The 127,833-nt window shown below is 32.3% G+C and overlaps 12 protein-coding genes across 23 annotated transcripts; 6 read left to right on the forward strand and 6 right to left on the reverse strand.

Annotated features, from left to right (window-relative positions):
- Positions 1-2,815: 2,815 nt before the first annotated feature.
- Positions 2,816-10,923, reverse strand: LOC123193477 (protein LONG AFTER FAR-RED 3). Its single transcript, XM_044606489.1, has 15 exons — positions 10,675-10,923; positions 10,441-10,595; positions 9,648-9,749; positions 8,693-8,765; positions 7,967-8,073; positions 7,749-7,872; positions 6,651-6,845; positions 6,284-6,369; positions 5,554-5,661; positions 4,528-4,623; positions 4,326-4,424; positions 4,178-4,252; positions 3,625-3,756; positions 3,417-3,532; positions 2,816-3,181 (listed from the first exon to the last, which is right to left on the reverse strand). Exons 1-15 carry the CDS (start codon positions 10,748-10,750, stop codon positions 3,007-3,009), a joined length of 1,719 nt encoding a protein of 572 aa, XP_044462424.1. The 5' UTR covers positions 10,751-10,923; the 3' UTR covers positions 2,816-3,006.
- Positions 10,924-15,398: 4,475 nt separating this feature from the next.
- On the forward strand, positions 15,399-16,768 carry LOC123192604 (aquaporin SIP1-1-like). The gene is made up of 2 exons (XM_044605215.1): positions 15,399-15,860; positions 16,338-16,768. Exons 1-2 carry the CDS (start codon positions 15,522-15,524, stop codon positions 16,722-16,724), a joined length of 726 nt encoding a protein of 241 aa, XP_044461150.1. The 5' UTR covers positions 15,399-15,521; the 3' UTR covers positions 16,725-16,768.
- A 4,189-nt stretch (positions 16,769-20,957) lies between these two features.
- LOC123193677 (aquaporin SIP1-1-like) lies at positions 20,958-22,070 on the reverse strand. Its single transcript, XM_044606740.1, has 2 exons — positions 21,599-22,070; positions 20,958-21,440 (listed from the first exon to the last, which is right to left on the reverse strand). The coding sequence occupies exons 1-2, from the start codon at positions 21,935-21,937 to the stop codon at positions 21,057-21,059; spliced, it is 723 nt and encodes a 240-aa protein (XP_044462675.1). The 5' UTR covers positions 21,938-22,070; the 3' UTR covers positions 20,958-21,056.
- A 5,500-nt stretch (positions 22,071-27,570) lies between these two features.
- On the forward strand, positions 27,571-28,604 carry LOC123193623 (two-component response regulator ORR4-like). The gene is made up of 2 exons (XM_044606682.1): positions 27,571-27,744; positions 27,845-28,604. The coding sequence occupies exons 1-2, from the start codon at positions 27,633-27,635 to the stop codon at positions 28,240-28,242; spliced, it is 510 nt and encodes a 169-aa protein (XP_044462617.1). The 5' UTR covers positions 27,571-27,632; the 3' UTR covers positions 28,243-28,604.
- A 7,219-nt stretch (positions 28,605-35,823) lies between these two features.
- LOC123192575 (two-component response regulator ORR4-like) lies at positions 35,824-37,007 on the forward strand. Its single transcript, XM_044605170.1, has 2 exons — positions 35,824-36,251; positions 36,352-37,007. The coding sequence occupies exons 1-2, from the start codon at positions 36,140-36,142 to the stop codon at positions 36,822-36,824; spliced, it is 585 nt and encodes a 194-aa protein (XP_044461105.1). The 5' UTR covers positions 35,824-36,139; the 3' UTR covers positions 36,825-37,007.
- A 3,236-nt stretch (positions 37,008-40,243) lies between these two features.
- LOC123193575 (3-isopropylmalate dehydratase large subunit, chloroplastic-like) lies at positions 40,244-47,562 on the reverse strand. 2 transcript variants are annotated; one of them, XM_044606614.1, is made up of 15 exons: positions 47,405-47,562; positions 47,165-47,302; positions 46,795-46,965; positions 45,530-45,682; positions 45,352-45,420; positions 45,144-45,260; positions 44,748-44,822; positions 44,525-44,602; positions 44,305-44,400; positions 44,086-44,135; positions 43,172-43,226; positions 42,884-43,015; positions 42,409-42,456; positions 42,148-42,306; positions 40,244-40,560 (listed from the first exon to the last, which is right to left on the reverse strand). In XM_044606614.1, the coding sequence occupies exons 1-15, from the start codon at positions 47,453-47,455 to the stop codon at positions 40,420-40,422; spliced, it is 1,533 nt and encodes a 510-aa protein (XP_044462549.1). In that variant the 5' UTR covers positions 47,456-47,562; the 3' UTR covers positions 40,244-40,419. The 2 variants fall into 2 exon arrangements, with proteins under 2 accessions (XP_044462549.1, XP_044462550.1); XM_044606615.1 differs by having other exon boundaries at positions 47,165-47,299; positions 47,405-47,541.
- Positions 47,563-48,629: 1,067 nt separating this feature from the next.
- Positions 48,630-57,723, forward strand: LOC123193319 (molybdopterin biosynthesis protein CNX1). 3 transcript variants are annotated; one of them, XM_044606220.1, is made up of 14 exons: positions 48,630-48,744; positions 49,092-49,265; positions 49,887-50,013; positions 51,144-51,274; positions 52,041-52,142; positions 52,212-52,295; positions 53,036-53,263; positions 53,472-53,662; positions 53,811-53,915; positions 54,090-54,395; positions 55,418-55,575; positions 55,681-55,787; positions 56,685-56,741; positions 57,320-57,723. In XM_044606220.1, the coding sequence occupies exons 2-14, from the start codon at positions 49,113-49,115 to the stop codon at positions 57,536-57,538; spliced, it is 1,968 nt and encodes a 655-aa protein (XP_044462155.1). In that variant the 5' UTR covers positions 48,630-48,744; positions 49,092-49,112; the 3' UTR covers positions 57,539-57,723. The 3 variants fall into 3 exon arrangements, with proteins under 3 accessions (XP_044462155.1, XP_044462156.1, XP_044462157.1); XM_044606221.1 differs by lacking the exon at positions 48,630-48,744 and adding an exon at positions 48,753-48,893; XM_044606222.1 differs by lacking the exon at positions 48,630-48,744 and adding an exon at positions 48,794-48,934.
- Positions 57,724-61,525: 3,802 nt separating this feature from the next.
- Positions 61,526-71,904, reverse strand: LOC123192925 (F-box protein At3g54460). 7 transcript variants are annotated; one of them, XR_006496977.1, is made up of 12 exons: positions 71,258-71,904; positions 67,631-70,240; positions 67,305-67,518; positions 66,937-67,206; positions 66,791-66,850; positions 66,572-66,702; positions 65,694-65,808; positions 64,810-64,956; positions 62,450-62,564; positions 62,288-62,363; positions 62,012-62,135; positions 61,526-61,889 (listed from the first exon to the last, which is right to left on the reverse strand). XR_006496977.1 is itself a non-coding variant. In XM_044605632.1 (9 exons), the coding sequence occupies exons 1-8, from the start codon at positions 71,734-71,736 to the stop codon at positions 64,816-64,818; spliced, it is 4,020 nt and encodes a 1,339-aa protein (XP_044461567.1). In that variant the 5' UTR covers positions 71,737-71,904; the 3' UTR covers positions 63,191-63,489; positions 64,810-64,815. The 7 variants fall into 7 exon arrangements, 1 of the variants encoding a protein (XP_044461567.1); XR_006496975.1 differs by having other exon boundaries at positions 62,234-62,363; XR_006496973.1 differs by having other exon boundaries at positions 62,012-62,363.
- A 14,405-nt stretch (positions 71,905-86,309) lies between these two features.
- LOC123192241 (reactive oxygen species modulator 1) lies at positions 86,310-90,183 on the forward strand. The gene is made up of 3 exons (XM_044604721.1): positions 86,310-86,467; positions 87,268-87,305; positions 89,868-90,183. The coding sequence occupies exons 1-3, from the start codon at positions 86,395-86,397 to the stop codon at positions 89,979-89,981; spliced, it is 225 nt and encodes a 74-aa protein (XP_044460656.1). The 5' UTR covers positions 86,310-86,394; the 3' UTR covers positions 89,982-90,183.
- Positions 90,184-91,100: 917 nt separating this feature from the next.
- Positions 91,101-104,275, reverse strand: LOC123192788 (zinc finger CCCH domain-containing protein 13). 3 transcript variants are annotated; one of them, XM_044605453.1, is made up of 12 exons: positions 104,117-104,275; positions 102,400-103,844; positions 100,173-100,180; positions 99,377-99,552; positions 98,813-98,873; positions 98,607-98,705; positions 96,667-96,761; positions 96,183-96,296; positions 94,496-94,563; positions 92,247-92,357; positions 91,466-91,697; positions 91,101-91,350 (listed from the first exon to the last, which is right to left on the reverse strand). In XM_044605453.1, the coding sequence occupies exons 2-12, from the start codon at positions 103,749-103,751 to the stop codon at positions 91,240-91,242; spliced, it is 2,427 nt and encodes an 808-aa protein (XP_044461388.1). In that variant the 5' UTR covers positions 103,752-103,844; positions 104,117-104,275; the 3' UTR covers positions 91,101-91,239. The 3 variants fall into 3 exon arrangements, with proteins under 3 accessions (XP_044461388.1, XP_044461389.1, XP_044461390.1); XM_044605454.1 differs by having other exon boundaries at positions 102,400-103,855; positions 104,117-104,232; XM_044605455.1 differs by lacking the exon at positions 104,117-104,275 and adding an exon at positions 103,923-103,946.
- Positions 104,276-106,635: 2,360 nt separating this feature from the next.
- Positions 106,636-111,465, forward strand: LOC123230282 (tyrosine--tRNA ligase 1, cytoplasmic). Its single transcript, XM_044656427.1, has 10 exons — positions 106,636-106,860; positions 107,036-107,183; positions 107,961-108,244; positions 108,467-108,563; positions 109,089-109,194; positions 109,284-109,366; positions 109,531-109,676; positions 110,011-110,116; positions 111,081-111,140; positions 111,310-111,465. The coding sequence occupies exons 1-10, from the start codon at positions 106,766-106,768 to the stop codon at positions 111,328-111,330; spliced, it is 1,146 nt and encodes a 381-aa protein (XP_044512362.1). The 5' UTR covers positions 106,636-106,765; the 3' UTR covers positions 111,331-111,465.
- A 1,852-nt stretch (positions 111,466-113,317) lies between these two features.
- LOC123193090 (flowering time control protein FY) lies at positions 113,318-126,796 on the reverse strand. The gene is given in 19 exon segments (XM_044605875.1): positions 113,318-113,581; positions 115,234-115,485; positions 115,929-116,111; positions 116,114-116,454; positions 116,807-116,895; positions 117,471-117,560; positions 119,585-119,663; positions 120,856-120,919; positions 121,071-121,158; positions 121,242-121,302; positions 121,390-121,449; positions 122,674-122,771; positions 122,852-122,923; positions 123,035-123,117; positions 123,226-123,321; positions 124,089-124,193; positions 124,342-124,410; positions 125,751-125,842; positions 126,505-126,796. Coding segments are annotated over 19 exon segments (2,175 nt in total). The 5' UTR covers positions 126,692-126,796; the 3' UTR covers positions 113,318-113,515.
- Positions 126,797-127,833: the final 1,037 nt, after the last annotated feature.

Consider the following 127,833-nt stretch of genomic DNA (forward strand, 5'->3'; position numbering starts at 1 on the left):
TTCGACACTTTCTAATAGACATTTGAGTTGTCATGTATGGTTGGCCTTGAGGTTGGGCAAACATAGCCACTTATCCTATTATTGACTAGTCTTGAACTATTGTTGGGATTGCCAATGCTTTAAGTGGTAGTTCTATGTCTGAAGTGTGTTGTTCATCGAGCAGGGTTTAATATCTTATGCTCGAAAGTACTTAGTTGTCTCCTTCATTATAAGGGTCTTTATTGGGAGATAAAAAACTTAAGTCGTGGTGTGTGTCTGAGATGATCCATGAACCTTTGCTCAATGGCATTTGTCATTGTTGATGTCACCATTGGTAAGAGTTGGTAATAGCTAGACATGAAGTAAAAGCTTTTACTGTTGCTTCCCTTAGAGGGACGAGTCCCCTTGATAATTATAGTATTGTCGAGGCAAAATTGCATGTTAGTTAGGCAGTATTGAAGAGATTGCCCATAATTGATTTTGACTATACAACTAGACCTGGCCACGGGCCGGTTTGGCCCGTGAACCGGACCGAAACCGGCCCGGATAAACCCGGAACCGGAACCGGCAGACCCGAACCGGACTGAATCGGAACCGAAACCGTGGCTCTACGGTTCGGTTCCGGTTCACATAAATTGAAACCGTATAACCGCCGGTTCACACCGTTTATGAACCGGGGGTTTACTGTGCTTAATCGGAAAAAATTTGAAATTTTTTTGAAATTTTTTTGATTTTTTTTTGAATTTTATTTAAAAAGGCAACGGTTCCCTGCGCAGGGAACCGTTGCCTTTTGGAGGAAAAATTGCAGGGGACCAACGGTCCCCTGCAATTTTCAGTGAAGTTGCGGGGACGTCCCCTGCAATTTTTGGCATTTCAGTTCACCCCCCCTATTTCTAATTTTTTTCAAAAAAAGTTTTTTTATATATATATCCATTTAAATTCTATTCTCTCAAATCTCAATCTCTCTACTCTCTCACTCAATCTTTCAAACTCTTATTCTCATTCTTTAAAATCTTAATATTCTCTCAATCTTTCAATTCAATCAAATTTTCTTAAATTTAATTAAATTCTTTCTTAATTTTTTATTAATTTCAATTTCAATTTCTTTTATACAATTCATAATTAATTATAGAATTTATTTCTATAATTAATTTTATTTATTATTTTTTTATTATCTTTTATAATTAATCATATAATTTATTTATATAATTAATTTTATTTATTATCAAAAAATGACAAGTAATGGAAATTATAGAATGTATTAGAATTGACGGTTCAATATCGGTTTCGAACCGAAACCGTCGGTTCCGAACCGGGGCATGAACCGGAACCGGCGGTTCCGAACCGTGGACGAACCGTCCTGTTACGGTTTCGGTTCAGGGTCCTTATATTTTCGAACCGTGAACCGGCGGTTCCAAACCGAAACCGGCGGTTCATGAACCGTGGCCAGGTCTATATACAACTGCATCAAAGGTTAGTTGTTGCACTTCAGCAGTTGGAATTGATTAATTATTATGGCGGGATTAAACGGTCCAAAACTAGTGTTGGATTCCTTGGAGTCTCTTTATCTATAACTCTTCTATGCCATCTTTTGTTGGTCATTAGGGAAGATTAGTTTGTCAAAGATTGACTAATAATAGAAGTCTGAGATAACAGAGTGTGGCATGACTTTTTATCTAGTATCAAATTGTTGATAAAATTTCTCGTCATCAATTAAATTACACAATTTAAAGTTTTGTATATGATAGACTAAGATAATAGCAGTGAGGCTCAAATAACTAATTCTTTTATCCACTCCGATATGAAGCTTAATAAAATAAAGAAACATAAGACAATCATTTTTAAGTGGTTCGATTTGATGGTTAGAACCCTACACCCAAAATATGTTACTAATTGAGTAAATGCAATGAAATTCGTCTTGAGAGGAACTCAATTTTAAAAAAGGATCCTAGGATAAATGGAAGAACTTGTGAATGAGAGGATAAGCGAATTTGACTCATGACTTGTGTTCCTCTATGTATCTGCCAATGTGTATGCATATATACGTCAAACTTTTCTCCCTCCTAACCCTTCTCTCCTTCATAGGTCCTTCATACTTATAGAACAAAAAAGTTATATTCAAATAATTAAATCAGATTATTTCTAATTCAAACATGATTTTCAAATTCTATTCCTATTTTAATTGAATTAAAGTAAAATAATTGTATTAATGACATGATCTTAATTTAGTTGGAGATGAAAACTTTCACTTGTTGACACGAGATAAATGTAAAAAAATAATTTTGTTGATATGGGAGAAATGTAGGGTTTTTTTTATTGTCTTTGAGTAAGAGACTCTTGAATGATCAACGGACGAGAGACATTTAATTACTACTATCATAACTCATCATTAATCATAACTTGGTGGACCTTGTACAGGTAAATTCAGAGAAGGAACAGATCCTTGTGTACATACCTAAACAAATTTGCAAAATTTAGTGTGTTAAACCGCATAAACATAAGCTTACAAATGTAACAATTGCCGTCAAAGAGAGATGATATGAAACATGTAATTAGGGTTAATTTGTTATAATATCTGCAATTAATTTTTTTAAGACCCACACCATCAAAAATACCATAAACCCAACAAAGGTTTTGAATCTTAGTAGTTGTCAAAAGACTCAAAACGGACTCCTTGGCAAACATACAACTATAACACTAGTTGGGTTATTAATCTCCAAGAAAAATAGTTACCAGGATGCCAGAATTTCTAAAAACCTCAGAATAGAGCAAATTTTAGTAAAAAGAATTATCATCTTCTACCCATACTTGGAATCAGTTTCCTAATGATAAGTACTGAAGCAAACAGGGGAAAAGTAGATTTACCATACAATACCGTCAGCATTACAATTTTTTCATACAACATAAGGTAATTTACAGCAGTTTTATTACAGTATTCATAAGAGAGGTTGCTTGATACCTTGTTCATTAATGCGCCGAGGCCTATAGTGTCTTTGGTTGTATCAATGTTTGGAACAAATTAGGCTTCTAAGGATAAGCCTGCATACCAGAGATGTATGTTGCCTCGATAGATGCAGTCCCTTCTGCCACGAAATCTTCCCATGAAGAAGTCGACAGTATGACAAAATCTGCCAGTTTCCCGGGAGATAGTGATCCTACATAATTTTCAAGAAAACATCCACGAGCAGCTGAACTAGTATGCCTGCCACAGAGGAAGTGTTACTATTCCTGATCGAGAGTTTGATTAATAATGACAGAAGGCGTGAGATGATACAACATAAATAACCAATTGATGCAACAAAGCTGACATGGATGAAAATTAATTTACATATTTAAATCAAATGATGATTTCATGTTGGGAACTACGCAAAGTGTCCCGTCTTAGAAAACATCCAATGATAAATATAAGAAAATAACAATAATTTGAAATTGCTTACGCTATTAATGAGTCGATCAATGAAATTCGCTCTGATGGATTCCAAGCATTGTCCCAACCAGGGGGTATTCTTTTCATTGCCGTCTTGATAGCACCTAATGGATTGATGTCGACAACCTGAAATAACATCAGTGGTATGAGATTTTGCAATGTTTTAAAATCATGTTCGAAAGTCAAAAACATGTTTCAGTGTGAATCATTATACATACTGGCCAGTCAGATCCTAGTACCAACTGAGCATTGCCTGCCAAAAGTGATCGAAACAGAAAAGATCTTTTATAAGCCCTATCTGTCCCCAGCTTTTTTATTGCAGAGTCCGCATCATCTAAAAGGTGCTGCGGCTGTTACAATGAGAAGACTAATACAACTCAGAACTGTTCTAACTAAGCAATTTCAGACTTAGCAACATAAGATAGTCCATCCAGTAAAGGATGATTTGTTCATGAACATGGGAGACCATAGTATCACTCCAAAACTCTACATGGTTTTACATCCCCCTTTTACTCTTTCTCAAAAGAATTAGTAAGATATTATGAATTGCTCCCATATCACTAGTTTGTTATTGATGGACAGAATAAAATATAAATGGCAGAAACAAGAAAGAAATGAAGCCACTAAGTGCTACATCAGCAGCATATTTAACAATCATGGTACAAAGCTGAACATCAACTGATCTAAAAATAAGCAGAGAACAATATCTGAAAGCAATCCCTTGTTAGCAAGCCACTAATATTTGACAGTCTAAAAGGGTAGCTGAAGAACCTGAACTGAAGCAACAACTCCTTGATCACCAAATCGAGCAGCTGCACCTGGAGCCAAATGCTGTGCATGCTCTATCTGAAAGAAATTGTTCCAGTCATGAGAAAAAATTATACGCAAATATTCACTACAAGGCAAGCAACAATTATACCCTAAATCTTCGATCCCTCTTTCCAGTTGTTGCTGCAACTGATTTATAGATATCAAGAATTAAATCATTTGCTCTATCACCTATGGCATGAATGGCAACCTGAAACAGTTTAAAAGAGAAAGCGTTATTAATTTGTGATTACCAATGACCTCTGAGTGTTCATATGTTCTGCACAGGGATCTCTAGAAAGACTAGAAAATACCTGAAGGCCAGATCTGTCCGATGCCATGGTCATGTTAAGAAGACTTTCAGTATCCATCACTTGTAGGCCATAATTATTGGGCTCATCTGCATACGGCTACAAAATTCAATGGATTCATATTTATTTGATTAACATATATGCATAAACATAAGATGTGCCAGTAATTCACACAGTATAATATCTGCATTACAATCTATAACAGTGTTTCATTATTGAATCATTCAAACTTTGAAACCAATCTCAATAAGACAAACCTCATGCAAATAAAATTCAATGGCATTCTACTCATCTACACCCTGCATTAGCAAAGCTATTTGAGGAGGCATTCAGACCATGGTCATTCAGATGAAGGGCCCAACTAAAAGTATCGCTTGGTTTAAGAACTAATATTTCTCCTGATAAAATTGGATCACTATGCTAAAAGTTTCTCAAGGCTCAGAAGCACGCTTTGTTTAGAAATTGAAGAAGATTAATATCTCTTATTATTTCCTTTCCACTTGGTTTCCAGTAAGCAATATTTTTCTATTTTATATTTATAAATAAGTTGACAATTATTGGGACATTCCTTACAATTGAACACTCATTATGTTAAAACAGATTAGCATAATTTCACCTTTTCTGGAATGCCAAAATGCCTCTAACTGCCAGCCCCAGATTAATGCTAGCGTAAAGAAATGAATGGAATATGCATTCTTTTATATTCTCCATTTCCAACATTTATCCACAACCCTTTTTTTCCAAATATTTAAGCACAACTAAAGTGATGAGATTAAACATTATTGATACTTTTAATTTAAACAATATATTCTTACCCTTTATTACTTCTTAGCCTCTTAATAGTTCTCAAAGACAAGGTTCTCTTGATTGATGCTTTAAATTTAAAAAATTTATTCTACACCATAAATTGGTCTAAAACGGTAAACGACATTGAAGGAAGGTCTATAGGACAAAAGAATTTGACATAGAAAATGGAATCTGTACATATTCAAGTTACAAAACACTTCAATGGACAGACAAAAACCTCACCTCATGAAAGAGAGCACTACTAGAACCTAATGACCCATCAGCAAAAGCCTTGACACCACCCAAGTAAACCCAGTCACTTTGGGCATGGCCTGTTTTGTTGATAAGATCCTGTCAGGTTAAGAGAAGTCAAAGTAAGAATAAATAATAGGAAAAAGGGGAAAAAAGGATTGGGTTTACAGATCTAGGACATGACCTCTGGTGGAAATGACAGGAAAAAATGTAATGAGAAAACTATGTGATATCAGAAACTAGAGAGCAATATAAATGGGTTTCAAACAGAGAATGGTAAATCAAAATGCAACAGCGATTAAAATTGAAGAAAGGTACTAAAAAAATTCATTATTTCTTGGCATAATGAAACACAAGATATGTAAAAAGTAAATTGGTGCTTACATAAAGCGGTCCACTACAAAATAATATGAATCCAACAAAAACATAAACTCAAATTAATCTAAACACTTGAGTGGTTGTTTTTAGATTTATACACACACAATTCCAGCCAAAAAAGGGGTAAATTGAAGTAATCGAGTACAAAACAGGCATTTACAACTATGTCAATTAATGCCAGGCTTGTCAAAGATCATGCTTAATTTTCTTTTTCAGATGAATTCCATCATCTGCTTGATTAGGAAAAACATGTGATCAAATATAATGAAACCACTACTGGTTGGACACAATTATAAAAACAAAACTACTAAGCCATATTTCACAAATTTTCAAGAAGTCATACAGATAAACGCGACCATGTCTCTATTGGAAAAAATAAGCAAACCCTGATCTTCATCTTCTCTGAAGCAACAGCCCATTGATACACATCTGTAAAAATTGGGGGGAAATGCAAGATCACTTCATATTCTGGAAGGTAATATCACTCGACTGAAGGATTGCATTAAGGATCTAAAAGAAAATAAATGTTGTGCATAGCATATGAAGCAAGTCAATGAGCTTTCCATACCACTTGCATAAGTTTATTGAATATTAGTCAAAGAACACACAAGACAGATCATTAAGAAAACCCAATTCATGTTAACTAGATTACTATCATTGGGCAGTCCTAACAATTAACTCTATTGTATGAATTGCCTTTTAAAAAGAACCTGAAAAATCATCCCAAGGTGGCTGTACTGATGCCCCAGGAAGATATCTTCCAATATCAACAACAGTTGTCACACCCCTCATCAAGGCATGTTTGCTAGCTCTAAATAAGGCTTCCCTCCTTTCATCTACAGAGACCTCAGGAATCAAGGGAAGAATGAGTTTCATTGCAGCATCGATTAGCAACCCAGTAGGTTCTGCAAGAGGAAAAATTAAATTGATAATAGATTTCATATAACTAATTATAGAACTAAGAAAATCAAATGATACAACTTATGCACACAAATAAACATCTGGCTGCATCTCAGGACTCAACTATACTCAGCTCCATGTTTAATATACTGTATTAATTTTATTGTTCTCAAAATCTAAACTGAAATTCGACGTCTAAAGTATCATGTGTGGTCAAGTAGGTGTGTTTTACATAAAGGAGGCTTCTTTACATGACTGCAAATCACATGATTTAGTTTACAAGAGTTCACAAAAGTTTGTCAAAAAAATTTCTGCATCCACATAAAACATTTTTTTTCTTCTGATTCCTGGAATTCCCTCAACCTTCCTTACAGTTTGCTGAGATCCAAGCTAGGGGCTATTTCCAAACCCTATAATGTTGATAGCCATGAAACTTTTGGATATAATACCCCAAGTCCCAAGCGGATTTGAACCCTTGACCTCAGGTGAAATAAAGGGCTTTCACCACTTTACCCATCTCTTGGAGTTATCAACATAATATTATCAACAACATATCAACCAATTCTTTCAAAAATGGCTTATCATTTAAAAATGTCGGCAATGCTGGGTATATACTGGCAATGCTTCAGTTTGATTTCCTTCTGTCAAATCCAGTGTCTCATGAAGCTATGCTTTACAAGCCATGGAAAGATAGACTGTTTGATAGACATTTATTAAGAAAGAAAAGAAATCCTATTAGTCTTTGGTTATCAATCAGCTATTAAATTCTATCATTTATTTGCCAATTGTTGTCATCATCTTCTTTTTTATTTCAAAAAACAAGAAAACAGATATAAAATGGAATTCACATTCCAAATTCATATACTCGTGAATCTAAAATTTTCACACAATAACAAATCTCAAATTACCTCCACTAGAGTTCCTCATAATAGTTCCACCATCAGGATCTTCTGATAAAGCAGTAATCCCAGCCATCTGCAGGGCAACTGAATTTGCCAAGCCCATATGACCATCCATCCTTGATAACCAAACCTACAAAAAGAAGATATCTTGGACTAGGAAGTCAACGTTTTGATTTCTTATGTCTATAAAAGTAGAGACTACCAACTAAGTTATGACCTCTTACAGGATTGTAAGGTGTAATATCATCAATCCAAGATGTCATTGGCAAGTCTCCTCCCCAAAGGTCATTGTTCCATCCACCACCCAGAATCCAGGAACCTTTTTTCGAACCTGAAGATGTTTATTAAAAGGTGTCAGCTCGAACAACATAATACTATACATCAAAAGCAAAATAATTTGAAAAAATCTTATTTAACTGCTGTAACTTAAAATCTGTTCCTAATTAATAAGATTTCACCCATTATAACCAAAATTATGTTTAACAGACTGGATATTTCCAAATACTAAGCAATGAACTTGTACGTTATCAGTGCAGTATTATTTTGAAGTTTTACCACTAAAAAGGTACTGTACTATTACCTGCAATCAACTACTTCATCCCCAACGTCAAAACCAATTTAAGCTTCCTTTGTAAACTACTAAACCAAAATTTTGTAAAGTTGATTATGTTCATGCAATAACAACACTGTTCAATAGTGTTAAACTAATTTAGAGTTCCTTCTATGTAAGAGAAATAAGGTTTAGAAATCATAGGGGAAAGCCTGCATTAAAAAATTTAGATTCAAATTTACTAGTTCTATACTCAGACAGAACAAAGAGAAAATATTGTCATTTGATCAAGAATACTAACACATGTCTACCCAGCATACCGGAAAAATGAGCATTGCACGGTTATGTGAATTAGTAAGCTAAAACCTGTATTTTAGGACAACAGAGCTTGAAAAATTACTTCTGACTGCTTCTTTGATTCTTCTCAAAAATTCATCCTTATGGTTTACACCATGCAGTTCCACTTGTGCCATCTGTTTTCCATTGGCAAAATCCCAACCCAAATGCACAGATAACAACAACAAAAGCACACAATAGTGCCATGAGTAACTGAAACAAAGATTTTCACAAATGACTTGTGGCTTGAAACAAATTGAATAAAAAATTAAGATCAGTGGATGGGCAACTCCAAATTTTTTTCAATCAATGAGCACTAGATTATCTATTAGTGAAACTATATTTCACAATATGGGCCCAAACAAAAAGCCTTGCAGTTGCAGGGACACAATGACACTAATTTATGTTCATATTAACAAATTAGATTAAGCATACTACTTCACATTTCAGTCTTTAGCAATAACAAACACTTTAGTCAATATCGTTCAAGCTGTGTCAATGCTTCCCATCTACCAGGACCTCGATCCATACAAACCAAATAGCTGTAACTTTGTCTGTTGCAACTGTCTACTCCTAACTGTCCCTATAACTAGATTAGTTAACTATATGGGAAAATTTTCAGCAAAAGAAAAAAAAAAAAAAAAAGATGTTGAGTTTCCAAAAGAATTCAACTCAATCCTAACAGATGCCACCTAAAATTCTAATAACATTTCAGCCAATTATTTTAACCATAACTCATCTTGCTCCTGTCAACGTACAAGTTCGTCATACCTTGACTACAGTATAAGAACATAAGTAGAAGTCACTAAGAAACATTTTTCTTGGTCATGAACAAGCATCCTCAACATACTTTATTACTAGACTCTGATCCTCAAGTAATTAATATCCAGTTAGTTGAAACAAAAGTTGAAAGAATAACAGCAGAGTACAAATTGAAAATCACCACAAAATCAGATTAAACAAAGATGAGGAAAAAAAAAAAAGAAAATAGAAAACTGGTAACAAGTTTGTAATAAAACCTGCAGCCCTCCCCAAATCAAATGAACATGGGAATCAATAAATCCAGGAACTACAACTTTTCCTTCAAGATTCAACTCTTTTGTTCCATCTCCAGCCAGTTCCTGCATATTACATTACCAGACAAATAAATTTTATTCATAACCAATTTCAAATATGCACAAAACATAAAACACTAACCAATTAAACAGAGTGATTTATTCTCATTAATATAGAACTATCAGGACCAACAATATAACACACCTATGGAGAGAATGATTCTGAACTCCAAGATTCATCTTAAGTACATTTGAGTACATGACATCAACCCATTTGATTAGTAAATTAATCAGGGTGACTCATCCTGCTTATAAAGAACAAGATTACCCATTACTCATCCAAGATATCAACCCAAAAGACTATCTATTAATCAAGGTGAATCATCCTTGTTTTAAAAATCAAGAGTCCCCATAACTCACCCAATGTGATTATCAATATGAATATATTTGACAAAATTTATGAAATTTCAGGTGAACTCAACATAGGTTTATACTATGAAATGGAGAACCTGGATAGCAGAATAGTTTTCCATGCGGAGAACCATGCCGTTTAGGAGGTCATTAATTACATTTTAATCCATAACATCGACCCAAAAGACTAGCCTATATATATGATTACCCATCCTCTTCAATAGTTTTCCAATGTGATCGTCAATATGAATATTTTTGACAAATTTAATGAGCCATGAGGCGAACTCAATAGAGGTTTCTATCTAAACTTCACAAAACAAGAAGAAACGAATATGAAATGGAGAACCTTAATGGAAGAATAGTTTCCAAGGCGAAGAATCCTGCCGTTTAAGATGGCCAAAGAGTCGGCAAACGGAAGAGATTCATCACTGGTGAATATAACTCCATTTCTTAGAATTAAATCAGCTACTGAGGGTCTTGATGGAGTCAAACTCAGCCAATCTACAAGCCCAGATGATAATTTTATTGAAAATCATAAATAATAAAATGGGTATCGAATTTTATTGATTGTTGTACTTACAGTTGTTGAGAAGAGGAAGAAGGAAAAGTGAAAGAGCGAGAACAATTGTGGCAGAGACAAGTGTGTAAAGATTCATAGTAGAGCTGGATGAGTAGGAATGAAGAGTAACCGCCTTCTTTAAACACTTTCAAATCGATTATCAATTGCAGAAACCATTATCATTTTTACCTGTAAAATTAAGTTTTCATCATGGCATGACTTTAACATGGATTACTTCCTTCCAACTATGACCAGTAACCACACAAAACTTTTTTTTTTTTTCTTTTTTATATAAAAGGCCGAACGATTTGTTCCCGCCCAAGATTTAGTTTACAGCCAACTTTAATATGTTAAGTTTCAAAAATTTAAATACCACCCTATCGACGGTTAAAATTAATAAAATTTATTAAATCTAAAGGTATAATTATAATTTAATCACTAAAATAAGAAAAAATAAAATTTTATTTTATTTTTCTATCTTAATTTCAAAATTTGATAATTTCTCTCAAACCTAAGTTTTGAAATATTACATTTTCCCCTAAAATTTATTTTGTTTACTACATTTTTCAGCCATTAGAATCCATCTCTGACTACCTTCTTCAGCCTAATCTTTCTTCCTATCGACACTCGCCCTCGATCCTTCAACCTAGTCCCATTTCTTTAGTCCTCTTTCGTCTCGCCCAACGCTTTTTCATCTCTCCTGAATCAACTATTGTAGTCTTTGCTATAGTGACTCTTCAGCTCCCTATTCACTTCGACTCTTTGCCTCCTTCATCCATGAATCGATTCTTTGTCAATGATGGAAGTGTGAGGGATTAGACTGATGCAAGAATCAAGATTGAGCATAAAAAATGATGAAAGAGGTTTCGTACATTGGTGAGAGATGAAATAGTGCTAGGAAAGATGAAGAAGGGTCAAAGAAGCAGGACTAGGTTGAAGGATCAGGAGCAAGCACCGACGGAGAGAGAAACTAGGTTGAAAAAGGTGGTCGAAAACATATTCCACTAACTAATATTGTTAATTTTAATAACTGGTGGATGAGTATTTAAATTTTCAAAACTTAGTAAATAAAAGTTTGATAATTAACTAAATGTTGGGTGGGAATATGTTGGTTGGCCTATAAAAAATTATAAACTCTTTTATATTTCAATTGAGGTTGATAATTAAATTTTTGGCTAAAAAATTTGTTTTCACCCTCTTTAATCATACCCCTATATTATGTTCAATGGTGTTTTCAATTGAACATCCAATGATTCTTCAATATACACACACACACACATATAATGTTATGTAATCTCACCTTTGAGTAATTAGTTAGGTATCAAGATGATGGATCATACTGACTAAATGTTACTTTATCTTTAATACAAAATTATCTAATAATATTATGATACATTATTTAAATACCTAATTGGGTACGATGTTCATAGACAATGACTATTATGTGATATATAGAATACTAAAAACATGTGATTCAATAATAGAAGACTATGACAAGAGGCTTGTAGGGAGGAAAGCATTGAAAACGTTAAAGACACAACCCAATAAAGGTTTGATTAGGTGAAAATTCATTATTGTGATGATTAAGAACATAAAATTCAATAATAGAAGACTATGAGAAGAGTATTGTAAGGTGGAAAGCATTGAAAAAGTTGAAGGCACAAACTAAAGGAGACTTGATTAGGTGGAAATTCATTTGGATAGAGCAAAAGAATTCATTTGGAGTTTAGTTTCCTAATTGATTAAGAATTTTATTTACTTTTAAAAGTCATAGTTAATTAAATAATCATATTATTATTTGCTTTAGGACTAATTAAGTTAGGATTTTTTTTGGATAATCGGGAACCCTACCCAACTTCATCAGACAAGCCAACCCCAAGGCACAATGATTCCATATGGATGTGGAAAAATGTTTAATGTTAATAAGAGGATAAAAAAATTCTAATTGACACGTTATTATTTTTAAAAAATCACAAAATGTTTATCAAAATTTAGAATTTTTTATATACACTTTTATTATATCATTATTTTATCTTAAAATGTGTATTAATTCATATTAATTACATGTATCGTATCATAAGATAAATATCATATTTTATGATACATCAATTATATTACATTAATTTGATATACTTTATAATACATATTATTTTTTACTTGTATTATATCGTATCATAAAATATATATATATTTTATATAATACAAATAACTATGATAAAATTTTGGAAAGTTTTACTAAGGAAACATTTTAGGAAAGGAAACAATTAATTTTTTTAAAAATTTAATTCCAATTTTTAAATATAGATATTATTTTGAATTAAAAATGTTTACTGGTCAAATCAACTTTGGAATTTACAGAAAGCCAAAAGATTAGTCTCTCCATGAAGTTGGGGTCTAAAGTATTTTAATGAATAAGAAATTAAAATGTCAATTTATAAAATTTAATATTAAAATAAATTCATTATTTTAAAATTTATTTAAAATATATATATATATTTTTTTTCAATTCATATAGATCTGTTCATAAAGGATCAACAAAAGCCAAAAGGGAGACCTGAGATTCCTTGACAAATAGGAATAAAAAACAGGGAGTTCTTACGCTGGATAAATTATTGAATCCAAGCACCCCAAGATTGACATTTTTAGTTAAACATTGCATCAATTCTCTTTTTCGCTGAAAATAATTGTTCTTTTAATTTCAAATATTAACTTTGATAATATTATAGTGCTGCTAGTACTTAATAAAATATCTACTTGCATCAATATTGTTAATGCGATTTCTCTTTACGAATTTATATATGCAATTGTAAATTTTACGTAAGATAAATTATGTAATTATTAGAATTTGAAAAGATTTAAATTGGTTTGTTACGGTGTTCTAAAAGATAGATAAAAAGAAAAAATTAAATAAGATACAAAATTTTTAATATGAATCATAGCATATATATATAATTATAATTTTAAATTTAAATAAGAAAAATTATTGTATCAATTAACTCTATCTCGGTTAGGAAGGTATTAATAACTCATTGCAAAGTAAGTGTTGTGAACATATCTTGCAAAATATCTCGAATTGATTTTTTTTTTTTTTTTGGTAAGGAACATATTGTAGCCTCGGAATTGAGAATCCTCTTCCTCACATAATATGGGGAAGGAATTTTTTAGTTGCTAATCACTTGTCAAGACATTTGTACCTCAAGTAGAATTTTATGATCTATGGATTTCTGCATACAATTGTATCCCAATTCTTAGAATGCGAAGAAAACTTCAAGAAGTTTGAGAATCTTCTATCACATAGAGATCTTACTGTATCTTTAAAATTATGCAAGCAGATGTTATTATGATTTCATACAGTTTGAGGCTTGAGCGGTTTATCTATCTTATCGTTTCAAGTTTTTGTAAAATCTTTTCAGTCATGCATATGCATCTCAAGATGGGTAGCATGTGTCTATAGATAATATTGAAAGAATAAAAAGAATTTTCATTTGTATCCTCCTTCTAGTTTCAAACTATTGATGTGATTTTCATGATTGTCTGATATATGCAATTTAGATTTATACACAAGGTAGGCTATAATAGTAGCAATTAAAATTTAAGAGGACTTGGATAAGTCTACGACAAGTGTGTGGGGAGATAAATTATAAAAGGTAAGAAAAATAAATGAGACGCAAAATTGTTTACATGATTTAGTCCAATGTTCAAAATGACTACGTCTACAATTGTTCTCACTAATTTAAGTGTGTAGTGTAAGAATAGTACAATATATCATCTTCTCTCATGTTTAGTATCTCATCTTTGCCTTTCATCTCTCTTATCTCCCTTTTACATACAAGGCTTGTTTTTTTTAGGGGAAAGTAAATTTGAAACTCCCTTAGTTTAGAACATTAACTCTGATTTAAATTTCAATGGGAGAGAGTTACATTTGTATCAATGATATCTTTGTTTATAGAAAAGTTAACACCTTTTTAGATATTTTTTCTAAAGATGTTATATCGTAAAATCCAAATTGATCGCTTCTTTGATAATTATAAAAGAATCTTTTTTTTTTTTTTTTATGAACTCAAAATTTGATACTATGTAGTGGTGAGTCACCTTAGTGATATGCAAAACCTTTAATTCATTTAAAGCTTCAAGTTAGAGTATTATTTAAAAGTAATACTATGTGCATATATAACAACGTGTCATCATATAATTTAATCATTAAAAATTAAAAATAAAATAATATTCAATCACATAATAATATATTATTATTTATCTATAAAATTTATATAAAAATTATTTATATAATTTTATTGATTATTAGCCAAAAGATTTATTCTCACTTAAGATATAGTAAAATCTTAAACTCTTGTCTTCTAACTTTTAAAAACTTAAACACTTATTTATGAACTAAAATTTGTTAAATTTTTTAATTAGAGTTAGAGGTAAAATTATCATTTAATAATAATATTCAAAAAATAAAAATTTATATAATTTTATTTTTTTAATTTGAAAAACTAATAATTTTTTTAAAAATTAAATTTTAAAAATTAAAATTTTCTTCCTATTTGGGGTTTAGTTTATAATTTTACTGTAACTTGGATGAGAATAAGTCTTTTGGCGTTGATTATTTAATCATTGTCTGCCTGTCGCTGTCTGTGGTTATGCAGGCAGGGTCAGACCTCAATCGATAAAATTGACCGCTTATGCAAAATAAAATATCAGTACATCGCTCCTGACAGTTGTTCACATCGTGGCTTTTTCTTTCTTAAAAAACCCGTTTTTAATTGAACTTTTCCAATTGTTTGTTGGTGCCTTCTCAAAATATCAAATAGCAATAAGAGAAGAGAGAGAGAAACCAGAGGAGAAAGTGTAAGTAATTTTCATTGATGGGTGTGATAAAGGCAGCCATCGGAGATGCAGTTTTCACAGGCATGTGGGTGTTTTGCTCGGCGCTTCGGGTGATTTTGACACGCATCATTTCAACATTCTTCGGTGTTCAACACTTGTTTCCGGTAAAATTATTCATCAGCACAACTTTGGCCACCATCTTTATCATAGCATTCCTGTTCATAGGCAAACTCTTGGGTGGAGCCAGCTTCAATCCTTCCACCTCCCTCTCCTCCTACGTTGTTGGTCAAATATCCGACTCCTCTCTCATCTCCGTTGCCGTCCGGTTTCCTGCTCAAGCAGCCGGTGGAGTTGCAGGCGTCAAGGCAATTTTGCAGGTAAACCATAAATTCCAATCCCTAAATTCTTCAATGAATATCAGTTAATTCGCAAAATACTGAATTTCTTACTGCAGTGAAGCCAACCAAGCTCTCGGCTCGACTTAACCCGTTGTAAAAGTGTTTAAGTTAGGCTCATTTTAGTGAAACCAAGTTTAAATTTGGTTCGAATCAAATTTGAATTTGATTCGATACTAAAATGATGTTGTGTTGATGCGTATTAATAAAAAATAATGTTATTTTAGTAGATTTATATCAAAATTTTCAAACTCACAAATTTTACGAGCTAAATACCCTTAAAACTCCTACTTAAGTTCATCTGAATCTAGTTCGTTTTAGACTTGTTCGAACTGAATTCAAACTTGCACAAACTGGTTTCAAATATAAATAAATAATTTTATTTGTTTTCTCGATAAAATCATGATTAAATTGTCTAATAGGACCTTTTCTTTTTCTGGGTTTGGCTCCTGCTTACAGGTGATGCCGGCAGAATACAAGAGCATGCTAAAGGGGCCATTTCTGAAAGTGAATTTGCACAGTGGAGCTATAGCTGAAGGGGTGTTGACCTTCTTGTTTTGCCTTTCATTGCTTGTTATAATGCACAAGGGTCCAAGAAGCCTAATTTTGCAGGTTTGGTTGTTTTCATTATCAACTGCTGGATTAGTTCTTGCAGGTTCTGGGTACACTGGACCTTCAATGAATCCTGCAAATGCCTTTGGCTGGGCATATGTTAATAACTGGCACAACACTTGGGAGATGTTTTATGTTTATTGGATTTGTCCATTTATTGGGGCTATTTTGGCTGCTTGGTCTTTCCGGCTTCTTTTCCCTGCAAAACCCAGCAATAAGCAGAAAAAAGCCTAAGATTGTAATAGAAAACTTTTGATATAATGATGAATTTCTCCTAAGTTTTTTTTTTTTTTCTCGTTCAAAACAAAAAATCTCTACTTCAAAAAGGTCAAAACCAATGATATCAGATAACTAGTTTCACAATCACACTATCTTGGAAGATAACTTCTTTGCCACTCAAACCACCCCCGTCACGGCTAATTACTTCATGATTTATCCATATTTTCTTTCATTATATTGATGATAGTGTTAGGGCTTTTATAAATTTGTAAAATAAGGATTGAGAAAGAATAGACGAGTGACAAAAATTTGAAGACCAGCAGCATCACTGTTTATTAAATAAATTTATTTAAATTAAGACGTACAAAGAATTTTGGTGGAGATTAAATAACATCACTCAATATAAATTTCTAATCCATATTTTCATCATTTATTTATTCTTAGTCAACATCAGCAGATACCTCCTCATCTGTCAGATTCCACCACAAAAAAGAAAGATTGTTGCATTAGCTCGTCCTTTCTGTGATTCGTCTTTTATATATCAGATGTCACCACAAATGAAACTTTCATTGAATCCTCTTTCTAACATATCAATTACTTGGCATTCAAATTTGAACGGCCGAAAGAATTTTTCCCACCCAACGTTTAGTATATTTTTAAATTTTTGTATGTGAAGTTTCAAAAATTCAAACACTTACTCATTATTTAATTTCTATTAAATTATGTTGTTAGTATAAAGGGTAAATATGTTATTTTTTCACTATCTAGGGTTTTTATCTTTCTCCATTTAGTCGCCCCTGAACTTTTGAAAACTTCATTTTACCGTCTTTTAAGTTTTTAGTCTCAATGTCCTTTCCTCACCCTTTGACCTTCTCATTTGCCTAGGTCAAGCTAATGTTGGTTTTGCCTTCTCACTGGAACTTGATGAAGACAAACAACATCACCTCCAGAATGGAGATGTCGTGCCCACCCATTAGTTAGTCATCCTCATATTTAATGATCGACCCTCGATAGAGACAAAGGACAAGCGAGAATTGCACACAAAGGGGAAATGATTTGAAAGGATGTTGACAACTCCAATCTTTAATCGGACTAGATGAAGACGATGTCAATCTTTGCGTGCGACTCTCGCTCCATTTCTAGAGAGAATGAGATAAGCCAATCGCAATGTCACTGATCTTTGTCAAGCGTCAGAGAGAAGGCAAGACCAACGTCAACTTGGCTTAAGCAAAGGAGAAAGTCGGAAACTAAAGTTTAATAGGGGTGAAATGAAGTTTTCAAAAGACCGGGAACGGCGTAATCAGAATAAGATGGCAACCATAGATGGTTGGGAAATGACATTTTTACTCTTTATATTAACAACAAAGTTTAATAGAATTTGAATGATGAGTAAATGTTTCAGTGCTAAAACTTTATAAACGAGAGTTTGAAAATATATCAAACCTTACGTGGGAATAAATCTTTTGGCATATTTGAACCTGATCAATGATGGTAGCGGCAACCTAGTCAATTACTTGCGTAGTGCCAACTCTACATAATAATAAAAGAGAGAAGGCCACATATTTTCCAATTGTTTTAAGTGAAAATGACAAATTGACATCATTCAAGTCAGAAAACTACAACTACAAATTTTTAACTTTCGTCCAATTTTCTGGTTAACTATATTAAAAAAAAAAAAGTATAGTAGTTAGGTATGTTATTCAAAATTATTCCGGTAAGAGATGTTTCAATTAATATAAAAGATATATTAAAAAATTATTAAAATAATTTTAATTTTGTTATAAGTTTATCTTGATAAATAAAACAAAGAATAATTTAAAATAAGGGAAATTATATTAAATGACCAAATTACCCCTCTATTAAGCAAAAATACTGAATTTTCTTATTCTTAAGTAAAAATGTCCAAATTTCCTATTCTTAAGAAAAAATGCCTTAAACTTTTTTTAAAATATCAAAATTACTCATCACCACATCTATATAAACCCTCTCACTCACTCGTATTACACACACTTCTCATATCACTCTTCGAACCCATTTTTCGGCCAAAAATTCATTGTTTCGACCTCTAATTTCAACACAAATCAAATCTATATAGACTATAACACAAAACCCCTCAAGAAATTCAACGAAAACAACAAAAAATCAAAACATTTTAAACATTGTTCAAAATCGAAACCCTAAAATTTCAAACCGCAAAATCTCACTCAAATATTAATAATATGAACAATAACTTGATTCAAACAAGAATAGAGAAGATATACTAACCTTCTTTGTCATTTTCGATGGTCGAAAAACACGAAAATCATCAAAAATCTCTTCGCCTGTGGGATGACCGTGGAGCAAAAAATTTCTTTGAATTCGCACAGTGCTACCGTGGGAAAATAAGAAAATTTCTTTGTTTATATATAGGGGTAGTTTGGCCATTTCACAAAAATATGACATTTTTGCTTTAGCCTGATTGTTTAAAATAATTTCGTTTAGACCCCCTTAATTTTGGTCATTTAATATAATTTCTCTTAAAATAATTATGTTTTATATTAATAAAAATATTACCCAACAAAATGCACCATAATTGCCTTAGGCTATCATGTTAATAAATATGATTAACCCACCAAAAAAAAATCTTATCCTCGAAATGAAAGAAGGGCAAATGGTTGTGTAGATCTTTTTTTAGTGATAGAAAGGTGATATTGGGGAGCAAATGGTTGTGTTGAGGGTTTTATTATCAGTATTATACAATATATGATTTAATCTTATGATATGATATAAATAGAAAATATTACGTATAATAAAGTGTATCAAATTAATACGAAAATAAATGTGTCATACAATACGATAATATGATACATATTATTGATACAAACAAATATATTTTTTAGAGAAAATAATAATGTAACAGAGGTGTATATAAAAAATTTTAAAATTTTAAAACTATTTATGATATTTTCTAAAATAATTATGTCAATTATAATTTTTAAAAGATATATTATATATATAATATAAAAAATTAAATTTTTGATATACGATATGATACATAATTCGATTATCATCAAAATACAGATAATACTTACGAGCAAATGGCTGTGTAGAGGTCCAGAAAAATTGTTGTGCGGTTCATATTTACTGATGATATTAACCTGGCTGTAATTTTCTTGGTCCAATTATTATTATTATTTTTTGGATCAGTGCTGTCATTTGCGTGCACAAAGCAGAGAAGATGTTCAATGAATGAACTTTCTTTCCGAAATCAATGAAGTAGTTTAATTGAACATGAATTACTTAGCGTGTGAATTTTTTCAGCATTAATTAATGTTGAAATAAATTTCTATTATTTATTTTGTAGTAGAAATCAGACCTACGGATTCAAATCAAATTTAATTCATTCAAATTTGTAATGCTGGCATGTGATTTCCCAATTATATCCCTATCAATTAAGTTCATCATATTCAATTAAAAACAAGGGTCAATTTGTAATTTGAATGCACTACTATAGCTTCTCCGATGTTTTGTTAATTTGGTACTTTAATAATGATGTAAGGGTAATTACGAAATTTTGTTATGAAATTTACTAAGATAGGGGATAATTTATTGTTTTTTAACTTTAAGGTAACAACTTCTCGTTCGGACATAAATGGGATAAGAAAGAATTATGCTTTATAAAAAGGCCAAAGGACTATTTTTTAACTAAAGTATGATGATTTCTCAAGTTCTCCTGTTAATTTTGAAAATATCATTTGCCTACTCATAGACTTTAAATTTAATGGTTTCAAAGGTAAAATTACTATTTTATCTCTAATATTAAAAATATACTTAAATTTGATTTTATTTTCCTCTGAACCTTAAAAATTAATAATTTTTCCTAACCGAAGTTTTCAAAAACAATATTTTCCCTTCAGGGTCTCCAAACTTTCAGATTGAATTTTCTAATGATAACTGACAATCTCTAAATGACATCTCTTCCTCTTTGATGTAATCTCCTCTTGGTCATGCGACGTCTCTTCCTCTTCAACGTCGTTATCGACAAGTCAAACTCGAACTAGCTTGAGGGGAGCTTGACAAACCTACACCTAAGTTTGACTCTCAAGCCAAACCAAAATTGAATTAGCTCAAACTAAAGTTTGATTTAGCTTCTCTTAATCGAAACCAAACTTGAGTTGACTCAAATTCGACTTAGATCTATTCAAATCTACTCTTAAATCCTGTCATCATCCATTCAAATTCCTTTAGAATGCAATATAAATATTTGTTCACGTGGAATATTATTTCAATAGATAAAATGGTAGTACAACAAATTGGAAAAAAGCATAGTCGAATTCAATATATATATATATATATATATTTCAGCTTTTAGGCATTTTTCTCTTTATTGGATTTAGCAGGAAAAAGAAACTTAAAAAACCAACCAGCCAAAGTTGCCCCGGTCAATGGAGAAATCCAGTAAACATAAAACATCTGCCAATTGTTGTGCCTATCGTTCACAAATGCCCAGCCAAAGGCATTAGCAGGATTCATGGAAGGTCCAGTGTAATTTGAACCTGCAAAAACTATTCCCACAGTTGCCATAGCAAGCAGCCAAATCTTCAAAAGTATGTTTTTAGGACCGTTCGCCATAATAAAAAGCAAAGCAAAAGACAGCACAAAGGTCAACACCCCCTCAGCTATGGCTCCCTCATGCAATTCCACTTTCAAATATGGCCCCTTCAGCATATGCTTGTACTCTTTTGGCATTACCTGTTACATTCCTTTTATTCAACAATAATTACGTAATAAATAAACTTTTATAAGAGTAATTATCATTGCAGTAACACTATACATATTCATTTTGAGTATAAAAATGACAAATAGGTAATATGTATGTATATAATTATGTGATTGAGTGTTTACATCACCTGCATATTCGCCAAGGCACCTGCAACTCCACCGGCAGCCTGGGCCGGAAACCGAACGGCCATGGAGAAGAGGGAGGCATCCGGTTTAAGGCCGGCGGCAAGCAAGGAGACAGTAGTGGTGGGATTGAAGCTGGCACCACCGAGGGCACTGCCTATCAAGCTGATTAATAGTACCAAAATTGTTGCCAAATTTATGCTGATGAATAGATTTACTGGTAGCAAGGTTTGAACTCCTAGAAAAGTTGAAATTATGCGTGTAAAAAGGCCCAAAAGTGGAAGGCTAAACACCCACAAGGATGTCAAAGTTGCATCACCTATGGCTGCCTTTATCACACCCATCTCTGATTTTTGTTAGTTTCTCTGCTAAATCAGCTGATTCTAGTGTTAAAGTGAGAAGATGACAAAGAATGTTGGCAGGGAATTTATTCTTGTCAGTGAAAACACCAAAAGAAAGATGCCAACTACCCTCCAAGAAATGTTTTATGTATTGTAACGAGTGAATGATGCGCATCTGCCCACCTGCCAAAATACAATTAAATTTATACCAAATTGAATCCATTTGAATTTGTTTACTTTAAATATAAACAAAGTTCAAATTAAAAGATTCAATTCGTTTTAAAGCCAAACCAAACTTGAGTTATAGAGAGTTTGGTTCGCAAGTTGAATCGTTGGATTAGAACTTGACTCATGACTCGATTCGAATTATATTAAATAATTGTTAAACAATATTGTTTTGTCAATAAGTCACAAATTTGAGCTACATATTTGGGCCATGAATGAGTCATAAATTTAAGTCAAATTCGAACCGAATTTAAATCAAACTTGAACCATCCTTAATATTAGTTTGATGAATTTGGGCTTAGCTCGTTTCATACCCACCCCTACTTGTGATACATTGAATAATTTGTTAAATGATAACTACACATAAATTTATGAAACTAGCCATTCTAGAAGGTGTAAGGATTGTCCTTATACCTAACCCCATTATGACTCTGTTTAATTTCTAACTCTCAAAATCAAATTTTCACTCAAAAATCATGAAATCGAGGTAAGTAACCTGAATAAATGGAGGATAGAGATGCATATTTTATTATTTTGTTGTTGATATTAATGATTTAAAATATTTTAAGGAGAAAAATTGATTAAGTCAAGAAAAGAATAAGAAATCATGGGACAGATGTGTTTCATCCCTGTAAAGGTGAATTTGTTTATTAGGCCAGAACACAATTTTCTTTTGTTTACCAAAATAAGGGATATGATAATTGACATTATAAAGGGTTAAATGATATGATATTTCGCACACTATAGTAAAATGATATGTTTTTTGGGTATAGAATTTTGGATATTTAATAGTTTAGGGGGTAGAATGAAGTTATCTATGAAATATTTTCCATGTTTTCAATTTACATCTTGATTAGTTAGACTTTAAAAAAAAAAAAAAAAAACTTCATGCCTTCTACAAGTATTCCTCCAAGGTGGTGTTTAGTACAAATATCATTTAACCCCTATTTTGACAACAAAAGATATCATTTTAGACAATAAACATTTGAAAAACACAATCAAACTTTAAAACATAACTATTTAACACTTTATATGAAGCTCCAAACTCATTTACATCAAGTTTTAATTTAAACAAAATAAAACTATATGTATATATTTTTAATACATAATTTAGATATACTGATAATATGTTATTATGTGATTAGATCATTTTAAATTAAAAATAAAGTAACATCCAATCACATGATAATGTATCATCTATGTATTTAAATTGTGTCTTAAAAGTATGTATGTATAACACTGCTCTATACATATGTTTATAATATTAGTATTAATAAACAACAAATACTTATAATATATTAATCAAGCACCCTTTTAACTTTGATTTGTTTCCCAACTTCTCCTCTTTTATATCACATGATGACATTTCGTTGTTTATGCATAAAATTGTATATATAATAATATTTTTTTTAATTATTAAATTAAAACAATTTTATTTCTTTTTTTAATTAATGCAATTTTTTCTTACAAAAAATATGGATAATATATATATATATGCAACTACTATAGCATTGCAAGAGTTATGGAAAATTCTCGAGTAGGGGATTGGCTTAAGGAATTGCAGTGTCTATATGTTGTGATTCATCGAGTGTCTCGCACTAAATTGGACATTAGACTTTCAAGATGAGGATAACGTAAACCTTCATACTCACTTTGACACCTAGTTATTTTTTTGCAATATCGATTGATATGTATATGTATATTTACATGTGTATGTATATTGTATTTATTTATATGTATGTGTTTACCATATGTATTCATTTATATGTATAGTGTATTTATGTATAGGTATTGTTTAATTGCTTTTGTGTTTCATACACACATAAACACTCCCTGTCACAATCTAATTACATTCCCACGTAACATCTCTTAATAGTTATGTTATCACACTGGTGTAAATTCATACATCAACAACTATATATTTGCAATGGTTTTAGAGACATATAATAAGCAAAAGCAATTCAAGTTATGTCATTGGTGAATTGTATGTTTGAGAAACCAATATGGGTTAGCTGTCATAGTTTAGGTAATTGGCATTCAAGATGTTAACACTTATTTGTACTCTTAAAGCATTTTACCTAAAGAGCAGTGTTATATGTATAATTTTATGCACAAACAACGATATATCATTATGTGATTAGACAGTTAAAACTTAAAGATAAAATAACACTCAATTATATAATGACATATCATTATTTATGTACAAAATTATATATATGGATTTACTGTCATCTAAATCATGGGTATGACATTGATTATCTAGTACATTACATATGCAAATGTTAATAGAGATATTTAAATAATCTCTCCGAAGGTGAGTATTGCATTTGTAATCAAAATTACGCTTAAGTAATTACCAAATATTAAAAAAGATTAGAAGTTTAGATTTCAAGTAAAGGTGTCTTCAAGTTTTGATCGACCAAATTTTTGTTAATAAAATCCTCCCACCTTTGTTGTTGTTTGAGCCAGCGAAAATCCCAGAAGAAAGGAGAAGGCATCTGAAAAAGAGACGATTTCATTCATGATTTTCCCTTTACAAAATCCCCGGTATATATAATTTGCAATCCATGGGTTGTTACAAAGTGTTAATTAGAAATAAAAAGCTAAGTCAAAATAAAGGCTCTACTAAATCCCTTAGCTGCATTCCATTTCTCTGCCACCGCCATTAACTGTTTATGTCCTGCTTTCTTGCATTGCCCTATCCAAGTTGATAATCCCTCAACTTAACTGGAAGGGATTTTTGTTTCGTTTCGGGTATCTTGTTTGATAACATTTTCCTCGGTGTGCCTCGCCCAATTATGTGCTTCTGTGTTTGTCCTCGAGGTGATAAGAAAGACAAAAAGTTTGCATAGAGCCTTGAACTACTGCTAGATGGCATCTTCCAACACTAGGCTAGTCCATCACGCAGGGACCTGTCAGTCCAGCTTGTTTCAACAATGCAAAACTCGAAAGGCCAAGATTGCAAGAGGAACGAGCAATAACTTATCATCCATACTGAATGGTGGAAGCTGGCAAGCGAGAACTAACTGATCTCCAATATAAGGTTTGAGTACATGGAAGACGTTGTGAATGCGACTTCTTGTCGACAATTTGATACAATAAGCTATTAGATGCAAAGCATCTAATATTGGAAAGTATCTACGACTAAGTTTGTGACTAACGTGGTGCGCTACATTATTCTGTCGATACGGTTGCAGACGCACCGGCCAGTACTAAGTCACCAAGCCTGAGCTGCAACTCATGGCAGTACATGATAATTTTTTAACATTGAGCTTCATACATTGTTGAGCATGCTGCAGACGTCGTTTCACCAACCTAAGGAGCTCATCACGTAACATTAATGCCCGGTCTACTACTTCAATGGAAGAGGAATTCGAAACATATATCTTGGCAAGAAGAAAGGAAGTCTATTGAACATGGCCTGATATGGACTCATGCCAATGGAGGAATGGATCACAGTGTCGTAATGAAGCTCGCAAATATTGCTTTAGGTAGTGGTTGGTCACCTCGGTCTAATCGTCCATTCGAGAGTGATACGCTAAGCTAGTCCGCAACGTAGTCCCACTGAGTTTGAGCAGGGTCTCCCAAATTTTGCCCAGGAAGACACCATCGTCCAGTCAAAATTTTGGAATTTTTTATTTTCTTTATAAAATTCATCATGTACTGTTTTTCGCTATTCTTGCACCCTTTTACTCTATTTTCTTAAAAATTAATTAAAAATATTTTTTTAATCTTTTTTCTATATTGATGTTAATTTGTTGTGCGAACAAGGTCAATATGTTTTTTTATTAAATTTAAAATTTTTATTAGTCTTACCGAAGTATATTTTTTCATTCCACACCTCCTTATGGTAAGGTGGTGAAGGATTTGGTCTTCTAACAATAAAATTCTATACAAAATTTTTGTACATAAATTATGATATATTTTTTTGTGATTAAGTATTGATTTAATTTTAATTTTTAAGGCCAAAAGACTTATTCCCACTTAAGGTATAGTGAAATTCTAAAGTTTTACCTTCAAACTTTTAAAAATCCAAACACCCACCTATGAGCTAAAATCTATTAAAATTTTTAATTAGAATTAAGGATAAACTCATAATTTATTAATGATATTTGAAAAAATAAAAGTTTATATCATTTTACCCTCTTGTTTTGAAAAATTAACAAATTTTTTCCAAACTTAAGTTTTGAAAATTGATATTTTCCCCTTACCTAGGGTTTCAAATTTTGTGGGTGAATTTCTAACAAATAATGATTGAGCTCTCTCCCTCCTAGTGATTTCTCTCTCTCTGATATTTTCTCTCCGATCAACAACATCTAAATTCAATGAAATTCATATGAAGAGTCGAAACTTTTCGTCTGAACCTTCATCTTCCAAACGAAGTTGAATTTCTCTAGATGATGAAAGTTTAAAAGAAGAGTCTCAACTCTTCGCCGATTGGAGAAAAAATGTTGGAGGGAGATATGTCACTGAGAGGGAGAGAGATTGACCATCGTTAGTTGAAAATTCACCGGCAAAATTTGAAACTCTAGGTAGGGGGGAAGTTTACTTTTCAAAACTTAATTTTGGGAAAAAATTATTAATTTTCTAAATTAAAGGGGTAGAATGATATATACTTTTATTTTTTTAAAATATTATTATTAAAAGACGATTTTACTCTTAACTTTAACGAAAATTTTAATAGATTTTAGTTTATGAGTGGGCATTTAAGTTTTTGAAAGTTAGAGGGTGAGAATTTGAGATTTTACTATACCTTAAATGGGAACAAGTCTTTTGGCCAATTTTTAATTATCCAATTATATAATAAAAGGTTATTGTTTATATTCAAAATTATACATGTAACATTACTCGACTTCAAAATAAATTAAACATTAAATATATGTGTGTATATATATATATATATATAAATTCAAAGTCCAAAAAATCGAAGTAGTATCCCAAAAGCAAAATCCCAAGTTTGAAATTACAATCCATCACAAATGTCCGTTGCATTATTTTGTGGGTCAAGAGTATCTTGAGACATTTAGAAAAGTCAATGGAACATCGGAAGAATTAGAAAACAATATTTGTTGAAGCACCCAATATTTTCTTTTTCTCCAAGAAAATGAGGTAATAGCCTTTAAGTTGAATAATGGAGCTGAAAATCTGCGATGCACCTTCATGGGAATAGCCTTTGAGTTGAATGAAGAGGGTCCAATGGAATAATAATAATAATAAAGAAACTAAAAAAGTCCACTAATATTTTAGTGGGAAACAAACATGGCAACTTCTTTGCTTCTTGTCTAGAAGATCCTCAAGATTCTTGATGAAATCTGCAGGATCTTGCTTTGCAAACTGTATAGATATCCTGGAGATTCGTATCTCAATGGCCTTCCATTTAAAACTCAGTTGCCTTTATTCATCATCTTCGTCTCTCTGCTGTCTTCTGCCTTTCTACATATCATACAAGACTAATACTATCTAATTTTCCACCATGGGTATTGCTGCTGTTGAAGCTCAACCAAAATATCATGTTCTTGCTGTTGATGACAGCGTTATTGACAGAAAGTTGATTGAAAAACTCCTTAAAACTTCTTCTTATCAAGGCAACAATTTGTTAATTTAATTTCTTTTTATTTTGCTTCATATTTTAGGGTGAGTTTGTGTTCAAATGAAATAACTTTTATATATTTTTGTTTTAAGCAGTTACTGCTGTGGATTCTGTGAGCAAGGCCTTGGAATTCTTGGGGTTGTTGCACGAAGAAGATGAGAGAAATTCAGAATTTTCTTCTGTCCATTTGATTATCACAGATTATAGTATGCCAGGAATGACTGGTTATGATCTTCTAAGAAAAATCAAGAAATCTGCATCATTAAAAGACATTCCAGTTGTGATGATGTCGTCGGAAAATATTCCTTCAAGAATTAACAGATGTTTGGAAGAAGGAGCTGAAGAATTCTTTCTGAAGCCAGTTCAATTATCAGATGTAAACAAGCTCAAGCCTCATCTCATGAAGGAAAAATCAAAGGACGTAATTGCCTCTAGATGTTCTGGCAGTCGACCACAAAAATGTTTCTGGCCTGTGAGCTCCATCTGTATCTAAAACACTGGTACGTTTCATTGATAGCATCACCAGTGTCCATTTCCAGTGCTGACGACACGCATTGGCGTCGGGACATTAACGCCGGCGACGTAGGAATTGGTTATCCCGGCGTTGGGTGTCTCCTCATAGGCCACGTTTTTAATATTCTGGCGATTTTGTCAGCGGCCTGAGATCCTGCAAATTTTAGGGTCGACAATCTCCATGCTGCTCCTCTTCTAATGGAATTTAGATGCCTGCGATGACATTAATATTGACATCAATATGCATATAAGAATACTTTTTTTCTCATTTTTGTCTCTAAATCTCTTGTAGTTTTATCTAACAACATAGATTCTCACTTGTAAGCTATCACAATTACAATCCTGAAATCCAATGTACTGTCAATTATTCTCTTGACTTTCTATTAATTTCTTCAACTTTCCACCATTTTCTCACTAAACAAGCAGCCCGAACATTTTTTTGTTTTAAACATACAATGAATTTAAAAAGGCCAAAAGACTTATTCCCACCCAAGGTTCAGTTTAATCTCAAGCAAATACTTACAACTTTTCAAAAATCTAAATACTCATCTGTTATCCAACTTCTGTTGAAGTTCTCTATTAGTTGTAAAGGTTAAAATATCATTTCATCAGTAATATTTAAAAAAAATAAAGTAATCTCATTTTTCTCCGAGATTTTGAAAACTGATAATTTCACCTTAATCTTAACTTTTTCAGTTTTGAGAATAATTTTTTCTCCTATCCTTAGGGTTTTTTATTCATATCTCTCTAGCCACCATCTCAGTCTTCGACGACCGTCTCTTCCCACCCTAAACCTTCATTAGCTCTCTCTCTTCGTTAGCGCAAAAAGACAAAGACAATTCCTCTTCATCTCTTTGTGGATGGAGAGAGACGAATCATCCTCGTCTCTCTTCGGAAACAAAAATATGACATCTTCTTTGTCTCTTTGTTGACAAAGACAAAAACAATTCATCTTCATATGCCGATGGAGGGAGAGAGCCATAAAGGTTTAGGGTAGGTAGAGATGGTTGTTAAAGACATAAATGATGACTAGAGAGAGACAAATTAAAAAACCCTAGCAATTAGGGAGGAGGGCAAGAGAAGTCACTTTTCAAAACTGGAAAAGTTGAGACTGAGGTAAAATTATCAATTTTTAAAATGGGGGGAATGTGATAAATTTATATTTCTTTAATATTACTAATAAAATGATTTTTTTACTTTTACAACTAATAGAGAACATTAACAGAAGTTAGATAATATTTGGGCATTTGGATGTTTAAAAAGTTACAGATATCAGTTTAACAATAAACTAAACCTTGGGTGAGAATAACTCTTTTCGCATTAAAATAATTATAATTTTAATGATAAAATTATTAGATGGACTTAATCCCATAGTGTAGCTAGACTATTTCAAATCTTGTTAAAGGATTGTAAATGTCTCTATATTGATATGTCTAATCCATATTTACTCTCCATTGTTACATTTAAGTTTTCACTTCAAACTAATCTCCTTTTTTTTTCCTGAGAAAACAAATGAAGTTTAGCCTCACTGTCACTCTAATTTAATTAGAAATTGTCTGTTGCGTTTTATATTTACGGTCATTTGTTTCATTTCATTTCGGCCAAAAGACTTGTTCCCACCCAAGATTTGATGTAATTTCAAAGTTCCACCCATCAACATTCAAAAATCCAAAATTCTACCCATGAGCCAATTTTTGTTAAAATTTTTAGTTGAATATAAAGGTAAAACCGTTATTTTGATAATATTATTAAAAAAATATAATTTATTAAATTTTTTCCTAAGTTTTAAAAATTAACAATTTAACTTCTGTCTAAAGTTTTTTAGTTTTGAAAAGTCATATTTCCCTTCAAATTGATGGTTTTTTTTCACCTCTCCGATAACCTTCTATTTCTACCCTAAATCATCACCAGCACAATTGGCCACAAGATTTTCATCTCTTCAGCACGATTGGTCATTGACAAAGATGAGTCTTCATTGATTCATTTGGAATCGATAAAGACGAGTCTTCGTCAACGAAAAATCATGCTAGAGAGGGTGGGATAAAGAGTGCCAGAGAAGCCAACCGTTTGTTAGAAAATTATATCTGAAAATCTAAAACCATAGAAGAGGAAATACAACTTTTTAAAGTTTAATCATGGAAGAAATAGTTCATTTTTAGGGTTTTCGAGGAAAATTAATATAAATTTTAAATTTTTAAAATTACTTATTAAATGACGATTTCATGCATAGAACTAAACAATTTTTATCAATTTTAACTATCTATGAATGAGACTTTGAGTTTTTTAAAGTTGGCATTTGAGAGTTTTGAATTACATCAAACCTTGGGTGGAAAAAAGTTTTTTGACCTTTTCCTTTAGGTCAACTTCGTTCCGTTGGATTCTATTTTAGCTTTCTAGTCTTTTTCCCGGATCCTCTCCTTAATACCCTAATCAATTCACTAAAATATTGAATATTGCCTTCACTTATGTGGATTTTAGGCAGTAACTCAAATATTGATTGAACTATAATATAATATTTACAAATATCTAAATTACCTTAGATAAAATAACATGAGTAATACTACATATAAAAATAAATTATACAAACTTATTTATACAACATAATGTGATAGTATTTGATTGGGAACTATTGAAATAAAAAAATGTAAACAACTAAATCACGTAATCAAAAGTTATTATATCAATTCATATATTTAAGTTTGTACAATTTGCTTGAAAGCATAGTTTTATTCAAATAGCTTATCTCATCCAATAAATAAAGAGAAAAGTTTAAAACGAGGGGAGAATGAAGAGCAAATGACTTCCCACTGGGGAAAGGTGCAAGGCAACAACTGACTTCACCATATCTCTCGTGGAGATTTCCTCTTTGTTTGGACTCCTCCCTGCCACCATGTGGGTTAGCTTCCATTTCAAGTCCAGCAACGTAATTCATTTGCATATAATTTTAATGTTATTCAACTCCAAGTCGGGATATTTAATAAAAGAAGTAATACTATATGTATCTATTTTAAATATATAAATAGATATATACTTATATATATCGTAATGTGATTAAATATTATTTTATTTTTAATTTAAAATTATCCAATCATATGATGACATAATCAAATATATACATAATTGTATGCTTAAAGTGGGTACACATAATTTTATTCTTAATAAAATAGATCAGCTTAAAATTTACCAATATTTGAAAGCTACGTTTCTTATTAATTTTATTTTAGTTGGTGATGGAAGTTCTTATGATAATTTCCCCATACTTGTAGTATGTTTCGCAATCTCTTTTAATAATTAATGTTGTTGGGAGAGATTTTCTAGTTTTTTTTTTTTTTTTTGAAGAAGTTGTCCGAAAGGGTAATCAATATTAGTTTCTAACAATTTTTTTTTTTTGTATAAAAAGTTGTTCGAAATAGTAGTGATCTCAGTTTTCGACAACTACTATGTAAAAGTTATCTAAAACAATTGCTACCGTAAATCTTGAAAAACTTTTAAATTGTTTACAACAATAGTGTTTATATAATAATATATCATCTGTGTATCTATTTTATATATTTAAAATTTTTATATTTAGCATAACTCTTTTATTTTATCCGCAATATTTACATGTATATACTTTCATTTTCTTGTTTTTCCATTATTGTCTCTTTTCTTTTCTTCTCGCTAAATATTAATGTCTCATTTTTTCTTCTTTCTTCTTCCTGTCGCTCGCTTCATTTTCTTTTCCCATTCATTTCTTTTTATTGCATGTCAATCTCTCTCTTCCTCTTTTTTTGTCCTTTTTTTTTTCCTCTTATTGATTCTTCCACTCTTTTCTTAACAATAAATGTCAATTTATCTCCCCATGTTTATTCTTTCACTCATTTTCTCCGGATAAGTAAATATAAATCTAAGGGTATCAAGAGATTTTTCTAAAAAGTTAAAAAATAAAAAAGTGGTGGTAAAGATGAGAAGAGAAGAATGATAGTCTATGGTGCAGAATATAGTAATTTTCAGAACCAGTCATTAGTCATTTTCAAACTTAAAAGATGAAATTAGTCATTTTAACAAAACTAGGGTGCGAAATATAGTCGTTTGGTCTTTAAAATATATATATATATATATATATATATATATAAATTTAGATATAGACACATTATATAAACTTTTTCATACATAATTTATTGTTCAAAGTGGAAGACATAACACAACAATAAAATTATGTGTAAATATTTTTTAATACATAATTAAGTATATATCTGATATTATCATGTGATCGGATAATTTTAAATTAAGAATAAAATAACACTCATTCGTATAATAACACATCAATTATATCTTTGATTGTATAATGAAAAATATGTACACATAATATTACTTATAGCATAATATACCATAATTTAAGATCAAAACGGTGGGGAGAACTTTTGCTCTAATCAAAATTTAGCCTTTAGAATATACATTTTTACAAGTTAGTCCTTAGATTACTTTGTTTACTAGGCATGTTTATATTTATAATAATACTATATATATAACTTTTATACATAATTTTATATACAAAAATAATATATTATTATATAATTAAATATTATTTTATTTTTATCTTTAATTTTTAATTATTTAATCATAAAATAATATATCTTTATTTATATATAAAATTATACTAATAAGTCCACTTCTTTATCTATTATTATTAATTAAGACCTAAGGAAGAGAAAAGATGAGCAATGCATGTTTGGGAACACATAAACTTTTAAATAAAAAAGTAATCACTTTTTGAAAGTAGCTCAAGGATAATTATAGCAGAGGATATGGAATAAGCTTTAAATCTTTATTGATCTGCATAAAAGTAACCAACATCCGATGTTGGGTTGGGCCAAATAATTTTTTTATTATTAAAGTAGGCAGTAAGATTCTTATTATTATACTTTACATTATAGTTATTTTATTTATGATATAATATAATATCAAAAAAAATTAATATATATTATAAAGTATATTTAATTAATATAATATAATAAATATATTATATAATATATTTTACAAAAAAATAATGATATCATAAAAGTGTATATAAAAAAATTAAATTTTTGATACATAATATAATATACGATTAAGTTAACATGGTATGCCCGTGTTGGTCAAATTCTTAATCTCTTTCCTTCATGCAAATTTGTAGAAATTCAAAATCCCTATAAGCCAATACTCTACCAGAAATGTATACTTTTGAGTGACTTTATGTTTGAAGTAAATTTTCTTTTATAAAATATTTTAAATAAATTTATTTGTGTAAAAGCATATCAAAGTATTTAAAAAGTTTTTTTTTTATTTTATTAAAAAAGGCATTTTATATATGAATTTTTTAAAAAAAATTAAATTAAATGTTTTAAACTTTAATTAGTCAATTAATATTAAAATTTTTTAATTTTAATTTTTCATTTAGTATTATATAATTTGAAATTAGAAATAAAATATTTTCATTTATTATAATTTGAAAATTATTATCTCAACACATACTATATTGTATTATATTTTAAGAACTATCATTCAGTGCAACAAACATATTAGCAACAGAAATAATTAATTCACCTTTATATTTGATATAATATTATATTATACACATATAAGTAATACTTTAATATACTATATGATAATTAACATATTTAAGATATTACTAATTTTAAATTTTATAATAAGTTTGAATAACATATATCACTAATAAGTAATATTACAAAATATAAAATTAGGATTTCAACTTTGTATCATGATTTTAAAAGCCAAATCGAAGTGGGTGATCCAACTGGTTTGACTATCATCTATCAATAAAAATAGTTACGGTTCACTGAAAAACTATTTTTAAAGTTAGACAAGATTGAACACAATTGAACTATATGATTTAAATGGTTAGACCCCAGTAAAAATCTAAGTTCGATTTGGTCGAAAGAAAAAAAAAATCAAATCTAAATTATCAATTTTTAGTATCGATAAAACTATATATACACAAATAGATACACATTTAATTGTGTTATTAAATAATTGAGTGATTTTAAATCCTGTGTGTATGTATTTTTTTACTGAAAAGTAAATACGTATGACATTGTTCTTTTGAATATATATACTATCAAACTAAGTTTATTTTTGTTGTTAAAATAATTTAAACTATACATATTTAATTATTAATTAAATAAAATTATTTTAAATATTATTTTTAAATAGTTTATCAATCCGATCACTGATTAGACTTGACCAACCTCTTCACTTGTGATGTTTGGTCTAATTTTGAAAATATTACTTTGTACCTCAAATGAGGAGGTAACTTATGTGCCAACATTAAATTGATTATAGATAAGTAATCCCTTATTTTATTGTCCCACATGGCCGACTATGCCACTGAGGATACCAACTTTAATGTTATATGTTATAGCCTGCACCAGAAATTTCAGTCTACATGTGCAATCCCTGACTGAAAACCCTTAAAAATTTGGCAGGATCAATAATACATGGGAAGAAATAAGCAATTATTCTCCTTGTACATCGCATACATGCAGCTGAGAAATTTGGCTTCTTTGACAAGCATGTGAGTAGCCTTAAGCTGAATGCAAAGGTCAAAATCCAATTTAATAGTTGCCTCAACAACTTATCAAAGGGCCAAATTGAAATGGAATATTTAGGAGGATTTTCTTATAGTATTATCCCGGATACATACAACATAAACTGATTGCATCGAATAAAGTATTCGTGTATGCAACATGAGAAAATATTGTCAGTAAACCTTTAAAGATGAGTAAAATTAGTAAAATATTAAATTTTTTTTAAAAAAAAAATTGGATTCAAATTTATTTCACACTTGTATTAGTGAAGTATTAGAACCTTTCGAAAGAAAATTTAGATTCAAATCACTTTCATGCTTATGAAATCTTATTGTATTATGGGTTTATTCAACTAATTAATACGGATAGAAATTTATCAATTTAACTAATATAGGCCGAAGTCCCAGTTAACCAGTTAAAAAATACCTGTATGTTGCTAGTAAAAAGCTGCAGTTGGTCAACAGAACCAGCAAAAGATATCAACATTGAACATAAAATTAGTGTAATTTTAGTAATCTTCTACAAAATAAATTTCACATGTTACCATATTTATAATAAATCTATTTATCCCAAAGTTTTGAAATTACAATCCTCCAAATTTCCACTGCAATAATTTGCTGACGAAGGATATCTCTCAAAAGATTGAGAAAGATGAAAAGTAGATTAGAAAGAAACAGTAAACAATATATGGTTTGGCAAGATAATGTAATAATAGTGCAAGAAAATATGGTGACGCACGTGGATGGAAAGAGTATGAATAATAAGATACGTATCTATTTTAAATATATAAATAAATATATATTTATATATGTTATTTTATGAAAAGATAATAAAAAACCCTATTTTAATTAGATAATCTTTTTAAAATTAAATCAATCACATCAAACAAATAAATTTTTGGGAAGAATGATCGACCTACAATCTGCCCTCTTGCGCATGAGTCCTGTCTACTGCCAGTCAAGAAACTTGTTGGGGGCAAGTTGGAAAAGTTGCCAAGGCAACTCAATAAAGAGTCAAATGGGAAAATAATTAAGAAAAGAAAAGTCTACTAATATACTAATTGGAAACAAACATGGCACCTTCCTTGCTTGTTCTCTAATTCAAAAATCAACTTAGAAGATCCTTAAGATTCTTGACGAAATCCGCAAGATCTTGCTTTCCGAACTGTACAGATATCCTCAAGATTTGTCTCTCAATGCCTTCCCATTTAAAACTCAATCGCCCTCTCCTTCATTTTCATCATCTTCCTCTCCGTCTCTCAACATCTTCTTCTACCTTCATTTTTACACCAGGAAAAAAAAATTTTCAATCATGGGTATGGCTGCTGTTGAAGCTCAAACCCAGTTTCACGTTCTTGCTGTTGATGACAGTCTTGTTGACAGAAAGTTGATAGAAAAACTCCTTAAAATTTCTTCTTACCAAGGTAAAATTTTGAGCTTTAATTTCTCTCCCACTTCCTTTATTATTATTTTTTTTCCCAACAGAAATTAATCAAACTTTTGGTATGTTTTTGTTTTCAACAGTTACTGTTGTGGACTCTGGGAGTAAGGCCTTGGAAATCTTGGGTTTGTTGAATGAAGACAAAAATGAGATAAATTCTGAAATTGCTTCTGTTTCACCTCATCATCAAGACATAGAAGTCAATTTAATTATCACAGATTATTGTATGCCTGGAGTGACTGGCTATGATCTCCTCAGAAAAGTGAAGACATCAGCATCTTTGAAAGATATCCCAGTTGTGATTATGTCCTCAGAAAATGTTCCTTCAAGAATCAACAGGTGCTTGGAGGAAGGAGCTGAAGAATTCTTCCTGAAGCCAGTTCAATTATCAGATGTCAGCAGGCTTAAGCCTCATCTCATGAAGGGAAAGCCAAAGGAGAATACTAATGGTGAAACAAACAATAACAAGAGAAAAGGAATAGAAGAAATCAGCTCTTCTGATAGAACAAGAACAAGATACAAAAGCACCAATGGCTTGGATCTAATTAAGCCATAAAATTAGCTATTGTTTTTCTAAGTTCCTTTAATTTGCAGTATTTTGGTTCCTACAGCAGTTCTCTTGTTTTTACTTTTCTTTTAACCTTGATTGTACAGTTTCTCCATAGAATTTTTTTTTTTTTTTTTTTAAATTGAGAGAGGTGTAGGTCATATTATTATCAAAAGAAAAACATTCATTTAATTTTGTTTCTGTTTTTGTATTTTTATTTTATTTTATTTTTTTACCTTATCAATAGAAAAACTTGTCCACCCTCACAGCTAGTTTGGACCCAAGTTGAGTTAATTTTAATTTGAAAATCGGCTCATTTTGAATATATTTATTTCGAATATGAATTGATTTCAAATCAAGAGGTTTAATTTATTTTTAAAACTTAGTCGAATTTAATTTGACTTACGAGTTGGATAAATAGTTGATTTAGTTTGAACTTAATTCATGGTTCAATTTAAATTATATTAAATAATTGTTAAACGATGTCGTTTTATCAATAAACTATAAATTTAAACCATGATTTGAGTCGCATATTCGAGTCATAAATTTAAATCATAAATTCAAATCAAATTCAAATAAAATTATTTTTTATTCAGATCAAACTCGAATTAAGAGATATTCAAGCTCAGCTTCATACTTAAGGTAAACTAATACCTAATAATAATATTATACATATCTATGTATTCAAGTAAGTAATTTTAAATTACGATAAAATAATAATATTTATTTATATATTAAATCACATAACGACAAATCATTACGTATATACAAATCTTAAAAGTGGGTAAAGTGGGTAGGACTACGTCTGTATCTTCATCACGTGGCTAAAATCAGAAGAAAATCCTTACACGCCATTCAAATCTGCCAAATCAAATTTTTGAATATTTTAGAAAGCAAGTGGTAAGTGGGGGGGTGATTTTATTATATTTCAAAATGGTTGGGTAATTATGATAAGAGAGAATATATTCTCTTTGTATGTACAAATGTAGACAATGATCATGGGGATCGGATGCGTGCATATTTTGCAAACTGGCTTCAATTTGATTAGAAAGTCATACAAGGCAATGAAGGCATCTATTTTATTTGTTAGGTGTAAAATAAACGTGGTTTGCAACTCTGCATATTCAAAATTAAATTATGGCTTTGAACAATATTACATTCACAATTTTATATATAAATAATGATATATTATTATATAATTAAATAGTTAAAAATTAAAGATTAATTAATATTATTATTTATACGTTAAATTATACATGTTATTATTTAATCTCTCTCTCTACACACACAAACACATATAATATATATATATATATATATATATATATATATATATATATATATATATATATATATATATATATATATATATATATATATATATATATAAAATAAAAAAAATAATAGTTATTTTAATTAATATCCTCTGTTTCCGTTTTATTTGACTTCCTTGCAACCGGATATCACCAAAGCACCATTTTCTTCTTCACCTTCTCCACTAAATCTTGAATCTCAATCCTATCGTCATCTCAAAAGCTGAAAATAAAGCCATGCCATGAATGGTTGTGATCAATTGTCCCTTTGGATAGGGAACCAAATATTTTTACAATCATGTCAATACTTAGTTTTGCCACCACCTTTACTTTTAGATAAAAATCAAATCTCGTAGCTTTTAACTTTAAAACAATATTATAATTACACATTTTTAAATACATAATTGAATCTATAGATGATATGTTATCATACTAAATAAATATTATTTAATTTAATTTACCATTGCTTAAAATCAAGAGCAAATATGATTTTATACTGCCCATATTATTGAAATAAGGTTGAATTTGAAACAAACCGAATCAAATTTAAGCTCAAACTCGTTTTAAAGGTGCGTAAACTCAATTAGTTTAAAAAAAGTCGAGTTCAAGTTCAACTTATTTGAGGAGCCGGTTTCGAGTCTGAGTTCCAATTGAGTTTTGAGTTCAATTTGATACAAAAACGATTTCATTTTAATATATATTAATTAAAACAACATCATTTTAGTTAATTTATATTAAATTTTTCAAGTTTATAAACTTTATGAGTTGAAAACCCTAAAATTTAAACTCGAAAATATTAAACTCTCAAGTTTAAACTATAGCTCAAACTCGTTTAAGTCAAATTTATTTCAAATTCATTCAAATCAAACTCAAATAAACTCAGTTCAATCTAACCCTAACATAAAACATCTAATGAACAGGTGTCTTGCTTGTTGCCTGATAATTAGGGATTATATCTTAATTTTTTAATCATTTGATTCTTCCAATACCTGAACTTAAGATTAAAATATTAGTTAACAAAAAGTCAGTATACCCTCTGAAATAATTGTAGTCAGTGAATTTGCAAGATTATATTCCATTATTAAATATTAATATTCTTTGTATATTTTGTCAAATACTAATATAATCATTTTAAAAATTTAATAAAAACTATATTCTAATTTTGTACTAAAAATGATTATTAAGTTATAATAGTTATTATTGTTCACCTAATTCTTATTATTATTATTTTTTTTTTTTTCAGCTATTGGCCCAGCCTGTCCATGGACTGAGACTGGGTTCGGGGCTTCAGTTTATCATACACACAGTTCAATCAACTTAACACCATATATTTATACATTATTCATTGAACTCATTATAAAATCAATAAAGTTTGGGGAAGCACGGGTTTGTTAGATTTTCAAAACTTAACGGATAAAAATTGAGGATACATTAAACCTCGAGTGAAAATAAGTCTTTCGGCCTTATAAAAACCCATTTTTGTTGTCATCTACAAAATAAGGTTTTAGTTTACAAATGGCCAAAGTACTATTTTCCACCCCAACTTTGATGAAACAACAATGTCATACTTTTAAGTTTGTAAACTTTATATTTCTCCCTATCATCAAATTATGTTAGTAAAATCCGCTCAGTTGTTATGTTAATTAAATCTTTTAGATTTCATGATAGATTTAATGAAAAGACGAGATTGCTTTTTAATGGAAAAACAAATATTGATCGTTATCCAACACCAAATATCATATTTTCGTAAAAAAGTTAACAAAACTGAAAAAATATTAATACTTTTAAAAAGAAATTTTATATTCGAATCTCTATCACATTTATAAACCTTCTAATTAATTACTTAAAAAAATTATATTTTCGTCATTTTGGCTAACTTTATAACATTAACAAGAAAGCAATTGGGTTTTTTAAACCTCCAAATTATGAGCTTAAAGCATGCAATAAAATGTCATGGTACCTGAATTTTGATATAAATACATTTAACCCCCTTCTTTCTGATTAAATATTAATGGTCTCAATTCTCAAACTCTATTTTGTTTGTTTTTATTTTGAAGGCTAAATTTCATTGATTCATTAATGAATCAAAAAGATAAAAAAGGTTTTACTTGTATCTTAGTCTAAATAAAAATATATAATTTCAAATGCCACTACCAGACAAATCCTTGAGAGTTACATTATTATTACACAAAATCTCATTGAGACTCTTCACATCTTACATCCACAAAGGCAAAGGAACCTTAATGATCATAGAGCGTCGAAAATGAAATACAATTACAGAAGTACATAATCTACTGCAGAAACTCTCTTGGATCAGTCACAAAACCAGTCAATGCAGATGCTGCTGCTGTATATGGTGAAGCCAGATAGATCTGTCCTTCCTTATGTCCCATTCTTCCAGGGAAGTTCCTGTTTGTTGTCGAAACACATACCTGCAAATGGGTAAATGTTAAATCCTCAACCCTAAACTCTGAACTTTCGATAGACTAGATGCTCAAATCTCAAGTTGAGCAATTAGAGAACAGATTAGAGAACACAATTGCCTTTATAAAGATGCAAAAGCAAGCAGCACATGAAACCCTCTATACTCTTACTAAAGAACAAAAATTGCATCCAGGGAAAATTGACTAGCTGCTAAGCAAAAATTTACTGCAGCAACTAGTTTTTGACATGAGTAATGTTATACGTACCTACTTTAAGTACACAAATAGATATATACTTTTGAGTGTTATTATGTTATTAGATGTTACTTTATCTTCAATTCAAAATCACGTAATCACATGATGATACATATCAAGTATGTATCTATTTGTGTATTCAAAATTAATACGCATAGTTTTATTGTTTTGACATGTCCATGATATGTACTCTATCGCATGCCAATGGCCTAGGGCCCTTTGCTCAAATATATAACATGCCTAATAATTTCCACATCTTCCGTCAAATTATTTATTGGCTTAAATACATACAAAACTTTTCATCAGGATTGGCAGATGTATTGCCTCACAGTCCACAGTAGTATTCCAATCTCAGAGCTTTTACAAACTTTCCAGCAGAGACAACCCCAACAACAAACAGTAAATGAAGCAAGAAACCTATATCTTTCCCTAGGGATTTGGCTCCTCAAGATATGTTTTCAGTACCATAAAAGGAATAGAAATTTTAGTTTATATTGATATAAAAAACCTAACCATGCCCTTCAAAGGTACAAATAAAAAAAAAATTAATATCAAATTCTGTAATTTGTTGACAACACATTGCAGTCCTCTTAATATAAATGCACTCCACAGAAAAACAAACTAATTAGTAAATGTGTCCCACAAAAATAAAGCAGATATGCTTGAAAAACAAATTAATTTTGTATATATATTATATTTAGAAAAAGTCAAATAAAACACCTATGAAATGGTAATGGAGTAAACATTAAGAACTGTATTAATTTTAATGAACTTAGTCGATTCTCAGAATCTCAAGAGAATGATAAGCATATGAAAGGCCAGTAAAATGCAAAAAGACTATGCCAATAGTACTATAATCTTATTCTTTCAGTACTTCAACTATCTAGATTTAACCTCAACCATTCTGCGAAATTGTGGATTAGATCACCAGAAGCCCATGTGCAAGAGTTTCTAGAAAGACTTTTTAAGAAATTATGATATGCAAACAAAAAAATTCAGAGGTAGTCTAGGTCCCATGTTCAAATTCAATGCTCTTGTAGATTTTTCAGTTGGAAGAAATTTTGCCAACTAAGAGAATGATAAGAATATCAGAGGCCATTTAAAAACTCATAAAACATGCAAACACTTCTATGATCCTTACTTCTCGTAATTAAGCTATCTCAACTAGAATGACCTTGGACTATTTTGCACAATTTAGGAGACAATGACCAAGTGACAACAGGGCAAATTGTCTATACAATGATCATTTAACATGCAAAACAAATGATTTAGAGGTAGTTTTGTAACCCCGAGACAAATTCTATGATTTAGAAGATTTTCCGGTTAAAGGGAGAAACTTGCCTGAGGCTCATTCATGCGTGCATAAGTATCTTTAGGACCACCCAAACAAGCACCACAGCTGGGACTAGCAGGTGTGTCGCAACCAGCTTCTTCAAATATCTGTGAGCAAGTCTTGCCACCAGATCCTGGTACTGGGAGAGTATACATGTCCATCCAAACCTGTCCATTTAATTTAATTTCGATCAACTTACACAGTCTTATCAAGTAACAAACAACAAATTCACTGACATTTGTCAGCCAAAATGATGCAACATCACAAACCTTTTGGGTAGCAGGGACAAGGAATGTGGGAACTTTGACCTTTTTGCCCTGAAGATAAGAAAAATATGATATTTTAAGATTAAGGATTATATATAAACATAAACCCATTAATTTAGTGGTAAAAGTTAAATAAGAATAAACAAATCAAGTAGCTCTTCAAGCATGCGTGTTAAAGCATCTACCAAGAAATAATAGCCAATAGTTAAATTTATAAGCTCACCAATATATTGGGACACATCTTAAATATTTATATTAGCCTACCTACTCATGGCAGAGCAAATCAATTTTCTCATCATTTGAAATAAAAAATAAAAAGTAATCAAATCATTGCACATGGTCAAATTTATTCACACGGAGATTCATTTGTCAATTGTTTTACAGTTGCCTTAAAATTGGGATTCTGCAAATAACTTGTCTTGATGGTATCAATAAGTTGGCCAACACTAATAAAGTAATTGATGAATATATCTCTTACTGATGCTAGAAAAACTTTGGCTGCTGCTAGAAAATCTTCTGTTTTCCCACCAGTACAAGATCCAATATACACTCGATCAATTTTCACATCTTTGCATTCTCTGGCTAAAGCACGATTATCTGGAGAATGCGGCTGCAAAATTACATTCTACACTAATCAAGGCAATTACAAGCTAGGAAACTGGCATGAACTACGATAATGAACAGTACAGTTCTATGAGGAATATCTGCATATTGAGAAAGAATGGGAGCGAGATGTTTCACTTGAACAGTATACAAAATCACCCACCTTTGCCACCAGAGGCTCCAACTTAGAAACATCAAACTTGTACTCAGAAAGGAACCTAAAGCCAGCATCCACCAAAAGGAGGAAAAAAGGCAGAAATAAAAGCAAGCATCAAGAAAAATGAATTCCAAAAAGTGTAATAGGGTAAGAAGTAATTAAAAGCATGATAGTTAAAGAGAATAAGATAGGAAAACTTTCCGCTCCACCAAAAAACTTAAGTTGTATGACATATAATACCACTGAATCTACAAAGTTACACGTTATAGTTTGAGATTCACTAAAAGGAGGAAAAAAGGCAGAAATAAAAACAAGCATCAAGAAAAATGAATTCAAAAAAGTGTAATAGGGTAAGAACTAATTAAAAGCATGATAGTTAAAGAGAATAAGATAGGAAAACTTTCCTCTCCACAAAAAACTTAAGTTGTATGACATATAATACCACTGAATCTACAAAGTTACATGTTATAGTTTGAGATTCACTACTTTCACAATTATGCAGTTCACCCAAAAAAAAAAAAAAAAATCCCATGATACCCAGTGTGAGAATGGTCTAAACATGACTACAGTCATTAATTCTCAATATTTCAGAAACATGTGAACAATAGCATAGCTGCAGAAAAGCTAAGACATCAAAATGTGCATCTTATTATTATTAATATTTATTTTGAAATATATTTGACTTTTCACTAATTAACTAATACCAAATAAGATATCAAAAAGTTTAAGTTTCTAAGTTAACAGCACACACATCTCACTGAGAATTAGGAATATAACTAGCTACTTACATATCCGAAAATGTTTACTATTTAAGTTTCTAAGTTACCATAATGGCACACACATCAGACTGAGAATTAGGAAAACAACTAACAGTAGCTTAAAGAATGTCTTTTAATAACCGTTGAAACAAAGAAAGCTACCTTGCTTGATGATCACTATAAACTGGTTCGTAGGCAGCAGACGTCTTATCCTGCACAAAACAGAAAATACCACTTTAAGAACATGGTAGTATAAAGAAAAACATCTTCTCAGGAGCATATCAAGAACATAAAAACAATATTAATTTTTTGTCAACAAAGAAGCTATTATCTAGAGACTGATAAATGAAAAAGATGCAAATGATAATCTATTCCACTAACCTCGAGATACTTAAATGTTGTAGTATCAGCAGGGACCACACCATTCTTCCCCCCGGCTTCAACAACCATATTGCATAATGTCATGCGCTCTTCCATCTTTCCATTAGAATACAAGCAGAGTAATTAAATTAATAATTCTTAATAATGGAAGCTTCTGCAGACAGAAAACTCAGAGTAACCTGATATCCTTGCAATTAAAGGTTAACTTGAATTTACTTACAGTTAAACTTTCAACAGTTGAGCCAACGAACTCCATAGATCTATATGTTGCACCAGCCACAGATATTTCACCAATTATCTGCCAAGTAACAATAACTTTATACACAGCAGAAAAGGGAAGCTCAATCATCCAGGAATTAAGTAAAATTCTCAAACTCACCAAGCTGTATAGATGTGTTTATTTCCATTGAAAGCAAAAAAAATAAAGACCCAACTAAACTTACTTGTAAGATTAAATCCTTTGCAAGCAAATAATCAGGCATTTCACCATCCATTACAAATCTAAGAGTTGGGGGCACCTGCAATTATAGATACAACCATGAGAGAATTAATTAGATCAATCAAGCACAAGAGAAATGAGTGAACAGTTTTAAAAACCGTACTTAAGTTCTTAGGATTTACTAAGCATATATCTCAGACAAATTAAAAAAGACTTGGCATTGTCCTCATAATATTATCATGTCATGCACAATCAATGACTGCAAACAGTTGCCCATCTGCAACTATGCAGAGACTTCCCTTGGCACATGCAATAGTAGGCAGTACAAATATATAAAATGTTTATACAGACAAACATCTTAACTATTTTTCCTAAAGAAGAAAAGGTAAAAGGAACAAACCTTGAGCAGTAGCTTCCCTGCACCCAACACAAAACCTGCATCTGTGTTTCCAATACCAGTGGCAAATTGGCCAAATGCTCCAGCAGTGCAGGTGTGAGAATCTGTACCTAACAAAACCTGGAAGCAGTAATGAAGATCTTAAAAGCAGTTCTGAAAATTTGGCATAAAATAAACAGTAAATAATTCAATGGTTTTTATAATACTGCACCTCTCCAGGCCTGCAATGACCTTCTTGGGCAAGTGCAACATGGCATACACCTTTATAATCAGGGTTAGCCTACAAAATTATGAAGTAATCTTTTCATACACTCTCAAACAAGGAGAAAAAGATTTTAAGCACTTTGATAGCAATTGGCAATACACAAAAAAGGATGGTAGAGCTACACCTTAAAGTTACCAAGATCTTTAATATCATAAAAGTACTTGATATTTTGCTCCATGCAGAAATCTCTCAAGATATCCACGTTACGGTTTGCACGTTCATCACTTGTGAATATATAATGATCAGGTATGATGACAACCTTTTCACGGTCCCAAACCTGCAAATCCAAAGTAATTGAGCATATAATGGTAAACATTATGTATATGCAGATATGCACACACACATTCACACAAAAGCATACAAAATTTGACATACATGAGATTTTCAACAGAGGGATTAACTTTGAGGAAGAAATGAAGAAGTATATGAACAAAAAGAAACAACACCACACCTTGCAAAGATGTATGAAACAATCAAACACTCATAAAAGTCATTGATTTATCGACGTGATTTTCAAAAATCTCCCGAAAAAGAATCAGTCTAGTGATTACCTAATATAAAAGTATAACCTCATTAAGGGTAAAGAACAAACTATGAACAGTCATTCTTACTAGTAATCACACTAACATCACCTCATTAAAATACTAACTTTAACTAACACTAACAGTGACAGAGCCAAGATTCTGTATTAGTGGGGGCAACTAAAAAAAATTAGAACGCTCAAAAAATTATTAAAAGCAAGAGGTATAGATTAATATTATTTTGAATATATGTAATAATTTCATTAGAAGAGAAAAAAACTATAATTATAAAATGTAGTGATTATTTTGTTGATGCCATTATATTCAATGGAAAGGAGAAACAAGAAAAAGAGTAAGTTTAATATATACTTGAATATTTTGGGTTTCAGGGGAAAATATTTTATAAAGTAGCAGTCATATAAGATGAGATTACTATCAAGAAAAAAAAAAAGGATGTGCATTATTAAAACTATAAAACTATATATACACACTTTTGAGTACACAATTGAGTACTGAAAATATAACATTGCTCTTATTAAAAATACAACATAGACAAAGACTAACAAAAATCTCCAAGGTCAGTGAGCGGATCAGCCTTTAGTGGCTCCCTCCCCGAACACTAACTACATCATTATCATGCAAACAAACCAAAACCAGACTAAACTCCATTAAGCATATCACCTTAATCTCAAGTGAAGTAGAAAACCTATCTCATGCATAAAATAACGAATAAAAAAAATCGTATCATAAACAATTACCAATACTTTTATAGAACACAACGGTGTTATAGAAGTATCTGTGCAAAAAAATTACCAAAAAATAAAAATCACGTATGATACAACCAAGGGAGCTATAAAGAAATCAGTACCTTAGCGCTTTCCCCGAATTCTTTCTTAAAGATACCAATGGAACCAGGGCCACAAACATCATGGGTCATCAAGATATCAATATTAACCCATACGTTCTCTCCTGGGACCAAATGGGTTTTCTCTGAAGCCCTAGCCAGTATCTTCTCAGTCAATGTCATCGCAGTCTTTACCTGAAAAAATAAATAAATAAAGAAAATAGATAAACTAACCATTCAAAACAAAAATCGCCGAGCAGACAAATACCATTCAAATCAGTAACCCATAAATCAAAATCATAAAAAAATGATAAACAATGAATCAAAATCAGTAAAATAAGAGACATCAAATGCCACCTAAATCACTAATCAAATTAAGGCTAAAAAAAATTACAGAGCCAGTGGTGGCAGGGCTGCGTTCTGACTGCTGAGGTGCCATGACCGATAAAATTTTCTTGGAAAAGCTTGATTTCTTGCATTTGTGAATGGCAAGTTGTGATGTTGAAGAGAAACAAAACCTACCCAAGTCCTTCTATTAGGAAGCAAAACAAATCAATCAGGAATTATTTTCAGTTGGTGAAAAACCTTAGTAATAAATAAAATGCATAGTTAGTGAATGTAATAGAATTTGAACCTTGATGATGAAAGAAGAAGCTGGGGCTGGAGAAACGGCAGAGGAAGCCATGTCTAGTTACTGCAAGAACTTGTCAGGTTTGTGTAACTTGGGTTTGTTTGTTTATGACAAGTTCATTATACGAGATTATTTGACTATACAATTTTTTCCACTCAATTTAGTTACACAGATATGCTCGGTTGTTTTTTCATTTTTAATTTAAAATTATTTAATAAAAATATATAAAATTATATATACATAATATTTTGTATATATAATTTATATATATATAAATAAAAATTATTATATAAATAGATAGTTTTTAATTGAAAATAAAATATCTCTTAATCTTACACTGGGCTGCACCTGAGAAATGAAATTACGAAATTAGACAAGGGCCTTTGTGGCTTGTGATGCACCTCGAAATTGCAATAATATTTAGAGAGAATTTCAAAAAGTAACCCTAACCTTTTATTACTTATTATTATATCACATCTCAAGGTCCGCCTAAAAACAATTTTTACATTGTTTAGAATAAATAAATTGTTTTAACCAAAATTAAATTTAAAAATTAATAATATGAACAATAATTAAAAAAATTTATTAATAAGTTCAAATATTACAATTTAACTTTCAAAAATATTTAAAAACTCATGAATTAATTCTTAAAATCTTTTAAAAATTTTAACCCCAATATTGCTCTTTTTAAAATTATTTTATTCATCTTCATATATTTTAAAATACTATTATGACAATATTTATATCATTTATTTTGTTGTATTTTATTCAGTTTTTGGGTATCAATGTCATTTGTAAAACTATTAAGGATATATTGAAAATTTTAAAAATGCTCTTAAACCTTTTTGAATTAAAAATACCCACTGAGAACTTTCATTAACAACACTAATATTTTAAAAAACTATATTTACCTTTAAACATATGATTATATGTCATTGACACTAGTATCAATAAGAAGAGAGAAACAAAAGTGACAATAAAAAAAATATATATGAATTTTTATATAATTTAAATATATAAATAGTTTATTTTTAATTTTTATTAATTTTAGATTATGTGATAATTTAAAAAATAAAATAGTATTAATAAAATAGTAATCTTACTTTTTAATGCGGTTCTTTTATATGGAGCTTGATTTTGGGCGTAAAAGTGTTATCCATATCATTTAGGGGTGAAAAAGGATCAAGTCAAACTTTGGGTCCCACTTCAATTTCAGTTGCTACGAGAAACACAACGGCTGTTATGTAGGGCTGATGACGGTAGAAACGACTGTTACATAGGGCTGATGACAGTAGACGAAAACCAAAGGGCTTGAAGTGTTTGTCTCTCTTGCCTGCCATCTGGGAACTATCAGAAGTATAGTTTCATTTCTTATTTATTGGGTCTGTAGCAATAATTCCACAAGTTACTTTCAGTGTATACTTTTAATCATCTTTAGTTTCTTTGCTTCTACAAGGGGTATAGAAAGACACTGTGTTTTCACAAAATCAGGGTAGGTTTATATTAACTTTTCCCTTATCTGGAATATAAGAGGTGATATTTCTCCCAGTTTCAATTTTTACTTCCTTTCTTGAATTTATTCTATCGATGTTTTTTTTGCTTGTACTTCTTGTTTGATTTGCATTACAATGTTATTTTTTGGACATAAAATTGCTATTGCTAACAGTGAGGTTTGGTCATTCACTGGCAGTCTATCCAAGCTAGGAATACTATGATTTCTGCCGAAGAGGCTCTTCAAACTGTTCTGAGAGTGGGTCAGCCTCTGCCACCCATTTCGTTGCCTCTTCATGAAGCTCTGGGCAAGGTTTTGGCCCAGGATATTCGAGCTCCTGACCCTTTACCTCCTTACCCAGCTTCAGTCAAGGTCGAATCATTTCCTCAATCAGCTATCGCCCATTTTTACTTTTGTATAAATCATTAGACTTCGATTGAGTATTGATATGCATGTACATTAATGTATTATTTTTCCAATATGAAATTTAATATACTTTTTCATCATTTATCTGGGATTTTTATGTTAACCCTTTTATGAGAATGAAGTTATATTCTTTGGTTGGAAACTTGATTTTTTTTATATTTAGAGCGTAAGGGCTATTGGGGAATCTTTTAGTTGATTTGTATTCATTGGATAAAAATTGTTTGTTGCAGGATGGTTTTGCAGCGGTTGCTGTTGGCTGTTTTTGTTTTTGTATAAATCAATAGATATTTGATTGAGTGATCAATTAGTGTCATATGTGAAAAGTATCAAAACTAATCAGTGGTCTATTGATAAGCTTATATGATGTAACTTAAAAAAAGAAAATTCTGAAGTTTAAATTTACTTTTTCATCATTTATCTCAGGATTTGATTATATCCTTTTTATGAAACCATAGTTATATTTTTTGGGTAGTAACGTGAATTTTTTATGTTTAGAGCATAAAGATTATTGGGGAATGGTTAAATGTTAGTTAAGGGTATTGATTTGTTTAAAAAATGTTGTTGCAGGATGGTTATGCAGTAGTTGCATCAGATGGGCCTGGTGAATATCCTGTAATAACTGAATCTAGAGCTGGAAATGATGGAGTTGGTGTGATTGTTACTCCCGGAACTGTTGCATATGTCACAACTGGAGGTAGATATATACCTATATTAATGTGCATAAAATTTTGATCTCTTTTGCTTTTTTGTATATGCTACTTCTGTGAATGATAGCTTATATTATTTGAGCATTGTCTGGAGTTTAAATAGTGCAATTGATTGAATATCAGTGGCATTAGTAAGATTTCGGAGCTTAGCAAATTATGAGGTTGACTTTTCTTTGCTATCCATTAGATGCTTTTGATCATTTACAATTGGCTCCTACTAAAGGGCAAGGATACATAGTAATCTGAACTGTGAGGCAACAAGAAAATTTTAATTGCACAGGGTTTTCAAATGTCCAGATTGGAGGAAGTAATATAAACTGCCTGGAACTGCTTTATTTAACCTTTTTGTGTGTGGATTAAGTTTTAGTTTTAGGCAAGAGAAAACATGGAACTAGTTGTTGTAACTTTATGTTTCCTGTCTTTTAATCATTCTTTCAAATGAAGAAAAAATCTATTCAATGATTATTTAACTGGCAGCTATAGCTCGCTCTGTTAATTTTTGGGCTTAATTTATTGGATTACTGACCATGCTTCAAATTAGCCTAGGCCTTTTCCTCAATGGTTTAGTCTTAAGGAGTGAGGTGTTCTAACATGTCATAAGAGCATATTTACCCAGTAATCTTGTACTTGATTGTTAAGCTGTTCTATTTATTGAATTACAAGTGTGTATATATGTGTTGGATATGCATGTCACAAATCCTGTAACCAAGTTCAGTCATGCATGCAAGGGGTGTGTTAGGGACTGTTGTTGGATCATTCCTAATAATCTTAGACTTTTTGAGTGAATTGTGTTTAATATATGAGAGTTTATACATTATTTTTCACACTTTAATTATTGTTTCCTCAAGATGGTATTAGAGTCAAATTAACCAAAAAGTTTTGCAATTTTTTTTCCTTTTTCTGATACGAAACAATGAAGAGTCCCAATAACAATAAAATAGCAAAAGAGCCACAAGACAGGCATCCACAGCTAAAGAAAATAAAAAAGAACTTATCCCAATTAAGACTTTAGTTGCTTCCAAACTATAGAAAGCTTTTAATCTCTTTGAGGTAAATTTCATTATGAACGTTGATTTTTTTACCCAATTTTTACATTTGGTTTTTTGTTTTCCTTCAGGACCAATACCTGATGGTGCTGATGCAGTTGTCCAAGTTGAGGACACGGAAGAAATCAAAGATGGTGATCTCAAATCTAGGCGAGTAAGGATATTGACTAAAACTAGCAAAGGTGTTGATATTCGTCCAGTGGTATGATTCCACAGCTTAATTTTTGTTTTGACATTTATGTTCAGATATTTATGATTTTTGCTCCTCAATAAATGGCTCATTGGCAACAGTAATTGAATTGTATATTATTTTCATTAATATGTTAGAGTCATGTTTATCATTCTATGCCATTGTAGTCTTAACTTTTTGTGAACAAATAATTCTGAAGTATATGTAGGTTAGAATAATGTAGCTGCATATCAGATTTGCGACAATTGAATTTTTACATATATTGTGCCATATCACAAACAATCATACCGGGAGATGGAAAATTTTCTTTTCATTGTTTATCAAGGATTTGATTGCACTCACTAAATAGAATTTAGTGGGACTCACTTGAAGTTATTGAGAAGGAAAATGAGAAAGATCGATGTCCGTAGAGCCCCCTCAAACTTAGTAGATTTAGTGTCTGTTATTTGGTTTGTCATTTCTTTGTTGGGTTGGAGAGTTATTGTAAAATCATTTTTCTAGTTAGTTCTTGTATTGGATCAATTTGAGAAGTGTTGAGTGGAAAAATATTGTCACTGTAGATTGGAACATTCAGTAACCATGATCTTGGGAAGACAAATTGTTTAACTTAGAGATAGAAACACATGAATTGAGGATGGTTCATGCTATTGTTAGTCATAAATAAAACTTCTTCATTGAGCTTTTGACTTTACCATGTTTAATTTAGATCAGTTAAATATCATTTTTTCTATTCCATAATACTTGTTAATTTAAAAGCGCATAACTATCTGCCTTGAAGGGATGCGACATTGAAAAAGATGCAATAGTATTACAATCTGGACAAAAAATAGGTGCTTCTGAAATCGGGTTACTTGCTACAGTGGGTGTGACAAATGTGAAGGTATTGAAATACTTATCACTTTTTGTTTGGTAGATTTGTAATAAATTGAGGGCTAATAATGTCATGCAGGTGTATAGAACACCGACTATTGCAGTGCTTTCTACAGGAGATGAACTTGTACAACCAACAGTTCAGTGTCTAAACCGTGGCCAGGTACCTTTTGTATTCGAGAAACTTTAATGTGCATGTTTTTGGAAGCCTGCTTTTCATTAGTAAATTCCTCTTCCAATTAGGCTTGACTGGGCTTTTGTTCAGTTTTTGGTGTCTTGACCTTACGGTATAAACTACTGGCCATGGTATGTGGCAAATACACACTTGAAAGTGCTCCTGTTTTTTTGTGTGTGTTGGTATGAGCTAGGGGGAATGGGGTTTGTAAGATAAGTAGATTGTCAGTTGGTTTTTGGTAAAAGCTGAATATTTATCAATGTTGAAACCATTCAACATAAAGGTGAAGGCATATGATGTTCCCTTGGCTACAAATGTCCTCTCCTGTTTGCTTTTTTTCTCTCTCTCTCAAAGCTCGTGCTTGGGTGGGGGTTTGAATTTAAATCGTTCCCTAGGGTCCTCTTCAATGAAAACCATCAACAAAGATTTACCAGAAAATAACCTGAAAATTTAGGTTTTAAATCCTATGATTCTTCAAAAGTCGATAATAACAGTCTCAAACTAATGAAAAAAGAGAGGATTTTGATTAACTTCTTCATTCTTTGGGTTTCTAACAAAGTCAAGATTCCATCCAAAAGAACACTTATCATATTTAATGCCATTTAATTTATGGACTCTAGCTTTGGACTTGGGTCAAGGTTGATTGATTTCTCCACTTTGGTTTATACAGTTCATATATATCTGCATGGCTCAAATATAAGTCTACAGATGGTTTATCATTTCTGCAGATTAGGGATTCAAACCGTGCAATGATACTGGCAGCTGCCATGCAGCAGCAGTGCAGAGTTATTGATCTTGGTATTGCCAGAGATGATGAAGAAGAACTTGAAAAGATCTTAGATAATGCCTTATCATCAGGAATTGATATTCTTATAACTTCTGGAGGTGTTTCCATGGGAGACAAGGATTTTGTCAAGCCATTACTCGAAAAGAGAGGGACAGTACATTTCAGCAAGGTGAAGTTTGTCTTGTTGATGTTTTCTTCAATCTTCTGAATTTTGACTGTATTCCTAGCCTCAGGACAGGAGAAGCAATTTTTAGATGGAAGTTGGTGCAAGAAATGTACAATCATGTGCTGAGCTTTAGTAATTGAACCAAGTTTACAAGTTTTAGTTCATACAGACAACTTTTGTGATCATTGTTTGGTGTGAACTTCCTTATCAGGTTTGCATGAAGCCAGGGAAGCCCTTAACATTTGCTGAAATCAGTTTAAAGCCTGCAGAGAATATGATGATGAAAAAAACTCTTGCATTTGGTTTACCTGGAAACCCAGTGAGCTGTCTTGTATGTTTTAATCTCTTCATAGTCCCCACCATTCGCCATCTTTCGGGATGGGAAAACCCTCATTTTTTGAGGTTGTTGAAACTTCCAAAAAATTGATCTCCTCTCTCTCTTTCACTATGTGTAGTTTTTTAAAATATAATTTATCCATTAGTAAATGAATTCAAAGCAATATAACAGTTGGAGTGAATACTTTCCTCTCTTTTTCTATACAATGTATAGGGTGCAGGCTTGTCTTCTCCAACCAGTGAAGACAGATAGAGTGCGACCTGAATTTCATCGTGCTATTGTTAGATGGAAATCCAATGATGGATCAGGCAATCCTGGGTAAGTTGTTTAGCCATGTTTTCTAGAGACTTGGTATCTGGGTTCCAGGATTGGGATTCAATTGCAACCATCAAATAACTAATTTCTTCTGTGTTTTCTGGGGTGTGGGAGTTGGACTATTTTCACCTTCCTGGTATTGACATTACCAATAAAATTTTCTTTAATGTGTTTCAGATTTGTTGCTGAGAGCACTGGCCATCAGATGAGCAGCCGACTTTTAAGTATGAAATTAGCCAATGCCTTGTTGGAGTTGCCAGCAGGTGGCAGTTTAATTTCTGCTGGAACTTCTGTGTCAGCTATCATAATTTCAGATTTTAGTAGTATTGGTGTTACTGAGAATGGCTTAGGATCAACTTTGGCTTCTACAATGAAAGGAAGCACAACCAAAGAGGCAAGTACAGATGCTTCTGAGGACACTTTCAAAGTAGCTATTCTCACAGTAAGTGATACAGTTGCATCAGGAACTGGACCTGATCGAAGGTACTAAATCTGTGTGTATGCCCTCTCTCTCTCTCTCTCTCTCTCTCTCTCTCTTATATCCTTTTTTAATGCTTCCTCTGTATAATTATTCATCCGTCTAGTTTAGATATGTTTAAAAATTAAGGGCATCTAGGTACACCTTTTTGATTCAGAAGGTACGCCTTTAATCTTTATGATGTCCATGATAGAGCAGAGCGGATGTTCTACCTTATCTGAGTTAGAAATGGAAATGGTGAATGCCCTGGAACATTATATGGCAAACAGTCAATCTATGCTATGTTTATATTCTAGGATGACTCAATCTTTCAGATCATCTCTGTATGGTGTCCTTAATTGAATGTGAAGGTTGTTATTACCTAAATTTAATGGCATCTGGATACACCTGTCTGAATCATTGTTTCAGAAGGGTCACTTACTTGATGCCAAAGAAAAAGCCAAGCTGATATTACTCCTTCTCAGAGTGAAACATGGAAAGTACTTAATGCTTTGCAACAGTTTTCTGGTAGCAAATTTCAAGTCATCTTGGTGGTGTTCTTTCTTATTTTTTCTTTTGTTGTGCTTGTATTATGACTTCTTCGCGAGCATATTATTATAAATAACTAATAACACTTAGAACTATTCTTGCCTGTAATGCATGACTATTATTGACAGAAGTTGAAATCTTTTTGGAAGCATTAGTGACCATTTAATAAGGCCTTTGGTTGGTTGTGCCATGTGTCACGACCCTAGAGTTTTGACACAATGGAATAGCCCATGCGACACTCCAAGGATACCCTTGAGTGGGCTAAGCCTATATGGCTTGGGCTTGGACTGGATTAAAAATGTTGGACACTTAATTTAATTTAATATGCTAGACATGCATGGTAGAACAATGCAGGAACTTTGGTTTAGTTCTGACTGAATGGTAGATCTCCTTTTAGTTCAAGGTACTAAGAAAAATAGAAAAATGACTCATTTTTTATCTTTCTGTTTCTGCATTTCATTTTTTATAATAAATGATATCGAACACCTTTAATTTTCAGTGGGCCTAGAGCTGTTTCTGTTGTAAATTCTTCATCAGAAAGGTTAGGTGGAGCGAGGGTAGTTGCAACAGCTGTAGTCCCAGATGATGTGGGAAAAATCAAAGATGTTATCCAGAGATGGTCTGATATTGACAGAATGGATCTCATCCTTACCCTTGGTGAGTAACTTTCAGTTTGTATTCAGCTAGTTGAATTCTGTAGGTGAATTTTTTTGGTTATCCCGACCTTATCCTTCCCTCTTTTTTTAATAAATTTTTAACAAGGTGGCACTGGCTTCACCCCAAGAGACGTAACCCCTGAAGCTACAAAAGAGTTGATTCAGAGAGAAACACCAGGTCTTTTATATGTCATGATGCAGGAGAGTTTAAAAGTACAAACAATTCTTTTTGGAAATTATTAATTTATATAAGTTCTTCATAGCTTCTTTTGTTGCAGTTTGAACTTTTGTACATATGATTCTGTCTTAAGAGTGTTCTGTCAGTAGTGTGACTGTTGTGGAATTGCCACTTTAGCAGTGAGTAATTTTGGTGGAAGTTGGTAGAAGTTCAAGCAAAATTTATTTGATTCAGATTAGTGATGGTTTAGTCCTTAGCTCAATGCCAACATGCATTCCTTTAATCTACCTGATAGTCCTTAGCTAAATGCCAACACGCATTCCTTTAATCTACCTGATACTGAAAGTTTGAAGTTCAAAATAACTATCGAGATGTGACTTTGTTGTCTTCTAATGTCAAATCTCCCATTGGTCTAGGTGTCAAAGTCTTAACCATTTTTTCAGTCAAGTTTATTAGTATTAATATTTAAGTCCAGGAAGAGAAAATAAAAGTATGCATTTGAATTCCATGTATGGTGCATTAAATATTTTATGCATTTGAATTCCATGTTTGGTGCATTAAATCTTTCTTAAATTAGGCATATTCAATCAGTTCTCCGTGAATGTTTGTGGGCTTCTGTTTGTGCAAATCAGTGGTTGTTACTTCCTGACAATATGCCTATTTTATGTATTTTGATCTGACCATTTTCATGGAAGATTTTCTGCATTTTAATACATCCTCTTCTATTGGCATATTTTGAATGCGGCTTTTAGCTAAACCCCTGCACTGTGCATTTATGTTATGCAATGTGCTGCGCACCCCCCTTTAATTAAAATTTTTGTTTTCCCCTTTGTTATCATTGATAAATTTATTCTTCTCTATTTATTTGCGCATATACTGAATGCTGTTCTTATTAGTAAGAACTTTTTCTTCCTTTCTACCGTCTAAACCAGGTGACACCATTTGCCATGCTCTCGCGCTCAGCTGCAGGGATAAGAGGGTCAACATTGGTAAGCCGCAATGCTTGTTATGCTTTTGTTTCCCACGAATATTGTAGTATGAAGGGCTGATCATAATCCTTTCCCACTTTTTTCTGAAAAGCTCTATAATTACATTATACCAGTGACCTTCCATCATTATCTTTTGCCACATTTTATATGGTAATTAATTCTAATAAATATTCTGGCAAGTATGTTGAAGGATTATGAAGTTCATGCTGTTGGGGAATATGTATGAAGCGCCATATTTAATAAAGTGAGACTGGTGATTTGAAGGAAATTTAACTTCTCAAAACCATACTTTGGTTCCGTAGCCCTAGAACTCACACCAGGAAGTCATTTGACCTTATTTTGTCTGTAGCATGTTAAGCATCCAGAACCTTTTATATTTGGTTCCTGAGTTTGCTGAATTGATTTCTAAATTTGGTCGTATAGAGTCTTGCTAGGATTCATTTTCTGGGAATTAAAAGTTCAGTAAAAGCTACATGCGACATGTTCGTGAAGTTAATGTACATATAAACAAAATCAATTCTGTAATATTGCTAATCTGAACATTTCACAACGGCATTCTGCTTATTTTGTGTTCTCAGATCATTAACATGCCGGGAAATCCAAACGCGGTTTCTGAATGCATGGAAGCGTTGTTGCCGGCCCTCAAGCATGCATTGAAGCAGATAAAGGGTGACAAGAGAGAAAAACATCCTCGTCATGTACCGCACGCACAAGCAGTGCCTGTGGATACATGGGAGCACAGTTACAAGAAAGCTTCTGGTAATGCAGAACATAGTTCTTGTTCTTGTTCTCATTAGCATTTTCTTGGGGGGGAGAGATTCTGTAACACTATGTGTAATTTACAGTTAAGTACAGCATTATACACGTAGGAATTAAACTATGGTAACTGTTCTGTTCTATTATTTTCATTTTCCCAAAAGGTAGAAAAGGATTATAATAATAACAATTAAGATTGAAAAAAAGTGCATTTCGTTTGGCCTCATTTTAACTCTTTATGTAATTAGAATGTCTTGACTTATCATTTACTTCATTAAAATTACCAAGTACATAATTGAAAAAGTAACAAAACCTCCCTATTTTACTTTTGAAAATATGTAGGTGTTGTTTGGTTTGGGAAATGTTTAATTACCAAAATTAGAAAATTATTTTGATGATTCTTAAGTATAAATTATTACTATATTTGATAAAATTTAGTAAAAATAAATAAATATAAATAATTATTGTGTTTGGTTATAGGTAATAAAAGAATATTAGTATATTATTTTATATAAATGCTTTTGGGTTTAATTATTTTAAAATTTTTGTTATATTATTTGTTATATTACTTAAAAATATGAGTATTTTTACTTAAAAAAATTAATAAATAAATATATAGTTATAATATTTTAATAATCTTTTTAATATTTAAGGTGATTATGGTAATTAGATTATCTTTTATATTATCTGTCACATTATTATTGTTAATAAAAAATCACCAGAATCTTTTATTACTTGTCAATTAAACAAAATAATGAATGATAGATTAACAGAATAATTTTTTTACTCCTTGAACCAAACACCTTTTTAGGGGTTCTTTTATAACAAGCTTAAAGTTTTAGGATAGCGAAATCACCTGTGGTATCTCAATTATACCTACCCTTAGGATCAGAGGTAGATACAAACTTGATTGAGTTTAAATATTTCTTGATTCAAGTTTAATTCAAATAAAAAATAATTTGATTTAAATTTGACAAGCCAAAATTAAGAGTGGTTCAAATTCAATTAGAATGAAAAATAGTTCAATTCGGTTCAATGTGAATTTGGTAAAAGGTTATGATTTAGATTCACAGTTTAATTTCATGGCTCAATGACAAAAGATCTCATTTTACCTAATAATAGACAAAACTATATCGTGTTGACAATTACTTGATATAATTTAAAACGACTCATAAGTCAAGTTTGAATCGAACATCCATTGACTTGTATACTAAACTGAGTCAAATTTTTTCTAACTCGATTTCAACTTGGTTTTAAAAACGAGTAATCCTCTTAGCTCGAGCTTAGTTTAAATTAGAGTTGAGTCAAACTAATTCAGTTATTTTTCGAAACTAAATCACCTCAGTTTAGAGTCAATGTTATTCAATTCAACCTTACATACACTCCTTTATAGATTTAGAGTCACTAATTTCATTCTATCTAAGATTCAACAAGAGATTGATTCGAACTTCTAACTAGTTTTGTAATAATACCCTAACCATTCTTTAATAAAACACACGATTTCACTCTTGCACCCCCCATTTTCAGAGCAAATTCTTACCATTGATATCAACGTTAAACCAACAATCTTGTACGCTCTTCTCGTATTATTGTTAATGTCATAATGATTTCACAATAAGTCTAGACCACTTGGCAATAAGCAAAGAAGAGTGTTATCACAACCTTCTCTGGGTTTTTTCTCACCATTTCTTAGCATTTTCAATAGCAAACTTGTGATATATGCTGATTTAGCTTTAAAACAGCACCTAAATACCACATAGTGCCAAATGAACTCTACATCAATTGAGTGATCAATATAAATGTTACACTACCAATGACAATTTACACCTTAAAAAAGAATAAAATTTAATAATAAATAATATTTTTTCTCATAATATTAATAATAAATGATAAATAGGTTTGAATTCGCCGTATTAATTCTTTTATTTCTCATATAATAATAAATCATTAATAATTTTTTTAAAATGGTAAACGATATCTTATGGTGGGCCAACTTGCGAGCTAAATTTCGCAATCCTAAACATAACCCACTATAATACCAGGCCACATCCCCTTCGGTTGTGTCAAAAATAGGGAGACCGGCTATGCCACAAGTTGGTCCAATTCCTTTGAGATGTCTAGAGAAAATTGATCAAACTTGGCTTTTTCAATAATTTAGTGCATCTAAAAAGATGATAAAAGATTTGATTGAAAACAATTATGGTAAGAAATCAACCAACATTTTTCCAATGAGCACTAGACACGATTCAAAACAAATAAATTGGACCAAACAAAAATAATGAACAAGAATATGCAAAGACAATAAACAATTATAAAGTGAAATAATTTCCTAAATGCGCAGTCAACAGAATGATTATAAACTGAAGTTACGTTATTTTTTAGGCTAAAAGACTTACTCCCATCTATGGTTTAAGCCATTCTTAAAGTCTAGTATAACCCGTGAATAGGCCTAGTAAACATGCGGACAGAATGGGTATGCATGGACTAAGTCACAACAGGAATTGCTAAAATGGGTATGGGTCTAAAAAGTCTTAATTTTATATGAATAATAGCCAAAGTCTATTGTATCTAGAGATAATAATTTTGATCTGATTTTAGGAGTTTCAATCTTAACAAGGAGAAAATTCTTCTATAGAAACGGGAAAGGGGACAAAGACAGGGATGAGAAAAATCTCTGCAATCACAAACAAGGATATATGTGTCTCCTCCCCAATCTGCCCATTTTTCTTTCCGCCCCGTTCATGTCTCTTTTATTAATATATTTACTTAAAACACTAATATATCTTTATAGTTTTAAATTATTTATATTTTTCAAATTTATTTAAGTTTTTGTTATACATATTAAAGTGATTAATATGTTATATCTGTGACATTTGAAATAGTAAATTGATTTTAAATTTACTTAATTTTATTATTTAATGTATTTATATTATATTTAGAAGGTATAAGAAAATGATTTTTTCTTACGAGCATAAAGAGAGGATTTTTTCCTAATAGGAAAGAGAGAGAATTCTTTTTTTTTTACAAAAAGGTGATAAGAAATCATTTTCACCCCCCGTAATAAAGATGAGGATTAATATCCTCTACAAAAACAGGGACAAAGATTAAGATCCTCTCTCTATCTCTCCTCGTCATCCCTATCTATATTTTCTATCCTATTTTGGGTAAGATAAAACTATGAATACTCACGATCTTAAATCAATTTTATTTGTCAGTAAATCACTATTTACATGTTGACCTTATATCAAAGGATTTTTTTTTTAATTTTTAGTCAAAAATTACCTTTTTCCTTTTCTTTTAATCTAATCAAACCTAAACCTAAACTCGAATTCAATAATTAAATCTATATGCATTATATTAAATAATTTAAATGTTTTATCTTAATATATTAAAAGTATAATTTGAATTCATTTAATTTAGCAACATCTCACGAAAACTCAAATTCCACGGTTTTTTTTAAACGCCTTGAAAAGATGGGTGCCTCAATCATACGAGAGGAAAAAACATTACCTGTTATAGAAAAGTGATGCAGAGTAAACCGTTTGAGTTGGCATGGAAGCTGTTATGCAATATAGTGTCAGATTGTTTAATAAACAAGAGTTGAGATGTCTTTTAAAGAGCCTTGATGGCTATTTTGTAATTTGACATTTAATCAATACGGCAACGTTTTTCATTAGGCAGGAGATATAAGCAGACGCTGGGAAAACTTTGAAATAAAAATAGGTCACAACAATTGTGTGAATTTCCTCTCTGTTCTTCCTTATTTTCTGTGTGTGTGTGTTTCTTCTTTCTCTATCACTATAATTCTGGAACAACTTGCATCAAAAAGCACGTGTCTAGCAAACGTTAACAGACAGAAGTTTGGAAAAAACCTCAATAGCCGCTCGATGCCTTGAGTTTTTGAATAGACAATTACATTACCAAATAACACAAGAACAACTATGATTACTTCAAGCAAAGTTCTTTACACAAACAACGGTGTTAGTGGATTTCATTGATTCCAAAGTGTGTTGATTTATGACAGGACATCTACAAAATATTTTTCTATAATTTTTAGTGATTAAACAGGTGAAAATATATATAAATATTCAATGATAGAATTTCTTAGGTAATCTAGCCTTATTTTTCCTTGAGAAGGGTTTCTTGAATATTTGCTTACCTATCCTATAATACAACAATAACTCCCTTGTCAATTTGGATAGTAGCATTCCTTTTTAGAAGGTCATTCAGTTTGACAAGAACTTGCATTATTTTAACAATATGGATCTTGGTCGAATACCATTCCTCTTTTTCAAGTCTTTTTTGAATTTCATGTACTTTGAACAATCCCATAGAGACATCGTGCTGAACCATTGTATGATAACATAGTTCTCCTACAATGAATTCTCTTATCTGCAAATGTGTTCCAATAATTGTCACTTACAAAACAAGGCTAAATAGATCAGGAATAAAAATAATTTTATATATTTCAATTTTCAAATCTAAATTAATTGATGACAAATTATGTTAATTACCGTTGCAATATGCTTAAATGACGCTGGCAAATCAACCAACTGCCAGGCTCCCATATCCACTAAGCATAACCAGCAAAACTGATATGCAAACATCTCTCCCAGAAGTTGAGTTTCTAAAATTTCTCTGGCAGCAAAGGAAACATTTAGTGTCGTAAAACCAGCCAATTTTTTTTCAATTAATTAAGGCACCATGGCTGGAATTTGGCATGAATATTCATTTACCTGATTTCAACAGAAAACCCGCTTAAGAGGATAAACGTGACACTAAATGTTTACCTTCAAGGGGGGGGGGGATCCACTACGCGAACCATCAATCATATGTGTAATCAGCAGACATGACCGGGATCAGAAACTGTACCAAAATAGCAGCTCAGCATCAGATACATTGGCATTTTTAACAAACAGATGTAAAGAATTTAAGCACACATCCAAACTTACATAATAAGCCAATTCATTCAAGATTAGTACCACCAACCCAGATTTAATCTAAGTACTCCTGAAACTTGGAACTTGAACTGAACGCTCCCTCCCTTCAACTTCAATTTAATTCCAACTTCAAGACAAAGAAAAAAAATTACCAGTATAAACAGATAAATAAAACAAGAAGGAAATAAATGAATTGACGACAAATTAGCAAATTGAATTTTCAGGGAAAAGAGTAAAGTTGGTACATAAGTTTAAAAGGTTTCTTGAGCCAGTTCATTGTGAATACCCAAACTAATCTAAAGAATAGCTCAGCTAAAATTACAATTTGCACATACATGTTACTCTTCAAACATTCTATACAAGACTTTAAATCAGGCAAAAGTACTTAGTACTGAACCTTTGGGAAAACCACACTTCAAAAGCCAACTGTTGAGATTGGGAGCTCAAACCCATTCAAACCCCACATTAGAAGCTCAAACTTTCCAATGTGGGATCCAACTCTCATACCTTGTACTTAGAATCCTAACAAAGCTATTTTAAAAAGGGAAATTTTGTAGTAGGAGCACAAATAATGATGCAGTACATGATTTAGTATATTCCAAAATCCTTTTAAAAGCAAAACATATCAAGCTTATTTTCCTTTGAGGCAGTTCAAAGTGATCCATAGGGAAAATAATAAGTCATTTAGATAGACAAATAACAAGATATTATAAACCTGTTAAGGTAGCTGGAAAATATTATAATTTTCCTTAACTGGCAGCTAACAAAACCACCAGAATTGGGTCATATTGATCTATCTTACAATAGTTTGGTTGACTGAGAATCAGAGAACATTGACTGACAATTCTAGCTAAATTTCAGGGAGTTAACAATTGAGTCAGCCACCCTTCTCAATATCCCTTTATCTCCCTTTCCCTATCAATGCAGTCTACTCTCTTTCTGAAAACTTGTAGGAAAGCAATGAAGAAGCATTTGATACACTTTTTGGCCACTTCATGAGAGACCACAACCCAAGATCTCTTCCTTTACTTGTTCTCACAAGACATTAACTTCTGCTCACCAAAAAATAGTCTTATTTAAAAGATACCAATAAGGATGTTCAAAATTATTCGATAACTGCATTGAACCAATATCTGAATTGAAAAATAAGTTATTGGAAAACCAGTTTGGATACCGATTACAAATGTAACAAAATTTATTTTTCAGTTTGTTTACTTTTTAAAATCGGTTAACTGAACCAAACCAATTTTAAAAAATTAAACAAAAAATTATAATAAAGTAGGTTAACTCTCTAAAATTCGGTTCAAAACCAATTAATCTCTAAACCAATTTAATTTTGGTTTATGATTTTCTCCAAACCAAAATTTGATTCTGTTCAAAATATTGTCAAATCGGTTCAGTTAACTAGTTTTGAACACCTTTAGATGCCAATAAACGCACCTCAGAGATCAAGTGAAAAAGCTAGCCACCATTCTCCCACTTTCAATTTTCCTTTTTCAATTTTCAATTTCACAATATTTAACTCTTAAAAGCTGATACAACCTAACTAACACAAAGTTTAAGTCCAAGCCTAACGTATCTAATACACACATGTGAGTTTGTAAGCTCCTTTCTAGCCTTCTACATGTGCTTTCAGGAATTGTTATCATGTTTGACCACCATTGATTTACTCCAAGTGAATTGAGCCAGCTCTAGAAACAAATGACCTATATTTGCCAATGAAACTCCTATTTTGTTATGCTTTTACAATATTAGAAATTAAGTGTTAGTATAATCTTCAACTTCAGTACAATAGCGCTATTACTTCCATATTGAATGGCAATTATTAATTCTGGATAAAAAAAATTACCTTATCTCATTTATAACATCCAGGATACCCGGTATGTTAAAAAGCTCTACTATATTGATATACAACTTATCCACACACTAGGCTTAGAGTTAAAATTGTTTTCTCCTTGTTTTCCATCTACAACACAGTTGAGTTCCTCATTCTTCTTAGGTAATGTAACAAAGACCACAATAACACATTTAGTGGATTCTTTATAACATTAATCCAATTTCTATTTTTCATGTATGCCAACTGCATATAACTATGCTATTAACCACACATTATTTCAAACATCATGGTTAATATCTTTGTATCCCTACATATGACCATGATGACACATAGGTATTTGGCTGTGCAGGTTATAGGACCTACTTTTTGGATAGAATAATGTCTGCATCTAGGTTGGTTTGGATGTGAATGGGTAAGAGTAAAGAAAAAATTGTGTACCATATTAATATTAACAGCCATATTAAAATGCAAACAGCTAAAAGTTATGAAGCATGGATTACAGCCAATTACATAATGTGAGGCAAAACATGTATACCTTTGTTTATGAATTTGTTCGCACAAAACTAAGCTGAGCTAAATAATTGCTCTCAGCTAAATCATGAAGTGTACGATGAGACCGTGTCCCTTCACGATCAGGTTTTCCAAAATCCTCTTTCAAGAATCTTCTACACTTATCAGTATCCTACAGTAAAAAGAAGCCAACTGTTAACAAAAGACCAAAATGTAGTGGTCTAGTACAATGATCTGCATGAAAGAACCATAATATTAAATGCATTAACAAACTTTGATCTTACAGAAAGATGCAAAACTGAAAAAGAAATTTTAAAAAAGAATCCATTCAGACAGTACATGGTTCACATAAAATGGCTAGTGATTCAAAATCAAATCATTAGTATCTTTCAGTTTTGCATTCTGGTCAAATAATTGACAAGATAGGTGCTTTGTGGATAGCTTAACCTTGCATCTTGTTAGGATCCCAAGTGCAAGGTAGGGGACTTGGATCCCACATTGGAAAGTATAGGCGACTAGTGTGGGATTTATATGGCCTTGGGCTCTTCCATTTCAATAGTTAGCTTTTGAGGTGTGGTTCTCCTAAGATTCGTATCACATCTCTATCTCCCAGAAAGTGCACAAATTTTTGTGCCATAAAGATCATGTAGAGGAGGATCTAACCAGCTCAAAAAACCTGTAGTAAATATTAAAGATGGAAGGAATCTCCTATTTGTTGACATATGATATGAAATGTGAAACATTTCCATAAAATGCAATTCTCAATATATGAACAATTACTTGGTATGCGAATTCTATAGTTATTCATTTCTTTAACATGTTCTTAATCAAGATTAGGAAGCTCTCCATGCCAATGTAAAATTGCTAATGTTTTAAAAATTAAATTATAATTTTCAGTGAAAGCTACACCTGCAAGAATTCCAGCATTTGCTCTTCAATTGTACCACGCATTGCTAGAGTTTCAACATGAATTGGACGAGTAGCACCCATCCGATGAGCACGACTAATGACTTGCTCTTCCATGCTGATAAAGTTTCAACAAAGAAAAATAATTTACACTACTTTAGTTAGAAAAACGATGTTTGACATAATTTCATAAATACTATTTTATAAAAAAATCATGGCACCAAGACATTTTTTTCTTGAATATTCTCATAATAGATGGAAGAAGGGGGCCCAAGGAAAATGGCATGGTACTTCAAATAAAAATTGATGAGAAACATAACTAAGCAAGCCTTTGGTTACAAATTCATTTCATTTTTTGAAAACACGTTACAATGAAAAAAGGGAATTAAATTTTGTACTTTCAAGATTTGAAAAAGTGTTTGGGATCATAGTTTGAAAATATTGAATAAACTAATCATCAATTATTCTTAATTACTATTTGTACGATTTAAAGGATCCACCACAAACTAAAATATTATCAATTATCATTAAAAGATTTTTGCATTTGGTATCAGTGCACAGGTGGAACACACATTTAAAGGTTGTCATAATAACAGTTACAGACGGAATGATAAAAGTAGTTTTTTCAGATCTTTCACATTTCACAGATAAAGCAATAACAAAAGTTTGTTTTCGGCATAATTGAAAATGAACACTTATTTTATAATTCATTAAGCACAAAAGCACAACATTCATTAAGTAAGCACAAACACGGCCTAAAAATTTAGGCAGGATGAAACATTTCAAGAAAACTAAAAACCAAGAACTAGGGCTCACCCAAAAATGTTATTTTTCCCCTTCTAAAAAGAATTTTATATCAAATTATAATCAAATAACATTACCTTCTGTCCCAGATTGGTTCCATTAAAAACACATGAGTTACAAAGCTCAAATCAAGACCCAATGCAGCACTTCCATCCATTAAAAGAGCCAGACAGCTATAATCATGCTGGAATGTCGCCAGTGACTTAATCTGAATGATTTTAGTTAATTAAATTGAAGCATGAGAAGAAAAATTTAAGAAATAATTTATCTGGAAAAAACTTAATGAAGAAAAGTACCTTGTTGCTAGAGTGCATTGGACTATACATACCAGCAAATTTGATGCCAGCAATTGTTAACTGTCAAACAGGTAAGCAGTTCATAATCCATTATTTGCATAAAATAACCACAAAAAGACATGTCAAAACAATGATAAAGTAGCTACCTGCTGCTCGATCACATGTATATGCTCCAGAAACTGAGAAAAGATTATAACCTTCTCTGGTAGTGACTTGTAAGACTCCAGACTCGGTCTATAGCAATTTTGCTCTGACAATTCGCTCAAATTGCTCTTCTGAGGTGGACAAACTAGTTCCTTGGCATGGCTGATGCCATTATCTTCATTCATATCAACCTCCTGTAATGCCTTCAACTTCTCTATCAGATAAGCAACTTTACTGCTGGACGTTGATTGCCAATCAGGATTCCAGTCATCCTAAATATAAATAAAAGCCAAAAGCATGCAAAAGTAAACATTATTTACATGTAAGTATGTAAAAAGACGACAGATATTCCACTTTGATGAAGGCCTACCTGCCTATACGAAGGTTGTAATTCAATAAGATCTTTTGGGACAGGCCACTTTGGGTTGGGGTTTTCAGGGCGGGTTAATATTTCAGGAGACTGCATTTCATATAAGTTACCACAGCCAGGAAAGGTACACCTTTCACTGTCCAATGCAACACATCCAAGGCACAAAATATGCCTACAGGGGGTAATGACAGGTAGACGGCACCATTCCTTGCACCTAACTCATAAGAATAGGGGTAAAGTCAATTTCTTTGATGTGAAATCAAGCAACTTAACATAAATTTAGTAGTTACAAGTTTTAAAAGAAAAAATCATCAGCAAATTGTTACCTGTGACAGTTGCCTCCATATAGGAGATTATATTTAATGAAAGCATATTCCTCTGAAGCAGGATCAAGACCACTTTCAACTAGAATATCCATTGTTTCTTGAATATCCTCACCAGCATCTGTTACTTTAATATGTCCGGCTACACAGCATGATAACCTGACATTCCTAATAGTAGTAGTTCGAAATTTCCACTGCTTAGGATTCAGTAAACTTTCAACATGGGAAGGATCATTCCAGTCAGCCATTAATATATTGCGCCGTACTGTAACTACCAGTTCATTATAACTTTTTGCATGCTCCTCATTAAAATCCAGAAATGTTACCACCTTGATGCATGGTGGAATGGTTTGCAAATCTATCTTTCTAGCGCTAATCATGCACCTACGGAGCAACTGCAATAAACGTGATCGACCCCCTTCCATCTCTAGCTCAAATGGCCTAAGAATGCCAGTCTCCCATGCCTTATGATCATTTCCATATGCTTCTTCATGAAGAAACTTCAGCATTGGTTGAAGATGAGACAACTGACTATTTGGAGTGTTTGGAGTAGGGGTTCCAGTTAATAGCCAACGATTTGAAGCAGCCAATGAAACAGCCATTTGCAATTTGTTTGTCAAGTTAAGACTTGAACCAAGGGTGTGTCCTTCATCTAACATGACCCTAAGCCAATGCACTTGCATCATTGGACTTTTCTTGCGGGGGCCCCATTCTGCACTTAAACGGTTAAAGGTAGTGATAACAATATCATAGTCCCAAGCCAGACTGTGAGCAGAAGGCTTTTTATGATCAGTCCAAACAAAAAGCCGCAACTGTCCAGCTCTGACATGTTTCTGGATTTGGGTTTTCCAGTGGTCAACTAAATAAGAAGGAACAACTACTAAAGTTGCCCTTGATAAATACAACCTGACCGAATCTAGTGGTTGACACAGAGCAATTCTGAGAGCATCCAAATCAAAGGCCAAGTTATCAAGAGTCCGTGGATAATACCACCTACTAGTACCCTTTTCCAGTCTTCTCACAAGACCAAATGCTTGAAATATTTTTCGGAACCCTTGGCCATCTCCCTCACCTAAAATTGGACTTGTTAAACCAATTGTTTCCATTTGAGCAAGATTCTCTGGAGAAAGTTTAGTTAACCAAGTTAATGCTTTCTTTGTTTTAGAATTTATCAGGGCATAATGTTCCTTTAGCACACTGATAAAAAAAGACACATTTTGCTTTGTTCCACTAGCAGTTCCCTTAATGTGAAATCCTGGCAAGTATGTAATAGACTGACAATTATCCCAAGTTTCTTCTGGATCCCTGCAACTCTGATGCGCAAGGTCTGTGTTCATACTACAAAACCAAGCTGATGTAGCTTCAGTTACACTAGCATCTACAACCTTTCTCCACTTGTGACAGGCATCACACTGAACCCAAGTTTCATTGGATACAAAATGGTCGGCAGTAGCCTTGTCAGTCCTATTGCAATTGTTTGACACTATATATGATAAACCAATTTGAGATTTCTGAAAGACATGGTTAGAGTCATTAGAACGATTCTTTGTGGATGACTTTGTTTTAGTTTTGCCATAGTTAGAATAACTAGACTCTAAATCATCAGCATGAAAAAGGTTCTTCCTTATTCGACCCAAGCTCCTTGTGCACCTAAATAAAGGTGAAGCAGGTTCAGAGCTTGTATCTGATGGTGAAATCATTCCTATGCCAGGAAAAGAGCCAACTCCCTCAATTAGCTCACCTGGATCCATCAACCTAGCTCTTTTGGGGAACGAGCACTTCAGATCTTCGACGGGACTAAATTTATCTAAAGATAATTGTCTCCGACTAGCATTTGGATACACTAGTCTTTTCTCTACAAAGATATTGTTACAGGTGGATTTATCACCACTAAGGTCATAATAGCCACACCTCTGGTCACCATTATGAGTGCACCAGAAAATTTGAACTCCATCCGGAGGATCAGCCAGTGTTCCTTGGGTCTTCAGAATAAGAGATAGAGCAGTTATAGTCTTACCTAGTCCAGGTTCATCACAGAACATTCCCCCACGAAAGTCTCTAATAGTGGGGACCAACCCAGTAACAATAGTACCAGAAACAGTATTAACATAGAAAGGAAACCCATCTTCAGTCAAGAAATCCATGTACAGAGGATGGTGGAGAACTTCAGAATTCCGCTCCCGGTGCAACATCCATTCAACTGCAGCCTGCTGATGAGGATAAAGCCTGAGTTTCATACAAGGCATAATTGATGCAGCCAAGGTTCTTAAATGACGACAAGTTGCAGCAACCTTGACCAGGTCCATTGGACCAAGCCGAGTTAGTATAGAAAAAAGAATATCATCTGTCACATCTGACATGCCAGAGCTGCAAGAATCATACTCTGGCTTTATTCTAGAAGAATCAAGCTTACCCTGATTTAATACAGTAGGCAAGCTCTTAAAAACTTCATGCAGTTCAAAAAGCTTTTTCTTAGAGGAATTAGGGGCACCACAGTGCAAACTGCAGTGGAGAACATGGCAATCAGAAATATTCCAAATTGTACTTCCATTTGAATCTTTACAGTATCCACCACCATCAGAAAGCATTGTCTTTCTATGTGCCCAATCACAACTGCAGATTACTTAAATTGCATTAGCAAGGCAGATAAAACTAATGCAAAGTAGAAAGACAAACTGTCACTTTTTTTACAAGATAACAAAATAACTAATATAATTAAAGGAGTCAGCAAATAGAAAACAATAATGTAACTGCTAGATTAAATTTCAAGAGCATTGTGGCAAAAATACAACCAGGACTAGCAAAAGTACAACCTGGACATTGAAAACTGTAATTGTAAATTTGGTAGGGGGAAAATAGCAATTTAAAGTAAATTTTCTATACAAGTAAAGTTGCACCATATCGGTTAAAGCTCTATATCTCAAGTGATAAATACGTACAAGGTCAGGCAATTGTCACTTAAATTTTTTACTAAATTCAAAACACTAATTTTTTTTTTCCTTTTTTGATAAGAAACAATTTGAAATAATAATTAATAGCCAAATATATATCATGATCTAAGGGTTTCAAAGGTAATAAGCTGACACTTAAAATAACTACTTTTACTACCCATTCACAAACGTTAGATAAAGGCAAATCAAAGGTTGAAAATTAGTTTCACCAATTCAAGTCAAAAATTAAGTTGATATAGCCTGACCATACTTAAATATGAAGATATCAAATATATGAAGTCCTACATTATTATTATAGATAAAAGGTAAACCCATAAATGAAGTCCTAATAGCACTGGTTCAACCAAATTGGCAATCTAGGAATTATGTAACGATGCATCACCAGGAATAGTTAAGAAGATTTTTTGTGTAGGTTACAAATTTCATATGGCACACATTTAGAAGAATAATGTATCAATCTCCCAAGAAAGGATGGGGCTACAGCGAGGTGATTGAGGTCTTGTTGATGCCCACGGAGATCAAATTAATAGATTAATGTTTAATCGAATAAAGAAAAATAGAAACCATTGATTTAAGTTTATAAATTTAAATTTGGGGCGAAAATATTCCCGATACTACGGTACTGGCTCATAGTAAGGTTACCGGCCGTTGACAGCAACCGTAGTATTGGAGAATGTACCTCAAATGTCTGAACATAGCACCAGCAACGGAGCCGAACTTCGGAAACTGCCAACCGGACCACACAGCAATCGGCAAATAAACATCCACAAGCACCACAGCTCTGGCTTCCCCATGTTCCCCAATCTCCACGCGAATCACTCGCGCGTCAATCTTCACACACTTCTGATTAACCAACGACTGCAGCTGGTGCACCACACTAATGCTCCCGTTAACCAATCCCATCCTCCTCAGCCTCCGTTTCGTACCTGCACTCAAATTTTCCTTCGAGACGGCGCAGTTCTCGCGAGGTCTAGTGTAAACTGGGGACAAAGCGACGCCGCTTTCGGATCTGAAACCGGTTTCAGATCCGCCAGTGAAGATATAACATGGAGTGTTGAAATGTAGGGTTTGGCTGAGATTCGAATGAGGGGGATTAACCGTGAGAACTGCACAGAGGTAACCGCAGAGCTTGTGGTCAGAAAACGACGTCTGGTCCATTAGATTGACGAAATTAGGGTTTGGAAGATCGACAATGAAGAAAGCGCACCGAAGAGAGAGGAAGGATTCGTCGTAATAGTTTAGGTGGTTACGATACCGTTCCTCTCACGTTTCAGTTATGCCTTGACGATCACGCGATTGGTAGTGATGTTATTGGGTGATTGTCAATGCTTGCATCAATTTAGATACCGTCACTGCAAATCATGGTCATTAAGATGAGGCCAAAAGTACTTGGTCCCACCCAAGGTTAGGTGTAATACCAATTCATACTTCCAACTTTCAAAAACCTAAAATTTTACCCATAAACAAAATTTTGTTAAAATCCTCAATTAAAATTAAGGGTAAATCCATTATTTAATAACAAAATTTTAAAAATTAAAATTTTATCATATTTTTCTATTTCAATTTTAAAATCTCGCAATTCTCTCATGTTCAAAATTTGAAAAGTAACAATTTCTCCTACTAAAGTTAACTTGAAAACCATCTTATTTTCTGATGACAAAATCTACTTTGATAGCCTTCTCCAAGACTGGCCACCTTTCTTTAGTGTGCACTGTCACTCTCGACAATAGAAGGACCAATTCGTAGGACTAAGACGAATATCAATCGAAAGTCTAAGAATCTCATTCGTCTTTGACCACCATCAGGAGACTTCTTCGTTGGACCTCATTCATTGTCAACTGCTAAAATGAAAAGAGCTATGGAGAGGGTTCATTGTCAAATGACGACACAAGCAACAGACAAAATCAATGATGAACCAATCTTTGATTTTTTCAATATGTTAAAAATCAGACAAAGATGAAGTTGTCGATAAAAGATGAAGAGAGCTCTAGAAGAGAGAGACCGAGCCAATCTTCACTAAAATAACAAAGATGTCGATGAATTTCGATCTCCGATAGAGATGAAGATAAAAAGAAAACTCTAAGAGAAAATAAGTAATTTTTTGAAACTTAAGTTTTTTAGAAAAATTATTATTTTCTAAAACCAAGAGAGTGAAAATAAGATATATTTTATTTTTAATATTACTTATTAAATAACATTAAACCTATACTATTGACATAAAATTTTAATATAATTTGAATAATAGACAAATATTTAAGTTTTCCAAAGTTGAAATATATGAGTTGGGATTGTACCTAACCTTGGGTGGGAATTAATCCTTTGGCCTCGGAAACTGAAACGTGAAAATATAAAAAGATACATACGCGGTTCTTTTTTTTTTTTAATATTAAAAAATTGTAGCAAGAACACAGACAATAGAAAACAGGAGCATAGATGATGTAAGTGCTATTGGGTGCCCGTCAACAACTCTGTTGAAAGTAACAATGGGCCATTGGCTGGAATGATTTGGAATTGCCTAACCATCAATTTTCCCTTTTTCAAAAGAAACTTTACTTTTCCTTTTCTTTTTTTTTATTTAACAAAAAAATCTAGTAGAATCAAATTATTTTATTTTTAACAGAACCAGTGGATCATATAGACTAGATCAGGGCAATCAAAAATATTCTCTTAGTATATTATCAAGAGACTTGAACACACATCTTTATCTTGTAGCCGCAACCCTTTATAACCCAAGTCACGCCGTTGGAAGGAGCCATCAATTTCTTGCCAAAAGATAACAACTATTCAGTCATTCTTTCAAATAAAACTGACAATTTTCAATATGATGTGAAAAAAAATTAGATTAGCATTAAGTTTTTTTGAAACGAAATTTATTTCGATCAATTCCATACGATATAAAATTAAATTAGTTAGTGTTAAGATTCACACGAAAGTAATCTAACATAATACGAATTAATTCAAATGTTTTAAAGAAATATTACTTTAATAAAATTCATTATGGATAAATTACGAACCATGTTATGTGTACATATTTTTTATATATAATTTGAGTACACAAATTATATGTTATCATATGATTGAGTATTACTTTATCTTTAATTTAAAATTAATTACATGATAATGCATCATCTTTGTGTCTAAATTGTATACCAAAAATATGAACACATAGTTTTATTGGTAAATTATAGAAATATTGAAAGATAATATCAACAGCAGATGAAATTTTTATATATTGTATATAATTAAATATTTATTAATTGCAATTACTAATATTATTTTTAATTTTTTCAAATATTTTATTTTATTATCAAGTAATAAGAATGTGATTTGGTTAATTGGATTATTGATGATTTTAAAGATTTTAAAGATTTTAATATGTAATTTTTAGACAATTTGTAAATAAGATGAAATTTATATTATATATTTTGCTAATAGTAGGATGGGGTAATTTCGTGAATACATTAAAACAGTAAAAACGTTTTAGAAAGTGAACACAATAGATAATTTTATATTAATTTAGGTCAGGTCAAGTCAACCAAATATTAAAGAGTTAAATTAAGGTTAAAAAAAGTTAACATAATTTTAATTTTAATCTAATCAGAGTTAAAAATCTTTAATATAAAACTTGAATTAAAACGATACAAATACGATCTGATAATACAACCGGTCTGGACTACTCTCAAATGACTCTGAGAGCACTTACATCATCTACTTGTAGAAAGCTAGGGCATATAAAAACCTTTTTCTTGAAACTATGTGTCGGGCAAGTCTAAATCAAGCAAATCATAGGAAACCAAGGCGCACATATATATGTATATTACAAATCACCGTCCTTGATTATTCAACGTATCTTAATTTCAAATAGGCCAAAGAACTATGTTCCACCCAAGTTTGATTGTAAGACAATACATCTATAAGGTTTGAAAAAGGCCAAAGGACTATTTTTCACCCAAACTATGCTGAATTCTCAAAGTTTCTCCTGTTAATTTTGAAAATTACATTTACCCACCTATAACCATTTAAATATATTAATTTTAAGAGTAAAATTATCATTTTATATTTGATATTAAAAATAAACTTAAATATGATTTTATTTCCCCCCTAAATTTAAAAAACTAACTTTTCTTCCCTAAACCAAGTTTTAAAAAATCACATTGCCTCCATAGGATTTAGTTTCAAAACGCGTTTAGTCTCTCCGATGCTATCGTCCACCGTCTCTCCCTCCCGATGGTTTCCCTTCCTCTGACGGCCCACCTCAACTCCACCCCAACCCATTCGACATCAAGCGATGTCGTCTAGGAAGATGAGATCTCGTCTTCATCGTTTGGAAAGATGATTTCTCTTTCCAAACGACGTCTCTCGGTGTCGGATGGGTTGGGGTGGAGTTGAGGTGGGCCGTCAAAGGAAGGGAAACCGTTGGGAGAGAGAAACGGCCAGCAATGGCGCTAGAAAGACTGAATAAGTTTTGAAACTAAACCCTAGGGGGGAAATGTGATCTTTTCAAACTTGGCTTAGGGGATAAATTGTTAGGTTTTAAACTTTTAGGGGGAAAAATGAGATTAAATATTCAGGGGTTAAGTTTCCGTTAAATTTAATCAATCATGGGTAAGTAAATGGTATTTTCAAAGTTAACAAAGAGAACTTTGAGAATTCAACATAGTTTGGGTGGGAAATAATCCTTTGGCCTTTGATAAAACCATAGTCTCACTTATACGTTAACTTTTGTTAAAATTTTTTGTTAGAGATAAAAAGAAAATCGTTATTTTACCAATAATATTAAAAAAATATAAATTTCATTAAATTTTCCATCCTAGGTTTTAAAAACTAATAATTTCATTTTTATCTAAAGTTTTCTAACTTTGAAAAGTAATATTTTCCCCCTAAAACCTAGGGTTTATTTTTTTACTATCTCTGACCACCGACAACAATTCTTGAACCCACACACCAACCACCATCTCTCTAGTATGAGGAAGAGTAATCTGAAATCGACGAAAACATTGTCTTCAAAGATTCCAGACGAATTGGTGTCAACACGCATAGTGTTGTGACAATTGGTTTTCACATGCTTTCTATAATGCAATGCTTGCCAATGCTAGGGCGATGCTGAATCAAGAACGCTTGCCATGACCATAACAAGCGCTATCAATGGTTGCAGAGGCTGTCCGAAAAGTTGAGTTGGAGTTAGCATTTAGAAAACTTATTCAATACATTTGAGAGAAACGAAATTAAAATAAAGAACACAAGTTGGATTTCATAAAAACTGTAATGTGATGATCGTGGAGTATAATATTTTACCTTTGTCAAAGAAAAAAATCATATAGAAAAATATTTGTATAGTAATATGATAATGCTCTAATATGTACGGATGAATTCGATCCAAGTCTAGGCTCGGATTGAAAACATAATGTCTAGTTTGAGCTTGTCCAAATTAATGCGCAAAACCATACTAAAGGTCTACCAACGGAGTAAACAATATCATTGCAGTGGTGAACAATGTTGCGTACAAAGAACATTACCACCCTTTTTTGGCAATTTCAATAACAAGAAATTGTAAATGAAGAAGGTATTTGTTTTTGCTCTCTACTTTGCAACACTCCCCTTATATATCCATGGAGTTATGAGGTTTGTACAGTAGGGGTGAAACTCTTGCATCCTATACGAGATTAGTGGTGGACTACGAGGACTAATCTCTTGTTACGACCACATATTTACTTGGAAATCCACATTTCAAATTCTCCCTTTCAGAATTTTGATCACTCCCGTCCAGAATTCGGATCACCACTTCCCAATTTGTGGCCACACTGGACAGAATGAAAAACAGAGCATGTTATGTTTTACATTTATGAAAACAGATCATATTAAAAATAATTTGCTTAGAAACAACCAAAGTTGCAATGGCAAATAACGATCTTGAGCGATTTGATTATGATTCAAGTTTGTATGTATTTTTTTACTTCTGTTGGCTTCTGAATCTGATAGAAAAGTCTTATTGTAGAGCCTTTCTGCAGCTTTTAAATGGTCATGATATCTTTTGTTTAACGCTAGCAGATGTGGAACGCAGAAGATGCAACGTGGTGCTAGGCATGAAAGTGGTAATATTTTTTCATAAAGTTTTCCAGAGAGAGTTCAAATCTTGTAAGCTGATAGATATGTGACTTGTCCAGGTTTATGAAAAAGATCCCGCTTATGGATTCTGACTAGGAAAAATTGTTCTGTATATATAAGTTTTTGGAAGTAGTCTCGGGAATTAATAACACCATGTACATCCAATTTTGAGTATTTAATTAAATACCGAGATGATGTGTCATTATGTTATTGGATGATATGTGGCATATCATCTTATCTGGATATCCAATTTGATATTTAAGACTGGGTGCACATAGCATTGGTTGCCTAGTGTTTTCTGTAATGGAGCACTTACCAACGCCATGGTAGCTGCCGGACCAAGAACGCTTGCCACCACCGTAACCAGTGTCATCAATGGCTGCAGAGATCTGAAAAATTGAGTTGGAGTTGATACTGAGAAAACTCATTAAATACAGTGAGAGAAACAAAATTAAAATAAAGAATACAAGTTGGATTTCATAAAAATGTGATGTGATGATCATGGGGTACAATATTTTACCTTTGTCTAAGGAAAAAATCATATGGACAGATGTTTGCATAGCAATACTCCAAATTGTCGGGATGGGTTCAATCCAAGTTTGGACTCAACTTAAACTTATATTGAAAACATAATATCCAATTAAAGTTTAAGTTTGAACTAGTGCAATTAAAGTGAATAATATAATTAGATAATATAATTAGAGGGCACAATGCCACATGTCTCCTATATACACACTTTAATATTAACCAATTTTAGTTGACAAATACTTCACACTTGACACGTATACTTATACGTCGCATGTCTCAAGAGGTCAAACCTTTCTTGCCCATAGGTCGAACTGTGTTTCGAAAGCTGCTGTTCTTCTACCTGCTGCCAGCTACATTTGCTTAGTCTAACGAAAATTTTATCCATAGAGTCATGTGGTTGGTACCGTGGGGGTGAAGCTCTCGCATCCCATACGAGATCAGTGGTGGACTATGAGGTCAAATCTCTCTGCTACGACCACGTATCTCTTTGGAGATCCACATCTCAACTTCAGATAACCTCTTTTCATAATTCCGATCACCACTTCCCAATTTATGACCATACTGGACTGAATGAAAAACAGAGCATTATATATTTTACATTTACGAAAACAATTCATATAAAAAAAATTGTCACTGTGTAGAAATTAGAATTCTCACCTAACTTCTGCAAGATTTTCTCAGAGATTCTCTTCTTCTTCTTCTTCTTCACTTGAGAGGACTTGTTGAAGTTCCGAAGATCTTTATCAACCAAAGTTGCAATGGCAAATAACGATCTTGAGCGATAGAATTATGATTCAGGCCCCGCAATCTTCATGTGTGTACAATGCCTTACTCACTTTGCTACAGCTCAAGGAGAATATAGAACAGTAATTTCTCTGTCTCTTTCCTTCCTTCTGTCGCTATTCACTAGATCTTTCTTATAATTTATATAAACCTTCTAATCACCGTCTGGATATCACAGAGCTTCTCTGCACAATCTGCATCATTTTGAACCATTAGCTTCCTCTCACTGAATGTAGGAATCTTACTTAACTAATCAATGTCAAGTCTTTACTCCCCGGCTGGCTTGCCTGGTTGGGAGGATTGTTAGGCATCCCCAAATTAAATTGGGCATGGATTGAGCTAGCTTTTGGAGTGTGAGAGGCCCATTACCACTTTTGAAGGAACAAATAATTTTCTATGATAAGCAATTGTTTGATGGCACAGGAATGGGGATACCGTAATAATATCTATACACAGTTATGTATAAAAAAATCTACTCAATCTAACTATTGTTTCCGATGCAATTTGAAGAATTTGGTGAGTCCGAGAATCTTTTTTCTCAGAGAGGTGAGATATCCCTTCGCTCATACTCAAAATTTGGTTTCAGATTTATTACCTTAAACTTGGCTTGGTAATTTTGATGAATTATGTAGTATTGAATTGGTAGCTCAGCCCCTAGGCACCATTTTCTTCATCCGGGCTAGCATATGTGAAATGCAGAGGATGCAAATAGGTGCTGGGCATTAAAATGGCAACGGCAAAATTTTTTACTTAGTTTTCTTCTTTTTTCTTTACAGGAATATTGTAAGCTAATTGTTATGTTACTTCTCTAGATAAGTGAAAAAGATTCTGGTTATGGATTCCGAGTAAGAAAAGTTGGTCTGGATATGTAAGTTGGTGGAAGTTGTTAATTCATGGAAGATATTCAAGTATATTATTGTACTTCTGATGAGGAAATCTAATTGCATGACCTTGCTGAAAATTTGGAATGGAACCGGTCATGAGGTGTTTTCTTTAATGAAACGCAGGCCGATGCTAATGCACCCGCCGGTGTTGCAACATGCGAACCTACCACCACCACAGCCACCACCAATGAGCACTTAGGTTTTCTTGAGTTGGAAGTTGGCATACTATTGTCAATAACCTCTTGACAAGAACTTGACAATAACCTCTTTCATTTCAGATTTTTAGTTGTTTCAATTAACTTTTGCACTGGATTGATTCTCATTCTCTCTTAGTAAGAAAGGGAAATTGTGGTTACTGGTAGTAAGACTTAATGATCGACAAGAAAGGTGCATCCACAAGATCAAGACAAGTTTCAAGAAACCCAGAAACCCTTAAGACTTTTTTCTTGATATTGATAATGATAGGTACAGAAAGATTAACACAGACAGAGAAGGGAAACCCTGATGGTTAAACACTGTATAGTACGGATTGCATGGAGTAACTTTCTGAAAATTATAAGCGAACGCCAGTGAATAGGAAAAGAGAGTATGAAAGAGAAAGAGACATTACTATTTTGAGCCCTTCTCCGGTCATTGCAAAGTGGGTACGGCATAGTTGACACAAGAAGATCGGACAGCCGATAGCACGATCAAATTCCGAAAGAATAGTATCCGCCATTGCAAATTTGGTTGACAAGAGAACCTCGGAAATTTCACTGAGAAAATCTGAGAATGTTGGCTTATATAGTTGGAGAAAATTATATGTTATATTTTTAATACATAATTTGGATATATTGATAATGTATCAATTTGTAATCGAATGATTTTGAATTAAAAATAAAATAATATTCAATAACATAATAACACATTATTTGTACACATAAATTATATATCAAAAATGTGTATACATCGTTTTGCTCTTGTTGAGTTATACTCAAAGTCAGATTTCAGTTATAACAGAAAAAACAGCAGTTACCCAAATTTCCCGCTTCTTTCACTTTCTCCACTGTTTATGAACTAATAATCTCATCAGATTGGCTGTAGATTGAGATTGAGTACTCACTTGAATTTCCGAAAGCAAGAACTGCCGCAAGATTTTCTTGTTCTTCACTTTAGAGCACTTAGTATACTTCCGAAGATCTTGAGAAACTTGATCATTCTTTGCCAATGTTCATGGGTAGATTGTGCCATACCGAAGTTGCTCCGCTGCAAGTAGTGCATGGATGGGTAATATCTCTGTCTCTTCCCTGTATGTGCGTGAAGTTAGCCCTAAACATTATCAACGATCAAGAAAATGCTTGTGAATTTAGCCCTATGAGGAGATCCTAGAATTAGGATTGATTGATTAATTTTGTTTAGTTTTATTTAGTTTATACAAAATAAATTTACAAGTAAGACTTTGTGATCAACAAGAAAGGTACATCCATACGATCAAGTCAAGTTTCAAGAAACTCTGAAGCCCTTAAAGACTTTTTTCTTGATAATGATATGGATAGGTACAGAAAGATTAACACAGACAGAGAAAGGAAACCCTGATGGCTCAACACCGTACAGTAAGAGCAAACTCCATTGAAAAGGAATATAGGATAAGAAAGAATGTAAGAGAAAGAGACATTACTATTCTGAGCCGTTCTTGGGTCATTGCAAAGGGGGTGCGGGATAGTTGACACAAGAAGATCAGAAAGCCAAGAGCACGATCAAATTCTGGAACAGCCATTGCAACTTTGATTGGTAAGAGAACTTCGGAAACATATTAAGTGCTCTCAAGTGAAGAAGAAGAAGTCCTTGTCCGAGAAAATCCGAGAATCTTGGTTTATATAGTTGGAGTCTCTGATATAACTGACATCTCACTTCAAGTAAATCTAAACAAATTGTTTTATATATGACAATAAATTCTAAACTTGGCACAATTCATCAAGTATAGTGATTTGAATTCTAGAACAAACGTTCTAGGTGAATACATGATATGAATTCAAGAATAGGTGTTTCAGGTGAAGAACGAGCGTTCTAGTATGAAGAACATTAATCCTAGTGTGCTGCATGGTAGTTCCACTTGAATCTCCGATTTAAGAACAAAATATTTTAAGCCATACTCCTAGAATATTTCTTTACACTAATCACATTTAATTGTTAACAGAGTATGCTCTGCTTTAGATACTGTCCAGTGTGGTCACCCCTATTACTGAACTATTGGAGAGATTCATTTTGAGTTGCTTCAAGCGCATGCGAAAAATGAAAATGCATCCGATTCCATTTTTTTCTTTGAGTTGTTAGTGTAATGTCCATGGGCAAAAACTCAGAAGTCTAGATCATGTTCATACAGAAAGCATGTGAACATGATCATCACAGGATATTTCCCATTGTCTCGAAGTCTTTAATAAGTTTTCTCTCCAGTTTTATTTAGAGTACCAAGAGAATGGGAATCAATCAAATGCAAATGTGAACTGAAAAAACTAAAACTAAAATGAAAGAAAAATCCACTGCTACAATTTCATGCCAAGTCCAACTAAACTCAAAGATATCCTCTACAACAACTGTTGCATTTCAACTAAACTCAAGTGCCATTGCCGGTGCCAATTGTGGGGTTGATGTAGTTTTTGTAACGGCGGCAGTATCATTGGTGTTGGCATGTATCTCATTAAAGAAAACACCTCATGTCCAGAACCTTTCTAAATATGCAGCAAGGTCAAACAATAAGATTTTTTTTATCAGACCTACCAAAAAATAATATACTTGAATGTTTTCCATAACTCAACCACTTCCGAACTTACATACCCAGACCAACAGTTCCTTGTTGTTCTACGTCATCTGGGTTATCTTCAGGAACCCGGACAAGTAACATAACAGCTACTTACACAATTAACCCACTTTGGAATAGAAAAGTATTCCTGAAACAAAATTTATAAAATTACGCTTTTCATGCCCAGCGTCTCGTTGCATCCGCTATCTTTCACAAATGCTAGCCATGTAGTGCGATTCGGATGAGGGTAATAGCGGTCTGGGGTATCAACCACCACCAAGTTCATACTACATAATTCATCATAATCATAAACAATAGTTAGGAAAATCTCTTGGCTGATAAGTCTGAAACCAAAATTTGAGCAAAGATGAAGGGATATCTTAATAGTTTGTAAAGAAAATGCCAGTAGTCTTTATATCTTGAAAAATGCATTGTAAACAATAGATAGATCAAACAGATTTAATTAAACAAAAACGATCAGAAAGAGTAAAAGAGATAGAGATATTATTATCAGGGAAATTTTGTCTCGAAGCAAATCGGGTGTTGCATACTTTACACAAGAAAAATGGAGTATGGTTTTCATGTGGTGGCAGTCGAGGCTGCTTTGGCGGGCATTGCATTAGATAAAACATACTGTGACCATTCCAAAATGTTGGGTTAGGTTTCCCTCCGTATGGCGGATGGCCCAAAGTTTACTTACTAAAAGTGAAGCCCAAGTAATTTTCCTTTCTCACTTAGAGGAAGACTAAATTGGTAATCTTGATAACCAATTAAAGAGATTAAAAATCCAAAAGTTTAAAGCAGCAAGTATGTGAGCAGAATTGGTTTTTATAACAGCAAACAGAGAAGAAAAGTGTAGATCTTTTTAGGTGAGAGTTGTTCGTTTAGGTTTGATCAACAGCCACAATCAAGATAAATCCATAGTTCGATTGTGTTGAAATTTTAGGAGAATAGTTAAGATTCATTAATCGTCATTTTGAACGGTGGAGATCAAATTTGGAGTTCTAAAAAATTGTCTTTATCCCTTGAACACACCTTTATTATTGGTGAGATTTTTCTACATTTATTGTGGAAACTTGCTACATTTGTCTAGAAGATATGTTCTTGGGAAATCATGGATTTATGTCTTCTAGTTTTAATTAGAAAGATTTGTACCTAATCTTGTTGACAGTAAAATTTTTTGGGTGAACTACGGTTTTTGCTCTCCTCCCTTTCTCTTCTCTTCTTTTCAAGCAGTTTTGCTTAGCCTAGTACTGGTGGCCAGATTTGGCCATCCACAAGCCAAGTGATTGTCACTGCTTGCCACGACAATCTCACAAAAGCTTGATTTGAGGTCTAAGGGTGGATATAGCCGATTTGATGAAAATAATTAGGTGAGATTTAGATAAAGAAATGGATGAAAGTTTGATTGAAGGGCAAAAATTAATGGGCTCGGTGATAAAAAAAAAGAACAAATACGAGGAATGAAAGAGAAGAAAAACAAGATATTTTTTAATTTTTAAATATTTTTTTAATCTTTTTTTTTTAGATTCATGCAAAATGATTTCACTGTCTTTTCACCAAGTGGTTTTTATAAACAAAAGTGAATAATTAATAGACAAATAAATTTTCAAATTTAAAAAATAAAACGCAAACATTTCATCAAAATTTGGGTGGAAAATAGTGATTTGGCCTTTATTATATATCCAAGATAGGTATATTTAGATTATCTTTGAAATTTATTATAAATTCAAATGGACAGGACTTTTTTATTTTTTGAAAATTCAAGTGGGTTACTCAATCTCAAACCACAGCGCAATTTGAGAATATTAGTTATATACAGTGGAGAAAGTTGAAGAAGCTGGGAAGGTAGGCAGTTGCTCTGTTATAGCTGACATCTGACTCTGAGTATATCATATTTGAATAGTAAAATTGATAAATTTTGAATTACCTCGAATATATTTCAATATTATAGACTAATAAACGAGGACGGATTCAAATCTCTTCTAATGAGATCAAGATAAAATTTTTGGCTTACTTTACATAATAATTACGAGATTAGTTATTAGATCTGGGTTTGTCCTATTCAGTATAATTAGTTTGATCCTCATTATAGTTGATTTAGTTCCAATATAACATCCAATTCGGATGAGGTTTCTAGTTACCAAAAAAATTTTCAATAAACTGTTAACAAAGCATGCTCTGTTTTTTATTCTGTCCAATCTGTTACAAATGGAAAATTTTTTCTGACAAATTTTTGAAGTACTCATGAAGCATCAATACTGAAGCATTCATGAAAGTGGAATTAAGGTAGTTCTGATTTCAGATAATTGACATTTGACTTCGGAAGTATTCAAGAGAACCTAAGTGCTCATTGGTGGTGGTAGGTCTGGATGTTGTAACACCGGCAGGGAGGGATAGATTCGATTCGAACCAAGTTTGGGCGAACCGAAGCTCAAACTGAATTCTATTTTTATGAAACTGAACTTGAGCTCGAGCTCAAGCTTGTCAAGCTCACTTCAAATAAGTTCAAGCTCGACTCGTTTTAAAATAGTCGAGCTCGAACTTTTAACTAGTTCGTTATTAAAACAACGTCGTTTTAATATGTATTAATCAAAACGATATCGTTTTATATTAAAATTCTTAACTCGTGAGTTTGACAAACTAAACACTTCAAAACTCGAGCTCGAGTTTGAAAATATTAAACTTTTAGGCTCAAGTTCATTTGAGTTTAGCTTATTTTGGACTCGCTCGAGCTCAAACAAGTGTATTAACATCGGTCTAACATTTGACAATACGCTATCAGCTAACAGTTTTGACACGTGATCACTATCGTTACCTTTTGATGAGGTAAATTAATGCTATGATAATCTCATTATTATTACTCATGTCTTTAGTTATAGTAATATTAGAATTACAGACGTTTCAAAAATAGTCATCTAATGTGTATATAAGGTTTTTACGATCAATTACTTAATCTCATCCTCACAATTTTACCATTCTAAAGATATATTACTCATACGAACACATTATATAAAACATTAACATACATGAGTAATAGAATTCATTTATTAATAAATTAATTAATTACACAGTTACAAATATACAAATCAATTAGTTCTGGGGCACTATTTTACAATCATTACACCTTTAGTTGATTCTTATACGAGAACTCATGACCTCAATCAATCCATCATAATTTGTTTATGCATCAACTATTGTCAATCTCTAATTCATGCCCTCGTATCCCCAACTGTTAGCAACTTGAGAAATCCATTGCCTTCCATATCCAATTATAAATATTATCTCAACCATTTTTAAAAAGCCAAATTGAAAATTTATTTGAGATTACAAAAACACGTATAGTTAAAACAACATTATTGAATGATAAAACAACTCCGGATATCCATTAGCATCCACAAGATGGAATTCATGTTTCTAAAATATCATAAAACCTTGTATATTCTTATATATTCCAAAATCTACCTAAACCATTAAAAAATGGTTGTTTCACTTATTGGGTCTACCTGTCTACCGTGTTTACCTATCTATTGCGTCTACCGACCTACTATCTATCCCCTATCTATCCTTTTTCAAAAATAATAGAGGTTCTATTTTCCTTTAATCCGAAAACTTTGATATAAACTAACAAATAATATACCTGCTTAAATTTTTATGATATTAATAATAAAGTAACTTTCCGATTTTAAGTGATTTTTCTCTTAGTGATCGCGGATGAAAACGGTCCAGAGAAAATAGGATTCTTAAGCATAAACTAGTGTTAAATTACCGTCAAATTCAAAGGGTACAGACGGAATTTTCAAAAAACAATTAATTTCCTACGATATACTAACAATTTATGGGAAGGAATGGTTATGATAAAGGCCAAAGGACTTACTCCCACAGAGAGTATCATGTTTTCCCAAATTTTTATTTTTTATTTTTGAAAATTCTAAATATCTATGTATAAGTAATTAAAATTAATGGTTTTAAGAATAAAATTATTACTTTATATGTAATATTTAAAATAAATTAAAATTTAATCTCTTTTTTTTTCTAAAGTTTAAAAACTAAAAGTTTCTTCTAACCCAAGTTTTAAAAAATGACATTTCCCCCTTAGGATTTAGTTTCTATATCTCTAGCATCAAATCTGATGCTATCATCGACGATGAATATCTTCCGATACCTCCTCTCCCTCCAGCGGTGAAGTTTCTCTCGTTTGAAAGTTTTGGATGACGTCGATTGATGCCAGAAAGAACTTCTAATTTTTTTCGAGAAAACAAAGATGAGAAATCTCGTATTCATCGAGGAGACACTGTTTTGCCTTTTCCCAATGAAACAATGTCTCTTGCTAGTTTTAGGATTGCCAATCGAAGAGGGAGGTAGTGAGAGAACGACCACCAAAGGAAAAGAAAATAGATGTCGTTAGAGATTATGTCGGAGTTTGAAAACTAAACTCTAGGAGAGAAAATATTATTTTTTAAAACTTGTCTATAGGAAAAATTGTTAGTTTTTAGAATTTAAAAAATAAAAAAAATAAAATCTTAAAGAATTAAAATTTTACTAATTTTAAATGTTTATGGGTGGATAAACGGTGTTTTTAAAGTGAAGGGAGGGAACAGAAGAAAAGAGATACTTTGAGTGGGTAACAAATCTTTGGCCTTTTAATAAATTAAGGCGGCAGTTTACACACAAGTCGCACACCCTCTCAATAAAACAAGAACAGCGAAGAGAGAGCAACGATTGTGTCATCTTCGAATGGCTAGAGATAGCTGCTTAGCACGTGTCGGCGCCGGAGTTGCTGTCGGCGGTGCTGTCGGTGGTGCGGTCGGTGAGTTCCCTCATATACCTTTTTAATCCTTGTTCCGAAAAGCCTAAACCCTAAATGACACTGACGAATGTTTCGTGTGCTAGAACTTTTGACAGTTTCATCGATTCCATAAGCTTATTAATCTGTTTATTTTTCTGTTTTTGAATATAAAAAGTTCTGATTGAGTTGATTTTGAAAGATAAGATTATAAAATTTGAAGTTAGAGATTTTTAGGTTTTATATGTTTTCGCGGCAACCAAACAAAAACTTTGTTTTTCGTTAGCATTGTTAAATTTTCCTTTCGACTAGTTATAATTTCGAGTTTTAGTGTGGTTGTTATACTGAAATAGGATTATTGGCTAATTAACTTATATGATGAAGTTACTTATTCTTTTAAGGAGTTAACATTGTTATGAGAAATTAATGCTGCCAGAAGGGTAGGAATTTGTGCAAGAGTGTATATAGGCTTCTATAAGAGTGTTTACTTATTCTTTTTATGAGAGTGTTTAGACTGTTCTGCAGGATTTTTTGGAGGGAAATTTATGATGACTGTTGTAAGGGATAATGGTAGACCGCTGGTGATGGCATTTGATAGCTGGGTTATATGTTTTCTATTTTGATACAACATGGGATTCAGATATCTCTACTGCTTCAGTATAGTTTTCACAGTTTGATTATTACTAAAATCTTCATACCATGATTTTTTTTATATTTTTGCTTTGAATTTACCTCTTTTCTGTTTGATTTATCTTAGAAGCTTTGCCTTGCTTTTATGTCAAGTACTGTAATCTATTTATATTCTAATAATTTTTAACATGCAGGTGCTGTTTATGGGACATATGAGGCTGTTAGATATAAGGTAAAGAGTTTGATATTTCACCCTTCATATGAGACAATGCAGATTTTTTATGGTGACACTTTCTTTCTTATTTGGTTTATAGGTGACTCTTATGCCATCATTATATTTTATTTTGTTCTTTTTTTAATTAGAGTCTCGATAGTAAAACGTAAAAAGTGTTTAGTAATAATAGGAGTCACCATTTTTGTTCTTTCAATAGTTTAGTCCAATGGTTGGGTTGAGTTTTTAAAGCCTTTTGTTTTAATCATGGGGTGAAAGGTTCAAATCTCTTGGTTTAGTACTCAGTGACACATAAGGAAGGTCAAAGGATTTTTGGATATAAATAGAAGTAGGTTTAGGACTAAGAAAAACCACATATATTTGAAATCATAAACCATTTTGATATTGCCACTAAACCAACTCTTAGCATTGCCCATCATAACTGCAACCACTTAACCATTAACATCATCATTGTCATCTCCATCAACTGTCACTCCTTTTTTATTACCCAACACTTGCCTAGGGTTCAAAATTTATCACTATCAACACAGCCAGACCACCTGTAAACCAATGTTGTGACTACCATTCCATCATTCTTGTAGTCTTTGTTGCTGCACCCCATCCCAACATCATTAATATTGCTAAGATGATTACCACCATGGATGGCAAGCTGTCTATACCACAATGACAGCCATAGTCATGCTATCACTATCATCCTCTTAATAATACTAATAATGTCAATGTTATGATCATTACTAATTACTGCTACTCAATTACCTTAACCTCTCTATAATCTCTGTTTAACATATTTTATTATCAGTGACTCAGTGGTGCACCAACTCTGACGGAACATTTGTTTGCTAATATCGGACATATTACATGGTCTTTTGAGTTTATTTTTAAAAGATGGTCCAAGGTTGTCCATAGAATTCGTTGTTGGGAACTGGTTCAAATTTTAGAAAAATATTGTGATGTATTTTTTATGCAAATTTCATTTTTTAGGACAATTTAGATGCTTGCCATCATTGCTTTTGAAGTGCTGTATATCATCGAAATTTTATACTAAATTTTAGACCTTGAACTTTATTAAAATTATTACTAAATGTTTATTAATCCGTTGGTTGATATATTATAATTTAGCTTTCATTAATGATTTTTCATTGTAGTTAAATGTTGGAATCTAATTTAAGCCCTCATTGTTGTCTGCTCCCTAGTTCTTTCTATATTCTCATTTCATTTCTTTCCTCAAAGTTAGCATAGCCTCAATAGCTGACCTTTGTGCATAGTTTACAAAGACCTCTTTAGGTACACAGTTCATTGGAATGGCCCTTGTTGAATTTTAGCTTCTAACAATGGTAATCTTGTAATGGTTCAATTCCATAATGACCTACTTATAAATATAAGAAGGCACATCATTAGCAATGTAGCAGCATAGTTGTCAAAGACGAAAAGTGTCAAAAGGCAATGAGGGATCCTATTGTCTAAGCGAAAAAAGCAAGTCTAAGATGTTGCTTTTTTACCTAAGGCGATTAAAATTTTTCATTAAAAATTTTCCCATTTCCATTAAATATAAAATAACTTTTTATTTCACTAACAATAAAAAATTGAGCAACTTCATTAGTAGTCTCAAATCAAGTCGACAACTGGTTATCATGTCTAAACCTCTCTAGCTATTATATTAAGGGATTAGTGACAGGGAACCTATTTAACAACCTTAAATCTTTCTAGCAACCTATCTAACAGCCTTTAATCTTTCTAACAACTTATCCAACAACCTTAAATCACCCCCAACAACCTCTCCAATACGTTAGAACTCATGGACAACTTTTTCGACAACCTTAGAACTCATTTTTGACCTCTCAATGACCTTTGAACTAGTTGGTGATCTCTCGATAACCTCAAACCTTATTGGAGAACACATAAATTGCCAATAATCCTTTTATATGGCTGAAAAATTGCCCAAAACCTGCTGGGAAGCCTAAGATTATACCAAAAATTGTCTAGGAATTGTCGGTAGCACTCAATTCTAGTTAAAAATAGCCTAGGTGATAATAAAGTGCGCTTTTTTATGCCCAAAGCTTCTTCAAAGGCGTCAAAAAAGCGTTAAAAGCCATCGTCTTTGAATCATTAGTTGTCTTGACCATACTCAAAGTGATGGCCACATTGCCATTGGTAAAGCATCACCTAAGGTGCACCTTTGATAACTATGCGTAGCAGGATTTTTGATTCTTTGTATTAAACTTATAATTTGTGTTGCGTAATTATATTTTGCAGATGACTAAACAGTATCTATAGGTTGAGATTTAAATTTAATTCTCTCAGTTCCAGGGAATAGAGCTTTATTGAGAATAGGAAAACATTAAAAAAGAGAAAATAATCTGATGATTAGTTTCTCAGCTATCATCATGTCCTAAATGTAACTGTTACACATCAGTTGTTTGGATAGTTTGAGGTAGTTGGTGCAGTTTGGTGAATTCGGATTTAACTTCTCATAGTTTTAAGACTGCATTTTACTACAATTCTTATCCTTGTTTTTTTTAATTTTCATGCCTGGTTTTAAGTTAGGTGTTGAACTTCCTGCAGGTTCCAGGACTCCTAAAGATAAGATATATTGGGCAAACTACCTTAGGGAGTGCAGCAATTTTCGGTCTTTTCTTGGGTGCGGGTAGCTTGATACATTGTGGGAAGTCTTACTAACTTTTTCTCTTGCTTTTTGGCATTGAGATTGTGTTATTTGTGTTATCATAAGTACCTTTGGCCTTCATGATATATATTGCATCTTCTGTATGATGAGGAATTCAGACACCTTTTTGTTTGTTTTTTTTTTTTTCTTTAGTTATTTAATGAATTTTGACTGAAATAAAAGTGACCTCGAAAAGAAGAGGACATGTTACTTTTATTATAGTTCAGGTCGAGTTTATTAGATGAATTCATATTATTGCAAAATTTTTGATTGACTAGAGCACGGTAAAAGCCTGAAGTAAAGATTTTGATAATTATTTCGAAATAGTCGAATCTGGCCTTTAATTTTATTCTCTCGAGTTTGGCAGAAGAAAATGAAAACACTAGAAGTCTCCTAAAATGTATTGAAAGGTAAACCTTAATTTCTTTTTGGTTTTAGTATTCTGAATTGTTTTTAGTTGTAAGAAATACTTAGATCTGAGTTATTTTTTCAACAACACGTCTTGCTGTGAGACAAATGTTCAATGACAAGCATGAAAGGCTTAAAACGATACGAATTTATTTTTCTATATATATATATATAAGAATACAGTAACTTCAATTTGTTGAATTTATAATTTAAATTTATAATTCAAATTTATAATTTATTAACGAGGAGATTTTATTTAATTTAATAATAAATAAAATAATTTTATTTTAACAAATTAAATTTGTGATTTATATTTTAAATAATCATTTAATTTTATATAAAAATAACGATATTATTATATAATTAAATATTATTTTATTTTTAATTTTAAATTATCTAATTATATAATATTATATTATTTATATACGGGACACTATTTTTTATCTTTTATATCATCGAATCCCCTCTCTTGAAGAGATTGAAGTGTGGGATGGTTTGCAATCATAATAACGACAATCAGCCACTTATTCAGATTTTAGAAACTTTCAAAATCTAGAATTTGTATTTTGAAAAAACCTGTGCAGACTAAACCCATGCTTGAAAAAGGGTCGTCTTCGTTTTGGTAAAACTAGTAGGAATTTAATAAACAGGTTCCTGGTCTTATGTTTTAAAGAGGAAACATCTATCTTGAGGCATTATTTTTATATGGTCATTGAACACCGCAATTAGTATTATCTAGTAGAATCACCTTTTCACTCTCAGTAAAGTCATACAGAATGTTAGTACCTGCTCCTTCAATATATGAAGACAAATAAATAAATAGTCAACATAATTCTAAAACACAAACATAACTACTAGTAGTTGTTAGTTCAAAGATAGAAAATGCACCCGAGCAAGGGTGTACTCTTTTCCGGCTATCCAAACACCCGTTTGCGACCACTGCACATCCTCCCACTCCAGATTCTCTTCTATAACCTGTTCAACATCAAACACAGACGACTTGTTCAATTCTTTCATTCTCTCCTTCCTTTATTTGATATAAACATGCTAGAAAACAACACAAGAAAAGAAACAATTTCAGATCAAGTACCTCCACATGCTCAAGGGGCAGTGGAATTCCGATGGAACGCATGACCTTTTGGGCAAGGGGCTTCTTGCAGCGAGACCAACGGAAAACATCAATCATAGCATTATCACCTTCGTTCTTTTCACCATTTACAGAGTTTGGGTGATGATTTTGAGACTTATCTGTATCTGAATCATGTGACTGAGATCCTGCCACGGCTTTCACCGTCTTCTCCCCCATAAAACAGAGCTCATACCTTCAGATAACAGCTCAAGATCAGAAAAATGATCAAAAAGTATAAAGTCATGTATTTGAGAGGATACAAGCACAGAATAAACAACTGATTATTTCTGTATTAGGGAGAAATGAAAAATGAAATCAATTGCACTCCAAAAAATCGATAGGATTCAGAATTCAAAGGTGTACATACTTGTCCAAAGAAATATAGGTGTAATCCAATTGTATCAACTTAGCAATTGTCCAAGGATACATGAGAAACTTAAGGAAAGAAAAAACCAAAAACAATTTACGAGAGCAGTTACTCGATTTTGCACCACAATTACATGAGGAAAAGAAATTAATCCCGTGATGACAGAGAAATCAAAGTATCATTTCTTACTTCTGATATTTGTCATTTGACACACTAAAAACCCCAATCACAATAAGACAAATAAAAAAAATTAAAGACAAAAGCTGATAGCAACTGATCAAAGAATTTTATGAAAATAAGTCGTCATGTTCCAGAATCCCAAATGCAATTAATCATGCTGCAGGACCAACAGCCGGCAAGAGATGGGAAAAGTACCTGCATGTATGTGTTTCTAAATAAAGAACTTCTCCCTTCTTCAAACGTGCAGATGTATAAAGAGGCTTTTTCAGTCCTTTATCAGCAACGATATTTATACTGTACTTGATCCTGAATAAGTTTGCAAATACTAAAATTAATTAGAACTGTAAACACTATAGAATTGAAGTGATAAAAAAATTATTAAAAAAAAATGAAATAATAACAACTAACTATAATATAAATAAATATACATAAGACTGCAGGAAACACCTCTTTAAAATTGAAAATAAAATATCATTCTGTGCAATCAAGTAGAAATATATTCAGCCATAGCACCACTAAAATTTAATAGCTAGCAATGAAATACACAATATGATACATATCTTGTTACTGAAAACTCAAATTAATAACAGTGCATAACATTAGAAACATATTGATACATCTATATATGGGGAAAAAGTCTTGATTTTAAACTTTTACCCCATAGTGATGTGGGATTACATAATCAGGATAACCTCTTTCATAAACACACCATACATAATCTAAGGAGAGAAGTACCTGTAAGATCTTCAATTATAGATACAGATGCAAGCACAAAAATTAAACTGACAATTCTTTTCTCTTGGACTTATCACTTCAAAGTTGCATACAATTTTTAGGCCAAGAAAACTCCCAAGAAAACTCCATGGATAAGGAAAACATCAGTTACAGCTATGAACTATAAGTTTAAACTGGACTGATATTATAGTATCAAAATGACCACACTAACCATATGTATTCAAACAAAATTTCATCTTTCAAATCATATTGATAATCATAAGTCTTCTTTTTTGAATTTCCTAACTATTTTCGCATCAAGATTTCCTTCATGGATCTTGATTGCCATCATTTTTCAGACATAAAATTAATACTTACTTTGTTTCCTTATGTAGTTATAGCTATTATATTATTACTCCCACCATTGGCTGCATCATTACCATGATAAATTACTTTCTGGCTCACAGCAACATTTATGGATAACTGAGCCAAAAAACAAATATAACTATCGAAAACCAGGGTGTGTAAGTTTCTATTTCCATTTCAAGTATCTAATTTTCTTTTATTCTCCTAAAATGTAAATCCCTTCTCTAACATGCATTTCGCTTTTCTATTTCAGAAAAATAGAAAATCTTGCTTTCTCCATTACAACTAAATAAAAAGGGAAGACAATACTCTGTTCAATAGTCAAAATTTGACAGCACTTTTGAGGTTTTATTTTTTTTTTTTAATTTTCCATAGATATCTCCGATTTTCACCTAGAATTATATAAAAAGTTAACAAAGTATCTAAGTTATGTATTGAAAATGGTTCATAAAAAATAAATAAATAAAATACTCCACCATGATTTTTTTTTTTTAAATTATACCTAACAAATTCTGTAATCTTGCAAAACAAGATTATCATCTTTTGCAATTCTTCAGACAAAATAGAACATAGAAATATAATCAAATGGCCCCTACAAATTTAAAAACCCTTATTTGCAACTTGATCCAACAAACTAGGAAGCAATTCCATAGAATTAGTTCTGATAATTAAACCCAAAACACTTGAGCAATCAAAACATCATGTCAACTAAAGGGTCCTACATATACCATTGGGAATTTTGAGTCTGGCATCAGGGAAAACAGCAACATATAAGATCGCTCAGAAATACAAATCATCATTTAGGAGACAAATAAGGTTACAGAGCCAAATGCACAGTGACACATTAATATTATTTCAACTCAAATAAGGCATATGGCAATCCCAAGATGTAACCGCACAGCAAGTATCATCTTATTCATTGGTCATTTAAAAAAAAAAAAACTCCTAATGCTGCATGGAAAATATTTAAAATAGATTGGTACCATCATTTTAATCAACATGCTACTAAAAAAGCAAAGGTCTTAGAAGTAGAGTATTAATCGAGAAAATTCACAGACAAACTTGTGTGCAGAGAAGCAAAACCACTTTCCACCAGAACATTGAAAAAGAGTAGTAAAACATTCTACAATTTTAAAGGGGATATCAAGGCCATTGAAAGACCTAAAGAATGATCTATTATCAGGGAGACATTACCCCAGAAACACAACCATCAGCACAAGCATTTCTTTGTATAAAAAATTTTTAGGGTAGATCCAATTATTATTACTAATTTTGAACATAAAAAGACAAAAACTACATACAAACCCGATAAAAAACTTAAGAAAACCATGTAGCAGCTATAGAAATGAAAATCTTAGGTGTACCAGGGTTCATTGCAGAGGTTGTACTGTATCGTTACTTCACGCACAAACCTCTGTTGCCGCAATGCATTCTGCAAAATAAAAGCCACTACCTAAGCATATAATAATTTAATACACACAAAATACATAGACACACAATGGCAAAAAACCATATGATTCGAACCATAAATTTCCTTCCCTCCAGGGAGTTGATCAAAAAATATATATAAAATGATGACTACAACATTTTTATGATGGAAATGCAGAAAACCACATATTAAGAGTCAAAGTAAACAGTTGAAACCATATGCCAAATAGGAATGATAAAATACCATAAACCATATTACTTAACTTACCAACAGACAGCTTAGAGAGCACTCAAGACAGCAAAAATATAGTCGGTTTAGAATGCTATCTACCAATGCATAATATCAAATGCAAACATAGAACTAAGAAAGTATAAGCACCTTCATCCATTATGCTTCCGTCTAGATTCTACAAAGGTTTATGCACTATGCTTAGAGCCAAGTGATTTCTTACTTTCTAGTTAAGGAAGCCTCTTATTTTCACTGAAGTTTGACCTCCATATTTATAACCATTCTATTGGACAACCGCTTTACTTTATGATGGATTTCAAATAAAATAGGCTTTGTTGGTTTACAAGACTGCTTTCAAAGAAAAAATGCGAGTGCCTAGCTCTTAAACAATTGCTAAAGTATCCTTCTCGGATTGCTATGCAAAATCATGAGCACCCTCATAAAAGGGTATTCTAATAATTTTAGTAATTAAGAAAGAAACATCTAATTATTTTCTAAAAGGTCAAAGACACAAGTGACTCAGGCTATAGGTTGCAAGCAATAGAAATTATGTTTTACAGAAATTTGTAGTTCCGACAAAGTCTCTTGTCAGTCCACTACTGTGTTCCCCAATTGCAAATTCATAACCTAGTGAACCAAGGCAGATGAGACAACAATTTAAACAAACTACAATTTCCAAGAAGCACAAAGGATAACCCAGAAGATATGGGCATACTGAATAAAACATAAAAGAAAAGTAATAAAAACAAATCAGCAGAAATAAGTCCATTTCATTCCAGAGATAAACGCAGTGTAAATAACCACACAAATACCAGTTGAAATAAACTACACATATATTAATTCTTTTATCAAACACCTAAAATTTCACAATCAAACAAGATGATAGCATCTTAAGGTTTCTTTCCATTATGCAGAACTATTATATAGTTCTGAAAGCTTCCGTAAGTGTAACAATATGGTTCATTATGCAAAGAAAATTTTGAAGCCCACAAACATTATAATTTTCACCAGCTAACACATTTCACATAAACTCTGTAGCTCATACCCTATACTGAAAAAAAACTGAGCTCCAGAGTATCATAAATATTCATCACTGGATCATATCTCAGCAGGTAACTTCATTGTAAAAGTAATAAAAATAATTAAAATGCGTGTGTGCGAGTTTTTGGTGCTAAAATGGCTCTGCCTTTCAAAATACCAAATCAAACAGGAATTCAGCCAAATTTTAAAACAATTCAACAGATGAGAAAAGTCTAAACTACATTAGAAAGATTATAAATGATATATGATGAGTAAAGAGCCGCATATGACAATCACAGTAATAAACACAGAGATGTCAACGACAAAAAATATAAAATCCAACTTTAGCTTAATAAGAGATTGTTATTTATTACCGAAGCTGCAGCCCTTGTAGTCATTGTCCGTTCAACTGCCACTGGAGCAAGGGTAGGCTCCACTGTCGACGAATGTGTAAGACAAGGCTCCAGATCAATTGCTCCACCTCCTTTCTGCAGTAAAAATAGACAGAGATAAATATGCATGACTCTACAAAATTTGCAGAGAAAAAATATCATAATATGTAAGACAAGGTTCCCAATCAATGGTTCCACCTCTATTTTGCAACTAAAATAGACACAACTATGTATGTATAACTTCAAAAAAATTAGACTGGATAAAAATATCATATTGGTTTCTTCCCACTAAAAAGCTCTAACCAAAATGGAAACAAAAATTAAAATAGGGTGCATTTAGAGTCCAAAGGAACTAAAAATATGATTAACAATAACAAATTTATACAACCATCTCATCTCTAACACAAAATAAAACATCATTAAGATATTTCTCATGCAGAGAAGGCTGAGATAACCAGATTGTCACCTTCACAATGCAGCACCTTTCAACACGGTAACTACAACCACTTCCAGCACCCCAGGCACGGGAACGTACATTATTTCTTTGTTCAGATGTGTAACCTAGCTCAAACATTTGAGGTTAAGCATGAGTTGTGATCAAAATTGCATAAAGAAGACAAGACTTGTGATAGAAATTGCAGAAATACATGAAGGAAAAGCAAAAGCTTGACTTATAACTAATTAAACAGAAATCACATTACTTTTATATATCAACTAATTGGGAGGTTCAGACCAATAGCATACAAGGTAATAAAATGGTATCCTACAACCTCAACAAGCAATAAAAGTACCTTTGTCAACAGTTTTTATTATTATTATTATTATTTGTATCCATGGACATGAGTGCTATGCTTCAACTTGGACAGTGTGAGATAAGGCAATTCTAAAAGTCTAGACATGAAGCACAGTAATGAAAAAGTCAACTTGAGCTTTTATAGCATAAAACATATATGCTAAACTATAATAGCGCATATATTTCCTTATAAGAAAATCAAAGACGGAAAAAAAATCAAACTTTGAAGTATTGATAGGGCCATATAAAATTTTTAGATCACTACAAAAAAGTATCACACATATTTTTGGCAACTGATCATCGCCTTCTCCTATAAATGAGGATGAACATGAATGTCAGATCTTGAAATCAAAATAGCCCAGCATTGCAACTTCTCTATAAGATAAGTGTCCACAAATCATAGGTCTCATCATATAACATTTTTGTGCTTTTCAGATTATGCAAGTATTATAGGGGGTCAACAAAGTTAGCAACCAAATTATTATAAGCCAGCCATACCACGGTTTTATATTATAGATCTCTTAAACATGGGTACACACTACCATAAGCTTCTCCAAAAGGACTGACAAACGAGTTACGTGCCTAGAATAGCTCATGTTCTGAATAAGTCTTGAAAATTAGTAATTAGCTGATATATGACCTTTCCTGAGTAATTCGGAACCAGAGAAATAGCGGGCCTTTTATGCTTAAGGAGAGGAAGACACCTTCGTTCTTGTAAATAAAGATCAGTCTTTTGGAAATCATTTCTGGGATTCAGTGTCAAAAGAATTTCAAGATAATTCTTTCATCTTCATAAATCTAACCAGAGAAGGATTCAAGGCAAATACAATTATGTGAGAATATGTCATGTTATTGAGAGTTGGTTGGCATACATGGCTTTTTGATAGTTTTCAACTTCGCACATACTCAGTATTGAGATCACAGAAAATCTTTTTGCTTCCATAGGCTAGTCATATTTTAGTGGAATGACTGAGAAATTCTGTAAATTACCCTTCTATTAATAATATTATAATAGTCTCTTGCAAAAAGGACACACGCACACAGGAAGAAAAAAATGAAGTCATGGGAATAGGTATAGAGAGTTTATGAAGACAGTTCCCTGTTATGATTAAGCAAAACAAATTCCCCATATACAGACCATTGGAATCTTTCCTTAACCTATTAATTTATGATGTATGTATTGAAAGAAAGAAACACAATCTATTTAAGACCACTACATGCAAACATCACCACTACTAAGATTCTAAAGAACCTGAAGTCAAGAAGTGTCAAGTCTTGTTATTCCAGATTCAACTTCTTTTTTTGGTAATTCTTCCAGATTCAAGTTCGCTAAGTACTACAGTTAAGCAACAGTCAAAATCTAAAATACTTATTCTTACAATCACCAAATCAAGCATTGATACAATTGTCAATCTTCTTTTCATATTATCAAATCCGAACTGAAAGCAACCCAGCTATACACAGATGCCAGCTAGAGGCCATAGATGTGAGAAAAAAGCCAACTCACAACATATTTTTTCTAATACTCACGCAATGCCTAGGTTGAAAAAACATTTTGGATATATTTTCCAAACAATAGCGTATAAACAAAATGAAGTTAGAATCAAACTCACAATCTTGAGGAGGTAGCACTCGGATTGTAGCACGAAGCTCTTGGATAGCAGGTGGAGGAGGAGATGCAGTGGGGCGGCAGTAACCAGTGTGCATGAGAACTGGAAAACAAGATCCCAGATAAATTCTAGCATATAGACGCCACCAAATTCTAATATTCACACATCAAAAAGATGATTGAAATTCACTTTTTGAAAGCATCACATACCAGCAACAAGATCGGAGTCATCTGTGTAAATATCAGTCCCCCATAGCTGGCCGCCTCTGACCTATACATAATTAACTTAGGTAACTGAGAAGTGTGGTAACAAAATCAGCTACTATCAGTGCTAACAAAAGGTTTAGATTAACAAAATGCAACATGTAAGGCTACAATTGACAGCAGTGAAGTATGCTACTTCTGCAATATGTTAAAAGAGGAAAAGAGGTGCGAAGTGAGAAAATTAGTGAACCTGAGACCTAATGACACCACCTACCCTTTTAACTCATTGACAGAAAAATACAAACACCACAGAATATTTATGTAATTTTGAAATACTTTTCATGTGTTAAAAGCACTTTTGTGATATGGAAAAAAGAAATTCCCAAAAGTTTCAAACATATTGCAATCAAAACATCTCATTATTAATTAACTCACCAAAAAGATAGTGGCACAAAGACATCTAAAATATCTATAACAGGAAATAGAATAGATTTTCACCAAGATATCACATACTTCAAGTTTACAGATACTTTATCCATTCCAGATTAATATGAAGTAGCTTGATCTTACTTGGCGATTTGTGGCAGTAACATGCTCAGCTGGTATCCGGATTTCAAGAGTGGGACCATTACCAGAACTTTCACCGTTTTTATCAGATTGAGATGCTTCATATTCCTTCCATAACTTTACCAGCTCTTGCATGCACTCACCAACTTTATAAACAACAGAAGATACTTCGGATTTACCTGAAAAACAAGCAGAAAATAAAATGCACCCTGTCAAAGAAAAATCATTTAACTCCAAAACCATAATGACAAATTTATTCTGCTCCATCTAAGAGCACAAAATGATAAACTTCCACCAAATAACAAAAGTTACAAATTGCACATAACAAGTTACAATGCAAATAGCAAAAGAAAGACGGAAAAAGCTTTGTAATTCAATTTTAGAGTTGATTTAATAAAGCCAGTAGTTAATGTGGGATGAGATCAAATCTATCAGCTCTTTAACCGATTACAAATTATACTTACTCCAATACATGCAAAATGTGAAAGCCAAAGAGTTAAAAAAAATTAAAACTATCTACAACTTACAACCAAGTGACTATTGACACAAAGTCTTGGAATTTCTAAAGTAAAATGGATTAATTCAATCCATCACAGTCTCTCAATTAACTAATTCTCCTCCACCAAATAACCAACCAGACATGTCGAAATTGTATAACAATACAAACGGCTACAACACATATCTTTGCAATCTCATAAATCTTCTTCCAGAAGAATAAACTTTGGCTAAGTTAAACATTCCTGCAAGCAAAACAAGCAAACACTTCTCAAGCTCAACAAGAGGGAAATGCACAGCTTACCTTGAGATCTGCAAAACAAAGAAAACAGAAATAATTTCACTGAGTGTATGTCTCCTTGAAGAAACAATGAATTAAAGAACTTACAGCAAACAAGAGAGGTATGTATCAGATTAGATGTTTGCATAATATAATCCATCACAACTAAACTGATGAAATTTCAAAATAAGTCTAAAAAAATGTCAAGGATAATATTCCTAAAAGATTGAGTAAGAAGGCATCCACAAGCTACAATTTTCAAGCTTGTAAAAATTCTTATCTTAGCCTCAGTCACAGAAAAGTTAACATTGAGGTGCATTTATTCATTTCTTATCAAAAGGTCCATACATTATACAGGATAAAAGATTTTTATTTTCCATCCCTTCAAAAATTAATAACACTAGACAGTATTAGATTATCAAATCTTAAGATTACATGAGAAGATTATCATTTATTGAAGCTGATGAGAAGAACATGAAACTGCAATGTCAAAACAGCTAAAAGTATGAACTATTCATGACCTTTTTAAAGAAACACCACCACTTCTTAAAGTTAATATAATAGTTTGTAGTCTCTGAAAACAACATGCCAGTAACCTTTCTGGTCCTCCTCGAGCATATTAAGTTACTTATTTCACCTATAATGTCGATCATGTCCCAGGTGCTTGTATTACAACACATTGGCCTAATAAGCATTCAGTAGTTTATATCAATGGACAGAACTAATGGTATAAATAGCGATTCCAAAAACATAAACAATTGACTTATAAGACTGGAAAAATATCTTTCAATTTTATTGTGTACAACAACACTAAATAGTTCCAAGATTTTCTAAAAGTGACTCCCAATGTATGATAATGCAAACATTTCATCAACATTTTCTTCCACAAAGCAATAGGATGTAAGTTAGGAATATAAGTTCTTTATAATGGATGTCATGTCAGCCAAGTTTTACAGCTTTCACTGTAGTTTCAAGCAGTAGGTTAAGTTATGGGTAATCCTTTTCCTATAAACTTAATTCATAAATCATGAAAATGCTCATTCATAGTACCATAAAGAGAATGTGTGATACGGCCATCCAATTATTTACAAATTTTAATATAAAATTTTCAAAGCAAACAAATACAACTTTCTTCCTGGCTTATAACCATTTAAAGCACTCTTTGAATTTTTAGGACACACAGCCATAAAGGGTGAGGGTTGCAACTCCTGTTCATTATCCAATGAGAGGTATTTGTGAGCTTATTACAAATCTTACTTATACCCCCACAAATAATAACTCCTCTTACTCTTGACTAGATCTTAGGAGTTAGTTTGCATGTACCATTCCATACATTTATAATTACACCAGAAAATAGCCTCTAATTAATTCAAGTGTGTAACAACAATCTTAAACTCAAAATCCAACTGAAGCTAATGATTACAATGAAACCAATTATTTTAAGAAATTAAAAGAAAAAAAAACTTCATTCCCAACTATATGGGTCTTTAACAACAATTATTTTTTAAAGTTATAAGAAAGCTACTGATTAATCATTTTCCACAGACAAAACAGCACAGTATAATGATTACAGTGTGTAACAACAATCTTAAACTCAAAATCCAAGTAATTGAGGCTAATGATTACAGTGAAACCAATTATTCTAAGAAATATAAAACAAACCTCCTTCCCAACTATATGGGTCTTTAACAACAGTTATTTTTAAAAGTTAAAAGAAAGCTACTGACTAAACATTTTCCGCAGACAAAACAGAACAGTATAGTGGTAATTGCAATAAGTATAGGAAAATGTCGCAACAAAACTTGAGTTGCAACATATGATATCTTACTAAATAAAGTAAAATTGTAAAATATATATCAATGATTTACACATCAAGAATAAATTCATGTAACCGACAGACATCTCACCCATACATACATCCTTTTTCTTAAAGTTTTCAAGTTACTCAAGGTATAAATTGTTCTGGTTCCAAAATGTGGCATCCCTTTCATTGGATGACAGTATTGATATCACTCAAATTTAGTTATTTGTATCCAGTAAGGCACATCTGATTATCCTCTAATTACATCATAGAGAATCAAAATACAGGAAAATTTGGGTAATAGAAAATCAAATTGCATTACTTCTAGTGCTTTAGTATTGCTGAAGCAAATCTGCAATTTGAAAAATCAAAATCATTTTGAAATAATGCAAAAATTATCATTTAAGCCAAATATGCTAGAAACCAAGAACAAAATAGACAAGAGTGTACCCTTCATTATCCTGAGCACGAGCCCTAAAGCGAGGCTCACGGTTTCCAACTTGAGGACTACCTCTAGGTCGCAGCATCCTCTTACGCTGTTGGACTCCATAATTAAAAACCTCTCTTTCCCTTTCTGTAGCCCCTTCACCATCACCACATCCATCATCAGATTCTTTATCATAGCACCTATTGCGCTTTTCAGGTCTATCTCCTTCCATATCAGCCTCTCTTTCTCTTCTCCTATCTTTGGCTTCCCGATCAATATTTTTCCAGCTATCAAGTTCTTTTTGTCTTTTTTGCTCTAATAACAGATTTTCCTGCTCTAGCGGTGGCACTTTGACTGATCCCTCTCCCAGATCCCTCTCGTTGGGCATACACATACCCTCTTTCTCAACTCCATTCCATGATTCTCTCTTGATATGATCCTTTTCCCTCTCTTTCTGTCTCTCCTTATCTTTAGAAAGATCCTTCTTATCCTTCTCCCATTTCTCTGATTCTCTCTCTTCCCTAGTTGATTCTTTGTAGTCACTACTAATATTACCTACTTGCATACTGCTCCTACGATCACTTCGTTCCTTATCTCTGTCTCCCCAATCCCGATGCTTTAAATCCTTCCTTTTCCTATCCTTCTCTTTAAATCTATCTTCGCCTTTTGAATCAATTCTATTCTCCCCAACAGCCTCATGTGTTTCCATGTAATCCCTCTCTTCAGTTACTGAACGGTCTTTTACTGAACTGTCTTTTCCAACCTCAACCAGGCCTTGAGAACTACCACGTGACCATGGATCTGTGCCAGATGGTGGTTCAGAACCTCTTTTTCCTCTAAGGTAATCCTTCGATTCTTTCCAGTTCAAGTGACTACCTGTAGCAACATAACCTTCCTTTTCTACCTTCGCATCATTCTTTAGATCACTGTAATTCTCCCTGTCATATTTTGCTTCTCTGTTATCATCATCTCTGCTATCACATTTTGCATCCTTTTCAATTTTAACAGATTGAGCATCCCTCTTTCCCTCGCCAGCAGAATCCCTGGTTTCTACTCTTTGATTATCCTTAGAATCCCTTGATTCCAGCCTGTTTTCCGGAGGAAGTGGATGAGAATCTATGTGTGAATCATTCAAAGATGATGAGGGCATCCGATAACCGGAATGCAAAGGAGATCTTCTCTCCATATCACGAGAATCAGACCGTGGAATTTTCACAATCCGAGCATCTTGACCCAACTCATAGGCTGGATGGTGGTATTCATTTGACAACCCAGAAGATGTCAACTTTGAATATGTACCTGTATCTTCGAGTGGATATTTTGATGAAGAAGAATGACCACCATCTTCATGTGATTTTTTAGGAGCACCACTCATAACGAAAATCCCAGAATAATTGCTTCTAGAATATCCCAAAATCAAAAGAATTTCCTTCGTTCCTTTGATAAATAATGTTAATCAAAATGAAACCTGCAATAATCCTATTCAAGAATTAAAATATATATAAATCCTAGCATAATTAAATGCAAGTTGATTTTACAGTAATACCAGAAATTAGCAGAGCCAAAACCTAATAACCTTAAATGAGGTAAATTTTACGAAACTATGATAAAATACAACGGAGAGAAAGGCTGTTGAAACGACCAAGTGTAACTTGATCGGCAACGATTTGTAAACAAAACACAGAAGAAACACTAGCATAATAAAATATAAATATAAATAATAAAATAAAGGCTTCGTACCGATAATTCATGTCCAGTGGCCAAAACCAGTGAGTAAATGGGCACTCGATCCCAATAGATACAGAAGGGGGCTTCGGGTAGGTTACAGTGAGTTTGAGAATGAAAATTTCAATGCTTGAAATTAAAGCCGATTACAAAAATATAAGGCCGTCCTCAGTGACCGACCCGTGAAATTAGAAGGTGTTTTGTGAATTACGTACGGGCTGGGACTATCATACCCGGGCCCAGGTAACGCTGGTTTTATACTTTTTCTTTTTCTTTTTTTAAATTATATATATACACTTTTATATATATAAATAATATATTATATTAATATATTAAATAATTTTAAAATAATAATAAAATTATATTTAATTATATAGTGATATATCATTAATATATTTAATTATATATTAAAAATATATATACATAATATTTTTTTTTTTTTTACGATCAACATCGTTTAAAGTTTTAAACCTCTTTTTTTAATTTTAGAAAATAAAATCAATAAAAAAAATCCATAACAAAGAACCTAACACAAATTAAATACAAAAAAATTAAAGATAAAACTTTAAAGAAAAATATTATGCAATCTTATTAGATTCATGATGATGTAGTCTAAATTGGTCAAAACCTGAAATATGGTCAAATTAATTCTGACTTTGAATCATGGCAAACCTAAACTATGATGATCCATTATAATGATCTTGATCCGATGAGATTTAAGTCATTGTAATGATTTTGGTCAAAGTTCTTTCAACAAGTAATAGTATATATATAATTTTATGTATATATAATAATATATTATCATATAATTAGATAGTTAAAAATTAAAAATAAATAAATACTCAATTATAAGATGACACGTTATTATTTGTAAATATAGTTTTATTGTTTTTTAACTTACATATAAATTATTAATATTTTGAAGAATTTATATTTGTAATAATATTTTATTTTTATTTTTATAATAAAAGTTTATCAATCCAAGCACCCTAGTTTCAAGCAAATTTGCTCGTGTTTCATTTAAAATGACAACTTCGATCTTTCCACCAAATTTAGTTGTCGAAATAATAGATCTCGTAAATTATCTCTATGGTGATAGTTGAGGTTTCTAATACATTTGAAATTAGAAAATGCAATTATTACAAAAATCCTCAAATGCTCTTCCTAAAACATATAGCTTTATCACAAGTTTTTGGCGAAAAAACATATATAAACTAAGGTTTGTTGTAAACTCTGACTTATACTTAATAAGTATTAAAAACTCAAACTTTCACTTATAAACTGTTAAAATTAATAGAAAAAATTAGTTTTAAAGGTAAAATTATTATTTAATCAATAATATATTAAAAATAATAAAACATTATTTATTTTCCCTATAAGTTTAAAAAATTAACAATTTTTTTAATATTAAACTTTGAAAAATCATATTTTCCCCCACTAGGTTTTCATTTTCCAACGAGTTTTTTCTAGTCTTCTTTTCTTCGACAACCTCTTCCCCCTTCTTTGAAGTGATCATCATCAATGAAGATACATCAACAACAAAACAACGTATTTATCTCTTTGATAGAAAAAAGGTCACCAAAGGGATAGAAGACTAAAGAAAATTTGTTGGAAAATAGAAACCTAGTAATGGGAAAATTAGATGTTTCAAAGTTTAATTATAAAAGAAACTGATAGTTTTATAAACTTTTAAATAAATAGATAATATTTTATTATTTTGAATATATTTTTAGTTAAATAACAATTTTACCTCTATAATTAACTTTTTATATTAATTTTAACTACCTATTGATAAGAGTTTGAATTTTTAATACTTAATAGGTATCAGTTTAGGTTTGCAACAAACTTGGGTGGGAATGTGTTTTGTCCTAAGTCTTTAGGTGTTTCAATTCTGCCTTTTCATCAAATTTATGCTTAAATGGGTAACCAACCATCCTCTCTACCTCCACCACTCCCTCTTTTTCTCTCTCAAAAATTAGTTGCATATATGGTAAAAATATTTTGTTTAATTAACAAAAAAATAAATTTATAATATTCATTTTTTAACTATTTAGTATAATAAATTATTAAAACCCCTAATAGCCAATTAAAGATGACAATAAATTGAATAGGAATCGAATATTTTAATTTTTATCTCTATTCTCGTAAGAGAAACTTTTTTCTATCCCTATATAAGATGACTGAGAATTTCATTATCTCTTATAAGAAAATTTTCTCTTTCCTTCCCTTTTTTATCTTTGTAGAAATTTTTTTTTACACTTTTTTCTCTCGTCTTAAATGAAAAGAAAAAGAATATTTATTAATTACGATATTTCAAAATTTTTGAGATGATTCAATGTATAATAGATTGTGAAATATGTGAGAGGGACAAAGTAGAGAAAAGACATACTAGAGAGGACACCGATCTCATTCTTGTCTTATACATCTATTAAGGGTTTTAATCATCTTTATATCTATTTTTATTTAAAAAAAAAAAAATTTCATCCCTTAAAAATAGAAAAAATAAATAAATAAAAACTCCGTTCGCAGGCCAAATTGTCATATGAAGGCCCAGGCATCAAACACTAGGTCCAAAAAATTTACTCCCACGCAACTGAAAACCCCGTTGCCAACTGAAAAGCAAAACCCTACTTCGCTTTCTCCATCTCGTCAGCTGTGTCATCAATGGCGGAAGCCAATCAAACGCCGCCTTCCGATGAAATCATCTCTCTCTCCATCAACTCCCAAAACGACGCCGCTTCCTCAAGCTCGACTACTCAGTAAGTGTCTTGCATTGTTACTCTACAAAACAAGTCTTTTATATTCTGTTTTTGTTCAATCAGATAGTTCCCGATTATGCGGATTCAGATAAGTAAAATCTTTTCACTTTGTGGTTGAATTGTTGTGATTCTCTGGAAGATTAAAAAAACGTGTCTGTGTTAATGATTGTATTAGGATGAGTGGAGAGGAGAGGTTTCGGATTGTGCGAAGTGTTGGGGAAGAGTGTATACAGGAAGATGAGTTGTTGAATCTTCTTACGAAGAAGCCTGAACCAATTTGCTATGATGGGTTTGAACCATCAGGAAGAATGCACATCGCTCAGGTAATTATTTCATTCTAATGCTTTAGGATGGCTATTCAATTCAGTTTGTCAAGATCTGCATAAACTAGTTGCTTAGCATTTAGCTAGTTGGATAATTGATGTGTTAGTTTCAGACAGTTTCGGAGGAAGAAATGTAGGCGATGGATCTAATGCATCTAAAGAGATTATGATTTGACTTTTCTTATCCAGTCAATTGTTTTTCCTTGGTTGTTTTTGATATGTTTATTCTATCTTACGAGTTGAGAATTTTTTAAAATCTCTTCACCTTTGTATTTTCAGCTTTTTTTCTATTTAATATTGGGGGGGGGGGGGGGGTGGGGAAGCGGGCGGAGGGGATATAGATGGTTAATCTATGTCAAGGACTGTCAATTCTTGATGGACTGTGCATTTAAATCTGTGATGAATCAAACTGCTACCAAATGTTTTGCTTTTGTTGGTGCTGTATTAGCTTAAGTTGTGTAATCTTTGATTATTTTTCAGCAGCTAAAGAGTCTAGATTGCTCAGAGATATTGCTGATCATTAATGAAACAGGATCAGCTTTTCTTTTCCTTTTCATATTTTTTATACTTATGTAATTTACAAGCTCAACAAAATTGTTATTACATGCAAGATATTTCTAATAGATTTTCTGCTTGGTTGAGATTTTTTACCTTATTTATTGATTTTTCATGTAATCTTATATTTACTGGACATCTTGTGCTCTGCAAACATTAAAGATTTTCCTACCAAAGCTCACTTAGCTGATCTGTTTTACTGTCATTTTAATTGATGACCAGGGTGTTATGAAAACAATCAATGTCAACAAGCTCACCTCTGCTGGTTGCAAGGTTAAAATTTGGATTGCTGATTGGTTTGCACAGCTAAACAACAAAATGGGAGGTGACTTGAAAAAGATTCAAACAGTTGGACGTTATTTGATTGAGATATGGAAAGCTGCTGGGATGGATCTCAATGGAGTTGAATTTCTGTGGTCTTCAGAAGAAATTAACAAGAGAGCACATGAGTACTGGCCCATTGTGATGGATATAGCTCGCAGGAACAAACTTCCCAGAGTAATGAGGTAGAATATGTAGAAGTTTTTACCCTTGATTTCTGCCCTGTTTCATTGGTATCATAATGTATTGTGATGGCAATTAACATGACATTTTTTAACTGTATAGAGTATTGAAGTTTATGTATAGGTGGAATTTGTATTGGAGTTTTTACCCTTGATTTTCCCCTGTTTCATTGGCATTGTAATTTATTGTGATGGCATTTAACATGACATCTTTGAACTGTATAGGTGTGTGCAGATTATGGGTCGTAGTGAGCAGGATGAGTTGACTGCAGCCCAGATTCTCTACCCTTGCATGCAATGTGCGGATATATTTTTCCTTAAGGTGCTGATTTTTTATAGTTTAAACATTTTCCCTGTGGGTCTTTATGACTTTACTCCTGACAAAATATTTTTGAATTAATTGAAAATGGTTTTCAGTATTTTCTCTCCCACCATTGTATTGATGTGTCTGGTGGTTTCGATTTATTTTCCCTTTTCCATTCTGTTAATTTCTGACATTACAGATTTTAATATACAAGAATTTTTGTCTACAGTCATAGTAGAGTAGTGCACAGTTCAATGCTATTTTTTGGATTACCTTTTATGTCAAATGTGAGGATGGGCAAGCATCTGAGGGCAAAATTGATGCTATAGCTTGTTTTGAATATATTAATCAGTTTTCATTAGTAAGAGAAATATGAGTTATTTCTATGTTAGTTTGCATTTGTGAAAGCTACTCGTAAAGGTTCCACAATAACTGTTATCAAGATTATCTATCACGTGATTTTATTTTTTTCATGTGAATCTTCATTTTATTTCTAGTGATCATTTTTATCCATTGCTTATAAATTGCTTCTTGTGACAACAGGCTGACATTTGTCAGCTGGGCATGGATCAACGGAAAGTAAATGTACTTGCAAGAGAGTACTGTGATGACATAAAGAGGAAAAATAAGCCCATCATATTATCACATCGTAATCCTCTAAATCCTTGTACAATTCCTATGGGTTTCTTTTTCACCTGTCAAATTTTCTTACTAGCTGTTGGATTCTGTGGTATGTAGATATGCTTCCTGGTCTTAAACAAGGGCAAGAGAAGATGTCAAAGAGTGATCCATCATCTTCCATCTTCATGGAGGATACAGAGGTAAGTTTTTTTTTTTTCAAGAGTAAATGATCATGATAAGTTTATGAAAATGGTTCAAGTAGTTTCCTAAATGAACAGCTCAAGTTACATTCAATATAATAAATTATTATATTGAAATGTTATGAATTTTATTGTTCTCCAAGTCTCTTTCTTTGTTGTCACAGGCAGATGTGAATTCAAAGATAAAGGGAGCATACTGTCCCCCGAAGATTGTTGAAGGAAATCCATGTCTTGAGTACATAAAATACATTATCTTCCCATGGTTTAATGAGTTTCAGGTGGAGCGCAGTACTGCCAATGGTGGTGACAAGTAAGTTCTATTGATGATTACATTACCATTTAAAAGCTGTCATTTTTGCTAGTCTTGTGTTTAGATACTGCTACAGGAGATGCCTTTTCTATGTAAGAGAATATTGTGTGTCAGTTTGTTGCCCAGTTTTTTCAAATAATGTCTATGCTTTCTCACTAATTATAAGGTCAGAAACTGAAATGCAATCTTATTTGTTTGTGGTCTATTCTATTTCAAGCATTTTTTTCTATTGCATTATAAGCACTACAAAAGCTAGTGTGGGATTTAATTGTCCCTTTTTTTCAACTAATGGCTAGCGTATTGTGTTTTCTTCATAAATTCCATTCCAATTCAGGACCTTCAAAAGCTTTGAAGAACTTGTTGTAGACTATGAAGAGGAGAAGTTACACCCTGCTGACCTGAAACCAGCTTTGGCAAAAGCATTAAACAAGATACTACAGGTAATTGCTTTTATCATGTTGCTGTTGATGGTTTGAGAAAAGTTACAAAAAGTTTCTGGGTTGAATAATACTCACCACCAGCTGAAATTTTTTATTGGTATCATACATGGTTTTGTTAGTGCAGCTGACTTCTTTGATGTAGTTATCAGGTGTTGTTTGGGGTTTGAACAGTTAATTGTAATTTTCTTTTATAAGTTTTGGGATTGTTAACTCCTATTGCTTTTTTTAAACATACAGCAAAAGAAATCTTAAAAAGGAAACCATTGTTGGATAGTCTTTCCTCATTACCTTTCATTCCCATTCTCTCTCTCTCTCTCTCTGTGTAAAAGAATGGTAGAGAGAGATAGAGTCACTCAGTCTCTCTGTAAAAGAATTGTGACATATGCATGAGAAACCCTTGAGGGCATGTCCTTCATTTTACTTGGTTTTGTCTTTTGTACAATGAATTTGGTCCTCTATCCTTTTTAGTAAAATCATTAGGTCTGAAAATTTTGATTAAACCTTTTTCTTATTGAGACCTAAAAGATATATTTACATTCTAGATATTGAAGAAAGAAACTGTACATGCACATAAACATAGGGAAACAGATATAGTAGTCCATTTGGCCAGCCAAGTTGCCTTTTTGTCAGTCATCATGTTGTAAAGACAAGTCTTGTTTCGCCTTGCTTTCTTCTCTCTTTTATTATAAATAAGTTTATCAATAGAAACAAAAACATATACGTGACTGCTTGAATTGTCTGCATCTCTATGTAAAGTGAATAATTTGTGAGATAATTAAATCACTTGTGTTCAACATTGTTTGAAAAATCTATTGGCATCCAACATTCAGCTACTTTGTGGTGTTTATAAGAGTCAAAATTATTTTAGCATGACAGTGGTCTGGTTCAACTTTGTTAGACTACCAAAAAATTCTCTACAATTTTTCTCTTACATGCTTACTTTCTGTTTGTTGTCCCACTATAGCCAGTACGTGATCATTTCAAAAATGATGCTAATGCCCAGGATCTGCTGAAACGTGTTAAGGTATGTCTTCATTTTGCTTCATGTTGTGTAAGATTCTGGCTGTTTTTGACAAAGATTGAAACGAGGATTTCTTTATAAATATTATTCATAATTAAAAATAAAGTCAATCCTATTATCATCTAATCTTTCCGGTGACATTCGTCTTTGCTTTTCGTTTTCAATCTTGTAGAGTTACAGAGTTACCAGGTGATGCAGAGGAGGATATTCGCTTGCCTATGTCAGGATGTTTCCTGTTAATTTACAGAATTCTGTATGATTAGATTATTGTTCAGTTATTTATACATTGATTGATAGTTACTTAAATATGAGTGATAATTTACACTGATGCTTACTTGTTTCAGTCATCTATACGCAGATTAAAATTTTGATGAAATGATTTCAATAAAAACTACAATTTTAGATAGAAAAATTTTATGAGCATCTTGGATTTATGTCTTTAAGTTTGTAAACTATGAGGAGGAGGATTTATGATTTCATGTGTGTCTGTATTTCAAGATAGGATGCTGTTGGAGTAGTTGTGCTATTTTTATGTGTTTACTATGGATGTTACTCAGCATTTCATTTATTATTCAAATATTAATCTCAATTGTTTTTTCAACAAAACATTGTTAAAAAATGTACAAGGTCCCAGAATTGGATAATTTACATTCTGACTCCAATTGATGGGTGGGTAAAGTAAATTTTCATTCTGTATTTATTTTTTTAGGCCAAAAGACTTATTCCCACCTAAGGATTCATGTATTCTCAAAATTTCATATGTAAAATTTTAGAAACTTAAATATTTATCTTTTTGATAAGTTTTTTTATTAGAGTTAAGAGTAAAATTATTTTTTAACAAAATTTTTTTTTAAAAATTAATATTTTATCTTGTTGCTTTTTCAGTTTAAAAATTTCTTCTCACTCAATTGGGAAAATTACAATTTATTTTTAGGGTTTTTTTTTTTTTTCTGACCTGTTTTGACTGGCAGTTGGCTAATCACTCATCTTCCCGTTTTGACTGCTCGAGAAACATTGTACGCAATCAAAGAAATAGACAAAGACGAGATGAAGAGATGAAGGGATGAAAACAAATAATTTTCATGACGAAGAGGCTAATTACTATTTTTATTATTTTCTTTTAACAAAAAATTATTCATTCATATATTTTTTTAATTAATAACCAATCAAATATACCATTTCAAAGAAGAATTCTTGATCTTTAGCTTTCAAGCTAATCAGAATTTCTTTGCAAATCTATGTATATGTTCTTTTATTTAATCAATCTATATGGAATGTAAAATCCCTTCTTATTATTCCCCGCAAATAAAGAATTCTGAATCACTGCATGATAAGATATTTGTAAATTTTATCAACACATCTCTACTTCTCTCCATCTACCTTACAAGATAATTTTATCTCTATACGATTATAAAGAATTCCTCACTCTACCTCTCTCCATCTCCTTTAGAAAATAATTTTACCTCCCATAATCCAAAACTTGAAAGTGTTTTCTTTCATTTTATTACCATGTTTTTAAAATTTCTTTTTTGATGTAAAAATATTAAGTGTAAATCTAAAAAATTAGGATATTGTTTCGTATTATACAGAACTTGGGATTACACTAATTGAAAAATAATTAAATTTACTAATTATTATAATTGAGGCTAATAAAGCCGTAAGGAAAATGTTTTTCCAAGTTCCAAAGTTACTATATTTTCCATTAAAGATCAAAGTGAAATGGTTTGAGTCTTTTCATGCATGAAGAATAATTCAGGTAATGAATCTGATTATGAGAAATGGTGTCTTCTCAAGATTGAACATGAAAATTTCATAAACAGAGTGCAGTTTCATTGCTTGAATCAAGAACCTAGAAGTCTTTTCAAGATTGGAAATTTTTATTGGAGAAAGAAATGCTGCTTCATCCGGAATTAGACTCTTTCCTCATAACATCTTACCAAGAATTTGCAGCCCTCACTGTCAATTAATTTTCACTAATTTGATTCCCACATATGAAATGAACTTAAATATATTATTGCAGACACCATTAGGTTACTATTGAGATTTTCCTATTCTTTCCACAGACTCCATTATTTCTTCACTGTATAGTAATTAATTTATTTCAATGACCTATGCAATCCCCAGTTCACAAAAGAGACTAAAATCTGAATGTCTGACAGTAAATTTTGGAATGAGTATAATTTGCTAAAACAATGACATCTCATTAAATATTTAACTCAGTTTGTAACAACATAAATGTCTACAGGAAAGGGAAAATTTTAACAAAATGAATGAAACATGAATACGGGCCATGGTGAGAATAACAGATAGCCTATCCAGACAGTCCTAGACAGCAGCACCTCTGTGAAGCTATCACATATATATAGTACAACAATATCCTACTGCGGCGTTTGGCTATGCGGTGGACCAGTCAGCGGCGGCGCCATGCCAGATTGATTACCAGACTGCAATAAGCAAACTACAGGTTAGAATCTTCAGAACTTGTGCGAGATGATAATTATACATGCATTATCATTTGTGTACAATCCACAAATGGACTGAGTCACATTTGAAAGTTTCCATGGAAATGAATTTATAAGTTCTAAACAATCATATCTAACAAAAGGGTATGTATCCTAAACATCACCTTTTAGTATTGCTTATCAGAAGTTGATTCCAGTTAATATGTGCATTTAATTACACTAATTACACCATATTAAAAGGCAAAAACTATCATCATCCATATCCAGTTTAACACAACAGACTAGTAAATCATAACAGCAATTTCAGGTCTCAAAGATTTGGTCTAATTCAGGTATATGCTGAAAATCAGCTTCAATTCAGTTGCAGACACTTATTCCAGTCAAACTATGAGTTTGATTAAAGTGTCTTTCAAAGATAGAGGTATGCATGGTCTAGTTGAGTCTGGTTTAAAAAATTTTTCAAATCAAACTAAAAATAAAACGCTTTGGTAAAATGTCAAACCAAATCTAACCAATCCAAATTGTGTTCCAAATCAAACCGAACTGAAAAATTGCGGTTTGGTTTAGGTTTGCGCCTATAAAAATAAAATATAATATTATCAATGAAAGATGCGTTACCAATCATATTTTCAACATTTTATTCCTCTATATATCTCTAAAGAATCTTGAATTTTAATTATCTTTACTGTCTATACTATCTCAAACTCAGCAACTAAGAATATCGAATATGCACTGTTGTCCATACAATTAAATGTATTGATAATTGCGAATAAGCGAAGTGACGTACTCGTCGATGTATGCGATGAACAAATTTTAAATCTAGATTAGCAGTGATAGTCTTTGTATTCAATTTTAATTAATCTGTTGTTAATTAAGAAAGAATGTGTTTCCTTCTTTATTTTTTATAACAAGTACCTTACCTTGTATTTTGTTGTCTTGTTGATGTATTAAAATTAGATGTATACGGGAATGAAAAATCCTAGTGCATCTATATGTAATTTTTTAGTTTTTTTAATCAAATCTTCTATTTCTTAATATATAATTTTTTTGTAGTGAAAGTAATTTAAAAAGATTAAAATGCAGAGTTGTTATTATGTTTCTCAATATAGTTTATTTGTTTATATTTTTTCTTTTCTTTTTTTATAATTAGTACCTATTAGACATAGCTTATGATTGGATTATTATTATAAATTTTGTATAATACCATACAGTATTTTATAAATATTTTGTACTATTATGTTTTCCAAAATAGTTTCTACGTTTCAATACAAAATTTCATGTATATAAATAAATTATAAAATATATATGTATATATATATTAGAAAAACGTTTATAATTTGATCCAGTTTGGAAACCGCCAAAACTGCAATCCAAACTAAATCATTTTAAAATTTTTTCCCTACCCAACCCAAACCAAACTGTGAATTTCAAACGGTTATGGTTTTACAATTTGAACCATTTTATGCACACCGTACTTTGAGGGGAAAATGGTGACTACCAGACACCTCATCTAGTTCAAACACTAGAGATTATATCCACAAGGCAAGTTCAAATGCATAAACCTTAAACGAAGCATGAAAACATTTTCAAAGAGACTCAGAGTTGATCCTTGTAGTATCAAACTAACGACGCACCTGGTAGGGATTAAACCCTGGCATCATTGGCATTTGCCCAGCTTGTGGACGACTAAATCCACCTCCCTGTGGATACATTTGTGCTCCACTTGGATTCGATGGGCCTTGCATATTAGACAAACCATTAGGAAAGCTTCCAACTGGAGGAGGCACAACACTAGTGGGTAAGGATCCCGAGTGCATTGGATTCAGGCCCATGTAATGACCTTGTGGAATAGGTGGAGCCATTTGATTCATTGTACCTTGCATCCCCTGCAGTTGGAATAATTTCCATTAGCAACATCCTAAGTTATCCGAAAAAAGTGAGTAGAAAACCTAAATAACTTTTTATAGAAAACTAACAGAGAAGAAAACCTAAGTAGGTTTCACAACCATAATTTAGATAGCAAACCAAATAACCAATAAAGTAATATCTTTTGAGAAGTTTTGCTCTAATATTTCTTAGGATTTGATCTTCCAAAAATTGTTTTAGAAATTCACGCAACTTTCTTAAGCCTTGAAATTCAAATCATCAGCAACTGGATTTCAAGCAAAGTTTTCATCATGATGTAGCAATAGTATTCGTTGTCTTTTGTTTGTGTCAAACATAGCACTAGGAACCATCTTTTTTTCAGAAAACAAAGAAAATCTGAACAGATTATTAAACTTGGTACAATAGGAAGAAAAACAAAGTAGAGCAGATTACAGTATCATACCATTGGACCAGGCATTGGATGTGATGAAGGCAGAGGCAAAGACACTGGCATCGATGATGGGATTTGAGATGGCATGCCAAGTTGGGGCATTTGCGGTGGTGGACGAGATAGATGAGGATGGGGCAGCAATGGCATATGTGATGGAGGCTGTAGCTGTGGCATATTTGGAGGTTGCATTGGCAGAGGGGCATTTGCTGAGGGTGTCCCTGGTGTTGTGGAATCTGTTGCTGCGGGTTTTGTTGATATCCCTGTTGTTGCTGATTGGCAGCAAGAAGAGAGGGATGTGGACCCGGTGGTAGAGGAGGTGCTCCTAAAGGCATTGAAACACCAAAAGGCTGCTTTTGCTCCCCTTGAGCCGATGAATCAAATGTTGGAATGGTTAAGGGCATTGCAACTCCAATACCTGGAATGGTTCCTTCATTTCGGGTAAGTCCAGGTGCGAATGGCCCTGGTGTTGGTGGTGCTTCAGGAATAGCAAAATTTCCAGGCATTCGACCAGCAAGGGCAGCATTTTGTTCACCATAACCTGACAAAAATATGCATTCAAATATTCAATTTTTTAAGATGTAAAAAAAAATCTGTTGTAAACTCATAGGATTGCAGGCATTGACCAAGATAAGCACATCAGCATGTCATTGTCAAGTACTCTATCAATTAATAAAATTGAATAGAAAAAAGTATTTATGCAATCCCTTGCTTCTTTGGAAGCAAGCCAAGGGGTTTTCATTATCAATAACCCCTCAAGACGCCATAAAATTTGAAAAATAAACTTCTATTTGCCTTTGGTAACACACTACAATTCAGATTTACAGAACTTGAGCCAAACAGCTTCCAAGATGAAACAACATATGCAGGGATCAAGGTGGAATGATCAAAACCTTGGTTCTGACCCATATTAAATTTGTCACGAGCTGTATCTCCTGGCCTATTTCTACACCAAAACTTTGTCGTGTTGTCGTTGCTCCCACTACAAAAGAAGCAAACCAAGTTCAGAAACTGAAGGGCCGGCCCAAGCTTGATAAAGGCTCACAAACAGATAACCCACACAAATGTCCTTTAGGTCAGAAACAATCTAACAGCCTCAGATGCATAAACAAAGATCCTGTTACAGTGGAAGAAAACAAATAAAGGGCAATACTTACCTAAGTAGCTGTGAAATCAGGCTCATTATTGCCATAATTTGGCTAAGCATTGACAGAGATCACTGAACATTATGAGATTTATCAAAGCCTTATAATTGAATTTACAAGTACCAACAGTCACTGAACAATGCTTGGTTGTTTAGCTTGACCAATGCAAAGGCACATCAGTAGCTATACTATACAACAAAATGAAATAGGACAGAAATCCTGAGTGTGGAACAAAAACGAGGAAATGGCAGATTCAAACACACAAAGGGGCAAGAAGGCTTACATTGAATTTACTATATACCAAAAAAAAAAAAATCAATAATTTTAGTTGATATGTCTCTAAACATCTGGTAAACAGGAAACTCTTTTATTAAAAAAATGGTTGAAAATAAATAGCAATGATTGCCTCTACCTGCAAAGAAGATATCCAATCGGATGCCATGCCAGGTCCCAAACACTGTTATCATGTGCACTGGGAATTTCAACCTGGGGAGTTTCATGCCTGTAAATCAGAAAATTATTTTCTTGTTATAAATAGCAAGTTTTAATCAATCTATCCAAGAAGTGAATGCAATGTCGAAATCAGATGAAAATGTACACTATGAAATATAAAGAAAAATACTCAGCATTTTAAACAGACCAAAAAAAGTCTATCATCAAGGATAAATCTAGCAAACTCATTAAACTTGAAAATAGATTGGACTCTGAGCTGATTCAAAAAGAAAACATACAACTACACTAGTTTAGTGGCATTTCTCCCAATCCAAGAAAGAATTCTTCACAAAAACATGGTTATTCAGTTTCTTATAATGCACAACATTACAAAAATTTTAAAGCTTGTGTGATAAAATCCATTCAAACAACCAATCCTTCAACCACCACTATCCACCTGATGAAGCCAATTCAGAATCATCTAGTTAATAAATACCTCTAAAATGAAACGTTTATCAATTACAACAGTTCAATGAATTACATAAAAAACAGTGTCTGTTTAGTCCCCTGGGGAATAAGCAACAAATGCATATCAGGATTTGAACTTAATTTTAATTAGTGTAGTCAGCATATTAGTGATAGATGTGGGGAAGATAAAAGTAGGGGGAACAAGCAAGAAATGGAAAAATCCAAAGAATAAGATAAGGGAAAATCAAACTAAAGATAGAAAGATAGAAACTTGGGGAGTACACTGATAGAAGGGAGAGGATATAAGTAGCAAGAGCAAGCAAGAAATTGAAAAGATCCAAAGAATAAGAAATGGGGAAAAAACAGTCTAAGGAGAGAAACATAGAAACTTGGCGGGTATGTTGATAGGAGGGAGGTTAAAAGTAGGGAGGGAAAGCAAGAAATGGAAAAAAAAATCCAAAGAATAAGAAATGGGGAAAAATGAGACTAAGGCAAGAAACATGGAAAGGGGAGAAAGCCAATATTCATATTAAATTCATATTCTAGTCAAAAAAAGGCAATGAACTAGGGCTCTATCTACACAGTTTTAAAAACTAGCCCAGACTAGCCGGTTCAAAAACAGAGAGTAATATATATACATATTTCGTAGGTCCTATGTTGTCTTCATAAAAATTTATATTTTGAAGCTTTACATGCAATCGATATATTTCACCACAGAACAAATCTTAAATGTTAGTTAGGAAAGAATCCAGACTGAACTGTTAAATTCAAGTCTTACAGCTTCGTTAGGTGCGTTTCAAATGAAGCACTAAAATTACATAGATTGACAGTATACACACCCAGCAAAATGTGAAGAACTATTCCTAATATGGTGATAATCATTCAAGAAATCTATGCCTATATTCAATTTCATCATTCTTTTTCTTGGAAATGTTCTTCCACTCAGCATAAGTGAACAAGACATCTGCGTCACATGAAAGGAATTTTAAACTACAGCAACTGAAACTGAACCGATATTCAGCTTCAACAACAATACAAGATGCAACAAGGTACTACTGCTGCTGTGATTATCCAGCATAATCATGCTTTATGCTTGCTAGTCTACTATAATGGTGATCAATAGTAATTTTATATCGAATCAAATATTAGTTTTTTGTAACTATATTATGAAACCGCCATATTGTCATGTATCATTTTTGTTTTACGTAACGAGGAACCCCACCTGACCTAGAACCAACCACACTGAGTATATTAAACCCTAGATCCAGTGACCAACCTCATAACCACTGAACTAAGTCAAGAGTTTGATTTTAATATGTAGTCAGAGGAGACTTGAACCCATGTCCTCTTATACATGAAGTTTTCTTTTTTGCCACTTAAACTACCCCTTGGGGGCCATGCATCATTTTTCCTTACTGTTATCTCTAAACACAATTTTGGTGCACATAAAATTTGATATCCAAACTCTTCTAAACCACAAGAGATCTTGCCAACTAAATTAGCTACTATACACAGTCAGAGTTGTGAAAACTTTAAAAAGATGCAAAACATAAAACCCCAGATGCATAGACAAGAAAAATTAGTGTAATCAATAAAACAGTGTTATTGATAAGGAATAGAATTTACCCAACAAGCCAGTGGAAAATGGACCCATCAAAACTCCCACTGACAAAGTATTCTTCATGGAATGGGTGCCATGCCAATGCTAGTAAAAAAGTATAAGAAGACACATGCAATCAGTATCATCCTTAAAAACATCAAAAAAATCATGTAGAAACCAGTCACTTGTGGCTATATAACACACCTCATATAAGAATATCACATCCTCAAACATAATTTAATATACTTAAAAAAAATGATGAAGATTTGTTTAAATGATCATGTAATATTAAAATTATGATGAGATCGCTTTAATATGTAGAGTTGGTCCACAGGAACAACCACTTGCCAACCCAATCCTGTAATTAATCATTTCTTTAGTGGGAGATAAAGTTAACTAGCCTATAGCTGTAGTGAAATAGTAACTCAATAAAAAGTGTGGAACAGAAATATCCATGAATAAACTATCATGTATATTAGAATTATGATCACAGATCCTGTAAAACAATAGATATAATATGTTGAACTGCTTCACAACTGGTAACTCAATTAGAAGTGCGGAACAGTTCACAGCCATGAAATACAAACACCTTATCATTACTTCCTCCTGCATAGTCCTTTCCCTCTTCTTGACTTAATAGAACAAAAAATTACCACCCAACCCTCTGGAGTGCTAATGTAAATACTGCTGGAGGTCTCAGTTAACATTCAAATCCAGCATATGCATCAAGACTTATAGCAACTGCAGATCTTTTTCTTCACTTAAATATCAGCCATAAAAGCCTCATTCTAGGCCATAAGATTTTTCCTTTTTTTTTCTTCCCTTAATTTCCAAAAAGAAACAAATAGAATATCATCTATTGAAAAAGATGATTTAAAAAAAAATGAACATACTGCCCACAAAAAATATGATCTATATAAAGGATCAGAAAAAAGGTCATAAGAATAAGAGGAAAAGAGTGAAATCAGTTATAATAATGAATGATATTCAATACCTAAATGCATGACTTCACACTAGGATTATGATCATGACAACAGATAATGCAAAGTGAGAACTTGACTGCAACAATAATGTATTCGGGCACACTCAAGCAGACAATTTAACAACATGGATCATTCTTCATCAATGCATGTTAATGCTACTTCTCAACATCAATAAATTTTCAGGGCACGTAATCCACTGTGAACGTATAGCACCTACCATATAACCATTTAAGTTTGTTTTTATTGCTCAGTTAAAAAATTTATAGACATAATTGTAAAATGAGAAATGCACTAGGATAACAATTTTCACTTACTAGTCACATCCTTTCGGTGTCCACGGAATGATTCAAGCTCCTTCATAGCTCTTATGTCATAAAGCTGTAATTGTCAGCATACAGCAATTACAATTAGTTCAAAAGAATGTGTAAACCTCAGGGGAAAAAAGGATAACAAGAAAATAATCAAACAATAATATTAAAACTTAATAAATTTAGATAAAAAGAATTGAAGGGAGAAAGAAGACACACACCTTGATTATCTGATCCTTGGAAGCAGTTAGCACCCAGTTACCATTTTGATTCCACTTCACACAAAGCACTGTATTTTTGTGGCCATGACTGCAAGGACATGAATTGCTTGTTAAAATAAGACAATTTTTAAACTGTATTATGACCTCTAACCACTAAGATAAGACACTCACAAAGAGCAAAGCTCTCTTCCACTTTTAGCATCCCAAAGTTTCACAAGGTTATCTTTTCCACCTGACAAAACATGCCAAGATTAAGCATTGAATAAAAACTCGTAAGAATACCTCAGGAAAGGGTTCACAAGAACAAGCAATAACAAACCTGAAACTAAAAGTGATTTTGTAGGGTGCCAGTCAACACTTTTAACATCCCAACCATGGCCTGCCTGAGTTCAAACCACATATAGATAGCTCTTAGGTCACTTCATGCACATTTAACAGGACAAAATAATATACCGCTCCGTAAGCATATACTGATATCATTACGCATATGTAACAAGCAATTGTGAGTAATCTTATTACATTGACACAAGTATTTTGTGAAGAAACCCGAGAACCATAGGCAAATTCAAAAGTAAATATATATACATAGTACACTATTCTGCCAGAAAATTAATTAAGCAACACGTACAAGAGTAAACCCAAAGATGAAGAAGAGTCATGCAATTATACAAGAAGATGTTGTTGAAGGTTCTCTTGTATATTTTTCACTCCAATGACATAAATATATATAAAATCCAAACTAAAAAAAAAATACAAAACATATTAATGAATAAATGGTCAGTCTGTGGCAAAGTAAAGACACAAGGTACTATGTTAGCCAATAAATGAACATGTGCATATCTTATTGAGTATTGTGGCAATTAATGAACCAATCAAATAGTTTCTACTGATTTCAGCTTTACTTCCAGTGCTTGAAATCAAATGATAGAATTTGATTCCCTGGGATTGTCCACCAAAAAGATTGCAGATCACCTTTGTTTTCATTGAATTTTGTAAGCAGTTAACTTCACAGATGAGGACTTCCAAGGCTTCAGCTTCAAATCATAAAGAACAGAAATGAAATAACCACCTTCTCCACTCACTTCCTTGCACTCCCACTTTAAGCATGCAACCAATTTAAATCCCATTGGCATCTTTTTCCTAATTTATTAAAAAGAAAAAATATAGCTACGCAACAGAAACTTACACCTGGTTTACAAAAATTTCCCAACCCAGATTATTCCTCAGACCTTTAAGTGAATTACTCTGAACTGCAGATGAGGATTCACTAACATGCTCTCTATTGAGTTGCTTTCAGTTATTAGTATACAAATGCTTAGATGAAATAAATTGACGGGCATTGTTCATGACTTCATCAATCCGCAACAAGCCCAAAGGTTAGGATGCTAAATCATTAAATTAATCTGAGTATGATAACCCCCACCCCTTATGTGTAATTTTGTATGATATTTGTTTTAATGCAGAACATTAGAATTCTACATTGGGAAACTGGCTGAACTCACTGCATCTCAAGCATTGGTGAAACAATTTCATATCAGGAAAGAAACCAAAATAAGGATTGCATTTTCAATATCAAATTAAATAACCAGTCAAGGCACATTACCAGTTAATAAGCGCTCTTCTTGGCACCGAGCAAAGTCCCAAACTTTGACAGTGGTATCATCTGAACAGGAACAGAATTTCAAGTCTGTCCTACAGAAACTGTTCAGAATGTTAATTAAGAAATATTTGATGAAAAACTCTCAAGGAAAAAAGACATAAACATAAAGATAAATATCTACCTTACATCACGGACTGATTCTTTATGAGCTGATTTATTGGCCTTCACATTATTCATATTGTTTTGCCAATACCTAGAATGTTGCTCCATACACATGTTTAGGTCAATATAATCTAGATGTTTCTACTAGACATATAAATAACATATATAAAGCAACAGAAAGTATTTTAACAGATATAATTACTTTATTGCACCCCCATCATCACCAGAGACCATCCAATTGTCGTTGTGGCTCCATACCATTGATCTAATTGCATGATCATGGGCCTGAACATTAAAAGATGATTAATATTCATAATCTTATCAAAAGCCACAAGTTTAGCTTGTTCGACTTAGTAGTTCCGTGAAACCATCACCGATTGTTAGATTATGTACCTGAAGAATCATTTCAAAATTAAATGACTGTCCATTCCAAAGAGTAAATTCTCCGCTTTGAGAGCCAGTGATAAGACGTCTACCAGTAGGAGTCCACTAAAAAGTAAAGGATGATTAAACACATGTTAGCAACCATTTCAAGTGTAAGACTCCAGACAGAGATTGATAAAAAAACTTAAAAAGATATTATATCATGCTCAAGACAGAATACAAATTCAAATGCATAGAATTCTAAAATATATGCATAGCATAAAAAGCTTTTTGTTCATCCTACATAACTAAAAATAAAATAAAGTTGTGTAAGCTGCCAGTCCATCACATTTTCCACCTATTATTACATTGCATCACTAAAAAAATTTATTACTTTGCATCAAGAGGGTTTATCATTTTCCTTGCATCATAAGGTTAGCCCCTAATACTTCTAATATAGAACAGGGTCACCAAGGGCTAAAACATTTGGAGTCAATTCAACTCCCAAGAGCAAGACCATCATAACCATTTTACTGTATTATAACATTATTGTGCAGAAAATGTTCAGCAACTATAGTACGGAAAAAGGTATGAAATATTCTGATTCAACATGTTTCCCCATGTTCAGTGCTAAAACACAACTAAGATTCAGCTACAATAGATCATTTCCCTGTTTCCGTATAAAAGTCATTTCGTAGACCATACTTACAAATAGAATATTGCCTCCATAAGGACAATATAAGAAAATTTTAATTTCCAAAGAGAAAATACATTTAATCTACCATAATCAAAACAGAAAGAGTAGCTAAGCAGACTTAACTATATACACAAAAGAAAATTAAAAATCAACCAACAAAATACAAAAGTCAAGAAACTTGTTGAATCAAGCTTACCAAAACCCGGTTAATTGAACATCGATTCTTGTTTAGAGATGTATGAACAAACTTTGCTGCAAAGCTTGTTGATGGATTATCTGAATAGGCAACTGTAGGTAACATCTGTGCCATGGAGCAATGAAATATAAGCATTTACAAAAAGTAAGCTCAGAATCCAACGTCAGAGTAGAAATATGCCATCATCATGATTCAGGTCAACCATACTCTAGAATACGAAAATGATAAAATATAGGTACAAATGGTCACTAACATCAATTGCTGCTGCTGGGGTAGGTTGCAATACTGTCCTGTCTCTTGAATCCCGCTGCCACATTCGGATCTGCAGCAGTATTGGTACGAGATTAAAAAAGATCAAACACCAAAGTTTTATAAAGCAACCAAAATATTGAATCCAACTTCTGTAGAAAACCATATGCAACTAAAAAGGAAAATAAAGACACAAAGCGCAAGCAAAAGCAACAAATGTACACCTTGTAGAGATGACTAAAAGTTAATAGATCCTCCAATATCAAACAAAGTAATCCACAACCACAAAAAATTATATATTAGCATTCCCTTATAAACAATCAAAGCCCTTGCACAAATATGCTTTCAAATACAATTTTACATGACATTGAAGGAATAGAAAAAATCTAATCTACACAAACCAATGTGTTATATTACATAATTGACATGTGTTAATTAGGAGATTATTGGATAATCTTTTTCAATCTGACAGTGGATCTTGGATCCATGTAAATACTTCTTAACCTTCTTTCTGTATAAACGCATTATATAGTTTCCTAGAAATGGTTTTTTTTTTCAAAATTACTATATAATCCCCATAACAACAATCAGCAAAGCAGAACATCATATACAATATGTCAGTGGTCTCAATATCATCTGTCCTTAGAAAGATGCTTTTGCATTATTAAATAATGTAATTACACAGGTGATACAGATGCATCAACACCTACTGATTGCCAAGACATGTCTGACCAAGACAATTAATAGAAACTACCGGAACTAACTTTTAGTAAATAAGAATTCATAAAAGCATTTACTAAGTTAAAAAACTATATTAAAAAAACTGAAGAAGCTTGCCATTTAGCTTTTTTAACCTTTTCAAAAAGGAAAAAAAGAAAAAAATTACTATTTATAAAGTACACAATAGAAAAAGAAGCAATGATGTAGAAAAGATAGCAGAAAAGGAGAAGAAGAGAGAGAATTCAGCACAAATTACAGGAAAATAGGCAAAGGATTAGCAAGAAGATAGCTAAGAGAGTAATCAAATTTCCAGTGTAGCATCAATGAATTAATATCCATATCAAAACAAGGCTTAAGGCCCTAGCTATACCGGTCAAGCGCTAAACAGATACAAACTTGATATCATAATCTACTAAGAAAAGAAATCTTTTCTAACATGAAAAAATAAATAACCCCAAGTTTCTAATAGGAAAATAACTACAACATTAAATGGTTTCCAGAATCTCAAATGACAAAATCCATGTAATTTAATATTAAATGCTAGTTTCCGCATTACGCGATCCAATAGTGAAAAGAATACTAGGAAGACTACAGACATTCAAAACAGCAGAACCAATCATAGGAGCTCCAAACAACAGCTACATCAGAAAGAAGTCCAAAAAGGATTATAGAAATAACTAAATAAATAAATACCTGCATATATCGCACAACAGTGCTAGTATAGTCAACAGCCCTCCTCTGAGTAAGTTTTCTCATTCTTTTTGCAGCAAAACTATCACCATGAGCTACAAAAACAAACTAAGTAATCACAAAGACATGTAGTATACTTAGAATACCAAAGTACAATTGAAGTTCAAGATACAGATATCAATGAGAAAATTATTATCTTTTTATAGCTTTTTGGGCTACCTAAAGTTGAGGCTCAAGTTGCTAACTGATCCCCAGAGGAAAACAAAACCCCCAAACCTTCATTAATCGAGCACGATATCTAACAAAACTACCCATCAAGCAATTACCCAACTTTTGATTCTTTTTTAGAGAGACAAGCAAACCTAATCTCAACCAAAATTTTTCTCATCTCTTATTAGCATCATCTCCGAAAAAAAAACCATTTAGCTCCCATGCTGTTCTATCCCTGGCAAGAGTCATCTTTGCAATCAAATCGCTCCGAACAACTAACCACCAAAATCCCAATTTTACAAACAAATGCAGCATGAGTGAGTTTACACCCACTTGTTTCCACAAAAAATTGCTAAATTACCTTCTAATGCTCTTTCACTCACAAACACAACGGAAAAATAAAAATAAAAATGCCAAAAAGCATCGCTGAAATTATTACAATACGCACCACAGAATGTTGCTGAATTTATTTCTTTTTTTATTAGTCAGAAAAAGTAAACCCCAATTCACCACAAGTGCGCATATACCTGTTAGAGTTAAAGCGTACCTTCGTAAGGAGGGTTGGCGGAAGGATGATGATAATCAGAGGGGTTGAGAGTAGTGGACGAGGCAGACGGCTGGCGCATCATCGGCGGAGGACCCAGCGGTGCTGGGCCACGGTGGAAGTGGTCCCCACCACCAGGCTGCGGCTGCGGCTGATTCTGCTGATGCTGGTGAGGATCAGCGTACATCATTTTTTACCAAGAGTGTCAGATGGAATTTTGGTGTGAGATCAAAATCCCTAAACCCTAAATTGACGAAAGCGGGAAAGGGATTGTCTGAAATTAGGGATAAAAAATGAAAATGACCCCGTTTAAGGAAGTTGATAGACAAATGCAGGAGGGTATTTTGGACATTTGACAACTCACATTAAGAAGGTGAACTCCAATACATGATACAATTTGTCACAAGGCCGGGTCATAGGCTGCTGGCACAATTGCCTAAATCCCAGCCCAATTTGTGTTGCTGTATTGTCCATTCAATGTATCTACTTTAGAACTAAACACTAGGTATCTAGGTAGATACGAACTGAGTCAAATCCAAACATTTTTCGATTTGAGTTTAATTAAAATAAAAAATAGTTTTGTTTGAGTTTATCTTGAATTCATTGAGCTAATATTAAAAGTGGTTGGAGTTCGATTCAAATGAAAATTGTTTGGTTTGGTTCGAGTTTGATTCGAATTTATAGCTCAAATTCATATCTCAGATATACAACTAAAATTTATAGTTCATTAATAAAACGATGTCGTTTAACAATTATTTAACATAATTCGAATAGAGCAATGAGCTAAGTTATAACCGAATCAACTCATCTATCTAGCTCGCTAGTAAAACTCTCTATAGCTCGAGTTCGATTTGATTTTAAAACGAGCTAAACCTTTTAACTCATATTCAATTCATATTCAAAGTAAACGAATTCAAATCAAATCAAATCGAGTCAACTTTTGAGTTCAAGCCAATTCGGTTTGGGTCTAATCCTAGATATCACACCAATGCATAAGCTTTAGAATAAAACTATATATATAAATAAATTGTACAAATTTATTCATACAAATTCAAGTGACAATTTGTAATTGAGTAACGTAATTGTTTACTTTTTTTTTCTCGCTTCAAAATCATCAAATTATATGTTATTATATCAGTACATTTTAGATAAAGAGAAATTTCAAGAATAAAACTGAACGTTCTGCCAAGTGTTGATCCCTCACATTTTCAAATGCATTTAACATAGAGAAACCATATTAATGTATAAACCTTTTCATGCTACTTGATATTCTATTATAGATGAATGATGTGACAATAAAAGAGTTTCAATAAAGTTACTTATATCTATCTT

Source organism: Mangifera indica, chromosome 12 (genome assembly GCF_011075055.1).
Source record: "Mangifera indica cultivar Alphonso chromosome 12, CATAS_Mindica_2.1, whole genome shotgun sequence".
NCBI classification, from domain to species: domain Eukaryota; kingdom Viridiplantae; phylum Streptophyta; class Magnoliopsida; order Sapindales; family Anacardiaceae; genus Mangifera; species Mangifera indica.

Coding starts and splice junctions, on each gene's coding strand:
- LOC123192788 (XM_044605453.1), bottom strand. CDS start 103,751: ATGAGTGGTGCTCCTAAAAAATCACATGAAGATGGTGGTCATTCTTCT. Junction 96,762..98,606: donor AGTGCTACCTCCTCAAGATT/GTGAGTTTGATT, acceptor TGTTTGAGCTAG/GTTACACATCTGAACAAAGA. Junction 91,351..91,465: donor TGCCCCTTGAGCATGTGGAG/GTACTTGATCTG, acceptor GATGTTGAACAG/GTTATAGAAGAGAATCTGGA.
- LOC123192925 (XM_044605632.1), bottom strand. CDS start 71,736: ATGGACCAGACGTCGTTTTCTGACCACAAGCTCTGCGGTTACCTCTGT. Junction 66,703..66,790: donor CAATGCACTCTAGCAACAAG/GTACTTTTCTTC, acceptor AAAATCATTCAG/ATTAAGTCACTGGCGACATT. Junction 65,809..66,571: donor GAACCAATCTGGGACAGAAG/GTAATGTTATTT, acceptor AAACTTTATCAG/CATGGAAGAGCAAGTCATTA.
- LOC123193477 (XM_044606489.1), bottom strand. CDS start 10,750: ATGAATCTTTACACACTTGTCTCTGCCACAATTGTTCTCGCTCTTTCA. Junction 8,766..9,647: donor TGATTTGGGGAGGGCTGCAG/GTTTTATTACAA, acceptor AATGGAAAACAG/ATGGCACAAGTGGAACTGCA. Junction 4,624..5,553: donor GTAGTGCTCTCTTTCATGAG/GTGAGGTTTTTG, acceptor TGAATTTTGTAG/CCGTATGCAGATGAGCCCAA.
- LOC123192241 (XM_044604721.1), top strand. CDS start 86,395: ATGGCTAGAGATAGCTGCTTAGCACGTGTCGGCGCCGGAGTTGCTGTC. Junction 86,468..87,267: donor TGCTGTCGGTGGTGCGGTCG/GTGAGTTCCCTC, acceptor TTTAACATGCAG/GTGCTGTTTATGGGACATAT. Junction 87,306..89,867: donor ATGAGGCTGTTAGATATAAG/GTAAAGAGTTTG, acceptor AACTTCCTGCAG/GTTCCAGGACTCCTAAAGAT.
- LOC123193677 (XM_044606740.1), bottom strand. CDS start 21,937: ATGGGTGTGATAAAGGCAGCCATAGGTGATGCAACTTTGACATCCTTG. Junction 21,441..21,598: donor GTGCCTTGGCGAATATGCAG/GTGATGTAAACA, acceptor GGAATGTAACAG/GTAATGCCAAAAGAGTACAA.
- LOC123192575 (XM_044605170.1), top strand. CDS start 36,140: ATGGGTATGGCTGCTGTTGAAGCTCAAACCCAGTTTCACGTTCTTGCT. Junction 36,252..36,351: donor TAAAATTTCTTCTTACCAAG/GTAAAATTTTGA, acceptor TGTTTTCAACAG/TTACTGTTGTGGACTCTGGG.
- LOC123193319 (XM_044606220.1), top strand. CDS start 49,113: ATGATTTCTGCCGAAGAGGCTCTTCAAACTGTTCTGAGAGTGGGTCAG. Junction 50,014..51,143: donor TGCATATGTCACAACTGGAG/GTAGATATATAC, acceptor GTTTTCCTTCAG/GACCAATACCTGATGGTGCT. Junction 52,296..53,035: donor AGTGTCTAAACCGTGGCCAG/GTACCTTTTGTA, acceptor TCATTTCTGCAG/ATTAGGGATTCAAACCGTGC.
- LOC123193575 (XM_044606614.1), bottom strand. CDS start 47,455: ATGGCTTCCTCTGCCGTTTCTCCAGCCCCAGCTTCTTCTTTCATCATC. Junction 44,603..44,747: donor CAAAGGATTTAATCTTACAA/GTAAGTTTAGTT, acceptor GTTACTTGGCAG/ATAATTGGTGAAATATCTGT. Junction 40,561..42,147: donor CACGCATGAATGAGCCTCAG/GCAAGTTTCTCC, acceptor ACCCATTTGCAG/GTATGTGTTTCGACAACAAA.
- LOC123192604 (XM_044605215.1), top strand. CDS start 15,522: ATGGGTGTGATAAAGGCAGCCATCGGAGATGCAGTTTTCACAGGCATG. Junction 15,861..16,337: donor GCGTCAAGGCAATTTTGCAG/GTAAACCATAAA, acceptor TCCTGCTTACAG/GTGATGCCGGCAGAATACAA.
- LOC123193623 (XM_044606682.1), top strand. CDS start 27,633: ATGGGTATTGCTGCTGTTGAAGCTCAACCAAAATATCATGTTCTTGCT. Junction 27,745..27,844: donor TAAAACTTCTTCTTATCAAG/GCAACAATTTGT, acceptor TGTTTTAAGCAG/TTACTGCTGTGGATTCTGTG.
- LOC123230282 (XM_044656427.1), top strand. CDS start 106,766: ATGGCGGAAGCCAATCAAACGCCGCCTTCCGATGAAATCATCTCTCTC. Junction 108,564..109,088: donor CGGATATATTTTTCCTTAAG/GTGCTGATTTTT, acceptor TTGTGACAACAG/GCTGACATTTGTCAGCTGGG. Junction 110,117..111,080: donor CATTAAACAAGATACTACAG/GTAATTGCTTTT, acceptor GTCCCACTATAG/CCAGTACGTGATCATTTCAA.